The sequence below is a fragment of the Labeo rohita genome, chromosome 22 (assembly GCF_022985175.1).
Source record: "Labeo rohita strain BAU-BD-2019 chromosome 22, IGBB_LRoh.1.0, whole genome shotgun sequence".
Taxonomy (NCBI): domain Eukaryota; kingdom Metazoa; phylum Chordata; class Actinopteri; order Cypriniformes; family Cyprinidae; genus Labeo; species Labeo rohita.
Window position 1 is genome coordinate 42,726,291 of NC_066890.1, and position 144,179 is coordinate 42,870,469.

A 144,179-nucleotide genomic window follows, 5' to 3' on the forward strand; every position below is an offset into this window, starting at 1 on the left:
GTGCGTGTGTTTGAATAGAGCAACAGAGGTAAAAAGTTCAGTCCACTGCACTGAGGAAATAGTCTTTTGTTAGGGTTTAAGGGAAAGTGTGCATTCGTGGGTGCTGTAACTGGTCACCACTGGTTTTCTTAAACTATCTACCAACAAGAGTAAATTTCATGAAAATCTGTCAAGAATGCTATTTTTGCATTTTTTTCACATTCCCATTACTGTAATGAATGAAAACAATCACATACAAAGAAAATATTGAAAACAGATATACATCATTTCTTATTTTAGTATTTTATGTCCTGCCTTTTATTTTTTTCAAATTGCATTAGAACCTTATTATGTATTATGTATTATATTTTTCATTTACATTACATTAAAAACAAGTACAGCATCCAAAACGCAGTTATGTTAGTATCGAGATATTGTTGTAGTTTTCACTTATATTTTGAATTCATTTTTATATTTCTTAATTTAATTCTAGTTAACGTTGTAGTAACTTTGTTGTGTGTTGGCATTTTTTTTATTTATTTATTTATTTATTTATTTTTCTAATTTTAATTCTATTTAACGTTTTAGTAACTGTTGCACATTTTGTCATTTTTATTATTTTTTACATTTTTTATTTTAATTCTAGCTAACGTTTTAGTAACTTTGTTATGCGGTTTGTAATTTTTATTAGTTTTTTTAATTTCCCATTTTAATTCTAGCTAACGTTTTAGTAACTGTTGCACATTTTGTCATTTTTATTAATTTTTTTATTTCTCATTTCAATTCTAGCTAACGTTTTAGTAACTATGTTGTGCATTTTGTCGTTTTTATTTTTTCTTTATTTCTCATTTTAATTCTAGCTAATGTTTTAACTTTGTTGTGCATTTTGTCATTTTTTAATTTGTTGTTTTTGTCATTTTAATTCATTTTAATTCTAGCTGTTTTAGTAACTTTTTTATGCTTGTTATTTTTATTTGTTTTTTAATTTCTCATTTTAATTCTAGCTACATTTTATTCGTTTTTTATTTTAGTAACTTTGTTATGCATTTTATAATTTTTATTTATTTTTAGTTTTCCCATTTTAATTCTAGCTAACGTTTTAGTAACTTTGTCGTGCATTTTGTCACTTTTATTTATTTCTTTTCCAATTTAATTCTAGTTAATGTTTTAGTAACTTTGTTGTGTGTTTTGTCAATTTTAATATATTTATATATGTTACTAATAAAAGTATAGTAAACTAAAAGTATATAGTACACTATAATAACTAGTCATTTTTATTAGTTTTATTAGTTTTTATTAGCTTTTTATTTCTCATTTTAATTCTAGCTAACGTTTTAGTAATCTTGCTGTGCGTTTTATTGTTTTTATTCATTTTATTTCCAATTTTAATTCTAGTTAACGTATTTGTAACTTTTGTTGTGCGTTTTGTCGTTTTTATTCCTTTTTTATTTCTGATTTTTATTCTAGCTAACATTTTAGTAACTTTGTTGTGTTTTGTTATTTTTATTAGGTTTTTTTATTTCTCATTTTCATTCTAGTTAACATTTTAGTAACTTTATTGTGCGTTGTAATTTTTATTAGATTTTTTATTAAATATGTCTATATAGATTTTGTGCATTTTAATTTTAGTTATTTTTGTTCATCAAGTTAAACTAAATAAAAATGAGAAATAGCTTGGCAACTAGCTGAAGTAAGTTTACATTTTTATAAGTATCTTATTTTATTTCAGTTAACATTTATTTCAAACATTTTTCACGGTTATAGTTTTAGTAAACTGTAATAAAAGTATAGTAAACTAAAAGTATGTAGTAAACTATAATAACTAGTCATTTTTTATTTCTCATTTTAATTCTAGCTAACGTTTTAGTAACTTTGTTGCACGTTTCGTCATTTTTAGTAGTTTTTTTGTTTCTCATTTTAATTCTAGCTAAACGTTTAAGTACCTTGTTGCGCGTTTTGTTGTTTTTATTCGTTATTTAGTAACTTTGTTGCGCGTTTCGTCATTTTTATTAGTTTTTTTCTCATTTTAATTCTAGCTAACGTTTGAGTAACTTTGTTGCGTTTTGTCATTTTTCTTAGTTTTTTTCCCTCATTTTAATTTTAGCTAACGTTTTAGTAACTTTGTTGCGCGTTTCGTCATTTTTATTAGTTTTTTTTCCTCATTTTAATTCTAGCTAACGTTTGAGTAACTTTGTTGCGCGTTTCGTCATTTTTATTATTTTTTTTCTCATTTTAATTTTAGCTAACGTTTGAGTAACTTTGTTGTGCGTTTCGTCATTTTTATTAGTTTTTTTTTCTCATTTTAATTCTAGCTAACATTTTAGTAACTTTGTTGGCCGTTTTGTCGTGTTTGTTTTTTTTTATTTCTCATTTTAATTCTACCTAAATCGTTAAGTAACTTTATTGCGCGTTTTGTAGTTTTTATTCGTTATTTTATTTCCGATTTTAATTCTAGCTAATGTTTTAATAACTTTATTGCGCGTTTTGTTATTTTTATTAGGTTATGTTTAATAGAATTCATTTTTTTATTATTATTAAATATGTCTATATAGTTTTTGTACATTTTAGTTTTAGGGTTTTTTTGTTCATCAAGTTAAACTAAATAAAAATGAGAAATAGCTTGGCAACTACCTGAATACCTAAATATCTTATTTTATTTCAGTCAGTTAACTTTTATTTCAAACATTTTTCATGGTTATAGTTTTAGTAAACTGTAATAAAAATACAGTAAACTACAAGTATATAGTAAACTATAATAACTAGTAATAGTTAATAGTTAAAATAATTATATATGAAATGAAAGCAACAATGAAATGAAAATGTGTGTGTGTGTATATATATTATAAAGAAAATGGAGCCTTTAAATATATATAACAATAATCATTATATAAATATATATTATTAATTCAAGAAAATGGAATATTATGGAATACTAATGATTAATGATCAACAATCATTAACAAGGTTTTTTTTTTATGGTTTTAGGTAGATTATGCCACACCTGCCATGTCACCTACTTATAAACACTCTAAAAATCCATCTAAAAGTCTCCTTTTCCATTTAAGTCAATTGTTTATTTTTTTATCAGCAGTTAATAGGCTGGAAATGAAGCCAGGGGATCAAACACACAATACTGTTGGTTTGGCCTGAAGAAGTTGCACCACAATTTCTGACATGCAGTTGGCAAGCTGCGCAGGAAAGGGGCTGAACCGCTGCTGATCAAAACACTCGGGGCTCCTTTCACAAGAAAGATCTCATCGGAGGCTTTTTGTTGAACCTTTTTGCATTTTTATTGACTAGTGGGGCTTTAAATTTCCTTATTAACGCCGATATCTTGTCATATACAAAGACTAGAGATGATCATAAGTCTCATTGTGTGCTTTGAAAACGGAAACCCAATTAGTGACGCAGATTATACGGTTTATAGAGACGCTCTTTTGCACACACACACACACACACACACACACACACTTGTCTCATGAGCTTTGCTATTGTTCTTGTGTCAGATCTCCATAACCCAGCACTGCTGTACTAGAAGGGTGTGTGTGTTGGAAAGAAGGTTCTTAAATGTTACGCAGGAGTCGTATTTCTGTTACGCATCTTTTTTCATGACCTCAAAATATTTAGATTAGTGTGCCACGTAGAAAGAAAAACTAGATTGATCTACTGTTCAGTTTTAACATTATTACAAATGTAAACCATGCGAATAATGTGAATAATGATCTTTGACAAGTCATTCTGTATGTTTTATGTGTCATTATTCATTGAGCGAGGTGTATCCAAAATGAATAGTGTAATAAAAAAAATATAGACAAAGTGTAACAAAATGTCGATTTATTATGAAAAACATTCACATAGGATTTAGTTTTGCAGCACAAACCGCTGCTATGTTTGTCAAGAGCGATCAAATGAGCTCGACGGTGATTGGCTGGCTGGTCACACTCCTACTTTGGACCCTTTTCCCTCACCAGTCGTAACACATCACAGAACAAACAAACAAAGAAATGCCTCTCACATTGCAAATCAACAGATTTCAACAGTTCATAAAACCACCGAAGTGATGTAAACGTTACCTGTGGCAGGTGTCTAAATACATGGTGCCACAGTGTCACAGAATTCTTTGAAGTCCCTTTGCATGAAGTCTTCGCTCTGCATCACGTCGTCCTCCGAAGGGAAATACTGCATGCTTTCCTCCTGATCGAAGCTGAAGAAGGAAAACGGCTGGCACTGGTTCATCTGTCGAGCGTAAAATGTGGGTGGCGAAGGCAAATCTGGACTGTCCAACAGTGCGCCTCTAGCGTTCTCTAGAACGCCCAGGTACGAGTCCATATCCGCGAAGTCCATTTCGCAGTCGGAGCCGCTGTCGGTGCCGACAGAGTCCGATCGCATGTGCATCATCTGGTATTTCTCATGCATGAGGAACTGGTTGGTGTTCCTGGGCGCTCTCATGCCAGGCGCTCGGTTGCCTTGAACGTTGGCAGGACGCAATGAGACCAGAGTGCCAGACCACCGAGACAGTCTTGCTCGATTTCTGCGCATTTCTGGATAGTGCGTCCGTCTTCCTGGCCTCCTTCCCCATTTGTGCCACCTCTGTTTAGCGCCGCCGTTGGTTCTCCTCGACTCACTCTTGGGTTTTTCCGTCTCCTTGATGGAGGGTCTGTTGCTGTAGACCTCCCACTGGCATATCATGGCCCTTCCGCACATTTTCTCAGCGTCTAGCATCAGCTGTAGTGCGCTCTCACATAATCTGGAGGGCAACAAAGGCTGTTTCTTCTCCTCGCTTAGGGGTTTTGGTGACTCGTGCCTCTCAACACGAATTACCCCCTCGGTCGTCTACCTTTTTACAATCTTTTCCGATTTTTTCTTTGTCACTGGCTTTAGATGGCACATAGCCTGGCGCAGTGCCCTCTGTATAGGCAGCTTGATGCGTGTGTGGCTCTGATCTGAGACCAGTCACACCCCTCCACAGCCTTTCCGAGTAACCAGTGTCTCTTTTTCCTCAGATTAAAAGCAGAATCGTTGTCTAAGTATCTAAAGAGTGGAGAAATATGTATGTAGTTTGTTTTACTTTGGATAAGTGCCAACAAACTACGTTTTCTCTCCGTCTCTGACTAGCGTCGATCTCGAAATGACAGTTGACATCTACAGAAATCCGCGTCCAGTGGGATATTTATATGGTGTTGGGCCGCGTCGAACTGCTTCGAAGAGATAGGGGTGTTTCATTCTTTCTTGAGGTAAAGTAGTTAAAAGACGACGACAGTTTCGTCTAACAACATCATACACATGCTAATTTAAAATTCTATTTTAGATTCTTCAAATCAAAAATCTCCTTTTACCTAAAGTGCAGCGACAACGCCGTTTTTTGAATGGTTTGTTCCATCTCGTCTTCGCAGCTCCTGTTCCAGGATCAGTTTTATCACTCACATCCCGCGACTCTTTCATACACGGACAAGAAAATACAACCGCCCTTAGATCAGTTGAGAAACATCACCTCGACAAAGAGCCTGTATACGTGATGTATGTGAAAGATGTGAGGACAACAAACTAATGGCTGTTCTGTGAACGGTTGTTATCTCTCAGTCGATGTTTCTCAGTTCGCTTTTAGGCTTTTTAAACGAAGACGCGCTGTCGTTTTCCTTATTAAGATATGAAGTATACCATAAAGGTGTACAAAGTCAATCTCTGTTTATTTTTTTATGACATGACTAAGATTTTCCGTCGATGTGGTGTTTGTTTAATCAAGTCTAAAATGCGAATAATTGAACACGCCTGGACGGTTACCATTTTAGCGGAGCCACACATAAACAATAAAAATGCTTGCTTATGACATAACAGCATATATAAACACACTTGTCGTTGTGCTGGAAGAAGTGACACTTTTTCCATTCAACCAGCCTCGAAAAACCTTTGAAAATAACGAAGAGGTTGAAAGGCACTTCCTTAAACATTAGAGACGAGTTAAAGCACCGATTTTCTGTATTAAACACACAATTGTGAAAAAGATGGTTGCCTTCATAAGACAGCTTGACATGAATAAATAAACAAATGAATGAACGAGTGAATGCATTCAATGCATAAATGATTACACGAGTGAGTAATAGAGTGAATGAATAAACGCCACGATAGATAGATCGAGAAATAGATAGATAGATAGATAGATAGATAGATAGATAGATAGATAGATAGTACATATTACAGTTTCTTAACTTATGGAGAGTTCACCATTCCAGCAAACACAGAACGTTCTTCTAACGTTCCCATATGGTTCACATGATTTTTGAAGGGAATCAAATAAGAACGTTTGTGAGCATCAGAAACACTTCCGAACATTCTAAGAACCAAAACTTGTGATTTGTGTCCAATGAGGTTTACCAACTCTCTTTTATTATTGAATTTACACATGTGAGCTAAATGTATTTATTTATTTCATGTAAGTTATATGTTTGTGAAACAATTGTTAGCATTCTTTCTTGCAGTCATGGTAGCTTAATTATTATCATTATTATTATCAATTTTTTAGAATTTTTATAACAATACTTGAATGATAATTTGTTAATCATATTTGTATACATACATAACATTCAAATTAATCGATTTTAATCTGATTTGCAGAATCAGTTACTGCCGTTACAACTTGTGATTGTTTATGTAAATTTTATTTATTTGAATGTGCAATAGGTTACAATCTATTTGTTGTCTCTGAAGCCCCTAGAGGTTCATAATGAAATTGCAGGAGTTTCGTGGGTTTGTGATGGAAAAACTGACATACATGTATACGTAGGTATTTTGTATATATGTATATATGTGCACTTAAAATAATGTATATAAGTGCATATATTTGTATATATGCACTTACAAAATGTTTAATAAAATGTGTTTTATATTACAATCTATCAAAATAGCTTTACACACTAAAAACCTTCGTTAAATTTATTATTCGTTATATACACTACCAGTCAAAAGTTTCTGAACAGTAGGATTTTTTTAAAGAAGTCTCTTCTGCTCACCAAGCCTGCATTTATTTGATCCAAAATACAGCAAAACCGGTAATACTGTGAAATATTTTTACTATTTAAAATAACTGCTTTCTATATATTTTAAAATGTAATTTATTCCTGTGATCAAAGCTAAATTTTAAGCATCATTACTCCAGTCTTCAGTGTCACATGATCCATCAGAAATCATTCTAATATGCTCATTTGCTGTTTAAGAAACATTTATTATTATTTCTATTATTATTATTATCAATATTTTAAACAGCTGAGTGTCTTTCTTCAGGATTCCTTAATGAATAGAAAGCTTTTGTAACATTATACACTATACCATTCAAAAGCTTGGAGTCATTTGGACTATTTTTTTTTTCTTTTTTGGGGAAAGAAATGATAGAAATAAAGGATGCTTTAAATTGATCAAATTGATGATAAAGACATTTATAATGTTACAAAAGATTTCTATTTCAGGTAAATGCTGTTCTCCTGAACTTTCTGTTCATCAAAGAAACCTAAAAAAAATCTACTCAGCTGTTTTCAACATAATAATAATAAATGTTGTTTGAGCAGCAAATCGGTATATTAGAATAATTTATGAAGAATCGTGTGGCTGGAGTAATAATGCTATAAACGCAGCTTTGAAATCACAGGAATAAATTACATTTTAAAATATATTTATATAGAAATCAGTTATTTTTAATAGTAAAATATTTCAAAATGTTACTGTTTTGATGTACTTTGGATCAAATAAATGCAGGCTTGGTGAGCAGAAGAGACTTCTTGTAAAGTATCTTGTAAAGATTAGAACATTACATTCATAAAATAAATAGTGTAATCCTACTGAATTCACTCTAATTTAGATTTTTAACTATTGATATCTATGATTGAAGTACATAGTTTGAGTAGTAACATCCTCATGCGGTAGGCGGCGATAAAGCTCTCTGTGTTTGTGAGCGCGGTGCGTGAGAAATACGAGAAGGCGGCGCTTCGTTCCCGTTTAACCACAACAAAGATGGAGGTGCTATGTGACAGCTAGACTTGCATTTTTCATGGCGACGCGCTCAAACTAGCGCTGAAGTGAAAATGGACGCGCCGCATCTATCAGAGCAGAGCGCGGAGAAACGCGTCCGCATTGTCGGATCCGAGCTGGTGGAGAATTACACGGTCAGTTTGATGTGGCTCATATGGGTTGCTCGTTCAGTGCATGTTCACGTTTATCATAAGAAAATTCCGAATAAATGCATGAAAATGATGTATAATGTTAGTTTTGGTGGTTAAAAGTATATTTAGCTGATTAATAGATTAGCTGTGTAATTTTTAGGATAAATAAGATTTTTTAATAAAGCATGTGTGTTGCATAAGAACGAATGTTAAATATGGGAATAATAGATCAATGTTTAAAGGAATCCCGTGTTTAATTGTCAATAATTAATAATATTAATACTAGCGGTTCATACAGTTCCAAAAGCCACTTTAATTATTTGCATGCTTATTTGGATAACGCACAATATGAGTTATATATTATGGATTGCATGACAAAGTGTAGGGGCGTTTGTTGGTTTGTAGAGTTTAAAACACTCATTAATGAGTAATATTACTGAATAATTCCATATTAATTATGAAAAACAAATGTAAACATTTTTAGGTTTACATCATAGAGGTGAATGTTGGAGATCACAGCTGGACTGTCAAGCACCGGTACAGTGACTTCTACGATTTGCACGAAAAAGTGAGTTACGTCACCAAACAGCAGATCAGACCACAGATATTGACATTGTGTTCATAGTTCACTGATATAACTGATTGCATGTTGTTGGCTTCAGCTCACTGTAGAGAAGAAGATCGATAAACATCTGTTGCCGCCCAAGAAGATCATCGGCAAAAACTCCAAAAGCCTCGTCGAGAAGCGACAAAAGGAGCTGGAGGTTTATCTCCAAACACTCCTGAGTCGATTCCCCACATCAACCCCCAAAGTCCTGTCTAACTTCTTGCTCTTTCACTTATATGTAAGTTTTTACGTGCTTAGTGTTGAAGCCAAAGATTGTTAACAAAAGATTCCTCTGCTTTATATCTGTCACATGCTGGGTAAATGTTAACCTGGGTTTGGGTGTAATCCATCCTGTGAAGATGAATCGTGTTTGTGCATCGTGCATTCTCTCATCTCCGTCGTATAAATGGTTCTAGGAACAGCAGGGCCTGTTATCTGGCCCTAAGCGATGTTTTCGCTCTGACAGTAGTGGTATTGATATTGATCTCTGTAAGGCTTTTGTTTGGAATGGTCATATGACCAGACTAAGTTGTTTTTGAGAGCTGAAGTGCTTTATGTTTATGTATTTGTCCTTGATTGGCTTTTGTGCATGTCCACATGCATTAGAACTCATTTCGAGACTATTTTATACAGGAAATCAAGAGGAAATCAGAGGTGTTTCTGGCTAGATCTTACAGGAAATGAGAAGAAAGAGCGCGTGCAAGTCATTAAAGGAATAGTTTAGCTAAAAATTTAAAATGTGAACATTTCAAGATGTGGATAAGTTTGACACTTCATCCAAAAAGTTTTGGAGAAATTTGGCAATTGGATCCATTATAGTGATGTTTTTATCAGCTGTTTGGACTCTTATTCTGACGGCACCCATTCGTTGAGCAAGTAATGCTAAATTCTCCTAATCTGTTCTAAAAAGAATACAAACTAATCTAAACCTCCTGAGGGTAGGTTCATTTTCAGTAAATTTTAGGTGAACTGTTCCTCTAAACAGGATGTCATGAGGAAATCAGAGTCATTTCTGCATTCCCCTCTACAGTCTTTCAGGAAATGAGTTGATGAAGCATATGCAGCTCATTAAACTCCTTCGAGTGACATTGCTGTCTCAGCTGCTGCAGTTTTTGCGCTTTAGTCGACGAACAAGGCCACTGATTGTAATGTGTGAACGTCTACTCTATGACCAAATGTAATGGTTGAATAAGCTTTGTTGTGAGAGTTTCCATCTTTGACTTGTACTTTATTATTTTCAGGAAATCAATGGAATTGCTGCGGCCCTGGCTGAAGAGCTCTTTCATAAGGGTCTGTTGTTATTAATTCCTAAAGTTATTATATGTGACCCTGGTCCACAAAACCAGTCATAAGGGTCAGTTGTTTAAAATTAAGATTTGTACAAAATGTAAAAAAGCTGAATAAATAAGCTTTTTATTGATGTATGGTTTGGCTGAGATACAACTATTTGAAAATCTGGAATCAGAGGGTGCAAAAAAATCTAAATACTGAGAAAATCATCTTTAAAGTTGTTTAAATTAAGTTCTTAGCAATGCATATTACTAATCAAAAATTAAGCTTGGACATATTTACGGTAGGAAATTTACAAAATATCTTCATGGAACATGATCTTTACTTTTACTTAATTTCCTAATGATTTTTTGGCATAAAAGAAATATAATTTTGACCAATGCATTGTTGGCTATTGCTAATATACCCGTGCTACTTACAACTGGTTTTGTGGTCCAAGGTCACATAGGCTTGAAATGTACAACATTTAGTGTATTGGCAATCTGATACCTTTCAAAAATTGTATTATTTATATTGGACCCATGCTGATAATTGATATATGATAAAAATGATGCAAACAGATTATAAAATAATCCTTTTTGCATTTTTTTTAAAACATACATAATATGAGCAGTTTTACACTACAATAGTTCAAAAGTTTGCTGATTTTTATTACCAGGGTTGCCTCTATTTGATTAAAAATTCAGTAAAAACAGTAATATTATGAAATATTATTACAATTTCAAATTGTTTTCTAGCTGAACTTTTAGCATGATCAGCAAATCAGCATATAAGAATGACTTCTGAAGTCATTCTTATATGCCGATTTGCTGCTTAAGAAACATATCAGTGTTGAAAACTGCTTAATATGTACATTCATGTAGTGCAATCATTAACAGGATTCTTTGATGAATAGAAAAGTGCAAAGGAACATTTATTTGAAACAGAAATATTTACTTTCACTATCAATCAATTTAATACATCCTCATTAAATTAAAATATGTATTTCTATTAAAAAAGAAAAAACGTACCGTTTTTGTATGACGTTAAAATCTCTAAAATGTAGTAGCTCTGTCTTTTCATCTAGGTGAGCAGTTGCTGGCTGCAGGCGAGGTGTTTCTCCTCAGGCCGCTTCAGTTGTACGCCGTCACACAGCAGCTGAAACTCGCCAAGCCCACCTGTGCCAACGGAGATGCCAAAGCCGACCTCGGACACATCCTGGACTTCACCTGCCGCCTCAAGTACCTCAAGGTTTGTCACTTTACTAAAAGTCATGAAATACTAGTGTCAAAATCAGTTTATATCCACCTTATTTTTGGCGTAAGAGTGGGTGCACCCATTTGTACATTTTATAGGTCTGGCTTCCGGTCTCATCCGCATCCAGCTGTTTTTAGCTGTGCAAAACAGCTTGTTTTGCTGCTTAATACTGCAAATTGGCATGTCTTACCGTATTACTTTAATGTATTTTGTTAATTATGAACACATTGCTTTGTAGTGCAAACAGTCTCACCCATATGCTAACTTCCACATTGAAGAATAAGGTGGATATAAACTGTATAAATGTATCACATTGGTTCACTGTTTGTATCTCAAAATTTTAGTATTCTCTATTAAAAAATATAGTATGAGAAATAGTCAAATTGTACAAATGTGTCCCAACTCTCATTTTTTTATATGCTGTTGGTGTTCAAACTCAGATCCCTGGAAAGAAAAAAATGGTGGGGACGAGTAACATTGAGGAGCAGAGCCTCCCATTCGACCTGTCCATCTTCAAATCGCTGCTTCAGATTGAGGTGAAGAGACTAACAGTTTGTGTTTTGTGAGTGTCTGGATTGACCAAGGTTTCTAACGCTTAGCTTTTATTCTTAGATCAGTGATTGTTATGCAGGACAGGTCAAAGGTCTGCCTTCCCTAAAGAGCCCACGCTGGCCACGCTCAGCATACACCTCTCAGCCAGCAGCATGAAGGTACGATTTGTTGCTCTGTTAGAAAATAACACTGGTTCTTAATCTAAAAAATATCATTAAAGGAGAAATCCACTTCCAGCGAACAATTTACAAATAATTTACTCACCCCCTTGTCATCCAAGATGTTCATGTCTTTCTGTCTTCAGTCGTGAAGAAATTATGGTTTTTGAGGAAAGCATTTCAGGATTTTTTTTTTTTTTAAACATATAATGGACTTCATTGGTGCCCCGATTTTGAACTTCCAAAATGCGGTTTAAATGCAGCTTCAAAGGGCTCTAAAAAACAGCCAAGGAAAAACGGTCTTATCTAGCAAAACGATCGGTCATTGTTTTCGTTTTTTATACTTTTTAAGCACAAAAGCTTAGATGCACGTCCATGGGTCGTTCTTGAGTGATTCGTTCATTTTGAACAAATCTTTACTGTGACTCGGGAAGAACAAGTCGTCTTGAGGATTGATTCGTTCAGTCGTGGATGTGCAACATCCTATTAGGTTCTGCACTGGAATTAGTTCACCTTTTTCGAGTCTTCGGGTTTTTCGAGTCGTTCGTTCATCTTATGGGGCTGTCACGTGGTGCTGATTTTGCTAAAATGAAATGACTCGAAAAAAGATTCGTTCATTTTGCTGAACGAGACTCAAAGGTCCGAGTCGGTAAAATGATCCGAACTTCCCATCACTACTACGAATTACGTCTTCGAATCCCCACAAGTTCATCGTCTGTGTACTCCGGCTCAAAAAGGAAGAGTATGTCGAAAAACTCCATGTTATTTTCTCCTACAACGTCAGAATCATCCAACATCTTTGTACCTTTTTGTTTGTAAACAGCGTTTGACTTGCTTGCACTTTCTTAGCCTTTGTACATTCGCTTTGTAAACTCTGGGTCTGTGGTTCCACCTACGTTCTGCGTGACCTTTCGACATAATTCAATAGTACGTGAACGTGCATCCCAGACCCTGTGCTACAGGAGCTTTTGTGGTCAAAAAGTATACAAATTTTTATTTTCCAGAAAAAAAAAAAAAAAAAAAAAAAATTCAATTGTTTTGCTAGATTAGACCCTTCATCCTTGGCTGGTATTGTTTAGAGCCCTACATTTTGGAAGTTAAAAATCAGGGCACCAATGAAGTCCATTATATGCAGAAAAATCCTGAAATGTTTTCCTCAAAACCATCATTTCTTCACAACTGAAGACAGAAAGACATGAACATCTTGGATGACAAGGGAGTGAGTAAATTATTTGTGAATTGTTGTTCTGGAAGTGGACTTCTCCTCTAAATAAAAACAGATGGTTTTAGGGTGTGTTTGTAAGTAAAAATTCTTGAAGGGATAGTTCATCTAAACATGAAAATGATGTAATTAATTACTCACCCTCATGTCATTCCAAACTCGTAAGACCTTTGTTTATCTTCAGAACACAAATTAAGATATTTTTGATGAAATCTGTGAGCTTTCTGACCCATAAACAGCAACGCAGCTACCACATTCAAGGCACAGAAAGGTAGTAAGAACATCGTTAAAATAGTGAACCTATATCGAAGACTGACACGGAAAAGAATTTGTTTAATAAAGTTATTTTTTTTTTCTGATTTTATCCATTAATTCGAATTTAATGTTTTGCCACAATTATATTATTAGATATCAAGGAACCGCGAGATTAGAAATATTACCAAATGTTAGAATTAGACAGTTTGACAATATGTTAATGATAACCGTAAAGAAAAAAGAACGATCCAACCACATGTCGGCGCACGTGATTAACCGCTGACGTGTGACGCGCTCATATCCCCAGGCGCCATTCACACAGAACGTGCCTTTGTGTTGACCAAGATGCGACGCGGGAAACGGAATAGGAACAACATGCTAGAAGATGGGAGTTGAACTTGACCGCCGCGTTTTTAGAATGCCGTTTCACGGATGAGACGCGAGTGCAACAGTCAAACGCGTCCATGTTTACATAGAAAACAATTGAAAAGCAGCGCAATTGAATAAAAAATCTGAAAAAACAAAACAAAACTGTATGTCTGATATTTTATGTTTGCATCATGGTGACAGGCTGAAAGCTGCTGTTCATTGTTTTTACATAAGATTTATAGCTGTTAATAGTCTACTGGTGTTAAGTCATTTTGAATTTGAATTGCCTTCACTTTTGAGGGGTTTTAAAGCATTTTCCTTTTATTATTTAATTAACATAAGACAAGTTTGTACAAAATGTAGTGCATCTTTTCTGCATAGATATTTAAGTGATTTGTTTAAAATTTATATAATGTTGACAAATTTATGTGTGGTGCACTTAATAAAGTTAATAAAGAAAATGTTAGTTGAATCATGTTGTAGTTACATTTTCAAGTTGACTAGTTAAAAATCGAGAATCGGTCAAACCTTCTGGAAGAATCCAGAAGACAGTGTGTTCCGAAGAAAAACAAAGGTCCTACAGGTTAGAAACAAATAATTACTGACAGAATTTTCATTTTTAGGTGAACTCTTTGAAAACAATTTCATTGGCGCTAAAAATAATTCGAATGACAACGTATGCTCCGTCTTCAATAGGAAATCTTAGTTCCAGAAGCGTCCGAATTTGCGCAGTGGAAACCTGAGGGTGTTGATACGGACTGTCCCGTGACTGCGATCATTCCTACATGGAAGATGCTCACTACTTTGGACATGAGCCGAAACTTTATACGCTGCATTGACGAGTCGGTGGTGAGTTACTGTTTCTGTTATGCATAGGAAATAAATTTTAAAAGTTTTCACCCATCTTTCCTTGTTGAGCTTTAAAAGTTAAGCTTTTCCCTGTCTTTTTGGTACAGAAACTGATTCCTGAAGTCGAATTCCTTGATCTCAGCTTTAATGAATTGTCTCTAGTGGAAAACCTGCAGGTTTGTTCTCTCATAATGTATTTTTTTGAATGCAAAGTAGTATTTTCAAGTATTTAAATTATTTTGTACTATTTTCACTGCAGCATTTGTACAACCTGGTTCATCTGGATCTGTCCTTTAACAAACTCACGGTTCTGGAGGGCGTTCACACCAAACTGGGGAATATCAAGACTTTGAATCTGTCCGGGAATCAGCTGGAGACGCTTTCCGGCCTCAGTAAACTTTACTCCTTGGTTAACTTGGATTTAAGCAGCAACCGATTAGCACAGGTAGTTTATTAGAGTATTTGCTTTGGCGTCATTTTCTTGACACGCTCATTTGCTTAACCTAATTCACTGTCTTCTGGTTTTTGTAGCTGGATGAAATTAAACACATCAGCACTCTTCCCTGTCTGGAGAAACTATCTGTGGCGGATAACCCCATGTGCATCATCCCAGATTACAGGACTAAAGTTTTGGCCCAGTTCTGCGACCGGGCCTCTGAGGTACAGAGCTTTTCATCAAGGATTCGGTCTGTTTGCGACACAACTTTGCTGTAGTTTGCAGCATTATTACACTGTATTACAACAACTTACTTTTATTTATGATTACATTTTCTGAATTTGTTTAAAGTATAATTAATGTTTGTCATGCAGGTGTGTTTGGATGGTACGACCACCACAGAAAAAGAGCTTGACACGGTGGAGGTGCTGAAAGCCATTCAGAAAGCAAAAGAGGCCAAAGACCGAATGGCAAACAATGAGAAAAAGGTATTGTGAAGCTTTAAATTATTACAAATAAATATTTTTTAAAATAATAATAATTATTATTATTAACAATAAAGTTAATTAAAATAATTCAGTTATTATTTTTATATATTAATAATTATTATCACTTATTATTGCATTTAACATTTATTTTGCTTTTGTTTCATAGGAAATTAAGAAATAGGAAATTATGTAAAGTCACTTAACAAAAAACAATTTACATAAAAGCCCTCTTGAATAAAAGGTTATGTAATAGGTCCTAATTCAGTCTGTTTTATTTGGCAAGTTAATGGTTTCCTGAGTGATGTCATTTTATTTGTGATCTATTTATAGCATTTTAAAGGGGTGTGCTGATGGCTTTTTTTTTTAAAATTAATTGTGACCATCTTTTAGGTGCGAAATGACCTAAACCTTGATATCCAGGCATGAGAAATCAACAAAAAGATGATTCATTGTCTGGCTTTATAAGCTCACATTGATGCAGCGGCATGTCAGCATGTGTTACATACCACAAAATTTCTAATGGAGTGAAAGACAAGAGTTGTGGCGCCTCCTCCTGGTCAAACTCTGATAGTGACTTGATATTGTCTGCAATCTACATGTCTGCAGTTCTGTTGTGTTAAATAAATATGATTATGAACTTAAAATTTGCATATACTATTGTAATATTACAGTATATCCTAAACAATGTGGTGTGCTCATGAATCTGAATTACCATTACTATAAATATTTATTCATGACATTAATGGAGCTGGTTAGTGTGTAGTTCAGTTTATTTATTTATTTATTTGTTTATTTGTTTAAATAATTTAAAACTTGTTTTAAACTAGGGCTGGGTTTTGGCACAAATTTCACAATTGAATTTGATTCTAATTCACAAGGTTGCGGTTCGGTTTTTGAATCAATATTATTTTATATACAGTAGACTGTTTTCACAACACATCATTATCTGGCCATACTGGCGGCACGGGGCGTAAACATGCCACTGTACCGAACAAATCTTGCATATTTTTCTGATTATTGCTACTGAAAATGGTCAATTATTGTCATGTGTTGGGCTGTACTAATTGCTCGGGCTGCGAAAAAAACATCTGGAGTACTTTAGACTGATAAAAGTTATAACAAATTAAGGATAAGAGTACAAAAAACGGTCTGAGGAACAAAAGGCATTTGTGGTTGGCCAAACTGAACCAGGATTTCCAGGGCAAGAATCTTGACAACATTTGTGTTTGTTCATATCATCTCCAGTCAGGTAGGTGAAATATTAGGCTAATATCTTAATTAAAACTGCTCGTACGTATCTTCACCACCTCAAGTTTGTCAAAATATTGCGCCCTTTCCTGCTTACTAAGTTCTTCTCTATATTGTTTAGCAGCTTCTACACGTTTTTTTTTTTTCATGATTTAGACAGCATAAATTAGCAAAACAACATATTCAATAGTACGTTAACTGTACAATCCATGAGGTTGTTTACATCCGAGTACCTCCCATATGGACGTGCATCCGGGTAACTGACCAAATCGTGACGAGCGGAAAACCTCTATTTTTTATTTAAAAAAAATTGTCACCTAATGCTATAAAATATGCATGAGAGTCAGTTGGTACTACATTACTATAATATTGAAGGTTAAAATTAACGGATTTGTATACAAATTTAAATGGTGGCTGTCATTGTGACCGATTTATTCAAAGATGAATTAAACATTGAAGAACAGTAAAAAAAAAATTATAATGGATAAGTTACATGGTGCATATATTTAGCAAAATGCTTCTCCCTAGAGTTAATTTTTTTAGCTGACTAACGAGTTTATCGTCACCGAATGTTTTTTCTGAGGTGAATGTGACGTTACGTGACATTGTTTACAAACTGTTAATGATGTCTTTCCGCGGTTAAAACACTGATTGAGCGATTACATGAGACAGGATACGGATTTCGGTAAGTTGTACTCTTTCTTTTAACATACCTTAAGGTGTTTACAAGTTTATTTCGTGCTGAAACTGGCGATGATCAATCAGCTCACGTCCGATTCACGCTACCGCTTCTCCCGAGCTGAGGCGCTAAAGCGATCTGTCACTCCACACAAAAGAGCGCCAAAACGGTTTTTATTGTTTAATACTGTAATAGAACGGACTGAATTTGAAATCTGAGACTGTTTTCACATCAAAAGTAACAAAGCACGACTCTTATTACAATTTACTGGATAGGAGGTGTGCTATAACGTTAACTGAAAACAGGCTAGACCAATCAATTCTTGAGATTTAAGAATCAATATCGCTTAGTAAAAATAAGAATCGATTAAAATCGAGAAATCTGTTTTGTTTTATTTTGTTTTTTAACCCAGCCCTATTTTAAACAATTAAAATTATATCAGTTATTTTCTTTACATTTAAGTTGACAGTTAAGAAAGCATAACAGGCATATACAATGGCATATAAGCTAGTTCACATGTATTTTTTTTTTTTTTTTTTTTTTTGTGGGGGAAAAAGTGGGAAAAGTCAGTGCTTTTGTGAAATTAAATAGAAAAATTGTAATTACAATAATAGCATGAACACACTATTTTGAGGCCTTTGTGTTTCTATGTCTGCTGAATCTTTTATACTAACATCATGTCCTAACCAGGCATGTTTTGAGCATCAACCCTGATCTCGGAGATGTCTATTTGACATCTGCATTTACATCTGCAAGATGTATTTTTTAGATTGTTTGCTTATCTGCAATACATCTATAGGACGTTTCCTATCAGATGTCAAATAGATGTCTATTAGATGTCTTTAAGATGTTTGTGATTTACAATGTATGTAAAACTGACATCTTACAGACATCTGTCAGATGTTTGTACACAGCAGATGCTTTCCAGATCAAGTTATCTGGTATCTGGGAAGTAAAGTTTTAGAAAACGAAATGTCAATTCCGCAGCCAATCAAATTATATGTTGTTTTTATGGAGCAGGATTTGGACCGATGAGATTTAAGTGTGAGTGGTAAAATTTTTATTAACATTGATGCGATTTATGGTTGTCGTTCTGGTTTGGACATGTTGTAAAGCTTTGAATGAACATCAAGTCGTTTACGATTCCTCGCACCCTTTAGATTGACCTCCAGTGGTCTTATATTGGTCACCCTGTGTTTTTCGCTAAAGAGGAGCCTGATGTTATTGTTGTCAGGTGAGTGACATCCCGGGGCAGGCCGCAGGCGGGCCACAGTCCTCTTCGTCCTCTCTCGTCGCGCCACCCTCCTCTTCCTCCCCCTCTCTGTCCCGTTCCACCTGCTCCAGTCAAGGTAATCATGTATGTATCGCGCTGCTGGGACAAGGGGGGAAAACAATCGTAAAAATTAAAAGTGAAGTGTGATACTTCAAACTGATTTTTCAAACACCCTCATTGAATAGTCTCCAATCAGGACCATCAGAAAGTTACACACTTCACTTTTAAAACATAAAAAAAAAATCCCTCTGATGGCATGTCATAATTAGCATGTTCTCTGTATTGACATCATGCATTTTTCTTCATTAAGAAAACGAATAATCAGGCACTCTTGAATCGTTTTCATATGACAGTCTGAAACCGTTTCAGTTTGTATTTCTTAGTAAAAAAACTTGGACGATTTTCTTTGAGCCAGTGATCTTTAAATCTCATTTCATTTACATTTCTGTTCAGTTACTCCTGCATCCTGACTTATTGCAGCTCTGCCGGTCGTAATTACGTTTCAGAGATTCGGTGCGTCTGTTTCTGCACTGCAGATGAAATAAATCAAGTTTCATCAGCATTCCTCACTGATTTTTCTTATAGCTTTGGTTTGAATGAGTATAATGGGCATCCATTTCTTTCCTGTGCAGTGTCGAACTAGCCTAAACGTTGAATTTCGTGGTGGTTAATTTGCATGTGTTGCTCTAATCGCGATTGGGCCTGATTTATAAAGCATTTGATCTCCATATTTGTCTCTTGAGTGTTAGTTACTAAGCAACAGCCTTGGGTGCTTTGATAGACTTTCCGTTTTTGCAAACAGCATCTAAATATTCAGCATTACGCACTTATGTAAACTGATTCAAACTATGTTTTCTCAAAATTTAATAGAATATTATTATACTCTAGCACAAAATTGTAATCATATGTACATCATTTCGGGAATCTTCTATGCATTCCATTTCATTTGCATATAAAACAGAACAATTGTTATTGATTTTATTTATATCATTTTTTTTTTGTGTAATTAATTATTTTATTTTATGTATTTTTTAAACAGTAAAAGCCTGTTTTGAACACTCATCCATATGTGGTTTGAAGTCTAATTAAAGTCAGATTAATTTTTTTTAGACTGTGGACAGCTGCCGTCAGTCGTCATATGTGAAAGTCTTTTGACATCGTCCTCACATTTGCATTGTTACTATATCAACCAACACTGACACACCATATATTGACTAAAGAGATTATCACCATAAATTTTGCTGTGTGAACAGAACTTTAGCGACTAAAGAATGACTTTCCATCTCTCTCCCTTTCAGAAATAACTGCTTGTAAAGAAAACGCTTTTATTACCAAAGAGATATTAACTCCTGTGGATTCTACACTTACCCAGAGATGCTATGATGTTTACAGCTCAGCCTGTGATGTCATACCACAGGTTGGTTTGTGTTATGGCACAATTAATTAATTAATCAATTTGGTTTCAGTAAAAGCAAGAAAACACCTCTGGTCCTTTTTTCCAGGTGGATACTCAAATTGATTCTGGTTTGCCTTCAGAGGTCACCTTTGAGAGCAGGTTAGTTCTTATAAATTTGCGTTTTTTTTCTGCTATGCCGAAACATACTTGTATTCCTTAAATTTTAGAGCTAGGAAAAAAAATCGATGCATTGCGAATCGAGTAATGATTCTGCATAGATTCTGAGATTTTCTGAATGCATCGCGAATCTCTCTTGAATCGATTCTGAGCTTAGCTTTTAACAGCAGATGGCGCTGCATGCTTTAGAAACAGACGTACTCTGCTTGCTTCCAAATCCTTGCACAACATTTGAACCTAAAATAATTATTCATAAAGTTTGAAAAACGGTTGAAGCGAATTACAAGGGTGTTCAAAGTGGGCTGTGTTTACATTAATCTCGCATTATAAAAGCATTCTGAGTCAAGGTGCATTTGCATGACAAGCGCTCTTTAGCACTCTTCTATGTGGGCATTTATGAGCATTAGTTAACTAGAGCATCATCTGCTGTTAAAAACTAAGCTCAGAATCAGTTCCAGAGAGAATCACAATGCTTTCGAAAAATCTCAAAATCAATCCACGAATCGTGATGCATTGCAGTGAATTGACCAAACTGTTCTGTTGGCATTTATGTCCTTGCGTAGATTGGCCTCATTTTGATTGGGTTTAGTAGTAAAAAATGTAGTTTCCTAAAATACTTGTCCATTGATGCAGCTTCCAGTCAATGAAGGGTTCGGCACTGGTTGTTATGGGTGTTGGAATACTTAAAGGATAAGCAGTTATGTTTCAAAGCTAAACCAAAATAAAACTGTTAATTTCTCTTTAGCCCCTGTTGCTGTGAAGAGGAGTGGAAACCTTGGACTGCAAGTCTTTCGAATCTCTTTGTACCCCCTACCTTATTGTCCTACACTACCACCAACCAGGAGTTTACCAACCAACTTTCTGCTCACATAAGGCAGGCTAATAGAGAAGAATCAACCCCGATACCTTGCAAAACCACATCTCTTGAGGGCACAAACCAGGGCAGCCCTCAATCTGGAGATGGGTACTTTGAGATGACACTAGACGATACTAACGAGATCATGGGTTGTTCCTCCTTGTCTACCATTCAGGAAAAGATACCAGATGATGTGAAGAAGGAATCTGCAGTTGATCATGTAAAAATGGTGGGTTGGTCTCTATGCATCAGCGTTGGAGAAGGTTTGAGTCAGCGGCCATCTTGTTTGGTGGCGACAGACAGCTCGCTTGTGGTTTTCCACACAAGGTCAGAAGAGCCAGTGAGTAACTTAGAGGAACTAACGGAGAACCTTGATGTAGGCCTGGTTGTGCCGTACACCAACATTGAGACCTTTCAGTTTGATATTCCAGAGGTTTGTGTCTCCATGAAGGTGAAGTCAAGCAATACGCGATGGTTTTTCTTCTCCGATGCCCAGAGTCTGAAAGAGATTCACTCTTGCATTGTTTCACATGTGGACCAAACTAATGAGCAAGTTTTGAACTCCTCCACAACTCAACTGTTTATCCGACAGTTTTTGAACTCTTGGGACATTGAGGAAAGCGAGGACAGTGTTAAAGGTGCACACTTGATCCATTTCCTTAATCTAGACTCATCTACCTCCAACAAGAGCGTCGATAGCAACCCACAGTTTCCAAAGAACTCATTACCCTCAGAAGTTTTATCCCAAATCGGCCTGTTTGAAAGTGATCAGGACCAAACCTCCAATCCCATGATCCTTTTCCTGACCTCTCGGCATCTCTGCATTCTCAAGGTAGACTTTGTCGCTCTAGCGTCCCGGGACCCTTCGGAAGCAAGCATGATGCGGAGCTGCTCCAAAGTAACCCGTATCCCACTCTCGTTCACTCTCCTTGACCCAAAGAAGGGCTGTTCGTGTAGCACCATCTCAAACTCTCGCCGTTTCTACAATGAACATGTTGTAGAACTGATGCCGGGTCACGAACGCTTGACTGTTGTTTTTGCCCTTTCACAAGACAAGTTCATGTTCCTGAGAGAGTTTACAAGGCTTCGGTCCAATCTGAGGGAAATTAAAACCATCGCCCTCCAGGGCACCAATAAAGGACGCTTGAAAGCGCATAGTTGTCCTGCTCCAGGTACAACCACTCAAAGAATACCTATCAGCAGGTAAAGGAGCTCATTCTTTACTAGTATTTCCAAAGATATATTAGATGCCATTTTAGCCCCAATACTAGGTGTAGGCTGGAATGCAACTGAAGATTGTAGGTTCAGACCTTGCAAAGGCTTTCACCATTTGTGCCATTTGGCAAGACACTTTCAACAAGGATATTCCGGACTACATGTAGCTAGCTTTCTACAACTGACAGTAACTTCGATGTCCATCAGTTCGGGGTGGTAATAGGCATTTATCATATTGTTTAAATCTGGAATGGGCAACTTTAGTCCTGGTAGGTCACTGTCCTGCAGAGTTTAGCTCCAACCCTAAACAAACACACTTGAACAAGCTAATCAATGTCTACCAGATGTGTCTGATTTAGGGTTGGAGCTAAAATCTGCAGGACAGCTGTCCTCCAGGACCAAAGCTGCCTATTCCTGGATTAAATTGTAGCCAAAGCTATTGGCATGAGAATAATGTCAATAACTCTTAACCAGAAGTTCAGACAAGCTCAAAAGCATGATTAAGATTTAACTATAAGCCTAAACCTAAGTGATAAACTTGTTTACTGACCTTGCTTGTGCAGTATTATACAGTCTTTCAAATCATGTTAGGACTATTTTAAACCTGGTAACATTCCACAATATTTGCAAGGATGCTAGAAGAGCAAGTAACGTAGCTTTTTGAGAAGAATTGTGTCAATAACTCCTAAACAAAAGTTAATTGGACTAGAAAAGAAAACACAGCTTAAACAGACGAATAAGACTTGACTCCCTTAACCTTATCCCTAACCCTATTTCTAACTTAGGTGAGAAGATAAAATGCATCTGTTAAATGACTACTCATTTTTCCTAAGGCAGCCTTTGTTAATTAGCAAAACCTTAATGTTCTTCATAGCTGTTTGCTCAGTAGATGTACTGCACTGCTTTTTTCACAGCATCCCTCAGGAGGTGCCAAGGCCCCATCTGACCCTGTCTCTGCTGTATCCAGCCAAATCCCTCATTCAGCAGCTGATGGAGGACAACCAATGTCCCTCACACCTCTCACTCTCCTCTTCATTACTCCTCATCTCGTCTCTCAAGGGAGACCAGCTCGTTCACTTCTTCCATGACAACATTGCAGAGGCAAGTCGTTTGTGCATTTTGCAGATTCAGATCCTATAAGGAAATTTCCTGGATGGTTGTGGTGTCTAATTTTCTCTACGGAAGTATTCTCCTGGGTTTTTCCTATGGTTCTGTTGTTGTCGTCACACTGTATGTTCCTCGATTTGTCCTTCCGGTCAACCCCTCTCTTCCTGTGTGCGCTCTTGGCTCCCGTGAATTTGTTTATTTACTTTGACTATGTTACATTTGGCCAGCTGCCTTGTTTTCACAAGATGGCTATCTGAACCACTTTCCACTCATTCCTATGCAATCAGTGCCTTGGTACAGGATATCCTAGAATGAATTCAAACTGTAAACAAACACACCTAACATTTTAAGTTTGTAATATGATCAGTGACCCTCATGCCCCACACTTAATTTGAGGTGTTTATAGAGTATTTATGTTTTCTTCGACATGTCCTGTATTCTTAAAAACAATAAGACAAATACCTTGGTACAAGGTATCATTCATGTTTGTAGCACAAAATGCATGGAAGAAATAAATTTGACTCTACATTTGAGCAAGTGCAATTCTTGTCTAAGCCAGGGGTGCCCAAAATTGGTCCTGGAGAGCCGGTGCCCTGCACTGGTTCAGGTGTATTTAATTGAGGTTTGAGCTGAACTCTGCAGGAGTCTCCAGAACTGAGTTTGGGCACCCCCTGGTCTAAGCAAACACTGCAAAATTAATGTACTTTGTTTATTTGACCGTTGGCATGTAGATGGAAAATGAGGAACTGAAACACATCCTGTGGACGTCGGTGCTCTTCTACAGATCTCCTGATGTGGAAACGACTGCCTGTGTCCTGTTGTCCACCAAAGCCATCTACTTCATACTGGATGATACGGCATCCTCACTCACCAACCAATCAAGTGAGCAAAAGCATACTTTACATTTGTTCTAGTCATCAGTATGAAACATTAAAATTGATGCATTAAATGGATTGATCTTGCAGTGATGTGGACCTGGCACCCGTCTGAGCACAAGGACACTGATTTTCTCATCTCCTTCTGCTTCACCTTAAAACTTAAGGACCTTCAGAGCATCAACGTGGGCTTGTTTGATCAGTACTTCAGAGTTGTGGGTGAGTTTGTTTTGACCATGATCACTACTGGTCCAATTTTCCATCCGAGATGAGTCAAAAAATATTTGATTGGGAGACGTATTTATCAAGCTGACACCAATTGTAATGATTGTAAAGATGTTGGTTTCTTTCTGGAGAAAATGTGAGAAGATTGCATTTTTGGCATTTGTCCGTAAAAGTCCATTTTGTGCTGGTTTGGTTATACAACCCAAAATGCAAAGCTTGACACGAATTGTAAAGATTGTAAAGATGTTGGCTTCTCTCTGGAGAAAATGTGAGAAGATTACATTTTTTTGAATTTGTCTGCACCAGTCCATCTTGTGCTGGTTTGGTTATACAACCCAAAATGTAAGTGCCCCAAAATTGGCAACAAAATGTTTACTAAGCAACAGTTTCCAGTTATAACATCTTCTAATGAATTAGTTGATGCCACAATGAAACTGAGATTGAAAACCATTAAAGGGAACCCGGGTATTAAAACTTGTGTGGCTAAAAGGGATAGTTCACCCAAAAGTAAAAAATTAGCCCATTATTTACTCACCCTCCATGCATACTAGGTGTATATGACTTCCTTCTTTCAGATGAATGAAATTGGAGTTATATTAAAAATTATCCTGGCTCTCCTAAGCTCTATCATGGCAGTTCAAAACAAGTCCAATAAAGTGCATCCATCCATAATAAGTGCCTCACATGGCTCCGGTGGATGAATAAATGTAATAATCACTTTAATCTAGCTTGCGCTAACTGTTGTACACGGAAGCAGCTCAGGAGCAGATGATGTAGGATGTCGGTGTTGCACATGTGCCTGTGAGTCTCATGAAAACCAACGTTTGTTTACAGGAGAAAAGGAAGCAAAGTTTCCTTACTTTAGCAAAGGAAAACCAGTCTCGTCTTTGTTTATATTGAAATCCTTTGACTTTTTTGGACTAGTTTTGTACTGTTGAAGAGAAGCACCTGCCCTGATCATGTTTAATATAACTCTGCTTGCATTTGTCTGAAAAAAGGACATCATATACACCTAGGATGCCTCCTAGGGCTAATTTTCATTTTGGGGTGAACTAACCCTTTAATGTAACGTAAATGATGTCTCTTACTGAAATATGTAGTAGAAAACCCATGAAAGACGTTATTACATTATTAAAAAAAAAAAAAAAAAAAAAAAACATAGTTTTTTACATATTTTGGACCATGAGGGCCGCCATTATTTCAATAACATTAAATGATTTCACTCGGTGACCTACTGGTGGTACTTGTTGCTATTTTTAGCACAGTACAACTTGGAATACACAACTCAGAATATAAAATACTAATATGATGACCACAGCTACTGACAGAGCTTACAGGATTCAAGCATAGGCTTAAACAATGCCGTACCATTGTTTTTCACCACAAGGAGTCGAAATGCCCCCGGATATCGAGTGAAATCTGCACTGAGAAACTCCTTCAGTGGCTGTGGCGTCATGACAAACATCAGCATGTTTGCAGATGCCAGGATGGCATCTACTGTTTCTTGTCTCTGCTGTTCGTAAGCTCTTTCAGTAGTTGTGGTCTACTAAAATCCTCAAAGGCATCAGGGCTAAAGTGGAGAGAACAAAAACGCGCGTCTGTAGGACGTTTTATTCGTCCACAGGCATCTTCACATTTTTTTCCTCATCTTCTTATTTCTAGGAAAAGCAGTGAAACTTGCATCGATTCTCTTGTTGCCCTTCGACTGAAAATTACAACCAAAAGCTGCACAATGTGGCGTTGTACCAGTATTTTATTTTCTGAGTTGTGCTGTGGTAAAAATAGCAAAAGGTAGCACCAGTAGCTTACTGAGTGCAACCATTTCACACCATCGAAAATAATGGTGCCCCCCATAGTCCAATATATGTATAAAACAATGTGGATTTTTTAAATAACGTAAATCTTGAAATCATGAGTTTTCTACTGCTAAGCCACACAAGTCTTAATACTCAGAGTTACCTTTAAAGTTTAATAGTTTAACCTCTCTCTTTCAAGGGCCTTCGGCTGATCACATCATTTCCTGCCTGACCCGTGATGGTTACGGCACACATCGGTTCCTGCAGCAGCTGATGATGGTTTTGTCCTTGCTGGAGAAAGTTCCCTCACCTGAACCTTCTGAGCTGGATTTCTACTCACAGTTTGGAAACAAAAGCACAGGTTTGACTACTTTCATTGTGAATTTTCAATATATCGCTCAAGCCTGGATGTTTAGCAAACTCTTTCCTTATGTCCTCATGAATCAGGTAAAATGGAGAACTATGAACTGGTCCATTCCAGCAAGGTGAAGTTCGTTTATCCAAGCGAGGAAGAGATCGGAGACCTTACCTTCATCGTAGCAGAAAGGAAGACCCCTCAAGCGCCGTCTCACTCCTTCAACATTCTTTTGTACGTGCTGGTATTCCAGGTCCACGTTGTTCCGGGTCAGACCACCCAGAACCAGACCGTCTTACAACCCAAGACGCTTATACTCACCAGCACGGACGTCTTCCTCCTGGACGAAGACCACATCAGCTACCCGCTACCTGAATTCGCAAAAGAACCACCACAAAGAGACAAGTACCGCCTCACGGATGCCCGACGGATACGCGACCTAGACCGCGTGCTAATGGGATACCAGACTTATCCACAAGCCCTCACGCTGGTGTTTGACGACGTTCCCGGACCAGATCTTTTGTGCCACCTTACCATGGACCATTTTGCAGAGAGTGAAGGGAAGGGCGACAGGACGCAGGGGCTCGGAGGAGCCGAGGGGGAAGTGCAATGGTGTATCTTCGTACCGGGAGCGGACAGCAGAGAGCGGCTAATATCGCTCTTGGCTCGCCAGTGGGAGACGCTGTGTAGTCGAGAGCTACCGGTTGAGCTTACAGGCTAAAGTACATGTTAAGTAAAATTTGCAGTATTCACCTACACAGTATGACGAACATTTGTTTTTACAAACATTTTTTTACAGTTTTGACACAGTGCATCCTGGGAAGCTGTATTGTAGAGTCCACATGAGTTTAATATATACGTTTTGCTTCTTTTTTTTTTGCTGCTTTTCAGGCATATTTACCTGCTGCTGTGTACAATCGGCCATGCATCATGAAATGTGAAATGTGTGTTATACAGTTTTGCACAGTTCAGTGTTATTTTAAGTAAATTTGTTGTTCTGTGGCAACAAAATGATTTCAGACAGCTTTTAATGAACGCAAAAAAATATATGTAGTATTCCGTTTTTATGTAAATTTTTAACGTGTTATTTTAATTTTAAAAAGTATTCCCGAGACAAATCCGTGGATTATTTGTACATATTTGTACAGATATTCAAACGGAAGACCACCGAGCACATGTTTACAGAGTGCTGTTAACTTCATGAGATTATTCACAATGGGAATTCAGACTGATTATGCACTTTGAATTTTTTAAATAAATGTGAGTTAATGCTTTCCTTGTTTATGTTTTTTTCTTTATTTAATGTCCAAATATTTTGTTTTTTTTTAATTCACAAATGGGAACAAAATGCTAAAACATAAAAATAACAATGGGAAGTCTGGTCTGGAAAAATTGTAACACAAAAAGAGGAAGTATTCAGGCTGTGAATATGAAAAAATCAGTTTTTGTCATTAATAATTTCATATTAATATCTGTTTGCAGGTGTCCTGTCATGAAAAAACATTATATCCCCCTCTCTGCTTCCATTGGAACAACACCAAAAAAAAAGAGAAGAAAAGTCAAATCTGATACAATTCCACACAGAACCCAAAAAAATGCACTAGAAAAAAATATTGGCACCCTTAACTTAATATTTGGTAGCACCCCTTTGGAAAAAACAACTGAAATCAATCACTTCCTGTAACCATGATTGAGTTTCTTACACCTCTCTACTGGAACTTTGGACCACTCTTCTTTTGCAGACTGCTTCAGGTCATTCAGATTTGAAGGGTGTCTTCTCCCAATGGCTGTTTTGAGATCTCTCCACAGGTGTTTTATGGGATTCAGATCTGGACTCATCGCTGGCCATTTCAGAATCTCCAGCGCTTTGTAACCATTTCTGAGTGCTTTTTAAAGTGTGTTCAGGTAATTGTCCTGCTGGAAGACCCATGACCTCTGGTGGAGATGCAGCTTTCTTACACTGCACATTGCACCCCAAAATTCTTTGGTAATCATCAGATTTCATAATACTGTTCACACAGTCAAGGCATCCAGTGCCAGAAGCAGCAAAGCAACCCCAAAACCTCCACCATGTTTGACTGTAGGCACTGTGTTCATTTCTTTGAAGGCCTCATTTCTTTTTCTGTAGACAGTGCCATCATGTCCTTTACCAAAAAGATTTACTTTTGTCTCATCTGTCCACAGTATGTTCTCCCAAAAGGATTGTGATTTTGTCACATAAGTTTTGACAAACTACAGTCTTGCTTTTTTATGCCTTTGTGTCAGCAGTGGTGTCCTCCTGGGTCTCCTACCATAGCGTCCCTTTTCGACGGATAGTGCGAGCTGACACTGTTGTACCCTGTGTCTGCAGATCAGCTTGAATTTGTTTGGAAGTCAGTCGGGGTTCTTTATCCACCATTCGAACAATCCTTCCTTGTAATTTGAGATTGTCTGTTTTTCCACAATTTTTTCTCTCAAATCCACAGACAAGTCTTCACACTTCTTCTTTTCTCCATGCACAAAGGTTGAGTCAAATTTTCTCCATTTTAACTGGTTGCAAGTGTGATTACTATATTGCCCACACCTGTTACTTGCCACAGGTGTGTCTAAATACAAATAACAGGAGCATCACATGCTTGAAAAGCAATTATTTCTTACAATTTTGACAAGGTGCCAATAGTTCTTTGTGAAATTTTATAAAGTTTGACTTTTTTTTTGTGTGTGTGTGTGTTATTGCAATGCAAACAATAAGCACATGAATTCCAAAATGTTTGTAATTGGAACAATTTTCTGAGAAGTTTTGTATTTTTGTATTTTCTGACAGAATTGCAAGGGCACTGATATTTTTGGCCATGTCAGTGTGCATGTGTGTGTGTGTGTGTGTATATATATATATACACACACACACATTTTGAATTAAAACAAGTGAAATATAGATATGATGATATAATTGTATTTTTGATTTTTTTTTTTTTTTTTTTTTTTTTTTTTTTTTTGTTTATTTTTTCATTACAATGTGCCAGTGCTGGTTATAAGTGAATAACAGAAAGATTTAGACAAAAGAAAATTAGTGTGTCGCATGACCAACCAAAGGGCTGGTTAAGCAAACCGAAAAAAACCCTCTTCTTCAATCTCTAGCCCATGTTGTTCCCTCGAAGACTGAGAGTCAGCAATATTAGATCCTGCTTTGAAACCCAGTGTGCACGGGGCCTGTTGCTGTAACATTGAAGGTCTGATAGGCCACAAGCAGATTGCTTATGAAAATGCACACGGGGTCACGCACAAAAAAACAGTGCTTCGGGGAAACTGACGAAGCTGGTATTTTTCAGCGCTGTAAATTAAAGCACGGCATGTTGTCCACAAGTGCAAAAAGGGCAGGAAACATTTGCTCTGTGCTGCTGAATTAACATGTCCAGCACTGGTATTGTCAGTCTGACCCCATTACTTCCTGTTATTTCTTGGTGAGCAAATTATGGCCTGGGTGAAGGTCATGCTGGATTCACTGCATGCTTTGTTTCTGGATAACTTTCGTTTATTAAAAATTGGCCATTATCTTTGAAGCATTCTGAATTAGGCTTGTGACTTTGTAATGTTTTCTGCATGTCCTGTTTGTGTGGAGCTTAATGAGTTTAATAGATTAAAGGCCCTATAATAGTTCACACTATTTAGATAACTATATTAACGTCCACATCAGCGGATGATATGGTCTGTTTATTCTTAGCGTACACTTGTCTGCCGCTTTAAATTTTTTGAGCTCATTATAGCATGATTGATTCTGATTGGCTGTCAGTGTTTTTGTTGTTCATCAGCTGGAAAAGAAATGTTCTGAAAGTGATTCCAAAGATATTGTTTCTCAGTGTCTTTAGTGTTATAGCTGTGGTGTGAAATTATAGAACTGTATTTTTATCGTTATCTTTATAGTTATCACCCGCTGGTGTGAAAGGGATTAACTGATCTGAATTTGAACTGAATAATAAAAAAAGGTCATTCAGACTTTTTTTCTCAATTCTGACTTTTTCTCGCAGCTGTGAGTTTACATTTTTTTCAGAACTGCGTGATTGCGTTCTTTTTTCTCTCAGAATTTCGAGATATGAACTTTTTCTCACACAATTTTTTTTCTTCGAATTGAGATATAAACTCATAGCTGCAAGTTATAAATTGAAAAAAAATTGTACAATGCAAGTTTATATCTCAAAATTTTGACTAAACTGAATAAACTCGTAACTGTGAGTTTATGTCGTAGTTTTAAGAAGTCAGAATTACAAATTTATACCACAATTCTGAGAAAAGGTTAGAAATAGAAAAGGTTAGAGACGTAAACCCGCAATTGCGAGAAAAAAAGTTGCAATTACTTTTTTTTTTATTCAGTGAAATTCTTGAAATTCTGACTTTTTTTCAAAATCATGATTTAAGCACAACTCTGATTTTTATCTCAAAATTGCGAGATATAAACTCATCACAATTCTGAGAAAGAAGTCAGAATTACAAGTTTACATCAGACAATTTTAAGAAAAGGTCAGATATCGCGAGACGCAAACTCGCAATTGCAAGAAAAACAAAAGTCAGAGATAAAAAATCTGATATAAACTTGCATTTCTTTTTTCTCAGAGTCCAATTCTAAGGGAATTTTTTTTTTTTTTTTTTTTACATTTAAGAGTTTATATCTCACAATTCTGACTTTCTAACTCGAAACTGCAAGTTTAGGTCACAATTCTGAGAAAGATGTCATTCTTTTACAAGTTTGTACCACAATTCTGAGAAAAAGACAGAAATTGTGATACATAAACTCACAGAGAAAAAGAGAAAAAAATTAAGAGATAAAAAAAAGAAATAAAAAAGAGAGAAAAAAAAATCACAATTACCTTTTTTTTTTCATTTTCATTCAGTGGTGGAAACGGGCTTCCATAGCAACGAGCTTAGAATGAGTTAAAGCAGTATGAAATTCAATATTATTTTGCATCTTAACCTATCTATAATGTATGGAAGCCAGTTTCTAAAAAATAATGAAAAAGGCAATAGCAACGTATCTCAATTTTGACTTCTTTTTGTCACAATTGCGAGTTTACATCTCAAAATTCTGACTTTATTAAAATTATGATATAAACTTGCAATTCTTACTTTGTTTTCTCAGAATTGCAAGATATAAACTCACAATTGTGAGTTACAAAGTCCAATTCAGAGGAAAAAAATTCTTACACTTGGGAGTTTATATCTCGCAATTCTCGCAAATAACTCACAACTGTGAGTTTATATGTCACAATTTTGAGAAAAAATGAGAAATTATGAGACAAACTCACAATTGTGAGAAAAAAGAAAAGTGAGAGATAAAAAGTCACAAAATCTGACTTCTTTTAAAATTGCATGATATAAACTTGCAGTTCTTACTTTTTTCTCAGAATTGCAATGAACTCGCAATTTTGACTTTTCTCACAATTTTGACTCAGAATTGAGAGTAATAAACTCGCAACTGCAAGTTATAAAGTCCAATTCTGAGGGGGAAAAAAAACTTCTTGCACTTAAGAGTTCATATCTCACAGTTATGACTTTCTAACTCAAAACTGCAAGTTTATATCACAATTCTGAGGAAAAAGTCAGAAATTGCAAAAAGTAAACTCGCAATTGTGAGTGTGACGAGTCAGCTGCCTCCCCCTGATTATAATCGTCACCCCGTCTGGTAATTGCCGCCCTTCACCAGGCTCCCGACGCGAGTGGGAAACAGCCAGGTCTGGCGGCGTGTGATGAGGCCCACCTGACACAAATGAAGCCTCATCCCCGCCACAGTTGAAATGCCGAGCGCGCCTCTCCTCGGGAGACCGGTCTCTTCCCCGTGTATGCACACTGGTGTCCTCGTGGGTCCAGGAAGGGTGCATTGAGGGAACGAGCGCCGCCGAAGTGACAAGCTGCCGGACCCGCGGTCCGGACAAGAACTGCACCCGTAAGACGGCTGTGGGCCAGGATGCCGGGCCGTTTAATCTCCAGGAAGTGCCGTGGGCCAAGGTGGACGAAGCTGCTAGATGAAGCCGCTGCCCCTCGCGCCGCGGACCTCAGCGGGGAGCGAGTGCAGTCGCCGGACTCCACCCCTTACCTAGACCCTACTTTCTCGAACACTGCCCCTCACACTTTTTGTTTACTTTGTTTAATAAAAGCCTCTCCGAGGCCTGACGTAACGCCCACTGTGTCTGTCGTTTGCTCCTCCCGCCACAGCGAGAAAAAAGAAAAGTCTGAGAAAAAAATTGCCATTACTTTTTTTGAACATTATTATTTAGTGACTGAAAAGGGCTTCCATAGTATTGAGCTCAAACACGTTATGAAATTCTATCTTTTTGTGTCTTTATTTTAAATCTTTTTATATGTATGGCACTAAAGTCAAAAGAAATCACTTATATGGTTGCTAAGATGTTGTTAATGGTTGCCAGGGCATTGCTATGTGGTTGCTAGGATGTTCTGAATGGTTTCTTATTGCGTTACAATTTGATGCATTTCTAAGAGTGGTTTAAGTGCATTGCCAGTGCCTAGGGGTTTATAACGTGGTTGCCAGGTTGTTGTTATGTGGTTGCTAATGTACTCCAAAAGGCTTTTAGCATGTTGTTTGGGTGCAGTTAGTAAGTAGTTGCCAGGGCAGTGCTTTATTGTTGCTAAGATGTTCTGTGCTTCGCTATGTAGCTGGTAAGGCATTGTAGGTGGTTGCCATGGTGCTGCTATATGGTTTCCAGGTGTTCTTAGTGTTTGTGGTTGCTAAGATGTTGTAAGTGTGTTGCCAGGGCATTGCTGTGTGGTTGCTAGGATGTTCTGAATTGTTTCTTATTGCAATACAATGTGGCCTGGTTCTAAGAGTGGTTTAAGTGCATTGTTGTTATGTGGTTGCTAATGTGCTCTAAGTTGCACAATGTTGGCGTACTGTTGGTAGGTCGTTGTCAGGGCAGTGCTTTATTGTTGCTAGGGTGTTTTTTTGTGTATTGGTATGTAGCTGATTTGTGGTTTCTAGGGCGTTCTGAGTGTTGCCATGGTATTGCTATATGGTTTCCAGGTGTGTTTTTTTAGCACATTGCTTTGTGGTTGCTAGGGTATTCAGAGTGCTTTTTCATGCATTGCCAAAGTTGCTGGTAAGGTATTGCGTGTGGTTGCTATGGCAATGTTCTAGGTTCTGCTGGAGTGTTCAGAGTGGTTTTATGTGAATTGCAGTGCAGTTGCTAGGGGTTTTCACATGGCTTTTAACATGTTGCCGGGGTACTGTGGGTGGGTGGTTGCCAGGGCAGTGCTTTATGGTTGCTATGGTGTTCTGTGCATTGCCATGCAGCTGATAACGCATTGGAGGTGGTTGCCAGGTTGTTCATAGTGTTTTAGTTCATTTTTTAGTTCATTGCCATGTGGTTAATATGCGGTTGCTAGGGCTGTGTGTTTTTTCATGCACTACTAAGTAATTGATAAGATTGTCTGAGTTGTTAATGTGCTGCAATGTGATTAAGTGGTTGTGGGTGGTTGCTAAATTGATGTTCTAGGATATGCTGGAGTGTATTGATTTTTTTTTTTTTTAGTATACTGTTATGTGGTTACTAGGGTGTTGCTATGCAGTTGCTATGAGTGTCAGCAGTTGCTAGGCTTTATGAGAAGTTTTAGTGCACTTTTATTCAGTTTCTAGGTTGTTGCTATGCAGCTGCTAATGTTTTCTGTGACGTTTTTCGTGCATTGCTAAGGAGTTGCTAAAGTATTATAAGTGGTTTCAAGGGTGTTGCTAGGTTGTATCCAGGAGTCATTTTTAGTGCACTGCTATACAGTTTCTTAGGTTGCTATGAGTTTTCTAAGGTTTTCTGAGTGTTTTTTTCATGCACTCCTAAGGGGTCGCAAAGGTAATCTCTGTGGTTTTTAGTGCACTGTTATGTGGTTACTAGGGTGTTGCTATGCATTTGCTATGAGTGTCAGCAGTTGCTAGGCATTATAGGTGGTTTCTGATGTGTTCTGAGAAGTTTTCTGTGCACTTTTATGCAGTTTCTAGGGTGTTTCTATGCAGCTGCTAATGTTTTCTGTGACCTTTTTCGTGCATTGCTGAGGAGTTGCTAAAGTATTATAGGTGGTTTCAAGGGTGTTGCTATGTGGTTTCCAGGAGTCATTTTTAGTGCATTGCTATACAGTTTCTTAGGGGTTGCTATGCATTTGCTAAGGTACTCTGAGTGTTTTTCATGCACTGCTAAGAAGTCGCAATGGTCATTTTTGTGGTTTTAAGTGCACTGTTATGTGGTTACTAGGGTGTTGCCATGCAGTTGCTATGAGTGTCAGCAGTTGCTAGGCTTTATAGGTGGTCTCTAATGTGTTCTGAGATGTTTTAGTGCACTTCTATGCAGTTTTTTAGGGTGTTGCTACAGTATGCGGCTGCTAGTGTTTTCTGTGTCATTTTCAGTGCATTGCTAAGGAGTTGCTAAGGTGGTTTCTAATGTGTTCTGAGAAAATTTCAGTGCACTATTATGCATTGCTAAGGAGTTGCTAAAGTATTTTAGCTGGTTTCAAGGGTGTTGCTATGTGGTTTCTAGGAGTAATTTTTAGTGCGTTGCTATACAGTTTCTTAGGTTGCTATGCATTGGTATGCATATGCAAGGTATTCTGAGTGTTTGTTCATGCACTGCTAAGTGGTCGCAAAGGTTATCTCTGGTATTTAGTGCACTGCTAAGTAGTTGCTAAGGGATTGTAGGTATTGCTATGTGCAAATGTGTTCTACCAATTGCTAGGGTTTATGACTGTTTTAGTGCATTATTGGTTGCATACTGACAAAGAGCTCAACCTCAAGTCTCTGTAATATTCTGGTCTATAGAAATGGCTTGAGTCCCTCTTTCTGCCTGATTTAACATCTGCCATAAAAAGTCCAATCATTTAGAAAAGTAAAAAATCAGAACCATTTTATGTCAGAATAAATCGATACGAAATGAGTTACATGCCAAACTTTAACATGTAGCAAACACCCCAAATTATTATACGGTACAAATCACACTTATCTAAATTGTGATAACAAAAAACAATATAAAAATAATGACCATTTTAAACCTGATGCCTGGTTTCAAAGCAAACATTTTAATCTCTATCAATAGTATCACTATTCAGCAGACAGACACAATAGCAGGAACTCTCAAAACCGCGAACTGATGACACAGCAGTGCTACAGGGTGAACGCTGCATTTTTTTTTAACTATAATGAAGATCTGCTTTGCGATTTCAGTCTACTGTAAATACATTTAGGAGTTCAAATGACACTTTTTATGTTTTTTCAACAAGTGCAAATAACACTGTAAAAACAACACTTTTTTTAAAGTTAAAAAGAATATCTAAAAGTCTATGATTGTTCAAATCTTACTTTATCTTTAAACTAGCTCAAATGGTAGGCACTGCACTAACAACTCCAAGGTTATGGGTTTAATTCCCACAGAAAGCACCAACTGATAAAATATTTTAGATAAATGTGCTACTAAAGTGTGAAAATCACTGTTCAAATATCTTGGATTTTCTTCACAAGTTTCTCACTTTTAATAACACATCGACCTCAACTCTAACCCTATCGCTGCTGGCACTATTTATGTGACCGTATGAAGAGAAATGTGCTAAAGCTCAATGTGCCACTTTCAAATTCTGCTGAAACCCGCAATCTTGTCAGCTGACAAACATGGACTTCCCAAACCATCACGGAGGCAACGCAGTGGAGGAAATACGGGTGATTTTCCTGTCAGGAAAACTGTTTTTCTCACCCTTTCTCTTGCTTGAAGCCGCTGTGTGGTCAGTTCAAACCTCTCTCGCTCAGTGTCAAGCTGTTCAACATGCAAATCCTTGAAAGCACATGAATGAGAAGGTCTGAAGAGGTTTTTCTGGAGATGTAAGAAATCGAGACATCCTGTTGTGTCCAACGACTGGAGATAGTGGCCGATCTCAGGAGAGGATTTTCTGTTTGTGTTGCATGTTTATCTGACGACTTTTCAGAAGTTTTTCTGGCTTTGAGGAAGCAGACATGTCTTATCTTCGCATTTTGGGACTCATGGTACTGTGGACTTCACACATTCAAGTAAGTTGCATGAAAAGTTGTTTGCGTCTTTAGGTTACTTTTTTAACGATTTGTTATCACCTTAATACGAATGTCTCCAGGTTACTACCATAGTACGTGTCCAAAACAAAAATCAATATTATCACGGTACCATGTTTACTTTTTGTGACTGATCATTGTATCATGGTACTGGCCCATTACACTTTTGTAGGAGTGGTGTAACTTTTAATAAATAATACTTTTTGGACATGTAATATGGTAATACCATTGTATAATACTATGTACATGCCTGGCAAAAAGTGGCAATGCAGTGGTACATTTCTGATATCAGATGATAATGGTATTTTGATTTGTACTATAGTTATTTACTATGATATCGCAGTATCGTAGACACATTCAGGAAACTTGCAAGAAAAGAGGTTGGTAATGCTTTTATCTTCGTATTTAAATGATTTGTTAAAAGATTTTATGGACATGCACCAAGGCAATTCCATAGTATTTAAGGGCCATGTAAATACGATACCATAAAAAATACTATGGTATTTTTTGTATTTGGACCATGCTTAATTATAATGGTATTTACATGCTACTCCAACATACTTCCATTAATACCATAGTACTTGCCCAAAACAAATTAAAATCGTTGTCCCAATGGTATCACATTTACTCCCATCGTAGTCACATTTTTGGTATTTTTGTAACTGATTACTCAACCATGGTACTGACTTTAAATAATGGTTTTATGGCATGTACTGTGGTAATACAATGGTTTTCGTTGAAAAACTGTGCAAATGCCTTACAAACATAGGTGGTACCGTGGTACATTGCTGATATCATATGACACTTTTGTTTAGACTACAGATATACCAGGGTTTTTAGATACAAACCATGGTAAACAATGATAGTACTATGGTACTTCACTTAAGTGGAAGCATATCATTCTTATGAGACATGTCCAAAACACATGGTACTTATGGTGTATGAATATGATATTATAACGTTTTTGGGCGTGTGCCATAATAATACCATGATATTTTAATGTTATAAAGTACACAGTGCAAATGCTATGGTATACGTATTTGAACTCGTCACTAAAATTTACCACAGAGTAGATTTGAGTTGAAAGAGTAGCTTTTCGCGTAAATCGCTTACGTTTTTGATTCATTAATGTTTTTTTTTTTTATAAATGGTTTGTGTTAACTGTGCACACTGGCGATTTGAAATGCTTGTTTTGGAGCCACCTTTTGGTTTGTGTCGTTTCAGGCCGTGTCTAATCGCTGCGATGCGCCCATCACAGTTCTTCACAGGACTCCATGTACATCCTGCGCCGCTTCCGCCGCCGTCGTTTGCCCGCGAGGATTCAGGAAGATCAACCAGAACCCAAATATCTGCAAGTGTGTGATTATCCAGGTTTTTCCTTTCTGTACGGTGAAAAAAAAAAATGTGTCTAATGTGTTCTGTCCTGCTTCAGATACGTTGTGCAAATCGGTAGTCGTCAAGTAGAGCTATCAGGGTGCTCTCATACCTGTCAGAGCGATAGGACAGTCCAACACTGCTGTCCGGGCTTCTGGGGGTCATTGTGCTTGCGTGAGTTTTGACACTTCAGATACATTTTTGAAATGTGTTAGTTTTTAGGAAATATAATTTATTATTATAAATTAATATTGTATTTAAATAAATTAAAATCGATATAGGCCTAATGTAAATGTCATAATAGTTTTTCATATCACTATACAGTAGGCTATGTCAGTTTCTTATGAAATGTACCAGTTAAGTATGGTTATGTGGTTAAATATCTAAACTGGTAACCCAAAGATTGCTCAAATGCACTTTACGTTGCTTTAGGTAAGAAAGTATCTACTAGCTAAATGATGAATATTCTAACCAGTCCATGTTTTTTTCAGCTTGCCCTAGTTCGTCAGGAAAGATATGTAATGGTTATGGTACATGTGAACCTGAAAATGGCACCTGTGTTTGTAATGTAAGTGCATATGAATTACATTCTTTTACTTAAAGTAAATTTTAAAATGTACCTTTAAAGCAAATTCGATTTTTTTGTTTGTTTTGTTTACAAAAACACATGCACATTTATTTATATGTTTGTTTGCCTTGTTTTGGCAAGTAATATAACAAACAAACAAATAAATAATGTAAATTACAGTTACTTTTTAAAAAATGTTCATCTACTTAAATTTTAAGTAACAATATAAACTAAATAAATTTTAATGTTATTAATAACTAACAGTAAATTTGTAAATTATTAAAATGTATTTTATTTCAGTTTTATAGTAACGCAACATTTTTAGATGCTCATTATTTATTTATTTATTTAAATAAGCTTTGTTCAATGACATTTGTATCTAATAATAATAATCAACAATTTTTCAGGAGGGATATACAGGTATTGCGTGTCAGAATTGTTTGAATGAGAACACTTATGGAGACCACTGCCGTTCAGGTGTGTCATTTATAACGATTTCTTCTACCAAAAACTAATAATCACTATGTTTAGAGATAAAATTGTCTAACTGTAAATCTATAGAGTGCAACTGTGTGCATGGAAAGTGTAACTCAGGACCGGACGGAGACGGTGAATGTTACTGTCAGCCACCATATTCAGGACCAAAGTGTGATAAGGGTAATTTAGGGACTATTTCTATATGTTTGTCTAAAGGTGTTGCAATAAATTTTGTAAATCACACGTATTGTTTTCTGTGCAGTTTCTTCATCTTGCTCAAACTGCCCAGCCTATTCTTACTGTAAGGGAGACAGCACAAACGCTGTGTGCGAATGTCTGCCTGGATACAAGAAGATCGGAAATGCATGTATAGGTACTTCTGATGTTTAGCTACATGTTAAATATCACATTAAATATATGTTTTGTGTCACATTTTGAAAATGTAGGTTAATTTTCTACTGATTTTAATGTAGTGGGTAACAATTTAGTTATTGATTGATTACATTCAGAATTGCAAACATTTTTTATATTGCAAGTTACGTTTAAATATATAAGGCAGCCTGTACTTAAATATTTGCATAGATTTTCCAAAACATTGGATGAAGCCAGGTTTAAAATAGATGTTTAATTTTATTGACATATTAGAGTTAAAGCTTTTTACTGAAGGGATTTTGGATATCTCTTTTCATCGCTTCATAAATCAGAAAATACTGGTGACGGCAAGAAAATATATATTTTAACCATGTTTTAAGGATAAAATGTTGTATAAAACCAGGCGAATGACATATGTACAAACCCTTCTGTAAAATCCTTCAGAATATAGATGGGAATAAAACTGTAAGTTTTGGTGTATGTAAGTGCTACTGAAGTGAAGGAAAAACTAAACTAAGCCAAATAACCTGAAATCTCAAAATTTAAAACGATTTATTTTTTCATGTAGTGTCTTGACTTCACATTTCTCAACCATTTTTAAGGCTAGTTCCTATCCATCATCGTTTCTATTCTGTTCTAGGCGTGTGTTCACCAGGGATTTGTGATGCGAACGCTAAGTGTTCATTTAGCGGTGGGAAGTTTCAGTGTGAGTGTGAAGAGGGATTCAGAGGAGATGGCAAACACTGTGTTCCCATCAACCCCTGTGACACTAATAACGGAGGCTGTACTGTAGAGTCAACGGCCTGTGAATTCACAAGCCCAGGAAAGGTCAGCAATGCATTGTGGGACAGAATCTAAATTTGAAACTAATGTCGAATTCAATGCAGATTGAGTTTTGTGTGTGTTTCTCTCCAGTCAAAATGTGTGTGTTTGCCTGGAATGGAATCGTCCGACCCGTCCAAGGGCTGCACGCAAAAATCGGCCTGCACACCGGGTTCATGCCATGTCAGCGCCCACTGCGAGACCAACTCAGATGGCACACCCAGGTCTGTCCCGGTGCTTCCCTCATGATAATATGACAAAGACAACTTTCACTTCCTGCAACATCACTGTAATGACTGAGAGAATCTCACAAAACATGTCCAAGTCTATCTAGGTCACATTTCACCCCCCAAAATGTGAGAATGAAAAAACATAATCATATTTGTGACCCTGGACCAAAAAAACAGTCATAAGTGTCAGTTTGAAAGCTGAATAAATAAGCTTTCCATTGATTTAAGTTTGTTTGGATAGGACAATATTTGGCTGAGATACAACTGTTTGAAAATCTAGAATCTGAGGGGGCAAAAAAATCTAAATATGGAGAAAATCGCCTTTAAAGTTGTCCAAATGAAGTTCTTAGCAATGCATATTACTAATCAAAAACTCAAGTTTTGATATATTTATGGTAGGAAATTTCCAAAATATCTTCATGGAATATGATCTTGACTTAATACCCCAATGATTTTTGGCATAAAAGAAAAATAATAAAATAATATAGTAATATAGTTTACTATAATCTATAACCCATACAATGTATTGTTGGCTATTGCTACACATGTACCCGTGGTACTTACAACTGGTTTTGTGGTCCCGGGTCACATTTATTATACTTGGAATTTTCAAAATTTTAAATGACAGTAACACAATTTGTTTTCCCACACTTATTAAATATATATACATATATTATTGATTTAAACACCTTGAAAAGGACCATAAAAATGATCTTTACTGTCAAATATTTTCTGGATCTTCTCTGTTTTTGTTTTGCTCCATCCATCAGAGGACATTCAAAATGTTTTATTTAGTAAGTTAATGCTGCATTTTCTTAATAAAAATATCAGTATCACAATATTTACAATCTAAAGATACTTATTTAAATATCTGGTTGCATTACAGTAATATTAAATGTAAATAATTAAGAAAAGATTTTTTTTTCTTTTTGTCATTGCAATGCAATCAATCGGTTAATGCTCCTAAAATAGACTTATTTTTCTTTAAATTTTAGAAATTATATTTTGTTCAATTAAGCTTATTTTTTTGGAACATTGCAATTTTTTAAATTGTTTTAAATATAAATCAGCATAAATTAAGATTAATCAATATATAAATTTGGTATGCATTTAAAAATTTTCATTAGAAAAGGTGCCCACCTATGTTCGTCCACAAGTGAAAATGTGCAGTAGTGAGCAAAACACACACACACACACACACATGTTGTGTTTACATGTTTTATGGGGACATTCCATAGGCGTAATGGTTTTTATACTGTACAAACCCTATTTTCTATCGCCTTCTACACCTACCCTACACCTAAACCTAGCCCTCACAGGAGACTGTGCACACTTTTACTTTCTCATTCTGCATGATTTATAAGCCTGTTTCCTCATGGGGACCTCACAAATGTCCCCACAAGGTCAAAATTTACTGGTATTACTATCCTTGTGGGGACATTTGGTCCCCATAACATGATAAATACCAGGTGCACACACACACACACACACACACACAAATGTTTGTTTTTGTGAATTGTGGGGACTTTCCATAGACTTCTATAGATTTTATACTGACCAAACGATATTGTCTATCTCCTAACCCAACCCTAACCCTAAACCTAGCCCTCACAGAAAACATGTTTGCATCTATTACACTTTCAGATAAACATCATTTACTATTTTTAATAATTTTTTAATGTCAAAAATTTCAGGTTTTACTATCCTTGTGGGGACATTTGGTCCCCACAATGTAGCAAAAACAAGTACACACACAAACTGATTTGATCATAAATGGGGCTTTATTGCCTTTTAAGTATTAAATATGAAAAAATGCATGTTTTTAATCAAACTTCTTCTTAATGGAAGTTTCTTGAAAATGAAAAGCTAAACAACCCTTCCCTGAACATTATGAAAACATCATGTAGAAATTGCATTAACTGCTCACTGGCTCCCCCTTGGAAGAAACACTCATGTATGGCATTTTTAACACACATCTGTGTAGTAATGTACTGAATTGTGTTGATTATGATATTATTGGTCGTAAAACAATTGCATCCCTTATGAAAATTAACCATGGGTTTATTATAGTGAAAGTGTAGTAACAATGTTTTTTTTGCCAGATTGATTACCATTTGTATAACCACAGTTTTAATACAAATACCATAGTTAAACTATGGCTAGTGTAGCAAAGCCATGATTTACTTGTGGTTACCAAGGTTTAACTACAATAACCATGATTTTGATTTTATTTGTAGTAAAAACACAGCTAATTTAATAAGGGATGACCTTGTAAAGAGATCAGTAATGAGTGATTTTGTTGCGTCATGAATAGCCAAGATGTTTCACTCAGATGCTCGCAGAAGGCCGGGGGTATAAACCGAGACGTTTCATTCTTTCAGCTGCCGCTGCAATGCTCAGCAGATCGGCGATGGCAGACGTTGCTATGGTAACCTCATGGAAAGAGTTCTGGAGCTGGACAGAGAGGGCAGTCAGGCAGGAAACCTCACTGGAAGCGTTCGGTTCTTTGGTGGGTTCACTGAGATCACCAGACCTGCTTTCCCGCTCTTTTTTCCTCATCCAACCTTGAGTGAACAATCGAGTTTGTTTTATCAGTTTAAAAGCAGCCAATGCTGACAGTGTGTTGTGTTTTTCAGAGCAAGCGTGCGAGTTCACACTCAGCCAGCACGGCCCGTTCACTGCGTTCATTCCTGTGGGACAGAATTCATTCCAAGTGGGTTGAAGCAGATTGAAAAACACCCAAACAGTGGCCTGGCACTTTGTGTTTCATATCCTCATAATGTTTCCTGTTTTTTTGTGTGACAACTTCCTGTTTGTTGAGAGCAGATGTTTACGTGTGCTGTGCTCTTCAGGCGCTTGCAGGGAAATCCTCGAGCAGCGTCCTGAACGCAGTGTGCAAAAATCACCTCATCCTCGGACAGAAACTCTACAGTGATCTGGAGGGGAAAGACATGTGGATGTACGGAGGAGAAAAGATCAGATTCAAAACAAAAAAGGTGTCTGTCTATCTATCTATCTATCTATCTATCTATCTGTTCTGTCAATCATTCTGTCATTCCATCTGTTGTACTATAGTTTCTAGATCTACAATTCTACATCATTCTACATTAATCGTTCTATCATTCTATTTATTGTTCCGTCACTCTGTTGTTCTACCATTCTATCTACTGATTTATCATTCTATCGCTTTATCATTCTGTCAATCATTCTATCATTTTATCATTCTATCCATCATTTTACCATTCTATCTATCATTCTATCATTCTACCATTCCGTCGTTCCATCATTCTGTCTGTTTAATCATTCTATCCATAATTTTACCATTCTTTCATTCTAACATTCTATCGTTCTTCCATTCTATTGTTCTATCATTCTATCGTTCTATCGTTCTGTCATTCTATCTATTATTCTATCAATCGTTCTTCCATTCTATCTATCATTCTATCATTCTATCATTCTATTTATTATTCTATCTATCTATCATTCTTCCATTCTATCTATCATTCTATCGTTCTATCATTCTGTCTATCGTTCTATCACTTTAATGTTCTACCATTTCATCTATCGTTCTGCCATTCTGTCTATCGTTTAATCCTTTAGATATATCGTTCTATCATTCTTTTGCTTTTCCTTTCTATCATTCTGTCGTTTCACCATTCTATCTACCATTCTGCTGTTCTATCTATTGTTCTATAATTCTGTCGTTCCATCATTCTGTCTATTGTTTAATCATTCTATCCATCATTTTACCATTCCATCATTCTAACATTCTATCTATCGTTCTTCCATTCTATCGTTCTTCCATTCTGTGTATCGTTCTATCATTCTATCGTTCTATCATTCTATAGTTCTATCATTCTATCATTCTATCTATTATTCTATCAATCATTCTTCCATTCTATCTACCATTCTATCATTCTATCGTTCTTCCATTTTATCATTCTATTATTGTATCTATCTATCGTTCTTCCATTCTATCTATCATTCTATCATTCTATCGTTCTACCATTCTGTGTATCGTTCTATCATTCTATCGTTCTACCATTCTATCATTCTATCGTTCTTCCATTTTATCATTCTATTTATTATTATATCTATCGTTCTTCCATTCTATCTATCATTCTATCATTCTATCATTCTATCATTCTGTCTGTCGTTCTATCACTTTAACGTTCTACCATTTCATCTATCGTTTAACCATTCAATATATTGTTCTATCATTCTTTTGCTTTTCCATTCTGTTATTTTATTTTTTGTTCTATCATTCTATCATTCCACCATTCTATCTATCGTTCTACCGTTCTATCTATTGTTCTATCATTGTATTTATCATTTAACCATTCTACCATTCTGTCATTCCATCATTCTGTCTATTGTTCAATCATTCTATCCATCATTTTACCATTCTATCTATCGTTTTATCATTTTATCGTTCTACCATTCTGTCTGTCTTTTGTTCTATCACTTAAATATTCTACTGTTCAATCATTCTACCATTCTACCTATCGTTCTATCATTCTATCTATTGATCTATCATTCTATGTATCATTTTACCATTCTGTCTATTTTTCCATCATTCTATCTATCGTTCGATCACTCTGTCGTTCTACTGTTCTATCTATCATTCTACCGTTCTATCTATCATTCTATCCTTCTCTCTATCATTTTACCATTCTATTATTCTATCATTCTGTTTATCGTTTTACCATTCCATCTATCGCTCTACCATTCTGTCTATCATTTTATAATTTTTATCATTCGGCCGTTCTATCTACTACCATTCTGTCTGTGGTTGTATCATTCTATCTATCGCTCTTATAATTTTCTCTATTATTCTATCTGTCATTCTAACATTCTATCATTCTGTTATAGTATCTATCATTCTTTCTATCTATCTGTTTTTCTGTCTCATCCATTTATGCATCAATCCATTGATTTTTGCATGTGTCCACAGCACTTTATCCTGATGAGGGATCCAGACGTGTTGTTTACTATACTTGAGAGCGATATCCCAGCATCCAACGGAATAATTCATATTATTGACAAGCCCTTTACTCTTGCTCATGTCGAGTCTTCAGACAACAACATGGAGGTAAAACCATTCAAACTATTTCACTACCAGCTGATCTAATAATATCTGATGAAATGGCACACAGCATCAGACTCAACACCCTCTAATGTATATATTCTTTTCTGCAACCTCAAGTTCTCCTCAAAGACCATCGGGGAGATTTTCAGAGAGGATGACAGGTTCAATCGATTCCTGTCTCTGGTTGATGTGAGTGATCTCCTCTCACACTCTTTTCCTGCATTTCTCCACTGAACCCAAGCACTGAGAACATTATTTCTCTTTTTGCTGCAGAATTGTGGAGCCTTGTTGCCCGTCAGAGGTTCAGGTCCACTTACAGTGTTTGCTCCAACCAACACAGCCATAGACAAATCCAGGGATGGAAGTCTTATGTACATGCTGAATGATGTAAGCTGCCATTATGTGCTTTTTTGCCCCAAATGGAATTGGATTTGTATAAACAAATGATTCAGAACACATATTTACTCACTGTTTCAATCAAATCTTTAGGATATTCATATATTTGTTCACATAACACACACTGATCTTTCATCTCTTTGTTATAAAGGCCAAACCAAAGCTCCAGATGCTTCTGAAACACCATATGTTCTCCCTGGCCGCTGTGAGTCTCCTTTGACATACAAAATCGTTTCCCACAGTTAATTTGACTTTAAAATGAGGCATTTATGAACGTTGCTTCCCATAAAATGGTTTGTCGAATGCAATTTTCTTGAAATTGAAAGCTGGGAAAGCACATATTAGCTTTTTAAAAAGCTAATAGTGTTTTGTTTGTCGCAACCTGCAAAACTGATTTGCTACATGCTAATGCTAGTCACTTGTAGGTTATATTAAAACTAGAGACCTTCCTATTCTAGAGAGCATTTGATTGGGCAAAAATGTGTATGCCTGTGAGTTTATTTGGGTCAAATTGGGTTATTGAGGCATATTTTTGGGTCATATCTAGATGGTAAACCTATTTCTGTGAAGCTCTTGTGAGATTAGCATTTGCTGCCTCCAAGGTTAAGTGTAGGGTTGTTGTAGGACTCAGCGTATGAGTGTTGAGTCAATTTCGTGAGAGTTTTCACCATAATGGAGTTACCATTTGGACATAAATACTTTTGGACCATTTTCCAACTGCTTTTTTATAAGGTAACTGTGTTTGTCAGTGTTTAACAGCATACTGATAGCCTTAAAGCTAACAGACGTAAACTAAAGTTTTGTTTGATGACATCTTTAAACTAGGTTGTAACCCTGGTGAAAAAAACAGCATATGCTGGTAGGCATGTTTTGATGCTGGTCCTTGACCAGCAACATGACCAGCATAAACCAGCAAAGGACCAGCAAAAACCAGCAAAGGACCAGCATAAACCAGCTAAGGACCAGCTTAAACCAGCATCAAAACATACCTACCCAGCATCCCAGCGTCAAAACATATCAGCCAGCATATGCTGTTTTTTCACCAAGGAAATGAAATATTTAGTAGAATATTTGGGTCAATGAGTTTTAAAATAATAGTAAAATGCATTTTTGAGTTAAACTAGTCTTATACATCTGGTTAAATTTTCAACCCAGTTTCATAGTTGTGAAATGGCTAACATATGTCACATGTCTTTGGCTTAGGTCACTGTGGACCAGCTTGCTAGCATGTCTGAGATTACAACAATGGCCAATGAGGTCTTAAGGATCAATGTCTCTGAGGATGTAAGTGAAAATGTGCTTTACTGATTACAGTGGCTGTAGCTCCTAATGGGAATGAGCAATTTTTATGAAATTTGGTGCAAATGTGTTGGACCTCATTCTGTTTTCAAGTAAAAAATTTGGTGACTTAGCGGCATTGTAGTAATGGGAAACTGAAAAAAGATCAGACTGCTGTTTTATGCTCTCTCAATCAATTCACAGGGAAGAGTCTTCCTGGGCGACAAAGGAATACCTCTCGAAACGAAAGACATTGTCGCATCCAATGGAATCATTCACCTGGTTGATGGACTTCTTGTACCTTCCTCCATTGTGCCCATAATGCCCCATCGGTGTGACATTAATGGGAGCAGGATCTCCTTGGTAGGTGCCTTTTTATGTGTGACTACACAAATAATTGAATTCAACATCATTTTATGTTACATGCATATGGATAATAAAACATCTGTGCAGTGAATTAAAAAAAAAAAAGTTGCTTCTTTTCATAGGGTACCTGTGTCCGATGCAGCCATCTCCATGAGACAAATTGTCCACCTGGAAGTGTTGAGCTGGTATTTGATGTTTCCAATTATTTATGAACTGTATACCCATTAATACATCTATAATCCATATGCAGTTGTTAAAAGGTATTTTAAATGAATGCATTTTTAAAGTTACAACAACCAGTGAACATCACATTTGGGCTTTTTTCACCATGGTAGGCAGATCATATTAGAGGCTGCTCACCAGTTCCTGATCGCCGATGGTCGTACTCTATCTATGAGGAAGGCTGTGCCAAATACTGCAACATTACTGAGAAGGTATGACAACAAAGTCTCAGATCCCAAATACTAACACAACCTTCCATAAATTGCTGCTAATATTGGGTTACGGAAGTAAAAACTCTATTGATTTTCTCTATAGGTAAATTGGTTTTTAATGATGACTTATAAACCTTTCAAGACAGATCTACTATATGCTACAAGGTCTATCTATCTATCTATCTATCTATCTATCTATCTATCTATATCATTCTATCGTTGTCTATCGTTATATATCGTTCTACTTTGATCGTTTTATCATTCTATCTATCGTTCTATTACTCTATAGTTCTGTCATTCTATCTGTCGTTTCACCGTTCTATCTATTGTTCTACTATTCTATCTATTGTTCTGTCATTCTCTAAATCATCCTATCTATTGTTTTTTCATTCTATCATTCGTTCTGTCATTCTATCTATTCTAGCATCTATCTATTGTTTTACCTTTCTATCAGTCTATAATTCTATCGTTCCACTATTCCATCTATCATTCTACCATTCTGTCAGTCTATCTGTCTATCGTTCTATCATTCTACTATTCCATCTATCGCTATACCATTCTATCTATCGTTCTATTGTTTTATCATTCTATCATTCTATCTGTTGTTCTACCATTCTATCTATTGTTCTGTCATTCTATCTACTCTAGCATTCTATCTACCGTTTTACCATTCTATCGGTCTATCATTCTGTCGTTCCACTATTCCATCTATCATTCTACCATTCTATCTATCGTTCTATCATTCTGTCGCTCTGTCATTCTATCTATTGTTCTACCGTTCTATCTATCATTCAGCCATTCTGTCGGTCTATCATTCTATCGTTCTACCATTCTGTCTATTGTTCTACCGTTCTATATATCATTCTGCCATTCTATCGGTCTATCATTTTATTGTTTTTATCATTCTACCATTCCATCTATCGTTCTACCATTCTATCTATCGTTCTATCATTCTGTCGCTCTGTCATTCTATCTATTGTTCTACCATTCTATCTATCATTCAGCCATTCTGTCGGTCTATCATTCTATCGTTCTACCATTCTGTCTATTGTTCTACCGTTCTATATATCATTCTGCCATTCTATCGGTCTATCATTTTATTGTTTTTATCATTCTACCATTCCATCTATCGTTCTACCATTCTGTCTATCGTTCTATTGTTTTATCATTCTATCTCTATCATTCTATCTATTGTTCTACCGTTCTGTCTATCGTTCTGTCATTCTGTCTATTCTAGCATTCTCTTTATCATTTTACCATTCTATCGGTCTGTCATTCTATCGCTCCAGCATTCTATCTGTTGTTTTGCCATTTTATTCTTCTATCACTCTAACATTCTATCATTTTACAAATCAATCTATTGTTCTGCCATTCCATCTATCGTTTCTACCATTCTGTCCTTCTACTGTTCTATCATTGTACGATTATATCTATCATTTTAGCATTCTATCATTCTAGCATTTTATCTATCATTCTATCATTGTTATTTGAGCATTCTATCATTCTGTTAATAATTATATTATTCTGTCATCTTTAATAGAATTAATCATGAAAAACTACATTTTCCATGATTCAGTACAAAATACTTTGAGCTGCTGTGAGAAAATCACTCTACAAGAGCTTGTAAATAAGCGCATATTTTGCAATAAACTCCAAATACATTGTTTCTACAGATGCAATCAGCAACTTCAAATGAGTAGTTTTATATTTCACCATTGTTTAATTCGATTATGTCATTTGCAGTGGTTCATGGGATTGTAGTTCTTTCCCTTACTAAAGTTGTTAAATAATTTTTTTTTTTTTTTTTTCAAATCAAAGTTTGTAATGTTGTGATTTTTCTCATAGCTGGTCGGCTTGGTTCATGGCTTTTAAACTTTTAATGAGGAGTTTTAAATTTTTATGGGAAAAATGAATCCCAAAAATACTTCCGGAACCAACACTGAAAAAGTGAACGGGCGCTAATGCACTTAATTTATAACAAATAATCTGCATGAATATGGAAGTTTGGAAGACGTGCGCCATCTTGTTTTCAGACGCCGCAGTGTTGCAGGGGTTTCTATGGGCCGGACTGTAAACCGTGCATTGGAGGCTTCAAACAGCCATGTTATAATAAAGGGACTGTAAGTATGCAAATATGAACTTACTACGGTCAGTGGCTGGAATTTCTGGTGTTTATTTGTCATGTGTCTGTCCGTAGTGCTTTGACGGCATCAGCGGGAATGGCTCCTGTAAATGTGAACCAGCATTTACGGGTGTGGGCTGCCACCTCTGCTCGGACCCCAACAAACATGGAGAGAATTGTGATGAAGGTGACATTATATTCATTATATACTTTCAAAGTACCTCCTTCTGTCTCTTTGTCCAAACTATGACCCCGCTGGTACAGTACCAGCCATCGTGACCTTCACTTCTGCTTGCGCTCTGTTTGCTCGTGTAGATTGCCGCTGTGTCCATGGCGTGTGTGATAACAGGCCTGGTACTATGGGGGTGTGTAGGAGAGGATCCTGTCGGGACGGGTTTTCAGGGGAGCTTTGTGACCAGACCGCCACCCCCTGCAATTCAGACGGCGTCCTCGAGCACTGCCACATTCACGCTAAATGTGTCTACAACAACGGCCAAACTATGTTAGTGTCACTTGAACATGATGTGTAGATCATTGTAGACTGCAATAAGGTATTTTATTTTATTTTAGACTAGACTACACTAGACTAGACAACCGTATGGCAAATGTTTTTTGTTTTAATATTGTATGCATTTATTTTAGTTTAGTTTAGACAACTTTTGGGAAATATTTATCTTTTTGAACCCAATACTTTTACAGTGCACATTATTTTATTTTATTTTATTTTATTTTATTTACCATCAGGTATTTTTTAACAAACCAATATTTTTGTCATCAATGTTAGTTTGGAGTCACTTTATTACAGTTACTTTATTATTTCATTTTATTTAACAATTATTTTTTATAACCCAATATCTACAGTTGACATTGTTTTATTTTATTTTATCTTATTTTACCATCAGGTTTTTTAAATTATTTTTTTACAACCCAGTTTTTTTATTCTGTGATGCATGTTGCATTATTTTATTTATTATTAGTGTACAGCCACTTTTTTACGGTTAATTTATTTTATTTTACAGTCAGTGTTTTTTTACTATTTTATTATTTTTATTTACATTTTTGGTAAATATTTAGCAGTTTTTGCAACCAATACTTATACTCTACAGTGGGCATTATTTTGGTTTATTTTATTTTATTTTATTTTACCGTCAGGTTTTTAAATAAAAAAAAAAATTACAACCCAATTTTTTCATTTTGTGATGCATGGTACATTATTTATATATTTAATATTAGTTTGCAGTGACCTTTTTACAGTTGCTTTATTTTATTTTATCTTAGATAACATTTTTGGTAAATATTTGGCAATTTTTGCAACCAATACTTATACTTTACAATGGCCATTTATTTATTTTATTTTATTTTATACAACATTTTGACAAATATTTGGCTTTTTTATAACCCAGTATTTTTACTCCGTAAAATACATTATTTTATTTTATTTATTATTATTATTATTTTTTTTTTTTTTTTTTTTTTAACTCAGTACTTTTACTGCAATGCCATTGAAGTAAGCATATTTGTAATGGCAGTTTATGTACTGCCTTAATAATGGCCATCTATCTTTGGCATGTTATTGATTATCACACATTGTGCTATAGGTGTGTTTGTTTGCCTGGATACGAAGGAGACGGTTACACCTGCACTGAAACTAATCCCTGCCTCCAGCCTCAGAGAGGAGGCTGCGACACCAATGTGAGATTTACTTCCATTTTCCAGCACTTTGCCTTTAACCCTCAATAAAGAAAATATGCGTATATACAGAGATCAGAATCGGTGAATCATTTCCATGAAGCGAACAAACCAATCGATTCAATCAAATCAGATTTTTCAACATTAATAGAATGAACCAATTCACTAGAATCTACTAGACTTTCCAGTATCTTTCTAAAAGTCATGTTGAGCTTAACTCAGGGTTTTTGTGTGTGTGTTTTATAGGCCGGATGTATATACGATGCAGGAAAGGTGAGCTGTGTTTGTATGGAAGGATGGACAGGTGATGGACGTTTGTGTGTGGGGATCAATAGCTGCATGAGCGAGACTCGTGGTGGATGTCATGAAAATGCAGAATGCATAGCCACCGGACCAGGACAGGTAATAGTGAACAAGCTGTTAGGATACAGTTGACCATTGCAAACCCAGTTTTGTTCAACTTATTTTTCTGTTCAGAATGACTGTAGATGCAGGAAAGGCTTCATGGGAGATGGCATTGTCTGCAAAGTTGTAAACCCCTGCTTGTCAGATAATGGAGGCTGCCATTCTCTGGTCTGTATTTCATACTTGCAGATTTATCTTTTAAATTCATCTGTATGTGTCAGAACAAACTGTCAAAATACAGATGCTGGTGTGATTATGCTGAAATTATATTTAAGGCTAGCATTTTTTTATATGTGCAAGAGCTAGCATGTAATGTGGTGTAACTGTTTAATAATGTATCCAGGCCACATGTAAAATGAAGAGCCCTGGAATACGTGAATGCGTGTGCCGAAGCGAATATGAAGGCGATGGACTCACATGTTATGGAAACATGCTTGTGGTAAGATAATTTATGCATTTATTTAACTGTAAGGTTAGAAATTAGCTATCAATAACATTGTTTTTAGACTTTTTGAAATACTTCAGAAAACTGTTTAGGAATAAATAATAGCAATACGATTTTAATTTTATTTAATTCGTTTTTTAATTCTTAAGAATCTGTACTAATAATTAAACATTAAAACATTAAAAAAAAAAATCAATTTGAAACTTAGAAATGAACATATACACAAACCACAAAATAAAGTACAAATTACATTTTGACTGAAAAACGGCATACAGTTCTGTCAGCTAGAATGAGAATTCATTGAAAAAGGAATACTTTTTCATATTTCTTTTAAAATTAACAACAAATTTCAAAACATAAATAAAATAATAAAAAATATTTTTACATTTTCAAACAAAATATAGCTGCAAGCAGCAATTACTGGGGTTCAAGTGTTTTAAGAACTTTGAGCAATTATAGACAATTTATCACCAATAGATTTTTGACCAATAGATGGCACTTTATCCCAAATTAATGTGGTGTGGTTAACTATAGGTGGCGATTACACACACATAAATTGGTGCCAATACATCAAAGAATTGCCGAGAAACAGCCTTAGATCCATCTGGCAGTTTTCATATCTCCTGACCACTAGGTGGCACTGTGCGAAAACTGTGCAGGTAACCTCAGGACATGGTTGTCAAAACAACCTCCAAGTTTGGTCTGAATACGATAAAGCGTTGAGGAGATGTAGCCTCATGTCTGCTTTGGCGAGCTCTTCATTAAATTCTTTTGTGCGTTATTCGAGAACGGTTGAGTCAATCAAAAAGATTTTGATATCTTTATATTAGGACCATCTGAAGATGGTCTGTATCAATTTTGGTGAAAATTGGATGAACCATCTAGGACGAGTTTGAAAAAGTGGCTTTTTTACATAATGTCAAATATTTAAAGAACCATTTGATTTACAGCCATGGTTATAGAGGCAAAGTTGTTCAGAATGAGGAGATCTAACATATGATTTGAATAGTGTGTGTATGTGTGATAAATTATGTGACATATGAGGTGTAAAACCTGATAATGTCACCTAGTGGCTGATTTCTTTCATATTTCTTACACACCTCTAGAGTCAAACAGACCCAGTGAGTTTTGTTCCGATCAGCCTTCGTTAACCTCATCTAAAAGGTGCTCAAAGTTCATTGGCTAATGCCAGCCATGTTTTTCGGGTTACGTGAATGTCCTCATAGACACTTGTGGCACATTGGACAAAGCCGGCAAATTTCAAAACAGTCAGACTAATAGATGCATAGTTACAGCCATTTTCTTTCTTTTTTTCCTGTTATAGCACCACCAAGTGGTCGAACTCCACCATTTTTGTAATTTTACCAAAGCCTGAGCTCATTGAAATGTGCTCTGAGTTTGGTAAAAAATATCTCATTACGTTCAAGAGTTACAGCCGTTTTAGTAAAAGTGGACCTGCCTACTTCAAATGTTTTGGCATCCTGTTGCAAGCGTGAATCAACGATCAAAATTCTCTTTTCACCATGAGGGTCTCTAGATGATGAATGTGAAGTTTCGAGTCAATTGGAAAAATGGCCTGTGAGGAGTTCGGAGAAGTAGATTTTTAGGATAATCCAAAATGGCGGGAAAATTTCAATGACTTTTAATAATTATTCAGATTCCAGTGATATAAGACACTTGAGTCTATGAAAAACGGTCTAGGAATTATAAGTGATTTCACGTTTTTATCACTGTAGTGCCACCTATAGACCGTTTGGGGTGAGTCTTTTCCTATGTCTTCCCAAACTGATCTCTCTGCGTGATCAGTTTTACAGCAGAAGATGGCTTTACGCTCGAACCCCTAATGAATACAACATATATGAACAACATTCACAATAGATTTTTTCCTAAAACGTGATTTAGAGCAAAATCAGCATTTTAAGTAGAAACATATTGTTAAGTTGTTAATCGTTTTATTATTGTTTTTATTTTCAGGAGCTAGATGGAAACTCTGAGTTTTATCATTTCAACCGCTTCCTTCTAGTAAGTTCATCTTTACCCAAGCAAACTGTCAATTATTAAATTTACAATAATGTTGTGGTTACATATTGTGAGTATTTAATCAAATACTATTATATAACATTTGTGTGTTCGTCTGCAGAGACACAAAGTGATTGACAGTGACAGCAGAGTCACAGCTTTGGTTCCATCTAAAGCTGCTTTCAGAAACCTCAGCGATTCAGAGGAGTCATTTTGGTTTGATTATTACAGGCTTCCTCACCTTCTGCAGTAAGTATTTGGATTGACATCGAAAACTGATTTCTGAGATTTGCAAAAGAGGATAAATGCATTTCTTTTTGTGTGTAACTTCCCGCTAGAGTTCATTTTTTAGATGGGATATACACCTCTGAAGACTTACAGCAGCTGGTTGGTAAAACAGTCCAGACTATAGGAAAGACCAAATGGGAAGTCCAAAGCAACGGCAGGGTAACTGTCACACAAACCCCACCACTCAAATTAATTAATGTCTTTAATTGGTCATTTTTAACTGCTGTGGTGTGACTTGTTAACCCTCATGTCCCTAGGAGCTCATGATTGGCAATGCTACCATCCTTGCTCCAGACCTCAAGGCGATAAATGGGTGCATTCACATCATTGACACGGTAATTGAACTTAACACAAAGATTGTGTCTGCTTTAAAATATTATTCATCTTTGCATTATGTGTTTGCAATAAATGGGAAGAATTTTCTTGGAAGTATGGACACAAAAAAGAACATAGATAGCAATGACCTAAAATAACATAGAACACCTTAGCAACTGCATAGCAACAACAGAGCATTGCCTTAACACATTAGAATACTTTAGCAACTATATAGCAACAAGATAACAATGCTCTAAGAACTAACAGAACACCTTAGCAATTGCATAGCAACACCCTAGCAACAATAGAACATGCCCTAAAACATGTAGCAACAACATAGCAATGCCCTAAACACACTTAGAATATTTTAGCAACTACATAGCAACAAGATAGCAATGCTCTAAAAACACATAGAACACCTTAGCAATTGCATAGCAACACCCTAGCAACAACATAACATGCCCTTAAAACATGTAGACACCTTAACAACAACATAGCAACACCCTAAACACACTTAGAATACTTTAGCAACTACATAGCAGCAAGATAGCAATGCTCTAAAAACACATAGAACACCTTAGCAATTGCATAGCAACACCCTAGCAACAACATAACATGCCCTTAAAACATGTAGACACCTTAACAACAACATAGCAACACCCTAAACACACTTAGAATACTTTAGCAACTACATAGCAGCAAGATAGCAATGCTCTAAAAACACATAGAACACCTTAGCAATTGCATAGCAACACCCTAGCAACAACATAACATGCCCTTAAAACATGTAGACACCTTAACAACAACATAGCAACACCCTAAACACACTTAGAATACTTTAGCAACTACATAGCAGCAAGATAGCAATGCTCTAAAAACACGTAGAACACCTTAAAAATTGCATAGCAACACCCTAGCAACAAGAGAACATGCTCTAAAAACATCTAACAACAACATAGCAATGCCTTTAACAGACTTAGAATACTTTAGCCTTAGCCATTGCATAGCAACACCCTAACAACAACAGAACACATCTTAAAATCATGTAGAACACCTTAGCAACAAGATAGCAATGCTCTAAGAACACATAGAATACCTTAGCAATTGCATAGCAACACCCTAGCAACAACAGAACATGCCCTAAAAACATGTTAACACCTTAGCAACACTCTAAAAACATTTAGAACTCCTTAGCAACAACTTAGCAGCTTAACTTTATGGTGCCAAATACTGCACCAGGATCATTCAGAATTTCCTCTGAAAATATTCAGGTCTAGTTCAGACAAATTAATAACTTTGTTCTTTGAATTATGAAACATTTTCAGTTTTATGTTTTCAGTGTAACAAATTTGTTTTTCTGACAGATTCTTCGACCCCCTCTATCTGATTTCCCTCCACCGCCTCCCAGTTTGATGACGCTCCTGAACAACACACCAGAATTCAGCCTTTTCAGGCAGGCAGCTCTGGTGCGTCTCATCTAGAATTCAAATTTACTCAATATTTTTTAAAAAATGTACAAGAGTAACAGAATAAATTGTTACTTGAGCATAGTTGTCTCTGTCTTTTTAGCTGTACAATTTGGAAAACAGTATCCCAACTAGAGATTACACCATTTTAATCCCATCTGACAATGCCATACAGGAGTACCTGAAAAAAACTAATTTGACACAATTGGTGAGTCGAATTTTTTGAAATCATGTTAGATGTGTCTCATTCATAAAATTAATTGACAAGTCTCTTTTCAACAGAGCCTAGACATCGTAAAATATCACATAATTCTAGGCGAGCAACTCTTTCGGGAACACTTGGGCAATGGACTTTTCAAAAACACGTTTTTGGGAAATGGCACTCAGATCATGTTTTTTGTGGACATTGATAATCAGGTATTGCACAACCAACAATAACTCCTATTCTGTACAACACTTAGTCCTGACTAACTAGTCCTAAACTCCAGACAATGGCCAATGACGTTCCCATGAATGGAAGCTTCAATGAGACGAGGCATGGCACGGCGTTTGGGATCCCACGCGTCTTAGACCTTCACAAGAACCACTGCAGTAAAGATATCATTTTAAAAATTTCTGTAAGTTTCTGTTTGAATTTTACATGGTAAATCTCAAAGTGGCATAGCAGACGACATTTAGGAACATTTGCTTTCTTCGCAGGGTCGCTGTGGAGATTGTAATGCTGAACCGAAATGCCTCTATAATGCCAAACCTGTAAGACAATCTAGAGTCCTTTGTTGTTTTAGTTTACCATTTATTTGAAAGGAAATTAATGATGCATTCTCCTCTTCGTTTCTTCAGGTACAACCAAAGTATCCTCAAAATATGAAGTCAAACTGTAAATACAGGACAAGAGTTGGAAAAAAGAGAGTGAGTGTGCCAGGCTGTCATATAGACTGCTTGAGAACAACAAAGGTACTTAATTTTCTACCTTTTAACATCAGAAGCATACTAAGCATGTATGCAAACTCATATGCGACTAATTTTCCAATGCTTTGAACATGCACGGTCATGTTGTATGTGCTTGAGGGTACTTAGAATTGAGTTCCACTGCAGCTCCATTAGTTTCTTTTTATTTTTGGTCAGTTGTGCCTTTTATTAGGATAGGACAGTGTAGAGCAGACAGGAAGCGAAGTAGGAGAGAAAAAGGGGGTGGGATCTGGAAAGGTCCTCAAGCTTTTGAAAATCTTTTGAAAATCAAACATTTAATTGGTCCTGATACATGCTTATTGCTAGGGTGTAAACACGACAGCTTAATTCTTCCATGAGGGTTTGGCGTGACAGCATATTTGTTTCCAGGCGGAACGGTAAAGAACATGACACACACGTCTCCTGGAAAAGGGGATTTGAACTCCCGTAATGCAGTGGCGTTATATGTCGGCACACTGCCCACTAGGCTATGGGCGACAACATATCCATTGATTTCAAATGGGAATAAAATTTGTTGAGAGGTTTCTGTCCCTCCATTGAAGTCCAGGTTACCAAAAGTATGAAAATCCAAAAAGGCCATAAAGGCATCGTAAAAAGAAACCATATTAAGGAGTTTAATCCAAGTCTTGTTAAGAGATATGATTGCTTTATACTGGCATGTCCAATCCTGTTCTCAGGAACACTGTCCTAAAGATTTAGCTCCAACCAGCTCCAACACAATTTCCTGGAAGTTTCAAATGGTCTGAAGTCCTTGATTATTTGGTTCAGCTGTGTTTAATTAGGTTTGGAGCTGAACTCTGCAGGAGCAGGTTTGGACACCCCTTTATAGTCTCACGTAGCCAGTTCTTCAAACTGATGGCAGAAGGTCTGGGAACCTTGGCCACTTTGAATGACAGCATCTTTGTTATCAGGCGGAACGTTAAAGTTTGTGTGTTCCATTCAGAAGGTTTCATCCCTATGCCCTAATCCCTTTAAAGGGTTTACCCTTCAGAGTAGGAGCTTCAAAGGGTTGAAGGTTGTAGGGGACCAAACGACTGTTTCTTGAAGTCATCATCCCGTGCCAATACGGAGGCATCACCATCATGCAATGAATCATGGGAGCCGAAGTGTCTATCAGTTGTACCCTTCAAAGTCCTTCATTCCAAAGGGCCATTTGAAGTGGCCAGTTTTGAGCACTTTCGTTTGGAATAAAGTGCTGTTCGGGGGCAGTAGATTCCATTTTGAATGCACCGCCTGTATAATTACACTAATCCAGGGGTGCCCAAACTCAGTCCTGGAGGGCCGGTGTCCTGCAGAGTTTATATCCAACTTGCCTCAACACACCTCCTTGGAAGTTTCTAGTATGCCTAATAAGAGCTTGATTAGCTGGTTAACGTGTGTTTAATTGGGGTTGGAGATAAACTCCACAGGACACTGGCTCTCCATGACCGAATTTGGGCACCCCTGAACTAATCCGATGACTTCAAAACTCCTGCTGTGTTTCTAATCTTGTGTCCGATATGCTTCAGACAATCAGCCAGTGGTCTGTGGGCATGACATCTGAGGCTACCTTTATATCTTCAAAAGTATATTGCTATTCCACGATGAACCAAAGACTTTTGGGTTTGGAAAGCATGAGGATGAGTAAATGATTACAGAATTTTCATTTTTGCACAAAATATCCCTTTTACCATGAGGTAAAATGCAAGAGTTCAAGTGACACCCTTCAAAGATTTGAACATTTTTACTTCCGTTAATCAATGAAAATTCCATAGAGTTGGATCCAGTTGTATTCACTGAATTATATTCCTTCTTGATTTCAACTGACCTAGCTCTGTCCACACCATCAAAACAAATCTTACGAATTCACCATTAAACCATTTGTTATTTTTCACTTGCTCCTCAAGATAACCGTAACAGTTGTTGACCTGAAAAAGAAGACTAAGACCCTGCCACGAAGCTCTCTTCAGTGTGGGCTCTGCAGAAGTGTGCATCTAGGGCGCAAAGGGGTCACACAAGAGCACCCATTTGAATGCCAAAATGAAGAATGGGACACCCAGAGGTCCCGTGGACTTAATGGCCATGCATACACAGTGGCCATTTGGGACAGAACCAATCTATAGAACAGAGGTCTCAAACTCAATTCCTGGAGGGCCGCAGCTCTGCAGAGTTTAGCTCCAACCAGCTCCAACTCACACCTGCTTGGAGTTTCTAGTAATCCTGAAGACCTTAATTAGCTGGATCAGGTGTGTTTGATTAGGGTTGGAGAGAAAATATGCAGAGTTGTGGCACTCCAGGAAATGAGTTTGAGGCCACTGCTATAGAAGAATGCCCTGTCCCAAATGGCACACTTCATGTGCATGTCGGTGCAGACTTACAATGACCACCACATGTGTGCATGTCCGTTACGTCCACGAGACCGTAGGGTGTCTCATTTGCCATTTTAGCATTTGAAAGTGTGCTCACTAATGCCCCCTTTAAAGCTGCTATGTGCCCTCAATACGCGCTTCTGCCGAGCCCGTACTGGGGTGAGCTCCACAGCAGACTTCTACTCGACAGTCAAAGCCACATTTCGTCACAAAAGAGCAGACTCATAGGAAGACCGTGAGGGTTTAGGGTGCCATTTGGGACAGGGCCTATACTAGTCTCTGTTACAGGACCCACTTGTGGCAGCTAGCCATTCTTGCACTCTGAACACTACAGTGCATATGAAATCAAGATTGCACAGCTAGAAATGGCTGCATTTTTTGGGCCAGAGTGTTGTGTACTGGTATTGGGTTTACCCTTCTAAATTCAGATTCAAAGTTGATTTAGTTTGATAACTTCCTTCTTAGGACCATTCCTGCTGTCCAGGATACTTTGGACATGATTGCTCCAAATGTCCTGGGACTGTGGACAACTGGTGCTCCAACAACGGTCAATGCAAGGACGGGTTGTTTGGGAGTGGGGAGTGTCTCTGTAATGAGGGCTTTCATGGAACAGCCTGCGAGATGTGTGAACCTGGGAGATATGGAAAAGACTGCAAGTCTGGTAACATCTACAAGCAATTTTCTATTCTATGAACTTCTATGACAATATTTTTCAACAAGCCCTTGTCAAACAACAGTTTTCATTTGACAGAATGCCATTGTGAACATGGCAAATGTTTGGATGGTATGGAGGGAAACGGGCAGTGCGTTTGTTATAAAGGTTGGAAGGGAGTGAATTGCTCTTTTGGTTAGTATTAAAGTCAAACTTATATTATGTCAGATAATGATATGTTTCTTACCTTCATGCATCTGATGTTCATAAACTTTTGCCAATTGCAGAGGTAGTTAATGATGTCTGTGGCGGAATTTGTGACATCAATGCTAAGTAAGTATGGAAAATATAAATATAAAACACACACTTATCAGTGTTCATAATACAATGTTTTTCTGCTAGCTGTATCTCAGGAGGTTCAGGAGCTGTTCCAACTTGTTCCTGCACAGCTGGTTATAAGGGTAACGGGACATTTTGCAAAGGTTTGTTTGTGGTTCTTAGCTAAATTTGTTATTGAACTTTTAGTTTACTTTTTGAACACACATTCCTGTCTTACTGTGAATGATTTGCATATATCTTCAACAGAATTTGACCCATGTGCCACAAACAATGGAGGATGTTCTGTTAATGCAAACTGCACAAAAACATCACCCGGTGAAAGGAGCTGCACATGTAAAACCGGCTACATTGGTGATGGGGTTGTGTGTCTTGGTATGAGCGTGATTACCTTCCTTTGCCTTTCTTTAATATCTAAATGGGTATGATGGAGCAATGAAATTATGGAATTTGTGTTTTTACAATTTGTGCAGTTGGCTTTAGCCTGCTATCAGTGGTTTATTTCATAGTTGTTAGTTTAGTATTATAATCAGCCAATAATCAGCCAGTGGAGTTTAACTCCAGTCCTTGGGGCCCACTACTCTGCACATTTTGTATGTTTCTGAATCTGACACACTCGGTTCAGCTCATGGATCTTTCTCCTAACGAGCTAATGATCTGAGTCAGGTGCGTTAAATGAGGGAGCCATACAAAATGTGCAGAGCAGTAGGCCTCGAGGACTGGAGTTGAGAACCACTTACTTAGGGTGTGCCTCAGGGCTCTGTATTGGGCTCAATTTTCAGATTTGCATCTTCTGTACACGTTTAATTTTTAAATTGTGTATTCACTACAGAAATGGATGCCTGCTTAGTAGATAACGGAGGATGTGACAGAAATGCGTTATGCATGAAAACTGGACCAAACAGAGTTTGTGTTACTTTTTTTAATTCATGCTTGACAATAAATGTTAACGTTAAGCAGATGCTGAGCATTACGTTTGTTCCAGGTTGCATGTGCGTGCAAGTCTGGTTTTATTTCCATAGGTCATAGATGTCTGGCGATTAATCCTTGTCGGAAGGTATAAGATTTCAAAAACAATACTGTAATAAAATAATTTTGTTAAATGCTCATCTGATGTATTTTGTATGCAAAATATTTTATTTTATTGTATTGCAGGATAATGGTGGCTGCAGTGTTAATGCCTATTGCAAATACCTCGGGGATGGAGAACGTAATTGCTCATGTTATATTGGCTACAAAGGAGATGGTTTTAAGTGTGCAGGGACTGTCAGTAGAGTTAGTATCATTTAAGATTAATTTTATGCTAATTAATAGTGACTGACAAAACATGAAAAACAACAACTTCTGCTTTTGAAATGAATCTTATAATTGTTTATTGCAGGAGCTTCTTCGTATGCCTGAGGCAGAATGGTTGAGAAGAAATGTTGGAGTAAGTGCGCATTTAAATTTGTGAGAGAATGTACATATTCTAAATGTATTAACAATAATAATGTGTATGTTATAGGTAATGAGAGTGCGAGATCTGTACAGTCAAGGCCCTTTCACTGTATTTGTTCCTCATGCTGATTATGTGGCAAATGTTTCGGTATGCTGCACTGAATCACACAAAACTATTATAAAATGACAAGTATTATATCAGTAGTGTTTGGGTTGTAAAAAGTTGTGTTTAAAAGTAATGTTTGCAAGATTGCGAAGACATCTTTCTCTTACAAATAGCATAAACCACTGAATCGTGTACATTGGCACAAGTCGAAAAGGAATTTCATGATGACTTTATTACTTTTTCTATTGTCTTACAATTTGTTCTCATGACAGACACTGCAGGTTGAAAAGTGGAAAAATTCAAGTCACAGTCCAGACCTGCTGCGGTACCACATTGTCAGTTGTGAAGAACTGCGTGAATCAGACCTCAAATCTGTTAAAGAAGTGGTGACCAGTAGTGGATATAAATTGCGCTTCAGTGTTAGAGATGTGAGTCCTTCAAGTTTCAAACACATTTTATATTTTCATTATTGAATATTTATCTGAACTAGAGTCAGGGGGGATGGTTCCCCTAAAAATGAAAATTCTGTTATTTACTCTCCGTCAAGTTGTTCCAAGCTCACTTTTTGAAGAATACTGGTAATCAAACGGTTGACTGTAGCCAATGACGTGGACATTATGGGAAAAAAAATGCTATGGAAGTCAATGGTTCCCAAGCCATCCAAGATGTTCATGTCTTTCTTTATTTAGTCGCATATAATGAAAGGAGAAGTCCACTTCCAGAACAACAATTCACAAATAATTCACCCCCTTGTCATCCAAGATGCTCATGTCTTTCTGTCTTCAGTTGTGAAGAAATTATGGTTTTTGAGGAAAACATTTCAGGATTTTTCTCAATATAATGGACTTCATTGGTGCCCCGATTTTGAACTTCCAAAATGTAGTTTAAATGCAGCTTCAAAGGGCTCTAAACAATCCCAGCTGAGGAAGAAGGGTTTTATCTAACGAAACGATCTGTCATTTTTTTCAGAAAAAAAAAATTTGTATACTTTATAAGCACAAAAGCTGGTGTAGCACAGGCTCTGGGAAGTGCATTTGCGATGCTACGTACTATTGAATCGCACCGAAAGGTCACGCGGAATGTAGGCATAACTACAGTCCCAGTGTTTACAAAGTGAACATGCAAAGACTAAGAAAGTGCAAGTAAGTCAAACGCTGTTTACAAGCAAAAAGGTACAACGATGCCAGGCGATTCTGAAGTTGTAGGAGAAAATAAGATTGAGTTTTTCGCCATACTCTACACAGACGACGAACTTGGATGTGATTTTTAGTATGGGAAGTTTGGATCATTTTACCGACTCTGACCTTTGAGTCTCTTTCCGCAAAATGAACAAATCTTTTTTCGAGTCATTTCGTTCATTTTGTTAATTTTAGCAAAATATAATTAAAATGTTTCACGTTACTTCCCTAAAACATCTACTGCTTACATGAACGTAGACGGTCCAAATTGCAGTTTCAGTGCAGCTTCACGATCCCAGCCAAGGAATAATGGTCTTATCCAGTGAAACAATTGGTCATTATCTTAAAAAAATTACATTAATATACTTTTTAACCACAAATGCTCATCTCGCACTAGCTCAGCATCTTCACGCATTATGTAATCATTTTGGAAAGGTCACGCATGTTAAGTTCTTTCTCTCTGTACTTCGGTTCAAAAACGTAGGGTAGATCTCATTTTCTCCTCCAACTTCAAAATCGTCCAACATCGTTGTTTTACCTTTTTTTGTAAAGGGTGTTTGAACGTGCAAAGTTTGTTGAACTTTGCACGTTCGCTTTGTAAACGCTGGGTTGGTACTTCCGCCTACATCACATATTAAGTAATGCGTGAGGTCGGGCTAGTGCAAGACGAGCATTTGTGGTTAAAAAGTGTATAAATTTATATTGTTTTAAGAAAATGACCAATCGATTCGCTAGACAAGACTCTTATTCCAACCCCACTGGCCACCATTGAAGTCCACTAAATGGAGAAAAATCCTGGAATGTTTTCCTCAGAAACCTTAATTTCATTGCGACTGAAGAAAGACATGAACATCTTGGATGACCTGGGGGTGAGTAAGTTATCAGGAAATTCTGGAAGAGAACTTCTCCTTCAATAGGATTAATTGAAGAAATATAGTAATTTGACATTTATAGACAACACAGATCCATTTAGTTCTTTTCTGACCCTGATCTGCTTTTGTCTCTTAGGGTGTTGTGTACATCAACGACAATACAAAGATCATCACCAGTGATGTTGAGTGCTCCAATGGAGTCATACATTTCATAGACAAGATCCTCTTTCCATACGATCTAACGGGCAAGGCCGATATCAGCACTGATGTATGTAACTCAACCAATGGCCACTATTTTTTTTTTTTAAGTTAAAAAACTCATAAAAATGCCATATTCCACAAAGTAAACCTCAGTTTATGTTGCAGTTGAACATTACCGCAGCTGCTGAACAATACGGCTTCAAAATCTTCAGCAAGCTCCTACAGGTAATATTCATGCTGCACTTTTATCTTTTTTGCACCATATTCGTTTTTCTCACAAACCTCTTCTAAAAACGCCCATGTCTCCAGGATGGGGAATTGATGCATGTACTACAACATCGACCCTTTTACCCCTTTACCATGTTCTGGCCAACGGATGAAGTTTTTAACAATCTCCCTGAGGATAGAAAGAAATGGCTGTACAGCGAAGACCATCGTGATAAGCTACAAGCCTACCTCAAAGCTCACATTGTCCGTGACCAGAGGGTACGATTTTAACTGTAATCAATTAAGTTACATATTAAAGTACCATGGTGTTACCATCTGATAGCATCACTGTACCATGGTACTGCCATAGTACTTTCTGTTAAGTGTCACAAAATGATTTTGGATGTGTTTCCAGGTAGTTGCTGTTGCTCTTCCTTCTGAGAAAAGCATGGAAACATTGTTTGGATCCGAGCTCACCTTTAGTTGCAACAAAGAATTGATTGTAAGTATTGTGATAAAGAATAGTTGGAAACTACATCTGCATGCAGTGTTTCATTGTCATTTAAGTGATGTACAGTTTGATTGTAAATTTGCTCACGTCTTATTGATTGATTTTCAGGGTGACATATTAATCAATGGAAACAATGCCAGAATCGTAGCGCGGAACATGTTGTTTGATTCAGGAATCGCTCATGGGATTGATCAGCTTCTAGAGCCACCAGGCATTGGCGCTCGCTGCGACAACTTCACAAGCATAGAAGTAAAGGTACAAATTTTTTGAGCCTAAGATAATATTCCTGCTCTCAGAGATATTTACAAAAAGTCAAATTATTTATATCAACCAAAAATAGAAGTAAACCACAAATAAAAGAGTGCACAGAGGTCATCTAGTTATTTATCAGTTCAATGTAGTTACACTACTGGTGCAGCAAACTTGTTTCAAACTAATTTGAACATTAAAACAAATGAGCCGTCCTAATTTTGTTGTACTGTTGTTTGTCTTTAGGGGCTCTGTGGTTCTTGCAGTGTGCCGTCTCGTTGTCCCCTTGGATCAGAGGACACAGTGAGTGGATCTGCGTATCATTGATTTGTGGTTTTATTTATTACCAAAACTTTAGCAGTCAGGACTTTATTAACTTACTTTTTGTTATTTTTTGGTTCTGTTTCATTAATTTTTTAAAACTTTTACTGACTACTATTCTTCCGTTTCTTCTTCTTCTTCTTCTTCTTCCACTCTTGAGTCTATGGAAGCCCATAGAACTGATTGCAGGAAAGTATGAAATTTGGCACACTGATAGAGGACAGTCTGAACTGTAACCATAGCAAATTTGGAGTCTCTAACGCAATCCTTCTGGAGTCACCAACTGTACAAATTTGTGGACAGTTGGTCCATGCTAACAACTTTTGAACTGCAAATTTTAGAAGCAAAATTAGAAGCCGGGTTAAGATTTTTAATAGTTTGAAAATCCTACTTTTCGAACTCGTCCTAGACGTTTTTTCTGATTTTTACCAAAACTAGCTCAGATAATCTTCAGACCATGTTGGCAAAAAGTTACAGAATTTAAGGTGATTAGTCAAACAATTCTCTAATAACACGCAAACGAATTTGCCGAAGATACATCTCTACATCGTGTTGTCATATTGAGACCAATAATAACCTTGACCTGAGGCTACCTGCAGAGTTTGGGCGCAGTGCCGCCTAGTGGTCAGGAGATATGAAAAATTGCTATTTTTGCTTATAGCTTCTGAAAGGTTTTGCCAAAAATCACATCAGCCATGCTAATAACATTTGAATATATTAGTCTATTGTAATGAAACTGGTCTCCATATGTTCTTTGGGTCAGGCCGAGAACATAGATTCCAATTTTACTGTAGTCACCTGAACTTCCCCTGATAGCACACGTACATCTCGGAGATGTCTATTTGACATCTGCATTTACATCTGCAAGACATAGTTTGCTCATCTGCAATACGTCTATTGGACATTTCCAATAAGATGTCAAATAGACGTCTATTAGACATCTTTAAGATGTTTATGATTTAGAACGTATGTAAAACTGACATCTTACAGATGTCTATCAGATGTTTGTACACAGCAGATGCTTTCCAGATCAAGAGATCTTTAACAGACATCTTGCAGGCGTACGTGTGCTATCTGGGTCCTGGCCGCCATTTTGATTTATGTTGAAAACCTACTTTTTCAAACTCCTAGACCGTTTGTCCAATTTTCACCAAATTTGAATCAGATAATCTTCAGACCATGCTGGGAAGAAGTTATGGCTTTCGTGTCAATATACAAAACAGTTATTGTTTAACGCATCAATAAATTTGCCTAGAGTAATGACAAACTGCGTCTGAGGCTGCATCTCTGCAAAGCTTTGACATATTGACACCAAACTTTGTGCCATTTTCACCTCACAATTTAATGACAGTGCCACCTGTTGGTCAAAAGTGATAGACCATTCATATGAAGCCATTAACCATTAATAAAAATTTTTTAAATACATGGCTATTGTAATGAAACTGTACTCAAAATAATCCATGGGTCATGCCGAGAACATACATACAGTTTTACCATAGTTGGTAACTTAACTTAGCACTTATTGACTTACTGTTTGTTATTTTTTGGTTCTGTTAACAAAACTTCAGCAGTCAGCACTTTATTGACTCCACTGACTTTTTTTTTTAACCAAATCAAACTGTATTTTCTGTGGTTATCAGTCACATGCTTCTACAAACATACATGTAGCATGCATTGATCCAGACTGTTCTCTTCCTTACAGAACAGAACTAGCATATGTAGACGACCATATTCGCCTTACATGTACAGACGGCCCAGTTATTATGGGTTGTACTCGTACGGTTATGGATACAACTCATACAGAGATTGGCTTGGCTGTAATCGGATATGCACGAAAATGATGTGGTCTGTGAAGTGCTGTAAAAACCATTTCGGAAGAGACTGTCAAGGTGAGAATTTAACACACAAAAGCAAGTTGCTTGGATGTTACATGAAACAATGCAGCCAATAGGTATTAAACTGTGTGTTGGTTTGGGGTTTAGTGTGTCCTGGTGGACTCGAGGCGCCGTGTGGAATGCATGGAGACTGCAGTGATGGACAAACCGGCACAGGGATCTGTAAATGTCACAAAGGTTTTACAGGCACAGCCTGTGAGCTGTGTGAAAGCAATCACTTCGGGCCGAATTGCACAGGTAACCTGTTCAAAACAGTTTTAAAACCATAAAACCATAAAATAGTCCCACAGGTGTTGGTGAAGACTAAGTGAACAGGCAAATCAGACAGTTCAACTGTAGGAATAATTATGCAAATAGAGCACTGCACTAAAAATGCGGGAACCAGGTTCAAAATCAGCAGTAGAAATTGGCTTTGGGAAGGAGACAAAATGGCGCTAACCAGAAAAAAACTAACACTGTTTTAACGTCACTCAGTGGACATTTCTGTTGGAAACTGCAGTGATATGTACCCTGATAGCACACGTACATCACAGAGATGTCTATCTGATGTCTGCTTTTACATCTGCAAGATGTTTTTAGACATTTTTAGAATGTTTGCATTCTATCTGCAATACGTCTATAGGACGTTTCCTATCAGATGTCAAATAGATGTTTATTAGATGTCTTTAAGATGTTCATGATTTAGAATGTATGTAGATCAGGTTGATTTTGACTGTGATGAAAAGCAGGGTTTAGATTTTGGCAATTTTGGCTGTTTGTGAATAGTTTGAATTTTTTCTGTTGAAATTTTGACATTAACAAAAATTTAGTGAAGTTCATGCTTTAACCCTCTGGTTCTGTTTTTGAACGAAAATTTTTTGGCTTTGGTTCTTTACATATTTTTTTCACTTTATCTGAATGGTGCGAAACTTAGTAAAGATTTTGACACTTGCTATGTGAACACACAAAAAAATCAAATAATAATAAATCAAAAAATTCAAATGGTCCTGAAAAAACGGTGGTTAAAAGTGACCACATTGGAACATCAAATTTGGAACACAACTTGATAAGATTTCTGCCTTTGATTTGTACATAATTTTATAGTAAAATATGTTTTGAAAAATTTATTTTTAATATATAATTTGAAAATAATGTTTTTTTTTGCGAGGGAGCATCTCTTGCTACATTGACGCAACTCTCTGATGCTCAACAGGTGACTTTTAATGCTCAAAACGCACTGATTCTGATTGAAAATGGACTATATTTCACCTGCAAAATATTGTTGAGCGGTAAATGTAAACTCAACTTTCTTCAAACAATTCCTTGAATCTATTTACACTGGGAAAATAACAGTATTTTCTTAGATTATTTCCTTCATTTATATATATATATATATATAAAGGCTTTCTTGTGGTGTCTAGACAGCATTGGAAATGAATGCTAAGAAAATTGTGGATCAAGTGGATAAGTTTGGTATTGCACCCAATATTTTTTTAATATCAACCTCAAATTTGGAACAGAACTTGTTTAGATTTATGCCTTTGATTTGTACACAATTTTATAGTAAAATATGTTTTGAAAAATGTATTTTTAATATAAAATTTGAAAAAAATGTTTTTTTTTTTGTTTTTTTTAACTATAAACTTAAATGTCTATAACTTGTATAACTTTTTCATTTTAGCAATAATCTGCCGAGTGCTACATCGAAAAAACAAACTTAGGTCTCCAAAGCATTCAAGATTTATCACAGCTTAAGTTGAACATTTCATTTTCAGGTTTATGCTCAAAAAGTGGATCATAACCATTTCATATATAATTATTTTAATACCATAAAATCTTTTAAAAATACAACATATTAAAAATAAACGTATTCAAACTAAAATATAGTACATTAGTTTGATTGAAATTTCATGTAAAAAAAGTTTTAAAAGAGGGTAAAAAAGAAAAAAGCCCAAAATGATAAGAAAAATACATTTATAATACAAGATAAATTCACTGAAAGCATTTTTCTTCTTAAATAATTTTATATTGTTTTAAGGATGTTAAGATGTAGGCAAAATACTTGTAATGTAAATTTGTAGTGTAAACAAAAAACATACAAATTAAATAATGAAAAATGCTATTTTAAAGTCAGTAATATTAATAAATAATAAAGAAAAAAAAAAATATATATATATATAAATATGTATGGGCAGTATATTTTCTCAGTCAACCAGGCACTAGAAGATGAGACTACAATTACTTTACTTGTCTACATTACATTTTACATTAGAAATTTTATTGCAGTAGTACACTCTGCTTTGTGCTGACAGCTATAATGAACAATTTATCCATCTTTTCTCACAGCATGTAACTGCACCAGCAATGGCAAGTGTGACAGTGGCATGGACAGTGATGGCAGCTGTTTCTGTCAAGAGGGGTGGAAGGGTAAATACTGCGAATCAAAAATCGGTAAGAGCCAGCTTCACATGGAAAATGTACTGGATCTATCAAAGACATGTGTAGTGTTGTAGAACAGTGAAAACCCTCTCTATCACCTGTTATTTAACAGAAGTCAAACCGATCTGCTCTCCTGTATGTGATCTCAATGCCGTTTGCCTCCCTGAAAACCAGTGCGAGTGTGTGCCGCCCTATACGGGAAATGGCATCAACTGCACGGGTGGGTTATGAATTGCATCTGTTGTATCAGACCAGCTGATTCTAAGATGCTTGTCCTGGATTCAAATGTATTTGCAGTGTATAAGATCATGATAGTCTTATTGTGAATGCTTTAAATAGATAAAATCAATTTTGATTATGAAGCATGTGTTTTTCTAGCCCCGGATTTATGCAGTGAATATAACGGAGGCTGCCATGAAGAAGCGGACTGCTTGCAGACCGGTATCAATGTTAACTGTTCCTGTCGATCCGGATACACTGGAGATGGCCACGTCTGCTCGCCCATCAACCTATGTGTAGAGGAGGCGAACGGTGGCTGCAGCGATTTCGCAGAATGCATTTTCAGCGGACCTGTATGTGAAGCTGCTTTTTATTATTGTGATCTGACAAGAGATTTAAATAAACAATATGTCTAACATTTACCTTGTGGCAGAACGAGAGGCGCTGTGTGTGTCTCGAGGGCTACGTGGGAAACGGAATCCAGTGTTTGGAGAAAGTGGTGCCCCCCGTTGACCGCTGCCTAGAGGGCAACGGCGGCTGCGACCCCAAAGCCACATGCAAAGACCTTCATTTCCACAGTACGGCTTCGCAATTATTTAACTGACAGCGAATGAATATTTAGAGTATTTAAAAAACGAAAGCTTTTATTTTTGCATTTCAGCGAAAACGGCGGGTGTTTTCCACCTGCGCTCACCTGAGGGGAAGTATAAGATGAACTACACCAAAGCACAGGAAGCTTGTGAGGCCGAGGGAGCCACTCTTGCTACATTCAAGCAGCTCTCTGATGCTCAACAGGTGACTTTTGAGCCCAACTTTAGTTGTACATCTTGCATTTATGCTGTTGCGGCACATAACAGCAAGAGCTTTTGAGCTTGAAAATGGAAATTCTGTCATTAGTTACTCACCCTCATGTCGTTCCAAACCCGTAAGACCTTCGTTCAGCTTTGGAACACAAATTAAGGTATTTTTGATGAAATCCGAAAGCTTTCTGACCCTGCATAGCCAGTGACGCATCTGACACGTTCAAGGCCCAGAAAGGTAGTAAGGCCATAGTTAAAATAGTCAACCGTAATTTTATGAAGCTTTCTGTGTGCAAAGAAAACAAAAATAATGACTTTTTTATTTCAACTCTTCTCATCTGTGTCAGTCTTTCACGTTTTCACGACAGTACCGCGATGTCACAGACTATTTTAACGATGTCCTTACTACCTTTCTGTGCCTTGAACCATTTTTTCAGGGTCAGAAAGCTCTTGAATTTCATCAAAAATATCTTAATTTGTGTTCTTAAGATGAAGGTCCTATGGGTTTAGAGCGAAATGACGGTGACCAAAATAATGACAGAATTTTAATTTTGGGGTGAACCATCCGTTTAATTTAGCTAAACATTACGCTAACATTAAATAACATTAAAGCTAAATTTTATCTCAATTTCGCTGACAAAAGATCTATTGTTTATTGTCAATAGCTTAGCTATGTATAAAGTAAAGCTCACATTAAAGTCAATTAAAGTCAAACCAGGCAACTTTCTATTGGTCAATACATTGAATTTGCATGACCAACTTGATCATGATGGTGGTGAACTTTCGCCCTTATGCGAAACTCCCAAATGCGCTGATTCCTGTTGAGAATTGACTGTATTTTGCCTGCAAAATATCAACGAGCAACGATAAATGTAAACTCAACTTTCTTTAAACAATTTCTTGATTCTATTTACACTATGTAAAAATAGCAGTATTGTCTTTGCAATTGTATTTCCTTCATTTTTACAAAAAAAACCTTTCCAATGTGATATGTGACGAGCTGGCGGATTCGAACTCGGGTCGATCACGTCAAAAAGCCTGTGCTATGTGCTTTATGACCTACACCGCTGGAGCTGTTGTTTGACAACCGTCTTTTGTAATCTTGTCTAGACCGATAACATGGCATGCTATTTGCACATAGTGTAAATAGACACTCCGAATATTAAATCTTACAATAAGTTTATTTTTCTCCATCACTAGTCAATAGTTTTTCTAGTATAAATCGCATTAAAAGTTTGTTCAATTCAACTGTTAGTTTAATAAAGCGTTATTCCACCCCAAAATGAAAATTTTGTCATTAATCACTGACCCCCATGTCGTTCCAAATCCGTAAAAGCTTTGTTCGTCTGTGGAATCAGGGGTTCAACTGTAATTTGACTAAGCTACGAGAAAGAAAACAAAGAAAACAAAATAGCGACTTTATTCAACAATGTGTCTCCTCCGCGTCACCCTTGTGCCATTTTGGAGAGTATTCACTAAACGCAAACGGCGTATGCTGTTCTGTGTCAGCTGCACCACACGGATATGTTGTTTCCATTCAAATCAAAGCATAAATAAATGTAGAAAACATATCCACGTGGATACGCACTGTTTGCGTTCATAAGGTCATTATTTTAGTTTTTTTGGCATACAAAAAGTATTCTCGTAGCTTCGTAAAATTACGGTTGAACCCCTGGTGTCACATAGATTATTTTACCGACCTCCTTGCTATGTTTCTGGACGTTCGTTTTGTTTATTACATTGGTCTATGGGAGGGTCAGAGAGCTGTCAGAATACATCAAAAATATCTTAATTTGTGTTCCGAAGACAAACTAAGCTTTTACGGGTTTGGAATGACATGGGGTAAAGTGATTAATGACAAAATTAACCCTTTAAGTTACATTAAAGCTGTTTTGTTTTTCAACATCAAAGAATCCTGAAAAAAAATCACAGTTCCCACAAAAATATTAAGCAGTGGAATTGTTTTTAACACTAATAAGAGCAGAGTGTCAATTTACACTAAGTAGAAATAGCCCGCCTTGTCAGCAGAGGCTATTTACATTAACTCCACCCACCAACATATAGTAGGGTTAGTCAACATTGCAAAAGACGGCTGTTAAACGGCAGTTCCAGTACTGTAGGTAGTAAAGCGCGTAGCACTTATTTTTCTACGTGATCGACCCGAGTTCGAATCCACCTTTTGCTGAACTCGCTCTTCTCCCTTTTCACATCTCATATCACATCGGAAAGACATTTATTTTCAATAAATGTCAAATGAAGGAAATAATCGAAAAGTGGAAAATGACATGCCCCACGGGTGTTTATCAGTTTGGGTTAGGGTTAGGTGTAGATAGAGCTTTATTGCCCCAAAGAGGCATCCATTCAATAATTTTATTTAAAAATATTAATTTACTCTCAATACGTTATTGAGAGTTATTACATACTGTCTGCCAATATTTTCACTAAGCAGTATAAATATCATGTAACTACTATAATTCCAAAAAAAAAAAAAAAAAACTCCTATTTTTACAGTGTTAATAGAATATATTGCTATTTGCACTTAGTGTAAATAGCATATTGCTAACAATACTGATATTTTCGCTTAGTGTGAATAAAATCCATTGCTATTTCACTTAGTGTAAATAGCATCTAACTGCTATTTACACTTAGCGTAAATAGCACATATAACTATTTGCACTTAGAAATGTTTGCACAAGAAATGTTTCTTGAGGAGCAAATCAGCATATTAGAATGATTTCTGAAGGATCATGTGACACTGAAAACTGGACTAATGGCTGGTTTACATTGTAAAACAAAGCTTTTTATTGTTCCAGTTGGGAATGCATCTATGCGTGGCAGGATGGATGGACGAGAAGAAAGCTGGCTATCCTATCCGGTTTCCTTCTGCTAAATGCGGCGATAATCATGTCGGTATCGTGGTGTACAAAGAGCCAGTGAACGCCAGTTGGCCGTATGATGCGTACTGCTACAGAATGAGCGGTATGACTGTCAGAAAAATGCTTCTCGGGTTGAAATGTAATTTGAGATTTTACCTGAACAGTCTTGATGTAAAAATAAGAGTAATTTTTCTTTTATACAGAGGTGTCATGTGAATGCAGACTTGGATATGTTGGAAGCGGCGAATTCTGTAATGGAGACCTGGCCTCGGTTGTTGCCTCCACTTCCAATTTTTCTGTGTTCTACACAGTAAGTAGCCAGTACTGCTGTTTCCCTCCAAAAATAATGCCATTTCCTGCAGGATGATGTCATCAAGAAACCGGATGGAAAGAGAGGACATGGGAAAAACTGACTAAAAGTTAATTACCAAATACAACATATTCCCAAAAGCAAGTTTGTTTTAATCATTTTAATTAAAGAATGGGAAAAAACAGCAATGAAAATCAACTGAAGTCGATTTAAAATCGTCGATTTGCTGTTAATACAAATGAAGGAACATCCCTGTAATTTCATAACTACGGAGTCACACATTTCCTGTTGTTTTCCTCCCACAGACTTTACTGAAGTATGCAGAGGATGGCGAGGAGGGCAAGAACCTGCTGAAGTCCCTGTCCGACAAATCATTAAACATCACAGTCTTTGTACCTCATAATGATGGTTTCTCTGTAAACAAGGTGATTATCTGAGTCAGAGGAAGCAAACTAACAAAGAAAGTAGGAACCAGCTGGACACGCTCTTTCTCTGCTGGCCTTGAGTGTGCAGTTTGTATCTTTTTTTCAGACCTTATCATGGAGGGATTTGCAGTATCATATAGCCAGGGTCAATGGTCTGCACTACTATGAAGACTTGAAGCACAAGGCTGTAATCCCATCCCGTCTAGGCTCCGATATCGTCGTTACGATTCCCTCCAATTCCACCGGTCAGGCTGAGGTAAACAAAGCTCAGCAGCTTCACACTGTTCAGACCACATTTTCTGTACATAGTCAAGCAAACTCTATGGTTTCCACAGGACTCTCAACCCCAGAAACTGGTGAATAATAAGGTCATATTGGCTTGGAACATTCCAGCCATCAATGGTCTGATCCATGTCATTGATGGGCCTTTCAGAGCTCCACCTGCTCCAGTAAGTGGCTTCTTTTTGTAGTAGTACAGTGAAGCATATATCTGCAGAATTTATTAGAAAATTTAATGGGTAATTGCATTAACACCAATGGATTAGACTGCAGCAGTTGTATATAGAAAGCACATTCCAATGACATTCTGTTGAGCAGTGACTTTACTAAAAAATAATTTTTGCTTGTCACCAAACAAAGATGTCATCTATGACTCACCAGATTAGCTAAAGCAAGTCAACATCCTGTTTGACTAGCATGGACGTCCGATCCAGTCTTTTCAAAGCAGTAGTAGTAGATAGCCATTTATAGCTTTGCCAAAATCTGGACCTCACTTACAATTCCCAGTGAATTTCTGGAAGTCATCACTGGTGTTGTCTGATTTTTAGGTGCCGGCTGTTTCTCCAATCTCGCAGTCCAGCAGTGTCGCAATCACCACTGTGCTGATTGTCTTCGCCATTGTTGGTATTGTCGCGGGGCTGGCGTACTACATCCTCAAGCACAAGAATGACGCCTTTCGTTTTCAGTATTTTAAGGTTTGTTCACGTAATGGAGCTTCACATATTTAGGTTAATGTAACAAAGACAATTTACTGTTGCTTCTACGCTTCTAGACTTTACTATATCTATCTATCGTTCTATTATTCTATCGTTTTATCTATCTATCTATAGATCTATCTGTCTGTCTATCTATTGTTCTATCGTTCTGTCTATCTGTCTATCTATCGTTCTGTATCGTTTTATCTATCTATCTATCTGTCTGTCTATCATCTCTATTGCTCTATCTATCATCTATCTATCTGTCTATCTATCTACCTATCTATCGTTCTATCATTCTATCTATCTGTCTATCTATCTATCTATCTATCTATCATCTATATATTATCTATCTATCATTCTATCATTCTATCGTTTTATCTATCTCTGTCTGTCTATCTGTCTTTCTATCTATCTATCTATCTAGCTATCATCTATATATTATCTATCTATCTATAGATCTATCTATCTATCTATCTATCTATCTATCGTTTTATCTATCTATCTATCTATCTATAGATCTATCTGTCTGTATCTATCTGTCTGTCTGTCTATCTATTGTTCTATCGTTCTATCATTTCTATCTATCTATCTATCTATCATCTATATATTATCTATCTATCATTCTATCGTTCTATCGTTTTATCTATCTCTGTCTATCTATCTGTCTTTCTATCTATCTAGCTATCATCTACATATTATCTATCTATCTATCTATCATTCTATCGTTTTATCTATCTATCTATAGATCTATCTGTCTGTCTATCTATCTGTCTTTCTATCTATCTAGCTATCTATCTAGCTATCATTCTGTCGTTTTATTTATCTATCTATCTATCTATCTATCTATAGATCTATCTGTCTGTATCTATCTGTCTGTCTGTCTGTCTATGGTTCTATCTGTCTTTCTATCTATCTATCTAGCTATCATCTATATATTATCTATCTATCTATCTATCTATCTATCTATAATTCTATCGTTTTATCTATCTCTATCTATCTATCATCTATTTCTATCTATCTGTCTATCTATCTATCTATCGTTCTATCGTTCTACTATCTGTTTATCTGTCTGTCTGTCTATCTATCTATCTATCTATCTATCTATCTATCTATCGTTTCCATCTTTGTCTGTTTTTCTATCTATTTATCTATCTATCTATCTATCTATCTATCTATCGTTCTATCGTTCTACTATCTGTTTATCTGTCTGTCTATCTATCTATCTATCTATCGTTCTATCATTCTATCTTTCTGTTGTTTTTCTATTTATCTATCTATCTATCTGTCTATCGTTTTATCTATCTATCTATCTGTAGATCTATTTGTCTGTATCTATCTGTCTGTCTGTCTGTCTATCTATGGTTCTATCTATGGTTCTATCATTCTATCTATCTATCATCTATATATTATCTATCTATCTATCTATCTATCTATCATTCTATCGTTTTATCTATCTATCTATCTGTCTATCTATCTGTCTTTCTATCTATCTATCTATCTAGCTTAGATAGATAGATAGATAGATAGACAGACAGATAGATCTATTGACGCCATATTTAGTTTGTGATGTATCGTAATCTACTTTTAAAGGTGAATTTATTTATTCAACAGAATGATGATGAAGATGATGCATCCACAAAAGGTGGTGGAAACCCTGCTTTAGTATCCATCCCAAACCCTTTATACAGCGGCTACAGGGCATTTGCAGAGCCATTTGGGGTAAATAGAAAGGTTTTCTTCTCTGTGCTTGTAATTTTACCTACTTGAACCGTTATTACTGGTCAAACACAGTTGTCCTAATCAATATTTGTTTATTTCAGGAATCAGCTGCTACAGACACACCCAACCTCATCGACTAGCACAGACAGCGGCGCCGACCTCCTCTGCCTTTCATTACCTGTGGTCAGCTGGAGAGCCTGGCTGGAGGAGGTGGCCTCAACACCTTTACATATGGTTAAACCTAAAAATAAAAGACTTAAATGCTCTAATTATGTCCTAGACAACTTCAGCCTACCATGGTGCCTTCAGTTCAATAAAAACACCTGCTAAAAACACTGGGTGCATGTTTACCTGTTGTTTTCAAGAAGATTTTCTTCTTGGCCAATCGGAGAGGAAATCAGCTGTCCAGGGACTAAAACCTGGGGTCTAATTAATGTCTCCAACTGCAATGCATAATCCCAAAGGCCTCGTTGACATAATAGAAGAGTATTTTTGTCTTGTTCGATTATACCAAAGACGACGGAAGCGTAACACAAGAGGGAGACACATGAAAATTCCCTAGAGGAAAACGACCACCTGTTCATACTACTTGATAACAAAAAACATCGTTCTGTCATTCTTTCTATCTTTCTGTCTATTGTTTTTCTATCCATCTATCTATCTATCTATCTATTATCTGTTTCTATCTATCTATCTTTCTGTCTATTGTTTTTCTATCTATCTATCCATCATCTATTTCTATCTATCTATCTATCTATCTATCTATCTATCTATCTATCTATCTATCATCTTTCTATGTATGTATCTATGTATCTATCTATCTATCATTTCTATCTTTCTGTCTATTGTTTTCTATCCATCTATCTGTCTATCTATCATCTATTTCTATCCATCTGTCTATCTATCTATCTATTTCTATCTATCTATCTGTCTATCTATCTATCTATCTATCTATCTATCTATCTATCGTTCTACTATCTGTTTATCTGTCTGTCTGTCTGTCTGTCTGTCTATCTATCTATCTATCATTTCCATCTTTCTGTCTATTGTTTTTCTATCTATCTATCTATCTATCTATCTATCTATCTATCTATCTATCTATCTATCTATCTATCTATCTATCGTTCTACTATCTGTTTATCTGTCTGTCTGTCTGTCTATCTATCTATCTATCTATCTATCTATCTGTCATTTCCATCTTTCTGTCTATTGTTTTTCTATCTATCTATCTATCTATCTATCTATCTATCTATCTATCTATCTATCTATCGTTCTATCGTTCTATCGTTCTTTCTATCTTTCTGTCTATTGTTTTTCTATCCATCTATCTATCTATCTATCTATCTATTATCTGTTTCTATCTATCTTTCTGTCTATTGTTTTTCTATCTATCTATCTATCATCTATTTCTATCTATCTATCTATCTATCTATCTATCTATCTATCTATCTATCATTTTATCGTTTCTATCTTTCTGTCTATTGTTTTTCTATCAATCATCTATTTCTATCTATCGTTCTATGATTCTTTTTATCTTTCTATTGTTTTTCTATCTATCTATCTATCTATCTATCTATCTATCTATCTATCATTTCTATCTTTCTGTCTATTGTTTTTCTATCTATCAATCATCTATTTCTATCTATCTGTTGTTCTATGATTCTTTTTATCTTTCTATTGTTTTTCTATCTATCTATCTATCATCTATTTCTATCTATCTATCTATCATCTATTTCTATCTATCTATCTATCTATCTATCTATCTATCATCTATCGTTCTATCATTCTTTTTATCTTTCTATTGTTTTTCTATCTATCTATCTATCTATCTATATCTATCTATCTATCTATCTATCTATCTATCTATCTATCGTTCTTTCTTTGTCTATTGTTTTTCTATCTATCTATTGTTCTACTATCTATCTGTTTATCTGTCTGTCTATCTATCTATCTATCTATCTATCTATCTATCTATCTATTGTTGTCGTTCTGTCTATCAAAGACCATCACGACTGAATATACATATGAATTCAAGAAAGTAGACCAATCACGATTATTGGTTTGATTTTGAATGGTGGGAGATTTTCAAATATTAGTCTTGAAAAAGTATAAAAATACTTACAAAATACAGTTTAATGGGTATGTACTGTATGTTAAGCAGCTCAGCTTAATTCATCATAAAAATCGTAGAGAAGATGTACAGTTTGATTAATTGTGGGGATGATATGTTTGATTAATATCAGTGCGGTGCTGCCTTGCAAATACTGTAGTAATAATTTAGTCCATCAATCATTGACAGTGAGCATGTTAGGCCTTATAGGAAGCTTTTTGGCATACAAAAACAGACCTAACAGCTTTATAGAGTTCTTAAAAATGGATTCAAGACTGTAAAAAAAATCATACAACAGTGATTTGGCCTTTCTTGTGTAAATTTTCTGTGCTAATTTTTGTGATTTGGGAATTAGCCTGGGGACTTTAGGACCCAGGGCTAATGAGGACTGCAGTGAATTCACAGCTGGGCTTTCCTCCATTTCTCCAGTTCCACTCATCTCCCATCCCCCCATTTTCATCGCGCTCTTTCGCAACAAAGCACGACACCCATCCCCACTCTAGACAGAGAGGCTTCTGGGTCACACAAATGTGTCGCGTCACACCTTTCATTGTGCTTGCTTTGAAATGTATGAAAGGAGGAGATTACAACGTAGTCAAGATGGCATGTGGTGTTTGTCTGTAAGAGATCAACTTTGAAGTAAATGTGTGGAGGTGGTCAGTTATTGAAGAAGAAATGCAGTTCGCTTTTAATGGCCGAGATAATTCAAAATTCACCTGTTATTCAGTGAGCACATGTCAACTTTGGACAGCAAAACAAAATGTTTCGCCAAAGACGATTTGCATAGAAGTCCAAGCACTGCATAGAGCAAAGATATTTTAAAAAAACCAACTTGCATCTACATAACCAACCATGTTTCCTAAACATCATGCTAATTACATCCTAAATCGCTCAATTACATTTGATGCTACAGTGTCTAACTGTTATTATTACATTCACCATCATTTTCTATTGAATGTGGCCAGAACTGGCCGTCCACCAAAACCACATGCCCAGAACAGACTTCCCAGAGGCCTTCGGGAGCCACCGAGAGGCGTATGCCTGCTCCAAAAAGAGTTGCTGTCCTTTCAATAATTCAGCAATCTGAAGTCTCTAATGCCAAACATAGTTCCTCAAATGCCAAAGAATGAATGTGGTGATAAAACCAGGAGTTTAAAACTGTTAGGCCTTGGGTTGGTTTGGTGGATTTGGTTCAATCTCTGCATATTTGTGTCACAGTATTGAACTGTTTTTGTTAGGGCTTGAATGAGGTGCTAAAACCAGGATTTATTTTTTATTATCTGTCTGGCCAAAAACACATCTTTGAGCCCAGACAATAAAAAGGCCCGGAGACAGAAAACATGGTAAAATGGAAGCGCTCCCCATCCAGTGCAATGTTTCATTCCAATTGGGAACACAAGGACTTAATGTCATTGGATTCATTGGGTAATTTTTTTTTTTTAATCTTTTATCCCCCAAACCAGCGCAAACCCTGACTCATTCGAAATATTTCTTTGGTCAACTCAATCACAATGCTGAAACAATTCTAAACCCTACTGTTAACTCTAGTATAGCATTACTGCTCGGATTCATCTATGATCAAGTCAGATTTTTCTTGATGGGTGACTGTGTGATTGAGTTGACCAATGAACGCAATTTGTCCAAAGCTGGTTGCCAGATTGGAATGAACTCAGAGCAGGAAGATTGATTCACACTACAAATACGTATCAGGTATGGCTACTTGTATGGCTATAATTCTTGAACAGAATGAGTTATTTTTATAAACTTTGGTACACCCAAGGAAGGGTTTGCTCTGAGAATACTTGAAAGATTGGGTGGGGCTTAGCCACATTTTTTGAGGAAAACATTCCAGGATTTTTCACCATATAGTGGACATCAGTGGTGGCCAATAGACTGAACGTCCAAACTGCAGTTTCAATGCAGCTTCAAAGAGCTCTACATGATCCCAGCCGAAGAATAAGGGTCTTATCTAGCAAAACAATCAGTCATACTTTTTCACCACAAATGCTCATCTTGCACTAGCTCTGCGATGCGCGTCTTCACGCTTTATGTAATCAAGTTGGAAAGTTCACCTGTGGTTAGTTCTTCGTCTGTACTTCGGTTAAAAAAGGTAGAGTAGGGTGGAAAAACTCCATCCCATTTTCTCCTCCAACTTCAAAACCGTCCAACATCATTGTTTTACCTTTCTTTGTAAAGGGTGTTTGACCTTCTTTGCACGTTCGCTTTGTAAACACTGGGTTGGTATTTTCGCCTACGTCACATGCAACCTTTCCAACAAGATGAGCATTTGTGGTTAAAAAGTATCTAAATGTAATTTTTTTTTTTTTTAAGAAAATGACCAATTGTTTCGCTAGATAAGACCCTTATTCCTTGGCTGGGATCATGTAGAGCCCTTTGAAGCTGCATTGAAACTGCAATTTGGACGTTCAAACCGTTGGGAACCACAGAAGCACATTATATGGAGAAAAATCCTGAAATGTTTTCCTCAAAAAAAAAAAACGTAATTTCTTTGCGAAGAAAGAAAGACATGAACATAGGGACGGGTAAATTATCCGAAAATATTTAAAAATTCCATTGGCGAGAGGTGCTGTTATTACACTTAAAAATAAAGGAGCTTTAAAGGGTTCTTCACAGCGATGCCATAGAAGAAACATTTATGGTTCCACCAAGAACCATTCAGTCAAAGGTTCTTTAAAGAACCATCTATTTCTTACCTTTTTATAATTTGAAGACCTTCTTTTGCCACAGAGAAACTTTTGTGAAACAGAAAAGTTCTTCAGATGTTAAAGGTTCTTCATGGAACCGCTTAGACAATAAAGGTTCTCCTATGGCATTGTGAAGCACCTTTATTTTTAAGTGTGTACATGCAAAGTCTGTAAGCAAATGTATATTCTACAATGTTTGGACTTAGGACACAGCAATTCATGTCATTTGGCCTCCTCATGCCTGATGTTCTCCATATTTCAACATGTATAGTGAACCCCAATTAGTTTAATCTGGCCAGACTGGCATATCACCAAATTCACATAGCCAGACCAGAAAAGGCAGGGAAATAGAGTCCACCAAAAAGCCTATGGCAACATCAAAGAAACGGCAGTCCTCCATGACAGATGGTTGAAATGGTACACAACGCAACAATGCCCCACCCACTTCATTAACATAGAAGAAGAAAGCTTTTGTTGAAACAACACTTCTTAGCTGGAATTTACCCAATGGCATGTGAGATTTTCAACAATCTGAGTTAAAAAGTTAAAACGGCATGATGAGACCAGACTTGCAAAAACGTTCATGCCATAATGGTAAGCTCTAGTGGGTTTGGTTTTATGAAAAGATAGTGGTGGCAGCAAGATGGAAGACTGCACTCTAAAAAATGCTGGGCTGTTTTTTTTTTAACCCAAATGCTGGGTTCAGCCCATTGGGTCATTTTATTGGGTTATTTTTAGTATTTTTACCCAAGTGCTGGGTTATTTTTTTTAAATCCAAATGCTGGGTTCAACTTGTTAGGTCATTTTATTGGGTTATTTTTAATATTTTTACCCAGGTGCTGGGTACCCTGCTGAAAAAAACAATAGACACCATCACAAAATGTGTAATGGTTTTACTGGTTAAAATGGGACTTTTAATGGAAACTGTAATGGACCCTGTTGGTACTTGGTACTACTGGTAATTGGTCGTCTTCTGTTAGTGGCTTGTCAAAAACAATAGACCAATTATCTGTTTGTAAACATTCGGGATGAGCGGGCATGGTTGCAGAAAACCCGGGAAAGATAGCCTTTACAGCGAGAGAATTACGAGGACACGGTACAAAATACTTAGATTAAAAAAAGAGTATAGATTATATTAATTAGATGTCATTTTCAAAAAGTTATTCGCATATTACAAGAGCTTGTCACCCAGCGATAAGCACTGTTATTTAACGAAATTGGCGTTAGATAGTGGAATAGTCTTACAGATCCGAAACAGGGATGACGCTTTTTTATGCGCGGTTCAAGTGGCAGTGTATGGAGCCATGGAGTAAATGAATAAAAAAAAAGGTAAATTTGATTTTATATTTCAAAATTCTGACTTTATTTTCGCAATTCCGAGATTATATTCCACAACTCTAGAGGGAAAAACAACTCGTCATATGGCAAAAGTAGAGTAATCATAGCCGTTTTCATCCATAGCATGTCCGTTTAAACGTCTGCGTTTAGCTTCAAATGGCCTCTTTGACAACAGTATTGTATGAAATGATTTGCATTCCGATTTTGACATCAAAAGGCACAATTTTTTTTTTTTCTTCTTTCTCTTATTCCATGGATTTTACCCGTTTACCTCCACTTGCTACCGGTGTTTTTCTGAAACCACTATGCGCGCACAGCTGCAAGTGACCTCTACTCAAAATTGGTCTATAGATCCGATAATGTCCCAAAACACACTACAGAAAACCATTTTTTTATGTTTTATTTTAATGGTTAAGAGTTGATGGTTTTCTTTCCACCTAACAGCTGGGTTAAGACTGTCTCTGACGAAACAACCCAGCTGCTGAATTACCGTCAGGGCGCGGGCTTTTTGAGTCCTCTGCAGAGCCGACGACTGGTACTTCTTCAGTGAAATAAAGGTTAGTATACATTTTATTTCATTTATAAAGTCTTTACTGTGCTGTAAATTGTATTATTTTACGCAACGCAACATAAAGACAATATGTCAGTCCGCTGGCAGCGGTTGTTTCGCAGGATTGAAAATAAATTGAATAAAATAAATGGATTTTATTTGTTATTTTACTTAGTTTAATCTTAAAATATGCTCTCTAATGTCAGTACTGTTTGTTTATGGGCAGTTTTAGAAGTCAGTCATGGCATCTTTCAGCTACGAGTGAAACGCGAGGAGGCGGTCTAAAGTTCGCAGTTAACCCGGCGAACAGCAACCCTTCACCGGCTCAGATTTCAGCGACATACCGGCATGAGAATTAGCACTATTTCGGTTAAAAACGATTACAGAGAACGGTTGAATACACCAAAATTAAAATTCTTCTTTAAATGTTACATTTTTTATGTCTAAAATGTTTGTTAAATGAGTTTAAATGTATGTAATATTGTAACTATATTGTATTTATCTTGTATTTTGTCCATGTGTTCTTGCTTAACAATAAATGTTCATCTTTTGATTATTGCTGTTGTCTCTAGTAATTCTGTGTGTGTTTTTATACGTTCCAGTCCATTTTAAGCCAGCAATATAATATTTTAAACAATAGCTGAGCATGATTGGTAAAAACATTTAACCTAAAAAGCTGGGTCAAAATAATCCAGCATGTGTTCTGTCCAATATTTACCCAGCGCTGGGTTGCCAAATAACCCAAGTTGGGTTGTTTTTAACCCAGCATTTTTTTTAGTGTGGGAAATGATTGGTGCAAAGCACAGAAAAACAGTTTAAGCATTAAAAAATTAAAAAAGGAATTTGTTATTGTGTGGCAAAACAATTTAAGTTGAGAAACAAACATGGTTTAACATATTAAACATTTATAGGCACTAGAAATATTATCATCTGAAATCCTGAGAAACAGCAGTAAAAATAAACAACAATCTTACTCCCACAGTTTTAGCGTCAATATGGCATTAAAAACAATGCGTTAGAGGTTTTAATACTTAAGGCTGTTCAGCACATGAAATGGTGTCTAAAACCCCTCTGTGGCAGCAGCATCAGTATGCCAAAACACACCAATGTTCAACAAACAATTAAACATACTTATAGTAATAATCACAATAAGCAATTCATCTGCTAAAAAACATCTGGCAAGTTCATTAGCCAAACAGTAAGTCATTTACGGTTGCCAAGCAACTTGGCATATTAATATAAAATTGCATGTACAGTTTGCTGGTGTGTATATTAGCTATTTCAAAACGTCTTTGAACATGGTTTATCCAGTCAGATTTTAGAGCAGGACTCACATTTCTAAAATGGGATTTAACGGCTCTCAAGATTATTGGCCGTAACAACATTCAGCTGTGTCCAGGCCTCATAAAACAGCTAATGGAGACATAATTTCTCTCACCAATACCGTCGCCTGTTCTTTTCAAAAATGAAGCACTGAGACTCCAGTAATCCACACCAAACATTTCTCAAACATATTTTAATTCACAACTCGATAACAGTAACTAAAGATACAACACTGACATTTACAGCTTTTGAGTGTCACAGGTTCAACTGGATGAAAATAAAAACTGAACAGGAAAACAAACTCTGCTTGTATTTTGTGTGTGGATGAAAGTTATCCTTTATGAAACCCACTTGTTGGTTAATGCACAACTTAAATTTAATAATGATTTTTGACTTGTGGCACCAATAAAACGCTGCATTGCCATCATCTACGATAGTTTGAAACAAACATTATCAACCAAAGGCCTTAGGCGTTAACTTGAATTTCACACATCTCTTCCTCTTGTGCACAAAAAGCGAGCGTCCTTCCTGTTGTGCCCTAAAATGATTGCTCTATGCACATGAATCAACCTCAACAAATAAAACCTGGTGAGCCAGAACACTGACCTTAATAAAACACCTTGAGCAAGATTTACCAGACAACCTGAATGAATTTGTCCTTTTCCAATTAGCTTCCTTCAGAAACCACCTTAATTAGTGCTGGATCAAAACCATCCCATTGAAGATCGGTTTGTAGTTTTCAGGATTTGGTTAAAAGGTGATCAAGATGGCCACAAATCATTAAACATAAACATGGACCAACCAATTTATGGATGTATGGAATGAACAATGTACATAATTAACTGCAGGAGTAATGACAACAACATTTTCTTATTCAAGTGTTTGAGGTACGTTCAATCAATGGACAAAGCAAGTCCACCGCTTGACGGGATGCTGAGAACTCAGAAAATGAAGCAATTTTTTGCAATTCTTTGTGGTCATGGCACCAACAAAACTGTAAAGAAAAGAAAAAACAGGGTTGGCACGTTAAAAGAAACATTCGAGGAATTTATGAGAAGTGGAGTGCAGGAAGAAACAAGTACATCGAGAAGGAAAGAGTACAAAGATTCAGTTAAATTTCACTCTTCTCAAAGAATAAGGCCATTTATTTTGCCCTGAAATTAAATTAATATGCAAAAGTGCCCCCAATTTTAAACATGTTAGAGTCTAAACAAAAATATCATATGCAGTCTATGCCGGCAGACTAACATATTACAAAACTGGTGATGTCAGAAAACCGGGGTGACATTGACATCAGCAGGATCCAAGTACTCTACAAATTCAGTCTGTTCCCATGATCCAGTAAGACAGCAGTCCACGCCCACAGTATTCCAACACAAGGAGCATTCTGGGAACTGCATAGTCATAAATAAGGGTTTGTTCGTCAGTCCAATCCTTCAGAAGTTAGATAAAAATACACAAAAGAAAGGTAGGTTGGGATGTGTCAGGAAAACAAAATACTGTGAGAGCAGGAAAAAAAAACAAAAAAAAAACAAGCATCCCATCTTTGGATTATGATGTCAGTAACTACTTGACGATAATGCAAAATTTGGAGGTAACTGCAATGCTCCCATCCAGAGATACCCTAGGGTTTGTTTCCACAAAACGCAACTCTGCAAAACTTAACAAAAGAGGAAACGAAACGAAAAAATCCCCAGCAAGAGTCTATACAGAGTCAACGAGGGGATGGATCTGTATCACAGGCGACAAGTTAACTTGCAAGATTTTCTGTGCCTTCCTCCTCACTTCCTCGTCCGTGACCGAATCGTCTACTTTTATAACCTTCCATTCAAGACCATTGCCATTCAGTCTAGAAACGTCTCGGCCATTGGTGAGCGTCGACTGGGACCAGTTATAGCTTTGGAAACGGAGTCTCCTCACTGAGCCATTGTCCACAGTTTCAATCTTTTTATAAATGCTACCATCTTTAAGACTGAACCCATTTTGGCAGACGACCGGAGCAGAGTCTCCAATGAGGGCGTCGTCTACTTTGAACGGACATGACAAAACACGTTTGTTGTCCAAGGCAACTACGTTCGATATCTGACTGCCGTTTTCCGTCGGGGAGTGCGGAATTCCAGAGAGATCAGGTGGCCGTCCCAGAGCAAAACTGGGGGCGCTTTTTGAATCCGCACCAAAATGAATTTGCAACCTCGCGGTGTGGCCTCCCGTCAGCCCCTTTATGTTTGTTAGCTTGAGGCACTGCTGTGCTTGAACAGAATGTTTATCTAGTGCTGTCGACGCAACATTCCGCTTGAGACGGTCCACCGAGAGATTGGTAAGCAGGATCTTGGGTTGGTTTTGGAGAATGTCCTTTGCCGCTCGACTGAGCATCGCGTAATTCACATCCTTGCCCTTGCCCAAACCTTTCCGCCCTCGCTTCTTGCAAGGCTTCTGCACTCTCTGAACCTTGCTGCCGATCCTGGAAGTGATTGGCTCTGTGGTGCAAGATGTGTATCCGTACACATCTTTGCTCCTCAAAATCACAGGCTTGGCTCCCTCTTTTCTCAGCTCTTGAAGAAAGGTTGCCATTTGTCTCTCGCTGTCCGACAGGTCCTTGGACATGGGGTTAAAGACCCTCAGGGCCTCTTCGAGGGCAGCTTGTCCAGCTGGGGCAAATCTGGCCCAGGAATGGACTACCCTCCCCATGCCCTGCTCGTCAAAATTCATGGTGTACCTTCACAGCTGGTATGCATAAGGACTTCAGGTGTCTGTAAATATGAAAAGGATATTAGGGTGGTCATTTATAAGTGCACACATTAATTACAGTTTATAGCATCTAGTATGAAAAGCAGCATCTTAAAGGTAAAGTGTAAATTCTGCAACAATAACAGGGTTTTCAAATAGGGTTCCCAGTTGATTGAAAAAACAGGTAGCCCTGTCTAGGGCTGCCCCCAAATAGTCGACTAACCGTTAGTCAACAGCAAAAGGCTTTTTATTAAATTTTATTAGCTGCTTAGTCACCGAAATAAAAAGGATTCCACAATCATGCAGTTCGTTAACAGCTGGTCTATGTGGTAAGTTAATATAGTACATCAGACAGGACATCCAAACGCTCACCTATCATTCACTGACCTCAAATATGACTTTTCATCTGAAAGATGTATGTAGTAGCAACCTTACATGGCCACTCAATCCAAAGTTGACCTAGAAAAATGTGCGCTATTGAAGTGTCAGTGCAGAGTGTGGAAGCTCAACAGTAGCGGGCTCACTTCACGACAGATGGAGGCTCCGGTGTGGGCACTTGTCCTTAAAATACTCTGTCATTTTGGCCATACAGATAAGAGTAATACATCTTTAGAATCTGTAAAGACTCTACGTTTATTTGTGTGCACTCACAATAACAACGAAATGTTGCACTTTCTGCCTTCTCGGTCTCTGTGAACTTGAGTGTGAAACTTTGAAACTTTTACAGACTTGAAAAATATATCTATAGAGAGTGAAAGGTCTACTTTCAAATGAACCAATTTAAATAGAAAACCAGAAAAATCTTTAGTCGAGGGCAGCCCTAGTCCTATCCCAAGTGCACAACATTAGTTGAGCCAGTTTACACTCTTCTGTAAGTAGAGCAACTGTTTAGCAATTTCTGCACATAAAAAAAAATTTGCAAATTCTGTGCAACTCTAAAACACTAGCAGTTCAACATGGTTGGCCGTAAGTTTGTCTGAAAGGTCAGTGTTATGATTGATGTTTAAAGTACTCACTCTAAATTACCCAAGCCAGTCTTGACTGATGCAGTTTGGCAAACAATGTTTTTTTTACTGTTTGCTTTGGGTCAAAACAGTACCATGACTCAACTAGACACAGCATCCTAGTTATGCAGTTTGAACATATTGAAAAATGTCAGTTTTTAAACATTTCTTTAAAAGTGCTCTTGAACTACAATACTTCAGAGAAGTAGAGCTTGTATTGGTAGAGTTTGTATTCCACACAAAGTTGCATGAATAACTGTGTCAAGAACAATTTGTGGTTTTGAAAATTACTTCAACTGTGAAATATGCATTGACAAGTGTTGAAGTAGTATGTAAAGTATTAGCCTGATGCTGTATAAATTTCCTGCGATAGCAGATGACCTACAGAACACTGGCCCACTCTTTCTTTGCAATCTGCTCTAATACCCTAAGATGTTTAAAGAATATCTCTATCCATGGGAAATGGATCTGAACTCACTGCTTGCCACTTCAAAACAGTTCTACAGTTTCAACCATTGCTTTAACGTTTGATGGCCATAGCTTTCTGATTATAGTTTAAACATTGCATCTCCTTCATAATTTTTATAATTTAGTTCACTGAACAAACAAATTAAATGTTAGAAATAAAAAATAAAAACGTAAGATCTGCAAATTCGATCCAACAGAACTATATTGAGAACATGACATTTGAAATAATTCCACATAGGAAAGAGCACAGTGACTTGCGAGGCTTGTTGAATGTTTTACTTCAATGGATTTGGCACTACGCCCATGATAAAATACCAAGATGCATCAAGAACAAAGTGAATTGTAGGGTGAATTCCACTTTTAGCAATTAGGCATCAGGGGATTCATGATTGTCTTCAGGGCTGTGTCTGAATTGCGAATCCCCTTGCCATAAAAACTACAACAGGACTCAATAAATCTGGAAGACGCACAACACCATAATGCAAGTAATAGTAAACAATCAGTTTAAACGTATAAAGTGATATGAGTAATCTAACTTTCCTTGATGTTTGACTTATCACTGTACTATAAAAACATTTTGTAGGTTTCAGATCTCAAACACTTTTGTTACTCCAGACACAGCTTTCAACGAAACCAAACATGCAAAATGACTCATTTTCGACTTCCACGTTTTTATTACATAATAATACATCAGCACAAGACTTCCTGCACAGATATTGATCAACATCTACTTCTACATCACTACTTTCTTAGCCATGGCTATCTGCAAGTTAGGGATCTTCTGTGCAGTAGAAAAAAACATATTATATAGATTACTGGACTAAAAACAACATTACCTTCCAAAGGATCTTATTTTTAGCAAAGTGGCTGTTTATTTTCAACTATGTGAACATCTTAGTCAAGCATTATTTGTTTTAGAGGTGCACCGACTGATCGGCTTCTAAACGGTATCGGCCGATAATCGTATTATGCGTTTTAACAGTTTTGTTTAATAAAATCATACAATTACTTGCTTTTGATACTTTATTCGAACTAATTATTATTTTAAGTAATTTTAAAGGCTATTGTTCACTTAGGTCTATTTTTATTACCACAGAAAAATGTATTATAATTATCCAATTACTCGATTAATCGTCAGAATAATCGACCGATTACTTGATTACTAAAATAACCGTTAGTGACAAAGTCTATATAAAGGCTAATTTCACAAATCAAACTCAAGCTAACGATGTGCCGGCCATGGAGGTTTGGCATGACATGCAGCGGCACCGTTTCAATGACAAGGAATTCATATTTCTTTATCTTAATTTGAAAACTTTATGTGAGATGTAATTTCATGTGCACGCTCTCTTTCGCTCTCAAAATGCACAAATGACTTCAAATCACCACATTGTGTCTGCACCATAATCAAGCTGCACAGTTGACACAGAATTATCAGTGCAATTGTCACTGCATCCTATTTTTGGCCCGTTCAAAAGTATTTGGTCCGTGTTGAGTTCGTATTTCATTCAAACAGCACCAGAGTTTAATGAGTCAGCTTAAAATAATTTGTACCCTGGCTGCCTTAAAATTTTAAGTTCAGTCAACTCAAAAAAAGTGTGTGTTTATTCAACTTGAAATGTTAAATTATACTAAGTGACAACTTAGATATTTGAGTTGAATCAACTTAAAATTTTAAGGCAGCTGGGTTACTTACCCCTCTGTTAAGTTTAGCAAACAAAAATATCTAAGTTGTTACTTAGTACAACTTAACATTTCAAGTTGACTAAACTTATTTTAGTTGACTGAACTTAAAATTTTAAGGCAGCAGGGTAACAAATTATTTTAAGCTGACTCAACAAATTGTGTTTTTTATTTTTTTTACAGTGCAAGGGTTCAGATGGCAGCGTTTACATAATCAAATGAAGACTTAACCCTAAGTCTTTAAAGAGATCTTCCGATTTAAACCAGAGAGATGAAATTATGGTCGGAAATGGCTTTTTATTTCTAAATAGTCAATACATCATTAGTACATATTATAACTTGCGTTTCTTTTTAAGTCTTGCCAGTGTTTAAACCATTCAGCACTAGCACATTCTCCTAGAGATAACGTGCTATGCAAAGTTAAAACACACATATAACATTCACCTAGCACCTGCACTGTCGTTCTCACTTCGGATGACGCAATTACCCCATTGTAAAAACAAAAATGCACCGCATGATCAAACATTTAGGTGAGATAATTACATTTTTTAAAAATTCTAAATTCTAAAAATTCTAAAAATACTAAAAATATCCCCCCACAAGAGTCATGTGGGAATTTCCCACATTTTCAAAAATGAAGTCCAAGCCCTGAATGAATGTCTGTAAAAAATAAAGTATCACAATTAATAACTCTACTTGTTATCTGTGTATCTGTGATTGTACCAGCAGATACTGCTTCATGTGATCAACGATCAGTGTAGACAGAGTGCAAGCACACGGTTTCCATGTTGAAAAAAATAAGTAACACACTTAGCAGATATTCTTGTATTGCGCAAGTGTGAAGCTGTGCTTCAAGGATTACCTGTCTTTATATCAGAAAACCACGGCTGTGTTCCTCTTTGGCCAGATTAAACCTTGTTGTAGCATATATATTTTACTATATTAATTACTTTTTAGAAACCTTGCATTTTCCACTCCGTTTAACTGCTGTTCTTATATTCAAATTAAGCACTGTCTACTGGTGCGCACGTGCTGCAATAGTGATATCTGCATTGTGAAATGTTGTCACTTTTAATTGATCTCGGCAGCAATAATAGTAAAACGTAGTTTTTAAAAGAGTTCCACATGTGTTACTTATTTCACATGCAAAGATGTTACCCAATCACAGCAGTGGGCTCCTACATGCAAGTCTTAAAAGAGACCTGCTGATTTTAACACGGGGCTAAAAATAATGGTAGAAAATGGCTTTTTATTTCTAAATGATTTATTTTGAAGTTGTTGTAAAAAAATAGTACAAATAGGGCTGCCTATAACTAGGGCTGTCACGGTTTCTTTTGTGGCACCCTGTAAAAAATGACTGTAATTTATAATGGTAAAAAACAATTATACTCTAAATTTCATTAAAAGGTCATCTTATTATTTACAGTATTAAAAAAACAAAAAAACAAAACATAAATTGACATTCACATAATTCCCTTCATATTTGTTTAAAAAAAATAACTTTTTAAAAATCAGTTATTTACATTAGGTAGGGCTGCAGGATTAATCGATAAGTAATGGAAACTCAGAACCTCGAACCAACGTACAGTAATTTTCCTATGTCGGTTATTTGTTTTTTTTGTTTTTTAAATCCTGTTTATTCTTTCTCATTCATTAAAAACGTACTACCGCGTGTGTAGCTGGCACTATACGGATGCGTATGACCACTGCGCTCACATCTTTTGCAGTGTCTTGTAGTTGGCACGTTTAAGTCAAGTTAAGTTAAGTGCAGCATCTCTCATTAATGTCAATTCCAAAATAGTGGACCAACCAGAAAACCAGGGGAAAGGCGGGGAAAGTGTTGCAAGTTTTTGTTTAAAATAACATGTTGGCATGGCAACTTTTGTATTTGATGGCAACAGGGTGGAGTAGGCATTATTTCTTAAAATGTTTTAGATGCAAATACGTATTCTGTGTGAGTGGCCAGTAAAAACAGAAAATTACCTGCTCATATAGTGTGTATTTTAGTGTCATGTATGTTTAGGGATGGGTATCGTTAAAGTGCCCCTATTATGCCATTTTAAAGGTTGCTAATATTGTTTTAACAGACTCCCAAAACAGGTTTACATGTATGCAAAGTCAAAAAACAATTCAGTTCCCCCCAAAATAGATTTAATTTTACCCCATTTCTAAATGATTCATAAACGACTCGTGTGAAGCAGTTCGAAGAATCAGTCTCTCTAAACCCCTCCTTTCCGTGAGCCCTCACTGCTGTGATTGGTCAGATGGCGCAGTCCTTTATGATTGGTCTACCGCGTATAGCGTGTCGGAGAACGAAACGTCCATTGCCATAAATGATTGACAGCCCTGGATATTTGTCAGTACATAGAAAAGATGGCATCGATTTTACCATAGCAATTCGAGCCGGAGTCTGACGATGAAACGCCTGAAGTGGCGGATCGACAAGTTAGCACAGTCTACCGTGGAAAGTGCTCGCAATTTGCTTATGTAAGCAAACCAGGCACACCTCTATGTTGTAAACGTCAACATTGTATAATGCATTAAGGCGGCTTTCACACCGAACGCGGAAAGCGCTGGGTTCAGTGCAGCCCTTCTGAGCGCAGCAGCAAAAGTTCATTTGAACAACTCATTTGAACTTTGTCCGCAGTGACCGCTTTGGTTGAGGCAGAAACAAGCCGTCCTCGCAGGGCGGAAGCAATTGAAACGAATGGGTTTCATAGCACAGCGCTTTTCGCATTCATTGTGAAAGTCGCTTCGTGCGCCATCCTTTATCATTACTCTAATGAGACAGACAGACAGTAAAGCTGCATCAATCACAAATTGTCAGACTACAGTCGGTCCACAGCTGAACAACAGAACTACAGAAGCGTGATTTCGCCGGTTAGCATGACATGTTCAGGGTTGTTACACAACATAACATACACAACTACCTTTTTTTTTAATGATCGCTAGAAAATACAATCCTTGTAGATTCATCTTTTGGAAGTGAATATAAAACAATCTTGCTCACCGCGTATGATACAGCGTCTTCTGTATAATGTACGTGTCAATTTCCATGTGACGTAAACCACATGGAAATTTTACTGTGTTTGTGGGCGGGCAAGTTGTTCACGACGTAGAACGTGGGCGGACATTATCCAAATGTGTTACTTTGTGACGTATGGCCTTAACAGAAAAAGATTTAAATTCCTGACGACTCGTTAAGGCAAATGTGAACCGACTCTTTTCTTTGATAGACAATAACTTTATTTATCGTGCACTGTCGGCTTCACAACTTTGCAGATAGTTTATGTTCACATACAGCTACATGACACACTGCATGAAAGGACATATTTGAAAAGGCATAATAGGAGCACTTTAATTAACATTGCTTCATATTATGTAAAAAAAAATATATAATTTAATGAAATGTATATAAAACATTAATTTGTAAATGCACCAGTGTGTAGGTATTTTTTATATATTTTTTTTTTACATGCAGAAATTGATTTTGGCATGCATATGATGCGTACATATGATACGCATTTTTGGCGTTTATATGATATGCAGTTTTGACATGCACATGATACGCAATGGCTTGGCATGTATGTGATACACAGTTTTGGCGTACATATAACACACACCCACCCCACACTCCTAATCCAAACCACTGCGTATCATGCAAAGTCAATTTCTACATACAAACAGAACACCAAATAGAAACAGAAACTCGTGGTAATGATACGCACTTTCATGAGATTGTGTTGACACATCGGATTTTCTCACAGCTATTCAAGTCCAAGACATAAACTGTATTTACCTGAATACTCTTCAAGCCGGCCACATTGACATATGTGTGTGTGTTTGATTGCTTGGACACAAACTTGAAGCCCAAAGTGTAATTGGTTGTCCATTTTGGAGCGTGCACACACAGTTCAGCTGGGAAAACAGCATCTCTAACCTGGATTACTGTCATTTCAATGTTTTATCAAACATGTCCTGCAATTTATCAACAGTAAAGACTGCATTTTACAACAATCACCGTTTGTGCTGATTCTGACGTTAAGTTTGGGTTTTACGGAGGAACGTATGCACACCGCTGTGAAGGTAAAGAAGTTGAAAGAATAACATCGAAATCAATAAAATTTGCTTAATATCACAGCTCAGGCCTAAAGTGTAAGCAGACTTTTGATTGTTTAGTTCTGTCCTCTGTCATTACAGTTCAACAGGGCTTTCATATTGCACGCTCTGTAGCTCCTCTATTGCGATCTCTCCTCTGAATTGCGAATAGCAAAAATGCATCATAGACAAATGTCCCAATAGTACTGCATATAAAAACAGGTGGCGACTCTGGAGAGATAGAATTGGCAACATAATGTATATATAGCAATAATAAATGTATTTTCTTAAACTCTCCAGTACCGATAGCAGAACTGTTAACATCAGAGTTTATCGATACTCCAGTCTTTAATAATTTAGCACCAGGGCCGATTTAATACCGGGTTTCGGTACCCATCCCTATGTATGTTACCATGATGGTGTTTTGTATTTGTGTGCCTTCTATTTATTAGCATTTACTTCAGCTTGAGGAAAAGCTACTTGTGGAGATCTTTTATTCATCATGTGACTCAACGTAGCTGCCACCGTTTTTAGCGATATGCATGAAAACGATGTTTCAAGCAAAGTGTGCCCATTGATTCAATGCATTGACCAGTGTTGACGCCAGTCATAGGAAATCCCCTTAAACATTGAAAGGATATTGCAACAAAGATATCGCTTTTACCAATATATTTTATCTAAGAATATATTTTACCATATTTTACATATTTTCTGTCTGTTTAGGCTTGCTAAGAGCAAATCTACAAAACTATCAGCAGAGAAAAACAATGTAGATGAATTATTTTTAGGGAATGCGTACAGCAACAGGCAGATTTTTAATTTGTTTCAAGCATAAGTTAAAAAAGTGAAATAATCTGGCAGCACAGTAAGACAAAACACACCAGATACAATCTATAAAAACAAGTTTTAATATCCTAAGCGGCATTGCTTCCCAAGTAAATTTATGAAGCCCCGTGATGATTGATGATCCAAATCATAAAGGGCAAGGAATGCATTTGGGACATGATACTCAATAAAAAGCTAAGAAATGAATGGCAATATCTACATCTCTAAAATTACTCAATTTTCATACCAATAAGGAAAAAAAAAGTGACACCTTGGTGTTGCCTAGGCACTAGGGTGACAAAGCAGTCCTATAGAACAAAGGTTTAGAAGAACAGATCAATTCTTCTCTTTGTTTCATTCTTGGTTTGAATGGGACTTACAAGACTTGCAAGATACCTGCTTCTGAAAACAAGCATTAAAACAATCATGAAGATGCCATTAGCGTAGAACTCAACATTAAGACCGTTCAAGTGCAGATGAATCAGATCTGTTTGACTGATGAGTTCACTCATTCAAAATGGATGACCAGACAAAAACACACTGGGACTGAAGGGCATCTATAGTATCCAAAGTCCAAATACTTGCTTTGCAACCAACCAATCTTTTAAACCATGACAGACACGTCATCATCAAATTGACCAAATAGGACTGTGTCACTCTTGGTGTGAACAGACCTTTTGTTTGACCATTTGTCCAGTCGTGTTATTACTAAATTAGCCAATTAAATTTATGCAATTCACACAATGACCACAAAAAACAACAATCAGCAACTTGCTCTGAATATGCAGGCTAAAAAGTTCAGATTAAACTACTTTTATGCGTAACAGACAATAGGGGACTGTTTACATCAAATGTGAGATGAATCACATCTATATCTGAAAGGTCTATTGACACAAAGGGCAAGATTTTCTAAACGGGGCAAATTAGTGTTAAAGTGCAATTCCATAAACGGGAGAGGAAAATTCTATGTTTGATTTACTGACAATGCACACATTAGAGAACACAGACACAGCCAGATCATTTCCATATTGACCAGCGCAATCTACCAAGAGCAGCGCAAATTACCACCTGCTTTAAGACATGCTTTTTCGGGGCATTAAATGGCGCAAATACTAGCAATTTGACGCAAATGTTGTGTCATTTATTTTAATACTCTCCTGCCATAAATTTTGCGGCTGAAAGGGAAACTCCTACTAATGTAAATATACAAAAAATATGCAAAAATAATCGTGTCCGTGCATTTTCAGTGCTAAGTCTTGACTGCATGTGAATTCTGGCAGTACAATTTTAACACCAGAAGGCGGTTTGCGCTGGCACAAGCTGTTAGTACATCTGCCCCAAGAGTGATAAGTGTTCGCCAGGCTAAATGAAAACTTTGTTTTACAAATTTGTTTTAAAAAATTTTAGGCAGGTCTGGAAACAAAGAAGATGGAGAACAAGAAGTGCACGAATTTAAACCATGATAATATGCAACCCTGGACCACAAAACTAGTCATAAGGGTAATTTTTTTTTTAAATTGAGAATACTGAATAAAATGAATAAATACGATTTCCATTTACTTATGGTTTGTTAGGATAGGACAATATATGGCCGAGAGACAACTAATTGAAAATCTGGAATCAAAAATTACATTTTGATATATTTACAGTAGGAAATTTACAAAATATCTTCATGGAACATAATTTTTACTTAAAGGGATCATCGGATGCCCATTTTCCACAAGTTGATATGATTCTTTAGTGTCTTAATGAAAAGTCTATAACATGCTTTGGTTAAAATTTCTCAGTGGTAGTGTAAATAACACCTTTTTTACCTTGCCAAAATCAGCTCTGCAAAAATCATCCTGTTCTGGTCGAGGTTGCTTTAAATGTTAATGAGCTCTGCTCGCCCTGCCCCACCCCTCTCTTCTCTCTGTGGAGTGACGAGCCTGTTTATTTTAGCTGCTTTTAGCCATTAGACCTGCTAACTAGCACGTTATTAGGAAAAGCGATCGCAAAGATTCAAAAAAAAAAAAAAAAAAAAAAAACCCTTATACTCACTTCTGCTGTAAGTGAAGCTGGATCACAAATGATTCACGCAAACATGGACAGATATATGTGGATCGGGAGGCGCACTCCATTTACAAACAAACGTAATCTACTGCATCTTCAGCGGCTCAGATGTCGGGAGTAAATGACGACCACTATGTTCATTATTACATCCGGCAACACAACACCTCAACTGCGGAGATATTCTTGTCTAACTTACATCCGTGCTCTGGCATCGAAACAACTAACTACTTACCTCAGCTGACAGGTCTGAGGTAAAACGCTCGTGTCAATCAACTATGGTGGGAGCGGCCTCTGTCAGTGTGACGCCGGCATCGGAGAATGGCTCGATTTGAAGAAGGGGATATTATTTCTACAGATTAATTCAAAACCACTGCATGGATTTTTATCATTATAGGGTAGATGTGTACATACATTGCCAACACACATTAATGTTCAAACAACATGTAAAAGTGAACTTAGCATCCGATGACCCCTTTAATATTCTAATGATTTTTGGCATTAAAGAGAAATCAATAATTTTGACCCATACATTGTATTTTTGGCTATTGCTACAAATATACCGGTGCTACTTAAGACTGGTTCTGTGGTCCAGGGTCATATATGACAAAAGGTATGGCTATATAAATGTGAAAAACAACACCAAAACACACCAGGTTGCACAGATAACAAATCCAATGGTAAGTGACAAAATGGCCGCCACTAAAACACTAGACTGCGTATCAGCAGTGGTTCATGAAACAGGAATAATCTTGTTGGTCAGTTTTCTCTAAATATACCTGAATTTTTCTGTAAAAACAACAAAAAACATTGGATTGTCAGTATGCAAATGTTTGCACCTGGTGCGAATGGGACCACTCACAAGTGTTCAGCCAGGACAGATTGTTGTTTACATCTAGTATTAACATGTGTTGCCAAAGTGTCTCATTTAACCACTCTCATTTTCAAAAGTTTATGTAAATTGTGTTTCAGACATGTTTTGAACAGATCATGAAACCTTTTGGATCCTGTTTAAACTTGTGTGTAGCCCCATCCCAACAAAGGGGAATGTTAATACTAGCTGTAAACAACCGATGAATAGCCTAGCTAAAGATTTAGTCGTTTTGAGGTACTCAATTTAATTTTCAAATGTAAATGAAACTTAACTATTCACTTCAGGACAGGGAATGTTTTAAACATGTTTCGTAGATAACCTATTACTCTAAAAAGCAATTTTCCAAATTCCAGAAATTTTCCACATACTGAATAGATGTTTTGAACTAGAAGTATCGTGTATGAGAAAGAATCATTAACTAGAACTTACTGGTCAGTGAGGTTTTTGTTAATTTGCAAAAATTCATACTGCATTCTCTCATCAACGGAATGTTCATCCTGGGTGTGAATAGTTCCTTTGGAATGCATTGTTTCTATTTAAAATTTTGTTTGTGGTGAAGTCAGAGCTACTGAACGGCAATTCTAAGGGCCACTGTCCTGTCTGGTTTTGTGCCAACCCTAATCAAACACACCTGAAAAAGCTAATCAAACTCTTCAGGATTAGCTGAACATAAGAGGCAGCTGTGTCTGATTAGTAATGGAATTGTACGCTGCAGGAAAGTACAAAATATGCAAGCACTTCTAGTAGGGCTGGACAATCTTGTAGTTTTTTTTCCGAAACTTTGATTAATTCACAATTTAGATTTTTTTTAATGTGTAACAAGTGCTTAATCTGTAAATTACGAGGTCCCGGAACAAAGCGGGGTGACGGATCTGGCATGTGATTAGAGCAGGGAGAGGTAACGGAGCATTCGCATAATCACATTGGTGACAATTTCCAGGCCTGGAAAAGATTTGGAAAAGTCATGGAAATTTATTTCACAAATCTCTGTATAATAGAATTATGTCCTGAATTTTGGTGGGGAATTGACCCTTCGCAAAAGCCCACCCTATTTAGTTTAGTCTCAGCTTAAAATGTTGTTGTTTTTTTAAAGAAATTCAAACAAACAGCATTTTGTGTCTCTTTAATGTGTCGTGAAAAATTACTGTATTGCCTTATTATATTAATCGACACGTGAATCGATCGTCTTTTTTTATTTACTTGAAGCACGAAATGAACATGAATGAACATCAGAACGCATTTTATTTTAACCGCTGAAAGACATCAATATACACAATTTCTCAAGTTTCAAGTCCACCAAAGTTAATCTACTCTTTTGTATGATGTGTTTATCGGACAAAATGGCTGGATTCTGCGTTATGATTGGTCAGCTTGCCTGTCAATCAAGCTGTTTGCGTACAGTCACTTGTGTGCATACCGCATAGTTTCATTCCCACAGCTTTTGAGTTTATAGTGAGGGAAATTCCTGAAAACATTTATTTAATATAACATGTATTTAATTAATTATACATTTAACTAACATGTAGGTTGGATGAGTAAATAAATCCCCACAAATTACCACATTAAATCAGTCATTCGAAAACCACGCGAGTAATTTAGCTGCACCATATTTTCTCTATTTCACTCTCTCAAAGCGTGCTGTGATTCAAGACTTTTGCCTGCATTTCGGGACTGTTGACAGAATTGTCACTTGCCTAATTGGGTCATGGTTGCAACACAAAAATGTGTCATTTGCACATCTTTTCAAGTCTTTATACGCCTTTTAAAACTTCCGTGGTCCAGAGGCAGTTTTCTGTGTGCTCACAGTCATATCTAAAGTCCACAATGAGTTATTTCTAACAGGTTGTTGTGGTTAAGCGGAAATGTTACTACATTTCTTTGACACCGTCTCCATGATGCTAACACTATTTCTACATTACGTTCTTTCACAGAGTGCTCTCACACGTGAGTGGTTAATCAGGCACACCATCATGTGGTCAGGCAATATTGTCTCTTAGGATGTGTTCACACTTGTATTACGGTTTGTTTGGTTTATTTGGTCCAGACCAAAAGGAAAACGATACATTTGGTCCTGCTCCGTTAAGCATTCACATTGGCATATTTGAAAGCAAACCTAAAGATAACAAACCTAAAGGCATAGTGATATGTTCACAACCTGATTGGTCGGGTTGAATGATGTATATTTCGTGACGGAAAAGGTGGTTTCAGCTTAACTGCTCAGCGCCGCTGTAAGTAAAATACACCTAGTGCCGTCTGCTGGACTAAGCGCGCTCATTGTTGAGTGTACATGATTTCATTTTCACCACCTGAGAACTCACAAAAAGCTCATAAAAGGCACTTTGTTGCTCCACGTTTGCCCTGTGCTATTTTTGTTTTAGATACACTTGTTCCCTTCATGAAATCATATCGCATAGTGTCGCATTTTTTTCATTACTTCCTGTTTTTGGTTTGTTTAGAATTATTTGGTCTGCGTCGCATTCATATTTCATTCCAACTGCACCAGAGTTAGTTTGGAAGCAGACCGAGACCCATCTTTGTAGTGGTCTCTGTACGCTTATTTGGTGCGCACCAAGGTTTGGATGGCAGCGTTCACACTTACTCAAATAAACCGCACTAACAGAGCAATCACATCAGAGTTCGTTTTAATCGAACCAAACATGAAAAGTGTGAACACACCCTTAATTATTATGCCACTGGTGCAATGACAATGTATTGGATGCATGCGTCAACATTTGTATTGGAAATCGTGCTAGCTTAATTTAAGAAAAAATACAACCAGCTCTAACTTCTAGCTATGAAACCTAGTTCATGCATTTTGCAAACACACATTGGTTTTCCATTCATACCACTAGGAGTGCTAGAGCGCTAACAATCTTTTACTGTCAGTTTTCCCATTTGAAAATGACCAAAAAGCACACGATAGCACACGTAAATTACAGAGACTATTTGAAGTCTGCATTTACATTTGCAAGATGTATTTTTTAAAGTGTTTGCTCATCCGCAATACGTCTAAAGGATGTCTCCTATCAGATGTCAAATAGACGTCTATTAGATGTCTTTAAGATGTTTATGATTTAGATTGTATGTCCCTGATAGTACACGTACATCATGGAGATGTCTATTTGACGTGTGCATTTACATCTGCAAGACGTACTTTTTAGAGTGTTTGCTCATCTGCGATACGTCTATAGGACGTCTCCTATCAGATATCAAATAGACGTCTATTAGACATCTTTAAGATGTTTATGATTTAGAATGTATGTAAAACTGACATCTTATAGATGTCTGTCAGATGTTTGTACACAGCAGATGCTTTCCAGATCAAGTGATCTTTAACAGACATCTTGCAGACGTTTGTGTGCTGTCTGGGTTATTGACAGGGTGGAACAATTGTTTGAAAAGAAACATGGTGAGCAAGTTGAAAGTTGCTAGTTAAAAAAGGAAAATCTGGGAAATTTATCATTAAATGTATCATTTATGTACTGAGATTTTTTCGTTAACAGCATTCTTTAGGCAATCAACAGAACCATACTCTTACAATCTGTGTCCAAACATTAACATCTATATTAAGTATGTTTCTTGCCTTAAAACGTACAAGAATGCACTGCGTTTGTAAATGTAGCGCAAAAAAACACAACTTGCTTAACAGAGTGTAATGATTTCATGATAAATTGCTTTAACACATATCAAACCTACTAGAATCTGCATGTCGCAGAGATATTTCTTCATTATGAATGAATGTTAGTATTGAAAATGCATATAAACATAATATTTCAGTACAAAAACAACCTGTAACACAATGCTACATTGCATTTTAACATAAATGCTTATTGAGATTTAACGTTTCCTGTACATTTACACTGCCAAGACACCTATTTGATGTGCGTTTTCATTATTTTTTAAAGTATTATCATCTGTAATGTTTAGAAAACGTAGTTTTTAGAAAATAATCATTCATCCTGCATTATAAAAACTGGAAAGCAACGCAAGCTGAGTTTAAAAGCTTTTTATACTTTGCGATTTAACAGCAGTGACAGATTTTTAGTATAGTGACGCACATCAGAGTGAAGTATTTTCGAAAAAGAAATGTTGGATGGGGACATGGTTGTGTCTATTGTTAATTGGATGAATGCAGGTGTGAATCAGAATTCGCAGTCAACTGTAAGAAAGGGGTGGGGTTTAGGTGCACTAAACAATTTTAATTAGGTGCACAACCACTAAACAACTTAGTTTAACATAAGTCACGAGTAGGGTTGCACGATAAATTGCATGCATTTGCCATGCGCATCTCGTCAGTAAAGCTGGTTCTGTGATTAGTAGTAAATCTCCATCATGTGCTTTCAGTTGGAGCAGCATTTAATACACAGAGCTGTAAATCACCGACAAGCTACGCAATATTGTGTTCATAGTTGCAAATGAATCACATTTGATTATTAATGCGATTTTGCGCACCTTGTCAGTGATTTACGGCTCTGTGTATTAATTGCCACTCCAGCTGAACCCACATGATGAAGATTTACTACTAATCACAGAACCGGCTTAAAACGCTGTTTTAAAATGAAAACACACTAGTGCAAATAGGGTCTTAGATTAACTGCATTTAGAAAATAGATCATTTTGTAAATTTCAGATAAATGTATGTGAATTTTCATTTCATGCTGACTGTAACTGCCATTCACTGTAATGTAAACAGTCCATGTTTACCCAACCCTCAAATTCATGAGATCAGTCCTTTGTCTTAAAAAAAAATGACACTGCTCTGCCATGTTGCTTTTCAAAATATTTAGCACAGGTGCGAAACACTTTTGTAACAACCAAAAATGTCCCTACAGCAAATTTTGACAGTGCAACAAATTAAAATTACACAGATAGAATACAGTTGTGCACCCTGTGTGAATAGACTCCTAAAAAGACCTTAAATAGCATTTATGACATTTACTATTTAGAGAACGCAAATTCGCTTTTTTAAAAACGCTAAGACGGTTTTCCGAATAAACAGAACTTAGCGCTACGATGCGTTCGTCAACAAACATCCTGGCAATTTGATATAGTTGTGACTGGTCGCTAATTAAGCTTATTGCGATTACACATACTGTAAATAGTAAATTTGTAGTTCATATACAAAACTAATTTTATTTAGTTGAAAAGTAATTTACCTAAACCACGAAGTCCAGCACATTATAACAATTTCATGCAATTTAACTAAAATATAGGCATGCCTTTTGTTTCATGGGTTATTTGTAATGAAATCTATCATTTACACCTATGTTTGTATTTGAATTCACACCACATACATGAATACAAGCACGTTTTGCTAGTAGCTAGATCGCGCAGCGCCCCTAAACTGCGATACTTCACGAGGTTTGACGTAACCAAGCGCATACAAAAATACACAGATCCGGTCTTTACAAGCTATATTAATCTTCCTTAGCAACCAAAGCGTTAAAACAGATCGAATGATATACAAGAGGCGAGATGATACGGCGAAACCATAGGTTTGTAGCAGTAAACGTCAATAATTCAGAATTACATTCAATAACATTTCAAATGGCGATGCAACACAATACAATAGAGGAACGTTCAGCTGGCGAAAACGGGAGATAAACATTCGTCTAATACTTACCGGTTGACTATTACCTCGCGATTGAACAGAATAACACCGTTTCAAAAACAACAGACGTTTTTCAGACCCACTTTGGGTGTCTACTTGAGAAAAACTAATACGCAAAAAGCCAGGCTAAATGTAGTTGAGCTTAAGCCTTATACGGTGTCTTTATGGCGAGCCTGCTTGAAGTAAATGTCATACTGCTGTAACACCGCGCTTCCTAGTCCAAAGAAAGACGTAATTTTTAAATAATGTCTTACCTTTTACCGAGTCCCTTCTGAGAGCATTGAAATGAGAGCCGCCGAGCTCTCTGCCATGAAACAAAAATGGCTCTCAAAGCTTCAGAGGGGGAGAGTTTCGGAGTGGCTGACTGGAAGAAGGGGCGGAGCTATCGCGAAAATAGCTAGCTAAGGTTAAAAATTGTTTATGTTAAGTACAAAAGAAGAATTTCATGTTGTTGTGAACAATGGTGAAGAAATATGTTTGGAATATATAAGCAGAAAGTGACCACAGACTATTAAATTATTAAACATTTATTGCATAACATTAATAGTAATATAGTCACGAATTGTCATAAATAGCCTGGTATACACGTGCATATATATAAAATATAAATTTAAATATATATGTAATTAAAAATGTGAAATAAGGGCGATTACATTCTTACAGGAGTTGTAGTTTAGTGGTGGGGGATGGGCAAACAGGAGCCCAACCCCCATGAAATGGGATTGAAGAACATGCTCAACAATAATGATGGCAATGTTGGAATTTACAACTTTGTACTAGAAAAAATACAAAGAAACACCACTTGAAGTTGGACTTCCAAGCTTGTTTTTCCACAGATTTCATACATATTTGTCAAGTTAACATGGCAGCTCTCATGGCAAATATTAACCTTCCCACAAAATGCGATAAGAAGGTTTTCTAGAGACTTGAGAGGAAAACATGACAATTATTGTCTATATTGATAATCGTAGACCTGCATATCAAATACTACCATAGAATTGTTTATCCTTAACAGTTTGGTTGCTAGGAAATGTTTTTGAAGATAATGAATAGCAGTGCTAATGTTAGCATTGCTATGTTGTTTCCTCATGACTAAATCTATTGGGTGATTAAGCATCTTTGTGATCACAAGGTGGACATATCATGAGCTTGGAATGAAATATTTGAAGTAAACATTTTCTTGACATGACTGTTTGGTCTAGTAGTGTTGTACTAGTCAACTGGATATGTGTTTACCTAGTTTAAGCAACACTGTTGCTAAGTCCTAGTGGCTTTTGAAGAGAGATAATCCTATATAGCTCTTCTCCTAATTATTTTTCACTCGTTCACTTTGTTTTTGAGGGACATTCACTCAATCCTCTGGACGGCGGCCATTTTGTGATTTGGTGGATGGGTCAATGGCAGTCAACACAGAAATTAGGGCAACATGTTCTGCAATGAAGAGATTTAGATAATGTACATAAATGAACAAAGAAGCATTAGCATTAGCACATTAGCATTAGCTTTCTTTGCTCTTTTTGCAGGCATGTGGCGTAGTTGCAGCATCTACCAGCAGTGGCTAATGCTATCATGCTAACCAGCTAAACCTTGGTAGTGTTAGCTTTGTTGCAAGCTAAAGTGTGTCCCAGTAAAGACATCTTTGGTGGGGTGCACAACATTTAGTAACTACAGTATTCAGATCTTGTGGTTTGTTGATGTATTTCTGCCACATGTCGTCAGCGAGGACAAAATTGACACAGATTTGTGTTAAATGAGGAACTCAAGTTTTATCCAGAGACTAAAATACCACAGAGCCTTGGTAGTTGGCTATTTTTACTGAGGTTAGTGAGCAACCACCTAGCAACCATCCAGAGCACCCTAGCAACTGCATAGTAATGTGCTAAAAACAACCACATTGCAACGCCATGGCAACCACCTAACATAATGACTTATACACAAGCAAGCAAACCCCACTTACCTTTTCTTCAGAAAAACAAATTGCTTGAGCATATTAGACAACACCAAAATAGAACTAACACACCTGCACGTTCAAAAACACATCTTACTGGTAGAAATCGTTTTTAGATTTGTGGCAGCACCACATATCCTGAGTAAATTAGCAATAAAACCACAATGACAAATGCAAGCTAACAATAATATGCTAATGATGTTAGTCCTAATAGGCCATGCTATTCTAGTAAGGGTGAATCTTAATGGTAGAAGCCACTGTATGAAGCTGTTATTGAGCTATTATTGAGCAGAGTGTCTGATGAGACAGTTAACAACTTCTTTATTGGTTAGTTGACATTATTTGTTTAACTACTCATACTGCTAGTATTTTCAATGTTAAAAATGCTTAAAATGTATACTCACCCCCAAAAATACACTATTGGTTGATGAGTTCATGTTGCTATGCAACACTACACAAACAAACAGACTGAAATTTCATTTGGTGTCACTAGTGGTAAAGAAATACACACTACAGCGTTAAATGTCATATTTACAAAAAGAGAAGGTTGTTTATAGATTTTCATAAGTTCAAGCTTATGACTAATACACTAAAACTCAATGATACATATATTAGATCTGCCTTGAATGAGGCTTTTATGTCAATATTGAAGGAAAAGATGCTAAAAATGAACATATATAAGCACAATCAAATATACTTAGATAATCCAGTTGCTATTTATTTAAATGATTGCATTTGAAAGAGTGGCACTGAATGTGACTTAAAATATTCCATTAGAATATTCAATGGAATTAATTCCAATAATAAAACAAAAGGTTCTTCCAATGAAATGTTATACAAAGACATCTACAACCAAATAAAAACACATAGTGTATAACGAAACACTTGTTTTTAATGCGTAGGTCAAATTCATTACACACATGAATGATTTTTCAAGTTTTCAAACCATTTTTTGGATGCTCTCAGCTTCAGAGACGCTAACTCTATGGAAGCCCATTTCTGCCAATGAATAAAAAAAAATAAAAAAGGTAATTGCAACTTTTTTTCTCATGAATTGAGAGATATAGATTCACAATTGCGAGTTATAAAGTCAAAATTATGAGATATAAACTCAGAATTCTCAGAAATTAAGTCAGAATTGTGTGATATAATCTTGCAATTGCAAGTTTTTTTCTACAAATTCTGACAATTTTTTATAACTGCATGATATAAAGTTGCAATTCTGACTTTTTTTAGAATTGTGATATAAATATGCAATTGCAAGTTATTAAATTATAAATGTGAGATAAAAAATAAAATAAAAAAAATCATTCATGTCTTCATTAAACTCGTAACTGCTCAAGGTCAATTTTACCAATAAATACGGTTAATGTTTAGAAAAGTTTTGCATGATATAAACTCGCAATTGTGAGTTATAAATCAGAATTATGAGATAAACTCACAATTCTGACTTTTTCACAACTGCGTTATATAAATTCGCAATTCCTAGTTATAATGTCAAAAACTGCGATATAAACTCGCAATTCTGATTTTTTATTAATTGCATGATATAAATTAGCAGTTGTATGTTATAAAATCAGAATTGTGCGATATAAATGTGCAATTCTGAGAAATAAAGTCAAGATATAAACTTGATATATAAATATCAAACAATTCTCACTTTTTCTCAGAATTGCGAGTTTATATCTCATAATTCTGATTTATAACTCACAATTGCAAGTTGAGTCAGAATTGTGAGATATAAAAGCTCGTATTTCTGAGAAATAAATTTGAAACTTGAAATTTGAAAACATTTCTAAGAACACATCACTTTTTCTTCCCCTCAAAATTGGACTTCATTACTCGCAATTACGAGTTTATATCTCACAATTCTAAGAAAAAAGAATTGCGTCATATAAATTTGCGATAATGTGTTATGTCAGAATTACGAGACATAAACTCCAAATTTCGAGATAATCATTCACAATTGTGAGTTAAGTCAGAATTTTGAGATATAAACTCGCAAAAAAAAGTCTGACTTTACAACTCGCAATTGCGAGTTTACAATATGCAATTCTGAGAAAAAAAAAAATCAGGATTAAAAAAAACAAACAAACAAACAAACAAACAAAAAAATTACAACAACCTTTTTTTTTATTTTTATTCAGTGGCAGAAACTGGCTTCCATACCTTACATGCATTTTGAGACTAAAATTAATTTTATATGGGACTCCAAAATTTAGTCTGGTCTAGAAGCTGGACATAAGAGGGATCGTTTTGCTCAGAGCTTGATGTCACAAAACGTATTGAGCAACATGCGAATTACATCATTTTTACATATCTCAGTGGGGGAATTATGACTGAATAAATAATAGTGCAGATACCACAGAATCATGCAAACCATTACAGTTTATGGACTCAATCACAAGACAAAATATGTGCAGAAATACTGTATATTTAACACTGATGCAATATATATTACAAATTTGAAATTTAAATGTTGTATAAATAAATTTGACAATTAAGGAAAAAATTTGGGTCACTTCCAGTTATATGAGGTATACAGTAGTTCTAGAAATTGTTCAGGTTCCTTCAACCCAATCTCATGGCAATTCAAACATATTTTACAAGGGTGGCTAATTTGTACAACCTCACTCATACAAATTCGTATTTTATGAGTTCCCCCATTCATATGAATTTGTACAAATGACAAACCCCTAAACCTACCCATCCCAGCGGTCTAGACCAATCGTACGAAATCGTACGAGTGAGGTCGTACATTTTAACCACCTCGTAAAATACGTATGAAGTGGTCGTGAGATGGTTGGTTCTTTTTGTCTATAAACATTTGAAGTGGGTGAGAAGCGCATGAAACACCACAGGACAAGTTCACCCAAATACATACAGCAGAAAACATTTTTACTGTGTTCATTATTAGTTACCTCGACCAGGATGGTGTGCGTTGAAGTTAATTACTAGTTTGCAACCATTAAAAATCATTCATGTCTTCAATAAACTCGTAACTGCTCAAGGTCAATTTTACCAATAAATACGGTTAATGTTTAGAAATGAATGCAGCATCAATCAGTCCTCAACTTTTTGCGCAACTCTACAAAATGTCCAATGATGTTCTACCGTATTCTCATTGGCACGTTCACTCATGTGATGCACTCGTGTGTTACGAATCGTAAAGCCTTGCTTGGAGATGTACTCTACCAGATGCACACGAAGGGACACCTCTTGGTGGTAGTCACATGGTCCAAAGGTAAAGGACACTTGAAAGTCTCTAGTGTCCATCATATGTTTATTCCACCTGGTGAAGTTGTTGGAGATGCCTTCAAGCAGCGCGTGAACTTTGGTGGTGACGGTGAGTTGCGTGATAATGACCGCAACCGGGTTTGAGTATTTGGACAGCTTACGAGTACTTGAAAGTTCTACCACTTGCTCAAAAGTGTCCAATGGATAAAGGGGTTTGGTGTCTCCTAAACTCTGGATCAACGGCTCGATCTGGTAAAAGTCTGCTTCCTTCCGGAGGAGCTCTGTTTCTTTGAAGTCACATGGTAGCGTCAGTTTCGAAGTTCGTAAAAAGTTCAAGATGTAACGGAATAGAGGACCATCTCGATCTATGAAATAGTTGCCCTGGGCATCACGTGTGGTGGGAAAGTCACCACGGAACATGGCGCCCAACATTGAGTCTGGATAACGTTGGAGGGTGGAGAGCGAAGTGGTGTACAAATGGCCGCCAACGTTTAGGGTAACCGTATCCATTATCTACAACAAAGAACATAGAAAATTCATGATATGTCTTTCTGCTGAGAATCTCAAGATGGCTCTTGTACTGATACAAAAACAATTTCCTGCCGAGAAGACACGTTTAGATCCATTGCAGATCCATTGATTTGAAGCTGTTCTAGTTGATGACCTTCAAACTCATGTCGTTTCTCAGCAGAACTTCAACCAACTTGGTTTTCTAGTAAACTGGTTGACCAAGTAAGATTTGTTGGGGTCCTGCCTTTAAGGATATAGTTTTTTATGGAAACTCTAGTACAGGGGTGCCCAACCCTGTTCCTGGAGATCTACCTTCCTGCAGAGTTTATTTCATACACCTGTATGTAATTATCAAATGCTTCTTCAGATCCTAATCAGTTGGTTCAGGTGTTATTGATCAGGGTTGGAGCTGAACTCTGCAGGAAGGTAGATCTCCAGGAACAGGGTTGAGCACCCCTGCTCTAGTATAGTAAAATGAGTTTCAGGAAGTATGGATTGTATGTCTTAAAGGGATAGTTCACCCAAAAATGAAAATTTTGTCATTAATTGTTCACCCTCGTGTTGTTCCAAACACGTAAGACCTTCGTTCATCTTAGGAACACAATTTAAGTGGTTCAACTGTAATTTTACAAAGCTACAAGAAAGGCAGATATTTTTTATTTCTTTTGTGCAAAAGTATTCTCATAGCTTTGTAAAATTACAGTTGAACCATTGATGGCACATAGACTACTTTGTCAATCATTTTGGTACTTTTCTTTGCCTTGAACGTGGTAGTACTCTTGTTGTCTATGGGAGGGTCAGAGACCTCTCGGATTTCATCAAAAATATCTTTACGAAAATTGTGTTCCGAAGATGAACAAAGGTCTTTTCATTTTTGGGTGAATTAACCCTTTAAATCACCACAAGAGATTGGAATTCAACCATGTTCTTCATAAAACCTTGTTCTCAGTCAAAATGGACCACTGGGATGAGACAAAATGGCTGACCCTCAAAGCTTGTTTTCATTTCCTTTTTGAGCCATTGGAAGTCATGTTCTTAAGGTGGTAAGCAACTATTTAATAATGTCCTAGCAACTACCCAAAACACCCTAGCAACTGTTTAACAACAGCTTAGCATCTAGCCTGACCAACATTTATGGAACATGTAGTTAAAAACCCTTGAAAGATTTACGTTATTTAAAAAAAAAAAAAACATATCATTTTATGCATGTTTTGGACTATAGGGGGCGCCATTATTTCAATGACATAAATGGTTGCATTTGGTGATCTACTGGTGTTACCTGTTACAATTTTTACCACAACACAACTTGGAAAATAAAATACTGATACGATGACCACAGCTACTGAAAGACCTTACAGGTGGCATTGGATGTAAGCGTAGGCTTAACCCAAATGCCATACCATTGATTTTCCTTACAAGCAGTTTAAACGTTCCTGGATATCACGTGAAATCTGCACTGAAAAACTCTTTCAGTAGTTGTGGCGTTATGACAAGCGTTGGCATGTTTACATGTTCACAAAGCCTCAAAGGCATCAGGGCTAAAGTGGAAAGAACAAAGACGCAGGTCTTTAGGAAGTTTTATTCATCCACAGGCATCTTCCCATTCTTTTCTCCTGTTCTTATCGCTAGGAAAGCAGTGAAGACTTACATTGCTTCTCGTTTCCCTCCAATTAAAAATTACAACCAAAAGCCGTACAATATTATTATCGTATCAGTATTTTATTTTCCGAGTTGTGTTGTGGTAAAAATGGCAACAGTAGTGCCAGTAGCTCACTGAGTGCAAACTTTTGACGCAATCGAAATCGCCCCCCATAGTCCAAAATATAAATAAAACGATGTGGATTTTTTAAATAACATAAATCTTTTATGGGTTTTCTACTACATATTTCAGTAAGAGACATCGTTTATGTTATATTAAGCCGTACAAGTCCTCATACCCAGGGTTCCCTTTAAACACGCATTTTGTACCTGCTGAGAATGTTAAGTTGGTACTTGTACTGATATGAAAGGCCAGTTTAGAGCAACAAAAATCAATCCATTGATCTGGTGCTGTTCTTGCTGATGGACCATCAACCAAGCTGTTCCCAGCAAAGCATCTATCAGCTTGATTTTCCACCAAAGCTGGTTTATCATGGACGACTTGCCGGTGTCTAACCTTGAAAACAACATTTGCTGCTTTCAGCTCCATTTACAGTACCCTAAGGAATACTGGTTTCTATGAAAACTCTAGTATGGTAAACTGAGCTTCACACCAGTAGTATGATAAACATCACATGAGATGTTTTTAAATATTGAGTTCCTTATAAAACCTTGCACTTAGACAAAATGGATCACTAGGTTGACAAAATGGCTGACCCTTCAAGCTTGTTTTTTTTTCATTTTCAGGTCCCATTCTTAAAATGGCAAGCTGTTTAGTAACACCTTAGCTGACTAACCAGAACACCCTAGCAACTGTAAAAAAAGTTTTGAGAATTACCAACAGCCTAGCAACACCCTAAAAAACACAAAACACTCTCACAACTGCATAGCAAAGCATCATAACTGTAGAACAGGGTTTCTCAAACAAACAAACAAAAATGCTAAATATTTCATTTGTTTTTCCATCTGACCATTAAGTGAAATGAGGTAACTGCGAACTAGTGGTGTCAAGCGATGAATCGCAATTAATTGCATCAAAAATAAAGGTTTTTGATTACATAATATGTGTGTGTACTGTGTATATTACCTATATCTCTAAGGAAAATGTTATGTTTATATATTTAAAAAAATATTTATATATATATATATATATATATATATATATTACATTAATATAATATATACATGTAAATACATATAAATATGTTCAAAATATACATTGTATGTGTGTGTATTTACATATACATAATAAATATACACAGTACACATATATTATGTAAACAAACTTTTAATTTAAATGCGATTAATCGTGTGACAGCACTACAGTGAACATGCTGAATTATAGAAATATTAACTTAAAATACATCACATAAATATTTTACATCAAAGGGGTCGACGGACAAAAATATTTGGGAATTCTCGCACTAGAATATCATAGAGACATGAGAAGCAGGGAGAAATTATTTAGCAACCTCCTAGCAACACCCAGGATCCACCCAGATCAAACAGATTTTCGTAATATATTTTTTGCTTGTAAAATATATATATATTTTTAATGCTTTGGACATTATTCTGTTTCTACTTGTACAGTAAACAATATCGACACGGTTTTGGATTAAAAACCGCTGCTTTATTCTATTCATTCGTATTTACCATGTGTGTCCAGTCTCCATTCTCCATGTGGCCAACTGTTCTTCTTCAGTGATGCGACGAATGACGCTCTCTGCAGCCTTTATGGGGTATAAACACTTCACCTACAGCAAACTAAAGAAATAAACACAACACTTCACAGTTTAAACAGCATAGTCAAGTGTAGCAGGGATGAAATCACCATGGAAACATTAAAAGTGAAATGAATGACGCATGTGAAGGACACCTAAGGGTTTCCCTGCATCGCAGGACATTTTTTGCAACGTCTGAGAAACAAACAAGAAAAATATAAACGCAGCTAGCAACGAAAAGCAGCTATTTATCAATACTTATAAAATTAATGCTAATTCTTAAAGATGATGCAGTACGCGCATAATTTATAGCGACTGCAATAACACAAATCATGCGTAATCAACATTCTAAAGCGAAATTTGAATAAAAACAGATCGTTTATTACCTCGTAGCAAATAACGTTACGTTAAATCTCAGGGATTTAGTCTCTCCTCCTCGTCCGATGGACTTCAGTTGTTTCCTCTCGTCCAAAGCATCAGGAATATGGAGGACAGAAGGTTTAAACAGATATAGTTTGATTTCCTCTGGGGCTTTTAGTGACTTTCCCCAAATTTAAGAGCATTTTGAAAGCCTTGTGTTCAAAAGAGACTCGTTTGCTTGAGTAAAGGCTGTAAAATAGCTGTAATGTTTATGTTGTTGATTTACAGAGCAGGACAGATGAGGGACACATCGGTGTGGGAGAGCGGAAATGACACACCCACGGCACAGGCCACGCCCGTTACACAAATTCCCGCCCTGAATCGTAAATCCAACGTTCATCCACAACACTGAAATCAGCGGAACTTAAACTGGTAAGTTAAATATGTGACCCTGGACCACAAAACAAGTCATAAGTGTACATTTTTGGAAGCTGAAATTTATAATGAATAAATAAGCTTTCCACTGACGGTTTGTTAGGACGTTATTTGGCCGTTATACGGCTATTTGAATATCTGGAATCTGAGGGTGCAAAAAAAAAAAATCAAAATACTGAGAAAATCGCTTTTAAAGTTGTCCAAATGAAGTTCTTACTAATCAAAAATTAGGTTTTGATATATTTACGTTAGGAAATTGACAAAATATCTTTATGGAACATGATCTTTACTTAATATCCTAATGATTTTTGGCATAACAGAAAAATCGATCATTTTGACCCATACAATGTATTTTTGGCCATTGCTACAAATATACCCGTGCTACTTAAGACTGGTTTTGTGGTCCAGGGTCACATATTATGTTTGTTTTGTCAGAGTTGTTCTTTTTTATTACAACAGACAGATTTCAATGTGTTCTCTTTCGTCTTTTATGTCTTCATCATTTATTTTTACTTTATTTATGCTTCCTTTACGAATATTAACCATGGTTTTACTATAGTAAAAGTCTTGTAACCAAAGTTTTACTACAAATGCAACTGTTAAATCATGGTTGGTGTAGCAAAACAATGGTTAATTTGTGGCTATAGTAAAGTTTTTTGGCTTTATTTGTGGTAAAACCATGGTTAGTTTTCAGGTTTTCAAACGTGTTTTAAGATAACTTTTTATTGTAGTATTTTATGCTATGAAAAGTCAGTTGTCTATATGTTTACACTTTTAAGCTCTACATATATTTGAGCAAAATAAATATAAACCATTATATTTTTGTGAAAATCATCAACTTTTAAACAAATAATCACCTATACCTCAACTGAGTTGTAATTAACAACGATAAACGATTTAATGTAACTAACGATATATACATGGACTGGGACTGCTGTCATAAGTCTAGATACATTTACACAAAACAAATAAATGAAAACGTTCAAGGTCATTCAAAATACTGTTTTATTAATTATAATTACTGCTTTTTTTTTATTATTATATACGTAGTCTAGGCAATATATCTTTACAAAACTGTAAAAATAAAAAGCACCTGTACCCACCTGACCCCAATCTCTTCTAAATGGCCATGCCTAAAACTTAAACATTACTTAAATGCTTCAAAAAAGTTAAATATTAAATAAATCACAACCATTCTTACAACCCATTGTGATAAAAGTTTATTACTTTAGCTTACAGTAGAATTTACAGCATAATACACATTGTTGGTTGTTATAGCCATAATAAACATCACTGTCATGACAAAAACTTATTTTGGGGTCAAAATGAGGAACATTTTAATATAGTGCCAATGAAGGAAGAGCCATGTAACAGAAAGACCTGCTCGAGATGGAAGAGAACATGCCCCAAACATTGATGCAGAAACAGAAGGGAAAATGTAGTATTTTATAATTAACGTGTCTTGATGGGGATATCTATTATGTTAAACATTCAAAGTCTTTTTGACGGAGAAGATGATGTCCTTGATTTGCGGTATGCTGTTGTCCTCCAAAATCTTGGCGTATGGCATTGGAATATCTACTCCCGTGACTCGGACCGCAGGGGCGTCAAGGAAATTGAAAGCGGGACCTTGAATTAAAAAAAGAAAAAAGAAAAAGAAATACGTACTGAGGAGGAGACCACGATGGATATGTTTGGAATGACATTCCAAAATATTTTTGTAATAACATAATATGTAGTATAAAATTAATCATGCAACATAATGAGGACATGCAACAAAAATACATCATACTGCTGTTTAAAAGTGTTAGTTTCATACTAAAAAAAAATAATGTAGTATACTAAATACTGTGTAGAATACAACATAGTTTGGTAGTAGTCCATTTTGAATGCCGGAACTGCCTTCACTTGAGAAATTTATATATATATATAAAAATTACCCTCCATGATCCGGGCCAGAATCTCAGCCCCGACTCCAAACTGAGGCCAGCCGCCCTCCACAGTGACGAGATGATTTGTTTTCATTACACTAGTTTCAATGGCTTCTGTGTCCAGAGGCCGGATTGTACGCATGTTGATCACCTACAGACAAAAACACAAACCTGATTAAACGGAGATGTTCTTTGCGATTTACATGACAAAAATGGTTGATTCATTGATTGTGAATCAAATCAGCTCTTTTGAATCTTTAATGTGTTTCAAATGTCTATTTCAGATGAACTGAAAATAATGTTTAAACAATTACACCATTAAAAGAGACGTCATACCTCACATTCAATCCCTTCCTTGGCCAAGACAGCAGCAGCATCGAGACACAGACCGACCATTCGGGAATGAGACACCAGCGTGATGTGCTTTCCTGCATCAACAACATTAATATGCAGAGATCAATTCAGCTGTAATTAATAACTGGTGATTAATTATCCCTCAAATAATACAATTAAACAATGGCAGTTACAGATTTTTCACAGGACAGAAAAAGATGAATTGTGTGTTATATATATATATATATATATAAAAGTGCAAAATGTGTAAATATTTTAAATAAAATGTCTTTTTTTTTTTGTTTTTTTGTTTTAGTTGTAGCAGGAGGGCTGGGTAGTAACTGATTACAACATAATCTGGATTACGTAATTAGATTCCAAATATGAAATACTTGTAATTAGATTATATTATGTAGTAAAATACTCATAATCAGACTATAGTTACTTTTTATTGATTACATTACTTAATTACTTAATATTAACATATTAAAAAAATATATATATATTATTTTAAAATCACTTTTTTTTGTTTAAACAAGTAGTTACAATTATTTAATTTATTTAATATTTTATATTTCAAAATCATTATAATATTAAAATATTTTAAAATCACCCTTTTAAACCAAGTGGTTAAAATTATTTTAAATAATAAATTTCATTTTATTTGTAAACATTTTACATTATTATTTTAAAACATTTTAAAATCATTTTAAAATTAGTGGTTAAATAATTGTAAAGAATTTATTTCATTTTTATATTTATTTATTTATTTATTATTATTATTATAAAATATTTTAAAATCACCTTTTTAAAATTAATGGTTAAAATGATTTTTAATTATTTATTTTTAAATATTTTATTACTGTTATTAAAAATATTTTAAGTACCTAAAGTAATTTTTAATTATGTTTAAATATTTTGTTATTATTTAAAATATTTTAAGTACTTAAAATTATGTAATTTTTTGGGGATAATTTATTGTTATTATTATTAATAATAAAGTCACCCTTTTAAAACAAGTGGTAAAAATAAATAAATAAATAAATAAATAAATATATATTTTTTAATATTTTACTATTATTATTATTATTATTATTTTAAAATTTAATATATTTTTTTAAAACAACTGGTTAAATAATTTTAAATAATTTATTTCATTTGTTGTTATTGCTATTATTATTATTATAACATATTTATATATATATATATATATATATATATATATATATATATATATATATATATATGGCATTGGGATATTATTACCACTACCAGTGTAATATATTTCATTATCATTTTTTTAAAACAATATTAAATTATTTTGTAAATATTAAATTATATTCACACATCTATAAAATATTTAATAGCATTGGGATATTATTACCAACCTCAGGTACATGGTATGTATCACATGTGCGGTGCAATAAAAATAAGTTAATAATAATTTAAATCATTTTTATTATTATTATTAATAATCAATAATCAATATTATTCATTTTTCAGTTTTTTTAATACATTACTCATTCCAAATCTAGACGTAGAATAAATTCCACAACAAACAAACGAAAACGTTTTACAGACACTCGTCTTGTAAAACATTACCCACCCTGTCTTTCAATCTTAGCCTTTCCGATTGGGATGACGAAGTCTTTAGACTGAGCCTCGTCAGAAAGCTCAAACGGCACACCGTACATCAGCTCGTTCTCCAAAACCACCACTGAAAGAGACACGACACAACAGTCAGAGCTGCATTCACTTCCTGTGAACATCAGCCTCACGCAGTGAGGAACTCACCAGGGTTGTCGTCACGAATGGCTGCTTTCAGAAGGCCCTTGGCGTCCTCTGCGCTCCAGGGACTGACCACCTTTAGTCCGGGACAGTGTCCGTACCAGGCGGCGAAGCACTGGGAATGCTGAGCCGCCACGCCGGCCGAGGCGCCATTGGGCCCACGGAACACAATTGGGACGGGCTGAAGACCGGCAGACATGTAGTAGGTCTTGGCGGCGGAGTTGATGACCTGATCAATGGCTTGCATAGAGAAGTTGAAGGTCATGAACTCACAGATGGGCCTCAAACCCGCCTGAAAGAGGATGTTTTGGGTTAGTTCGGGACCGTGGGAGAGTTACACGTTCTTTTATCAACACTGTTACAGGAATATCTCACCATGGCAGCACCAACAGCAATGCCAGCAAAGCCCATCTGCATGGATAAAACGTGACATTTTATTAAACATAACAATTAGAAACAAACACAGATGATTTTTGGATAAGTTTATTGTCATTCTCACCTCTGTAATTGGTGTGTCGATGATGCGTTTGTCTCCGTACTTCTTCCAAAGGCCTCTGCTAACCTGCAAACCAACACAAGCAACTTTAAAAAAAAGATTCTTTGGCATTGTTGATGATGAAAATGTAATCAAAATATGTGCATCTGACCTTATACGCGCCATCATACTGTGCGACTTCCTCTCCGAGGAGGAAAACCCGTTCATCCCTCTCCAGCTCCTCATCCATGGCCTGGTTGAGGGCGTCTCGGACTGTTACCTGTAATAATCCAACAATAAAATGCAATAATTGTACATATATCACATGGTAAAACATGGTACTTTAATATAAAACATGTTACTGAATAATTATTCTATTCATATACTTTGAGATTTACATGGTACTCCAATGTACTGAAAGGAAAAGCATGGTAATACCATAGTACGTGTCCAAAAAATACAGTAACACTATGGGACGTGAAAAAAGACATGGTATCATTACGAAATTCCCATAAAATTGTTATGTACCAATGTATATGTAGACACAGTAAAAACATAGTAAATATACAAAACACCATTGTAATCCAATGAGGTCCAAAAAACAAGATATTATCATTTTAAATGGCTTTACCATAGTACAAAAACCTTATGGAAAAACTATGGCATTCAAGCATTTCATTAAAAAAAAAATAAAAAAAATAAGAAGATGTAAATGAGTTTAAATATTATAAAATGTCCACAATATGCCATAAATAAGTAAATAAATAAAACATTTGATAATACACATGATTTATTATACTAGAAATGACATTATTTAAAAAAAAATTATGAAAAATGTATAAAAATGTATAATTATTCTAAACTACTATTGTTTATAACTTTGATTATATTCAAATATTAATTTATTAACTACATGTACAACATAATTATAAACCATAAAGATGTGCACACATATATTAAATAATAAATTATGAGAAAATCTGAATATTTCCATGATTATTTACAAAATAATCTAGTGTGTGTTCATTAATAATAAGCCAATAGTTATACATAGCAATGGCATAATATTTTGAGATGAAACAAGAAAAATCCATAGTACAGCAAAAAAAAAAAGCATGGTAATACCATAGTACATGTACATAAAAACATAGTAACACTATGGTATATGGGTGAAAAAAGGTAGATGTCAAAAAATCATGGTAAATAAAAATAAATAAATAAATCCTATATTTTATAAAAGCATATTATTACAATGAAAATGTAAAAAAAAATGAAGTAAATATACAAAACACCCTGGTGTTCATTTGATACAAATTACACATAACCATGGTATATTCCCAAAGACAGTGCATTAAAACACTATAAATGTTCACTATAAATTATCATGGAGCATAAAAACATATGGCTTTACCATGGTACTTACGGAAAATGTGGCATTACTATGGCATATTCCCAAAGAATGTCAATTAAAACATAGTAAATGGTCAAAATACCAAAGTATTACCATGAGACATAAAGAATATTGCTTTACCATTGTACTTATGGAAAAATATGGCATTACCGTGCTATATTACCAAAGATTGTCCATTAAAACATGGCAAACGTCCAAAATACCAAGGTATTACCATGGGACATAAGAAAACATGGCTTTACCATGACACATATGAAAAAATATTACTATGGTATATTACCAAACTAGGCTAATGTACAAAATACCACGGTATTACCATGGGACATTAAAAATATGGATTTACCATGGTACATATGGAAATAATATGGCATTACCATGGTAAAAAATGTCAATTAAAACATGGCAAATGTACAAAATACCAAGGTATTACCATTGGACAAAAAAAAGAGGCTTTACCATGGTACATTTGGAAAAAAATATGGCTTTACCATGGTATATTACCGAAGAATGTCCATTAAAACATGGCACATGTCCAAAATACCAAAGTATCACCATGGGACATTAAAAATATGGCTTTACCATGGTACATATGGAAAAATAGGGAATTACCATAGTATATTCTCAAAGACTGTCAATTAAAAGATGGCAAATGTTCAAATTACCATGGGACATTAAAAACATGGCTTTACTGTTATATTACTAAAGAACATCAATTAAAACATGGCAAATGTTCAAAATACCACGGTATTACCAAGGGACATAAAAATATGGCATTACCATGGTACATTTGGAAAAATATGGCTTTACCATGGTATATTACCAAAGAATGTCAATTAAAAGATGGCAAATGTTCAAAATATGAAGGTATTACCATGGGACATTAAAAAATAAATGGCTTTACCATGGTACTTATGGGAAAAATATGGCTTTACCATGGTATATTACCAAAGAATGTCAATCAAAACATGGCAAATGTTCAAAATACCACGGTATTACCAAGGGACATAAAAAAAATATGCCTTTACCATGGTACATGTTGAAAAAATATGGTTTTACCATGGTATATTACCAAAGAAAGATGTCAAATGTTAAAAAATACCAAGGTATTACCATTGGACATTAAAAAATAAATGGCTTTCCCATGGTACTTATGGGAAAAATATGGCTTTACCATGGTATATTACTAAAGAACATCAATCAAAACATGGCAAATATCTAAAATACCAAGGTATTACCATGGGACATAAAAAAATATGGCTTTACCATGGTACATGTTGAAAAATATGGCTTTACCATGGTATATTACCAAAGAATGTCAACTAAAACATGGCAAATGTTCAAAATACCATTGTATTACCATGGAACATAAACAAATATGGCTTTGTACATATGTAAAAGACAATACCATGGTATATTCCCAAATGATGTCAATTAAAACTTGGCAAATGTCCAAAACAGCAAGGTTTTACTATGGTACATACAAAGTAAAACCCAGAACATGGCTTCACCATGGTAAAAAAGTATGGCATTAATTTGGAATATGCCCAAACAAAAGCAAATGTTCATAATACCATGGTATTACCACAGTAGACACCCAAAACATGATGTTAGCATGGCGTTTTTTGTAAGCAGTTATGTATGCATTGTTGAACTTATTAATCGGTTGACCAGACATAGTAATAATCGACACATTTGACGTGTTTTGTGATGTTTGCTGTTCAGTGCATCTGTTGAAGGTGAGAGCAGCAGCATCACTGACCTGCACCGCAGCCGCCGGCGTCCTGTGAAACTCCCTCCGCAAAACCGCCGAAACCGCATTCTGACACACAAACACAGCGCCATATCAGCCCCACAACTCCCATCTCAACATTATCATTGTAATATGCTGTTATTATGTCATATTTCCACATAAATACCTTCCCCGAGCGCAGGAAACACCTCAGAGACGCCATGTTTCACTGTCCTCTGTCTGGAGGCAGGACTGTCATGCTAGCAGTTTCGACCAATCACAGAGCGCGTTACAAAATCAGAACAGGAAACAGAGTGACAGCAGCCAATCAGTGTCGCTGAATCATGGCAGAGCGGAAGTTGCCGTCAGACTGTCATTGGGCGTCCAAGGGCAAGGGAAAAATCTTTTTATAGAAACCAGAATCAATGATTTCTAAATAACTTGCTTCACTATTTAACAAAAAATGATAAATATGACGCAACTGTCGATAATGCTGAAAGATGGGACGTGGTCATGTTGAAAACGGACTAACCACTTTTAGTTGTTGGCAGCTGCTAAAAGATTTCATAATAAAGGGTCAACAAGTTCAAAATAAATGTCAAAATTATTATCATTTTTTTCAGTAGTTTTTAAAATGTAATATCTTGAAAATTTTAACAGAAAATAGTTTTTTAAAATGTATGTTTAAAATGATTGAAAAATAAGATAACTTTATGAAAATATAATATTTTTCTCATTTAATATTAGCTATTTTTTGTAAATGCAATCATAAAAAAATAAAATCAGATGTTATATTTTATTTTTATTATAATATTAATTTAACCATACACTTTATTTCAGATATTTTTCTCACCAATTAATATATGTATAGGTCTCATTTGGTTTGTAATTATGTTGTAAATACAGTTAACAGAAAACAAAGTTAAAATCAGTTGTTATATTTTATTTTTATTATAATATTAATTTAACCATACACTTTTTTAATTAACATTTATTCACTTGTTTAGTAATGATATATTGTACATTATTATACTGCAAAATTATCATGTAAATATTTTAGATACTTTTTCACGATAGTTTTACAATTGCAATATATCATTAAATTAATAAATGTAAATAAATCACTTAAAATAATATTAATAGTAAATATAAATATAAAGCTATTATATATAGTAACATTAACTATAATTTACTATAATTTATATTAACTTCATTTACAGTGTAATTAAAATCCACATGAAATTCCCACATATATATTAATTAGAAAAAAGTATCTAAAATATTTATGATATTTTTATATGATAATGTAATAAACAAGTGAATAAATGTCATATAATTAAATTAATATTATAATAAAAATATAACAACTAATTTTAACTATATTTTTTGTTAACTATATTTACAATATAATTATCAACCAAATGATATATGTACATATATTAATTGGTGATAAAAAAAAAAATATCTGAAATATTTATTAGTTTTAAAATAAGTTACAATATATCATTACTAAACAAGCTAATAATGAACAATGAAGTAACAATAATTATTAAAAATATAAAAATGTATAAATTGTTATACATCTATAAAGTTTAAAATAATATAATAGAATATTATAATATATAAAAATAATATATTCACATCTATACATAATAGTTTACTATTTTATTAATTATATATATAATAATAAATTATAACAAATAATTATATAATATATAAACAATGTTATAATTAATAATATAAATAATTTTCAAATTCTCAAAATATATATATAATTAATATATAAATAAAATTATACATTTATTGTAAAATTTCATTATAAATATATAATTATTTATTAATAATATAATATATAATTGTATTTATGTAATTTCTATACAATATTGTAATTAATAATAAATAAAAACAAATAAATGTTATATTATAATAATTATTAGAATTATAATAACAATTATTAATTATAATATTTTACCATTTTATTAATTAGATTAAATAATAATAATAATTAAATAATTATATTATTACTATTATATATCATAATTATATAATATATAGATATAGATATGTGTATATAAATATTATAATTATTAATAATAATATACTTTTATTAGAAATATAAATTCATTATATATAAACAATATAAATAATTTTATTAGAAATATAATACTTTATACTTATAGAATTATATTATTTATTAATAATATAGTTATAATATAACTGCAATTTATTATATAATTTATATATTTTACTTAATAAATGTAAATAAATATAAATAAATAATTAATAATAAATTATTATTATTATTATTATTGTTATATAATTATAATATTATTAATACAGCATTAGTTTATACTAGTTTGAAGAAGAAAATAAACCACACAGATCTGTTCCATGTCTTTACTTCAATGTTCACAACTAAAAGCACAATACCAGTCTTTTAAAATATTGCCAATACAAGTTTTTTTTCAGAACAGGGAAAACAATCTCGTAGCATTTTGAGGACGTTCACCTCCAGTGCTTTTAACAACGTTTGTGGCAACTGTACAGAGGCGAAAATAAGTGGCATTTTCTTCATTATCAAACACATCGATTCCTCTCCCATCCTCGGACATACATAAATCTCTGTGTAAACTTTAGAAGATTTCTTCTTCTCCAGACCACTGCTCAATATTCAGTGGTAAAGTGCTGTAGCGAAACCAAAAACATTTTTCAACTTATCTCCCACGATAAATTCGGGAATATCTATTACGGTATTTAGCTGTAATGTTTTCAGTGTCTGTATGAATCTATATACAAATGAGTTACAGGAGCAAAAGATGAACTATTGTGCATTGCTGTACATCGGTCTAGATTACAAACGGGACCCTGCGATGAATATGAATTACAGAAGTTCATATGTGTGCAAAACAAGAAATCACTTCCATTTACCTCCACTTGCTCGTCTCTGATTGGCCTTTAATTCTCTACCAGGCTGCAACAGCCAATAGGATTAGACGGCGTAAGTGACATCACAATGGCCACGATACAATCACGGAAAGGGGCGTAAATGATAAACGCATCGCATAAATGTCGCTGTTTGTGCAACGTATTGATTGTGATCTTGCAGAACAGGAATGCAAATATTACTTTGTTCTGAAAGAAAACGCGAACGACGTAGTTCGAAATTTCCGCAGGAAAAAAACGAGAACAAAGAACGCTCTCAGCTTTTGTAGGCACAATGGTAAATGTGGCAAACGCTTAAAAAGCTTCATCCCAAACCCTTCGAAATAAACCATAACCGACGTTGAATTAAAACGTCAGTCAAAAATCACTCGTTTTTATGAACCGTCAATAAAATCCAGTTACGTTATCATTCATACTAAATGTGGTGCCCGCATTCTCCACCAACTTTTTTTGTTCGAACAAATGCGTGAATCCTTTTTTTAAATAGGACAGCTGGTACAAACAGAACTGTTCAGTTTACGTCGAGCAGCTTAAAACGAAACAAAACAAAAAACGCAGGGCTGTGAATAAAACAAAACAAACAGGTTCAGGTACAAACAGTCACTTTTCACTTGCTAAAAGACTTCGAGTGGACGAATTGCACTAAAACAAGGACGAACGTCATTTTTGTTTTTCACAAACGTGGGCCGCTGCGGTCAACAGTCTCTGATTTTTTAAGTTTGCCTTTGTTGAAGGACTGGATGGAGCTGAGGAGGGCGCTCCTGCCCGCGCCGTTGGCACCGGGAGGCGAGAGGGGCGGAGGGGCGGGTTCGTTCCCGGGAGGAGGTGGAGGAGGAGGAGGTGGAGGAGCAGCGGGGGGAGGAACGGGAGGCGCTGGAGGTGCTCCTGCGGGAATCAGAGGAAAAGGTCAGTCAGGTTGAATATAACTAGGACGGTTTAGTTATGTCGAATGTAACTAACCAGTAATGCAGTGCAGTTTGTAAACAGGAAGTGATAAAGTACAACAGGCGTTCAGAATGATGCACTTACCCCAAGCGGCAACATTTAAAGGCAACATGAAATAGTTTAATAGCTCTATATATATATTTAATATGTAATGCACAGTATATTGCAATATACTGCATAATTGCAAAAATACTGTGAAATAAAATATAAAAATGTATTATATAATTATGCAAAATAATAAAAATATAATAAAGATAATTTGAATGACTAATTTAAAACATTTAAATATATTTTTAACATAATTTTATAATTCTTAATTATCTATATATTTATTTATATTTAATGCTCAAGTACACAATATATTGCAATATAAAAATATAAAAATTATTTATATAATTAGTTAAAAAAACAAAAACATAATAAGTTAAACAAGTTGAAAAATTTTAAATATAACATTTATAACATTTTAATTAATACAATTATTAATTACAAAATGTAATATTTAAAATATGAATATTTAATAATAATATAATACCAGCACACTATGCTATACCAATATATTTGATAAAAAAGAAAACATACTGATATAAAATATAAATATATATTCAGATACAAAATATAAAAATACTTAAAATACTTATTTAATAAGGAAATGTATTATGAATATAAGTTTTCTATAGTATATAATTTTAGAATAATATATAAAATAATATAAAATGACAAAACATAATTTATTATGATACATTATAATTATTAATTATATTTTTATTCATTATTAAATGACATTTAAGTATTTAGGAATATAATTATTATTTAATAAATAAATATACTATATATTATGAATATGTTTTCTATAGTATGGTATTTTATAATATATAACATAATATATCATAATTATATGTCATAATGATCATCATGATGTCATATCATTAATTATAAATTCATATTTGTTTAATCTAAAAATTGTACAATTAATTGAAGATTTATATTTAAAACATTTATTTCAAATACATTCATTTATTAATTATTTGACTATTTGGATATGTTTTATTTGAAGAATATTTAAAAAAAAATCGATTAATTATTAATTATATCATTAATTATACTGATTATAAAATGAAATATTCAAAATATAAACATTTACAAAAACATAATTATTAATCATATCATCAAAAATATAAAACGTGCAATATTTATAAATAAATATACTATATAGTATGATATAGAAACATACTATGATATAAAATATAATTCGGATATATACAATCTAAAAATACTTTAAATATTCGTAATTATTACTAAATATACAACATATTATGAATGTTTTTTATAGTATATAAATTTATAATAATATATAAAATATTTTAAAATTATACATTATAATGAGGCGAATATTATTTACATAATTGATAACTATACATTCATATTTATAATTCAAATATGTAATTCATTTAATAAGTAAATATACAATATATTATGATATAACAGTTTTATAATATATACAATATAAAATAATATTTTATAATATATTATGATACATTATAATTATTCATTATTAAATACTTCTAAAATATTTGTTAAAAAATAATTACATAATTAATTATTATATTTGAAACCTTTATATTTCATAAGTAAATATTGTTTTAAAAAATATCATGATACTAAAAACATTAATTATATAAGAACTACAAATACTAGAAAGCAAACTGCCATTTCACATTGACTTTAAATACTGATTTGTCAATACTGTGCACATTTACTGACCATTAACCTTCTTGGAAATTAGTGCTGACAGCATGACTCATGCTTTCTTAACCAGCAAGATTCAAGTATCATCAATGCACTAGTCGTGCTCACTTCTAATTGCTTTAAAAACCACGATTCTGTTTTTATTCCTCATTCAAAAGAGTATATAAAAATAGCATCTAAAAACAAGTATTATCATTTACTAATATAAACATTTTATCACTGTGCAACCATCACAATCCACAAAACCAGAGTGTTTGTTGTTAAAAAGAGAATTTAAGAGCCCTAAAAAGTCCAGAATGAAGCAAATGTTGTGCCTAAGTAGAAAATTGCAGATTGTGAACTGTTAAAGTTGCATTAACCCTTCTCAGTAGGCTGAAAAAGTGTCTGGACGGCCTTCATTTGCATGCATTTGCATGCATAAATATTGATGAGCAACAGTCTTGCTGTGGGGAATCCGAATGTACTACTGAGGGAGGGTGAGCTGCAACTTTACGGTGGAAAGAGATTATTATTATTGAATTACTTTACCCCACACACGTTCAAAATGGCGCATGCTCTAGTTTTGAAGACAGCATATAAGAGAGAGAGAGAGAGAGAGGCACACACAAGTTACTGATCATATCAGAATGAGGCGACACATCGGATGATTATGATCTGGTAAGATGAATGGAGATTGCAACTGATTTCATGAGGAATTTGATGATTGATCATGGAAATGAGAAAGATTAGGTGTCTATTTGACAGGGAAAAAAAACAGATGTTAATGCGACGGTGAGTTACAATCGGAAACATTTTACCACATCATGCAACAAATACAGATTTATATGTGATATACTAGGAAAATGATTAACTGTATGGACATATTGGCTGTGGAAAGGGAATGTTTGGATAAAACCAGGGCAAAAACAAACTCTTTTGATGTATTTTACATAATGATTGAGGATGGACGGGACATTATAAACAGGACGTACCTGATCCAGGCAGAGGTGTGGGTGAGGACGGGCAGGTTGGAGGTGAACTCGCCCCAGAACCTGCTAGAAGACGATAAATATATATATATGAAGAGTTTGATATCAAAACGCTATAAATCCATTTTGAATTAATTTGAGTAACAATGTGTTTTCTTTACCAAGAAAGTGGCAAGATTACATTGAAAATTCAAATCCAGATTTTGATTTTCAAAGATTTATTATAAAAACTGACCATTTTTTCCCAAAATGCAATAAATCCATTAGGGGTCTAAGCTTACTTTAAAAAACTTAGGAGCACAGTCAAATTTTTAGGAGCACCTTCTAATCAATAATCAAAAAATCTGATCAAAAATTCCCATTACGAGGTGATATTTGACTCCTTAAAGTGAATTAAAGGGGAATTTTGTTATCTTTGTAATGGCTTTTTTTTTTTTTTAACTTTATTAAAAGTCATCTTTTTTGTCAAATTGTATAATTTTATAAGCTTATATTTATAAAATGTCTAATTAAAACAACAGAATAAGAATAAGTTGACAATCAAATGAAATCAGTATTAACAAAATTCATTTGTACTACAGAGGTGGCACAAAAGAACACAAAAGTGGCTTTTAAGTATATTTTCATATGTTTAATGAGGCTCAGAGATGGCATAAGTGCAGTCAAATTCATAAACTCTTGTTGAGATTAATGTTTTAAATATACTATTTTAAACATAGAAATATTAAATGATTTTAATAACTAAAAAGAAGATAAAAATGAAACTAATACTGCCAGTAGGTGGCGGTAAGTCACTGATTTAATTACTGAATCAAATCATTCATTTGATTTGTTCAAACAGCTGAATAATTCAGGAATAAAGCAAGTGACTCTTTTTATGAATGTGTAATTGAGTCATTGACTTACTACAAAACGCATGTTCATTCGTAAACGAAACACCGCTGTGTTTGAATGGAGATGCGCAGCAGCTCAGTTGTGACTTTGTTTCAAACTATTTTTGACGATAAAACAGAGCAAAATCTGGCAGTGGTGTTAAAGTTAGTGTATTAAATCAGTATCTCATTTACAAACTCCCTTGAAAATAATTAAAAGCTGTCACTCATCTTAGTTCATCACAATCTCACAAAATTATAATCAACGAAACTCTCTACACTGCTCAGTGAATCTCTTATTTACACTCTCTCTACACTTTGTTTATGAAAGGATATGTCAGATATGTCTGTGATACATTACTCAACGTTGAAAACTAGGATGCGGTGTGTATTCAAAACGCAGCCTTTACTGTTTACAATGCGTGAAATGCTGCGCTGTGATTGGCTGAGCGAATGTATCGTGTTTGTCACGGTTTGGAAAAAAACGGAGAAAACATGACAGAATAATACCGCGGATATCACATTTTGCGTAAAATTAAAAACTGCCTTTTCAGTACCGACCAGATACAATACTGATTTTGGCAAGAACTCAATTTTGTAAAAAAAAAGGCGTTTATTGCATTTTGGTACCAAACTCTTCATATTTTTACTGTGTTCTTTTAGTGTATTTATATACTGAGAGATGCGTCTTGAATCAGGTAATAATAAAGTTCAACAAAAGAGTTCTAGTAGCAAAAAAGCCATTTAATGGCGATGTATTATGTATTTTACAAGATTTAATACAAGTCTCAGGTGAAGTTTCACCTCAAAATACCCCACAGATCATTTATTGTATCATTTTGAAAATTTTGAGTGGAAACAGAAACATGCTGTTTTTGTGAATGTTTTTTTTAATGCAAATGAGCTGCTGCTCCCCGCCCCCTTTTCCAGAATAGACCAATGTGAAGTAGAGGTCACAGTTTTGTTACTTGCAGCTGTGTCATTCATTCACTCATTCATTCATTCTGTACTAGAGATTTTTGCATTTTTTTTTTTTTTACTTTTTTTACTATTAGTAATTTGTATTTATTTATTTTAGTTATTTTTTTTTAACTTGAGATCTGCTACATAAGTTTATTTTTTATTGTACTTTTCACTATTTTTAGTATTGGTAATTTTTTAATTAATTAATTAATTTATTTTTTACTTGAGATTTGCTGCATTTTTTTTATTGTACTTTCACTATTTTAATATTGGTAATTTTTTTATTCATTTATTTGCTGTATTTTTTTTTTGTAATTTCACAGTTTTTAGTATTTGTAATTTATTTATTTAGATTTGCTGGATTTTTTTTTTTATTTTACTATTTTTAGTATTGGTAATTTGTATTTATTTATTTATTTTTTTAAACTTGAGATCTGCTACATAAGTTTATTTTTTATTGTACTTGTCACTATTTTTAGTATTGGTAATTTATATATTTATTTAGTTTTTTTTTTTTTTGATTTGCTGGATTTTTTTTTATTGACCTTCAAGACTTTTTCAAATTCCCTATGGTGAAAAAATACTTCTAAAATCCCCCCAAAAAAGAAAATGTGACATTAAATTTCAGCATTAAATGTACTGTTGTTTATTACAAGAACAGTTCACCCCAAAAAAAGCCAGAATGAGAGTCCAAACAGCTGATAAAAACATCACAATAATTCACAAAACTCCAGTCCATCAGTTAACATCTTGTGAAGTGAAAAGCTGCATGTTTCTAAAAAACACATTTTGATGCTTTTGGCCAAAATAATAAGAAACTTTCGCTCGTAAACGGTACTTAATATGAGCATATTTCTCTCCTGATTCAGACGAGATGACTTTTTCACTGGAAAAAGCAGTATTACGAATAGATGACTCATATTTCAGCCGAAAGCATCAGTTTGAAGTAAAAAATATTCTCAATGATGGATTTGTTTCTTACAAACACAGTTTTCCCACTTCAGAAGATGTTAACTGAAGGACTAGAGTTGTTTTGATTACTTGTGGATTATTGTGATGTTTTTAATCAGCTGTTTGGACTCTCATTCTGACGGCACCCACTCACATCCATTGATGAGCAAGTGATGCAATGCTACATTTTTCCAAATCTCATGAAGTAACAAACTCATCCACATCTTGGATGGCCTGAGGGTGAGTGCAGTTTTGGGTGAACTGTTACCTTAATAAAGAAAATAACTGAATAATAAATGAAACCTACCAGAGTTGTTATTGTATTTGACAGAAAGCTCCTCCTCGTTTTCATACGTCGACTGTCTCGATTTCTGAAACCAAAATAGACGTTTTGGTTTTAACAACCATTATGTTTAGCACAAAACAGTGTGGTGGTTCATTGTGAATCATAATTTTGGTAAAGCACACACCTTTCTGGCCAAAATCTTCCTTTTCCGCTTCTCTTCCTCCGAGCCGTGGTGCGACTGCGCTCGCGTCAGCCTCTTGTGCTGGTGGATCTGAAAACATATTAGGTTTCGGTTACATAAAAACCAAAATCTACAAGTCTTCTAAGACAAAGCTTTTTGGAAATTCCTGTTGTAAAGCACTGCATTTTATTCAGCTGAAATCAAGTCAAGTTTTCTAGACTGAAATGATGGAATTTGTGTTTGCGACATGGTTGTGTAATGTTTCGCAAGTAAGCCAAACTAAACGTTTGTTGCACAAGAAAGCAGAAAGTGAACAAAGCAATGCGCTCACCGTCCTCTGTTCCTCCACTAAGCGCTTCTCCAAGCATTCCTTGGACGATTTCAGAGCCTCCTTTAATTTGGAGCTGATCTGGAGTTTGGAAAGAAGGAAGATTTAACCAAGTATTTAGTAAAAACAAAATCTGGTTTGGTTGGTTTTGGTCAGTTTGTTTCCTTTACCTTAAACTGGGGTTTCTCCGAGTTATACAGCGACACGTCACTGAATAACCTGTTAAAACGACAGTTAAACTCAGTTCGTCCTTCAGTTTTAAACAATGTCAGCATTCACAATTACCACAGTAAAGAAGAAAACCACATGCTTTGGATTCACAATAACGTGACTTAGTCATAAAATGAAGACTTCATGCTCTGTACACATCACTCTTTTGATGAATGTCACAAAACTTGTCAGAAAAAAAACAACTCTGGTCATATTTCACCCTAAAATCATTGGAAGAAAACAGAAAATTGTATTTTGAGTAAAGAAAATGACACTACTTTTTATAACCAAAGCAATCTGATATTATTTTTTATGATATTAAGCAATAAACCAAACAATAATTTAATTCTAAAACAATTTTAATTACATAAAAAAAAAATTGTATTGGCTCCAAAGGAATCAAAGATATTAAATTACATTTTGCGAAAAGAAAATGACACCCATTTTTGGAATTTTACATAATTTCCATGATATTAAGCAATAAAATTAAATAACTCATGACAATTATGCCGATAATATAATTGTAAAATAATTTTAATTATATGAAAAATAAATAAAATGTAACATATATATAAAAAATACAAAGTAACAAGAAATAACCCATATAAAATACTATATAAAATATACGAGAAAAATGATGTAATAAATGTTTTAATTAATTGAAAACAATTTATTAGCCCCTAATGAATAAGATTTTTTTTTTAAATTTGACATTATTTTCATGGTATTATGCAATTATCAAAGTAACTCATGACAACAATAATAATAAGTTTATTTCTTAAATAATATTTTTAAGTTATATGAAAGAATGTAAATGTAAAACAACAAAAAATATACAAAATGCTAAAATATATGTGAGAAAAATAATAAAATTAATATAAAATGATCTAATTTAAACAATGTAATAAAAATGTAACATATAAACATATAATAAAACAAACAAAACACTATATAAATGCAATATAATATATATATATATATGATAATATAATATAATAATAAAACAAACAAACAACAAAAAAAACCCACGTAAAATACTACATAAAACATATGAGGAAAATTATATATTAAAAAAAATGTCACTAATTGTAAAAATTGTATTGGCCTCAAAGGAGTAAAATATTTAATAACATAAAGAAAACTACACCTAATGTTTGCAATTTGGCATTATTTTCATAATATTATGCATTAAACTATTTCTAAAATTTATTTTTTTATTCCTAGAAATTTTTATTTCTAAATTATACAAAGAAATGTAAATGTAAAAATGTAATATATAAAAATATAATAAAACAACAAAAAGTGCTATATAAAATATATGTGAGAAAAATAATATTTAAAATAAAAATGAAAAATAATTTAAAAAATTGTATTAATAAAAATGTAACATAAAATATAATAATAAAAATAATAATAATATAAAAAACAAATAAAATATTATATAAAAAAATATATGTGGAAAAATTATATATAAAGTTTTAACTAATTATAAAAATGTTATTGGCCCCAAAGGAATAAGATATTAAATTACCTTTTGCGTAAAGAAAATAACACCTATTTTTTTGCAGTTTTACATTATTTTCATATTATGCAATAAACAAATTCTTATCAATAATAACAATACTAATTTTATTTCTAAAATAATGTAAATTATATGAAAAAAATGTAAGTGCATTACATAAAATGCAAAAATAAACAAGTAATGTATATAAACAACTAATATATAAAAAACAAAACACAAAAAATAGTTTTATGTGAGAAAATTATATGTGTGGGAAAAAAAAATATATAGATTTCAAATAAAAATGTAAACTAATTTCAAAAATGTTATTGGTCCCAAAAGGAATAAGATAATTTTGTAACATTCACTCCTGTGCACAAGCAGGCCTGAATGTTGCAACTCACGGTGTTTGCAGGAGTTGAGAAACGGTTGGCATTCCCGTTTTGCAAGCTTCCGTGGACAGGATGGACTGAAGTACAGAGACTATGGGAAAACAGAAAACAAGTGGTTACACATTACAGAAAACCATCAACTATAAACATCTGACCCACAACACACTTTTGGATTACTGCTGTATAGAACTACTGTATAAAACTGAAACACATTAAGCATATTTAAATTCTTTTTTTTATATTTTATATCAACATTTACAGTATAAAATGAACAGAAAATCATACTGACCTACGGATGAGAACGGAGGTGGAGGATACTGATCCACAGGCACAGCGTCAGGCGGGCGTCCGTACGTCATTTCATAAAGCAAATGTCCAAACGAGTAGACGTCTATGCTTTCTGTCGTCTAATAAAATGAAAAAACATCAGTTTATCAACACCACACATTTTAATGACTAATATTTAAATCACCGACTACTAAAAATATCTTACGTTAATTTTCCTGAACTGTGTTACATAGGGTCTGTAATATGACGGCAGTCCCAGTAACGAATTCTCTATATCCAACAATTTACACGTGTTCTCCTCAACCAGGACGTTAGACGCGTGGAGATGCCCATATGGAAAACCCTTGTCATGGAGAAATTTTAGTGCCTGGAATAAAACAGAAATTACATATTTACGTAATGGCAGGAAATTACATATTTACATTTCCAGAAAGAAGCATGGCAGCAAAAGAACAGTTTAGGAGTTTAACATTTTTCATGCTCACCAAGGCTGCATTTATTTGATCAAAAATAGAGTAATATTGTGAAATATTTTTAGAATTTAAAATAGATGTTTTGTATTTTAATATATATTAAAACGCAATTTATTCCTGTGATCAAAGCTGTATTTTCAGCATCATTACTCCAGTCTTCAGTGTCACATGATCCTTCAGAAATCATTCTAATATGCTGATTTGCTGCTTCACTATTATAAATGTTGAAAACAGCTGTGCTGCTTCATATTTTTGTGCAAACTGTGATACATGTATATTTCAGCATTTTTTTGATGAACCAAGTGTTAAAAACAGGAAAAAAACGCATTTATTTGAAAGAGAATTATTTTGTAACATTATATATGTCTTTACTGTCACTTATGATCAACGAATTCTTGTTAAATAAAAGTATTATTTTCTTCAAAAACAACAAAAAAATCTACTGACTCCAAATTTTTGAACAAAGCATATGTGGATGGATGAATAAACAGATGCAAAACAAAAAAGATAATAATACACAAATATAATTCTGTATTCAAATAAATGCCAGAGTCAATTCAGTATGCATATATTACAACTACATCACTGTTGGTTGGATAATGAATGCAAACAACTGACAGCAGTGTTCAAACTTGAACCTTTCTTTATAATTTCTTGAGTATAAAACCCAGTGGATGGATGGTAAGACATAAAAATCGAATAAAAGCAGAGGTTGAATACTTTTGGACATAGCGGTTTAAAAAGGACGTTTGAAAAATATCTACAGCGCTCATCTCAATTACTCACCCTCATGTCGTTCCAAACCCCTAAGACCGTCGTTCATCATCTGAACAAAAATTAAGATATTTTTGATGAAATTCGAGAGCTTTCCGACCCATAGACAGCAACGTAACTACCACGTTCAAGGCCCAGAAAGGTAGTAAGGACATAGTTTAAATAATCCATGTGACATCAGTGGTTCAACCGTAATGTTATGAAGCTACAAGAATACTTTCGGTGCACAAAGAAAACAAAAATAACAAGTTCTTAATTTCCTCGCTTCCGAGGTCAGTCTTTGCCGTGCGTCAACACACTATGAAGTAGCTTCGTTACATTATTTTAACAATGTCCTTACTACCTTTCTGGGTCTTGAACGTGTCAGTTGTGTTACTGTCTATGCAGGGTCAGAAAGCTGTCGGATTTCATCAAAAATATCTTAATTTGTGTTCTGAAGATGAACGAAGGTTATGAGGGTGAGTAACTAAGACAGAATTTTCATTTTTAGGTGAACTATCTCTTTAAAAGCACAATCAACTGTTAACCAAACCTCCAGAATCTGTCTTCCATAGTTTCGGATCTGCTGCTGCTCCAAACCCTGGATCTTTTTGGGATTGCAGTACTTCTTCAGAAAGGGCTCTTTGGGCTTCACCTGAAGGATCGACAAAAGTCAAGACAGAATTAAAGCTGCACGCGAGTTGAAAGGGCGCTCGCACCCAGGCTCACCACCACACGTGGCTTTAGGAAAACGGCGAACGGTGAGCGATATGCATTTAAAGTGGTAAATATAGAAGAAATATGTCAAAGTCATTTATATGTGCCAAACTTCCTGCTGCCAGCTGGTGGCGCTATGACTATAACTGGATATTGGCATGTAGATGTGTTCAGGCCAGTGCTTTTATCAAACATATGAAGTTTGGTGCATTGCATGTTTAAGTTGGTGTAAAACAAGTCATTTTCTGTTGCCAGCAGGTGGCGCTAATAGAACAGAAAAACTGGCCTTGATGTGTTCAGGCCAGAATTCTTATCGAACGTGTGAACGTGGGCAGATCAGACATCGTATGGCTTCTATTCCCATGGCGAAACATCAAAATTTGACAGCCCGCCACAGACACGCCCTTCAACGAAAATTTTCGCAATTTAACATCACCAAGGGCTTTAGATTACACTGACCAAATTTGGTGTTAATCTGTGTAAATCTCTAGGAGGAGTTTGTTTAAATACAACGCCTGAAAATGGCAAAAACAGCACAAAACTTGCTGAGAAAACTGTTGGGTTTCGGATTTCGTACTGAGGGACTTTTTTGTAGCTATTGGTGTGTAACGTGTCTGCCAAATTTCATACATGTATGTGAAACATAGCTCGAGGGGCACTTGTTGAAATTTTTATAGGTGGCGCTATTGAGCCATTTTGACACACCCACTTGTGAAACCCATATCAGATGTAAATTTTCACCACTTTTAGCATGTGCAAAGTTTCATGAGTTTTCGAGCATGCTTAGGCCCTCAAAAATGCGATTCATTTTGGAAAAAAAGAAGAATCTGAGCAATTCCAATAGGGTTCTCGCATCATGCTCGGGCCCTAATTATAAGAAATACAAGTATGTTAATACATTGCTGATCAGTCAAGTAAAAGAAAGCAAACCTTGCAGATGTGATCCCTAAGTGTTCCCTTCTCGCTGAAAACTCGAATGACTAGAGCCGACGATTCACTGGTTGTAGCGAAACTGACGGGTGAGATGTTTGAATGCTATGGAAAAATACAAAAACAGCAACAGTCAGATACATACAATTACTCCAGACTGGATTTTTGAATGTTTATGTCTATGCAAAAGACAATTTTAGGGTTGAAATTAGAATTTGGATCTCCAGCATGTTTTCCCATGAGCCTCGTGGTCAGAAACGACTGTGTCATGCCTTCCTGTTTAACGTGCATGTCGGTTGGATTGCTTTAAGCTGCTCATCTGGAATGCAGCCGTCGGATGAACTCCTCCATATGATTGCTCATCTGTCTACAAGTAACCCTTTTCAACTGTATCATATTGAATGTTAACTAAAACTAAGAATATTTTTGATATAATATTTCTGAAATAAAGATGAAATAAAATAAAGTATCAATTGATGAAAAAAAAAAAACCTAAGCATTAGCAACTAACTGAAATACACCAGTCAAAAGTTTTTGAACAGTACAATTTTTAATGTTTTTAAAGAAGTCTCTTCTGCTCATCAAGCCTGCATTTATTTGATCCAAAATATGGCAAAAATTCTGAAATATTTGTACTATTTAAAAAAAAAAAAAAGATGATAAACACATTTATAATGTTAGAAACAATTTCTATTTCAGATAAATGCTGTTCTTCTGAACTTTCTATTCATCAAAGAAACCTGAAAAAAATTCTACTCTGTAATTCTAGCTGTTTTCAACATATAATAATAATAAAAAAATGTTTTTTGCAGCAAATCAGAATATTAGAATGATTTCTGAAGGATCACGTGACACTGAAGACTGGAGTAATGGTGCTGAAAATTCAGCTTTGAAATCACAGGAATAAATGACATTTTAAAACATAATCAAACTGAAAACAGTTATTTTAAATAGTAAATATTTTAAAATTTTACTGTTTTTGCTGTACTTCGGATTAATTTTTTTTTTTGGTAATTATTATAAATTACTACTGATAGTTTTATGCCTTCCTATTTAACAACATCATTGTTGTACATATTACTTAAATATACCTATTTGACAGCGAATTCAAAAATATGAATAAAAAAAAAAACAAACAAAAAAAATTCACTAAACTGCATGCTTGTATTACATTCAGAAATAAAAATAAAAAAATAAAAGCTAATTAAGAAATATTAATAAAAACTAACTGGACTATATATTTGTACACTGTAAAACATTTTGTAAAATAAGTTATAAATAAAACACAGAATACCGTTTCAGTCAAGATTTTAAAATGTTTCATTCAAAATGTTACTTGTTGTGTCTTTGTAATTAATTGTTAAATTTACCAGCAATTTCTGGGTCAAAAATTGTTTCTACACCAAATTTGTCATGGGGTGGATTATGTTCTGGTGTCTACATGATTTCAACTGCACGTTAATGGAGTCTTTTGTAGAGATGTGTTTCACTCAGTGATCTGCTTAATCTCGCTGTACGACTGCTGACGTTTAGGAAGCAGGGAAAACAAGAGCACATGACGGCGTTCGCACACAAAACATCCAAACATTCGGGTCCGTGCACAAAGACAGGCTCTTTCATTCCCGACAGCGTGCCGGCTCTGCTTAAAGCGATAGCTCACCAAAAAATGAAAATTACCCCATGATTTACTCACCCTCAAGCCATCCGAGATGTATATGACTCTTTTCTTTCAGACGAGTATAATTGGAGTTATATTAAAAAATGTCCTGGCTCTCTCAAGTTTTATAATGGCAGTAAATGGGTGTTGAGATTTTGAAGCCCAATAAAATGCATCCATCCATCATGAAGGTGCTCCACACAGCTCAAGGGGGTTAATAAAAGCCTTCTGAAGTAAATCAATGTGTTTGTGTAAGAAAAATATCCATATTTAAAACTGTATGAACCATAATTTACGGTCTATTAAGTTTTAAATATGGATATTTTTCTCACACAAATGCATTGATTTACTTCAGAAGGCCTTTATTAACCCCCTTGAGCTGTGTGGAGCACTTTCATGATGGATGGATTCATTTTATTGGGCTTCAAAATCTCAACACCCATTCACTGCCATTATAAAGCTTGGAAGAGCCAGGACGTTTTTTAAACTCCAATTGTATTCGTCTGAAAGAAAAAGTCATATACACTTATGATAGCTTGAAGTTGAGTAAATCATAGAGTAATTTTCATTTTTGGGTGAACTGTCCCTTTAACATCTTTGTAGAGTAGACTCACAGACAAAGTTGGAAGCAGCTTCATTGCAGACTGGAGATCTTTGTCGGACAGGAACTTATCTGGACCCAAATCCACCTGTAATTGACAAAGAAACGTATTTTGGTAAGTACAAAGGTCACAAAATGCTAATTATAGAAGAGAATGAACACAAATATGTCAGCAGAGATTAGTAGGTTAGTTAAGTTCTTTGTGCTGCCAAACAAAGTGGTCGACTTGATCAGGGTTACTCAATAATGGGAATGAAACAAGTTGAGGGTCAAAGTACTGGATTAACAGGGCAAGAGTATCCAAAAAAAGGTTTTGGACTGCATGTTTATGGGTCAAAATGAAACTTACCCAGCTTAACACTTGTTTGTCTTTGGGCTGATCTTTGTCTTTGACTAAGAAGTACCTCTTTCGCAATCTCCAGCCTATGACAAGAAAGATATGGGATGACTGGATACATTTCATGTATAAATGTCACATTTCCAAGAAATATTACAAAATAAAAAACTAGGGCTGTCAAACGATTAATCGCATACGAAATAAAAGTTTGAGTTTGCCTAATATATGTGTGTGTACTGTGTGTAATTATTATGTATATAAAAATACACACAAATGAATGTATATTTTAAGAGAAATATGTTATTTACAAAATATTGTAATTTATATATAATAATATATAATATTTATATATAAAAATTATCATAAATACATACACTTGTAAATATTTCTTAAATATATACAATAATGTGTCTGTATTTATATATACATGATTACACACACTACACACACATATATAAGGCAAATTTTTATTTTGCATGCGAATAATTGCGATTAATCATTTGACAGCCCTAATAAAAACATTATAATTTGTAGCATTAATTTAATCGAAGATAAGCACATTTTCTTTACATTTTCATTGCTGTAAAAACATTTTTATATATACTAAAGCGTTATAAAAAAAAATATATTTTTTTTAAACATAAAACACAATGTCTAAGAAACATACATTTATGTGAAATTATATAGCATATTTTGCATTACAGTAATGATAATGAGATTTTCAATTTGCATTACGGTAATGACAATTTGCTTAATTTTTCGGTAAAAAATAATGTTATAATGGGAAAAAGTCCTACAAATAGCAATTATTTTCTTTAAACCATCTATAATTTCCCATTTTCCTTTTAATTTTAGGGTAAAATGATGAAGGTCAAGGTAAATGTTAAAGCTTTGTTAATGAATCTCTCTCTGAAAGAAAATAAGAGCAGGTTTCTTCTTGGCTGTCTTGGCTGTGAAACTCGGGTTGTATTTAGAGAATCAAAAATTTCCCATTAGCCTCTGAAATCCGTCAAGTTGTCAAGAGCACTAAATGTGTCAAAGTGAACCAATGCCTGACGCTATATATATAAACTGAGTCACCGAGAGAAACAAATCAATAAAAGTAAGATCATTAACTTTTATAGTTGTGACGTATCAAGGTTGACAGTGTAACCATTTATGGTAAATGTTAAAGCCAATTCTGTCCCATATAAACAATGAAAATAAATAAAATATCATTTTATAAAATACCTTATAATACAATATAAAACGAAACTGGAAGGAAGTAACTGAACTGCTTTACTCACCAATGTCTTTTAATGGCTCAATAACTTCCCATTTTGGATCGGATCTGAAGAACATGGACACCTGCTGTAAGGCTATTTCTGAAAAAGGATTGAAGGGAAGGAATTTACAAACAACTTTGATGCAAAAACACATTTTCTAGTGTTATGACCTGGTTGCATTACCTGTGTAGTTTGCGGAGTAATTGTTAGTGTCGAGAAACTTTTTAACCAGCTCACAGCTGGAGAGGATGTGGTGACGTGTGATGTAGTTTAGATAGGCCTGAAGACCCTTCTGCCGCTCGGCTATAAACTCTCGGTCCATGTTTCCTAACAGCTTCTTAGGAGGAAGTGGCAGGTTGAGGCCGGAGATCTGTGAAACAGAGAGACTGACTCATAGTTACTCTTTCACTGATGGGAAGGCTAATGTTAAAAGCTTTCTGAGGCATGTGAGTTTTTGAGGACTCAGCAAGAGTGAATCATTGGTGTTCAAACGACAGTGCAATGCTATTCAATTTATTTTGAAGCAGCAGCTGTCAAACGCTTATACGGGAAGTGATGTTTTTCCAACGCAGGCTTGTTCTAATGGTCCACTTACCAGTAAACTATTATTCAGCATGTCAAAATCGCTGTATCGCCGGATGACCTGCGAAAATCAAAACTAAAATCAATCACTCTGACAAGTTCAAACATGAGAGAGAGACAGAGAGAGAGATAAATAGATAGACAGACCGACAATAGATCGATAGATAGATCGATAGATAGATAGATCGATAGATAGATCGATAGATAGATTGATAGATAGATAGATAGATAGACATGCATAGACAGAGGGACAGAGGGACAGACAGACAGATAGACATGGATGGACAGACAGACATGGATGGACATGCATAAACAGAAAGACGGACGGACAGACAGACTGATAGACAGACAGATACACAGAAATATGGATAGATGAATAGACAGACGGATAGACAGACAGACAGACATGCATAGACAGAGGAATAGACAGATAAGAGGAACAGTCAGATGGATGGACATGCATAGAGAGAGGGGCATATGGACAGACAGACAGACAGACAGACAGACAGACAGATAGATAGATAGATAGATAGATAGATATATAGATAGACATGCATGGACAGAGGGACAGACAGATTGATAGACAGATAGATAGATAGATAGATAGATAGACAGACATGCATAGACAGGGACAGACAGAGGGACAGACAGACAGACAGATAGATAGATAGATAGATAGATAGATAGATAGATAGATAGATAGATAGACATGCATAGACAGAGGGACAGACAGAGGGACAGACAGAGGGACAGACAGATATGGATATGGATAGACGAATAGACGGACGAATAGACACACAGACAGACATGCATAGACTGAGGAATAGACAGACAGGCAGACATATGGATGGACATGCACAGACAGAGGGACAGACAGGCAGATATATGAACAGACAGACAGACAGACAGACAGACAGATAGATAGATAGATAGACATGCATAGACTGAGGAATAGACAGATAGACAGACAGACAGACAGACATATGAATGGACATGCACAGACAGAGGGACAGACAGATAGACAGACAAGCAGACATATAGACAGACAGACAGACAGACAGACACATGGATAGACAGACAGATGGATAGCTAGCTAGATAGATAGACAGACAGAGAGACAGACATATGGATGGACATGCACAGACAGAGGGATAGACAGAGGGATAGACAGACAGAAGATTATAGATAGATTGAGAGATGATTAGACATATGGATAGACAGATGCATAGACAGACAGACAGAAGATTATAGATACATAGATAGATTCGCAGGCCGACAGAAGATGGACAGATAGAGAGATAAATTGACTGACAGACAGAGAGATGGACAGACAGACAGACAGATCTAACTCACAGTCCAGCTGTTGTCTGTAGAAACTCCCCTCTGTACACGAATG

The 144,179-nt window shown here is 35.4% G+C and overlaps 7 protein-coding genes across 10 annotated transcripts in view; 2 read left to right on the plus strand and 5 right to left on the minus strand.

Moving 5' to 3' along the window:
- Positions 1-3,796: 3,796 nt before the first annotated feature.
- wu:fb55g09 (coiled-coil domain-containing glutamate-rich protein 1) lies at positions 3,797-5,138 on the minus strand. The gene has a single exon (XM_051095002.1). It carries the CDS (start codon positions 4,699-4,701, stop codon positions 4,066-4,068), a length of 636 nt encoding a protein of 211 aa, XP_050950959.1. The 5' UTR covers positions 4,702-5,138; the 3' UTR covers positions 3,797-4,065.
- Positions 5,139-7,721: 2,583 nt separating this feature from the next.
- On the plus strand, positions 7,722-28,067 carry nisch (nischarin). Its single transcript, XM_051094419.1, is given in 22 exon segments — positions 7,722-8,132; positions 8,614-8,697; positions 8,792-8,974; positions 9,978-10,026; positions 11,093-11,256; positions 11,703-11,798; positions 11,875-11,922; positions 11,925-11,972; positions 14,515-14,667; positions 14,775-14,843; positions 14,927-15,112; positions 15,199-15,327; positions 15,478-15,591; positions 18,753-18,867; positions 20,090-20,208; positions 20,294-20,346; positions 21,110-22,423; positions 23,350-23,536; positions 24,274-24,424; positions 24,508-24,636; positions 26,638-26,799; positions 26,886-28,067. Coding segments are annotated over 22 exon segments (4,263 nt in total). The 5' UTR covers positions 7,722-8,051; the 3' UTR covers positions 27,515-28,067.
- Positions 28,068-36,456: 8,389 nt separating this feature from the next.
- Positions 36,457-78,345, plus strand: stab1 (stabilin 1). The gene is made up of 69 exons (XM_051094599.1): positions 36,457-36,811; positions 38,054-38,184; positions 38,262-38,377; positions 38,695-38,771; positions 39,179-39,248; positions 39,333-39,428; positions 39,511-39,621; positions 40,261-40,448; positions 40,536-40,666; positions 43,054-43,181; positions 43,309-43,385; positions 43,525-43,668; positions 45,627-45,764; positions 45,879-45,950; positions 46,035-46,148; positions 46,309-46,362; positions 47,361-47,441; positions 47,640-47,798; positions 47,924-47,986; positions 48,137-48,235; positions 50,269-50,355; positions 50,433-50,544; positions 50,673-50,859; positions 51,956-52,049; positions 52,293-52,448; positions 52,524-52,619; positions 52,795-52,890; positions 54,871-54,918; positions 55,037-55,164; positions 55,254-55,362; positions 55,461-55,538; positions 56,883-56,984; positions 57,088-57,192; positions 57,267-57,401; positions 57,473-57,601; positions 57,684-57,737; positions 57,825-57,938; positions 60,767-60,962; positions 61,053-61,148; positions 61,241-61,286; positions 61,356-61,435; positions 61,539-61,664; positions 62,122-62,195; positions 62,275-62,346; positions 62,445-62,564; positions 62,671-62,718; positions 62,794-62,874; positions 63,105-63,260; positions 65,019-65,150; positions 65,249-65,308; positions 65,393-65,569; positions 65,706-65,792; positions 65,910-66,056; positions 66,297-66,353; positions 68,074-68,260; positions 68,354-68,503; positions 70,592-70,696; positions 70,797-70,904; positions 71,063-71,256; positions 71,337-71,481; positions 71,565-71,698; positions 74,517-74,682; positions 74,783-74,889; positions 75,195-75,314; positions 75,421-75,570; positions 75,650-75,763; positions 76,142-76,288; positions 77,903-78,010; positions 78,112-78,345. The coding sequence occupies exons 1-69, from the start codon at positions 36,758-36,760 to the stop codon at positions 78,148-78,150; spliced, it is 7,662 nt and encodes a 2,553-aa protein (XP_050950556.1). The 5' UTR covers positions 36,457-36,757; the 3' UTR covers positions 78,151-78,345.
- Positions 78,346-86,212: 7,867 nt separating this feature from the next.
- ccdc71 (coiled-coil domain containing 71) lies at positions 86,213-105,730 on the minus strand. Its single transcript, XM_051095007.1, has 2 exons — positions 105,630-105,730; positions 86,213-88,786 (listed from the first exon to the last, which is right to left on the minus strand). Exon 2 carries the CDS (start codon positions 88,743-88,745, stop codon positions 87,741-87,743), a length of 1,005 nt encoding a protein of 334 aa, XP_050950964.1. The 5' UTR covers positions 88,746-88,786; positions 105,630-105,730; the 3' UTR covers positions 86,213-87,740.
- A 3,708-nt stretch (positions 105,731-109,438) lies between these two features.
- kctd6a (potassium channel tetramerization domain containing 6a) lies at positions 109,439-115,141 on the minus strand. The gene is made up of 3 exons (XM_051095672.1): positions 114,816-115,141; positions 114,362-114,472; positions 109,439-111,073 (listed from the first exon to the last, which is right to left on the minus strand). The coding sequence occupies exons 2-3, from the start codon at positions 114,386-114,388 to the stop codon at positions 110,387-110,389; spliced, it is 714 nt and encodes a 237-aa protein (XP_050951629.1). The 5' UTR covers positions 114,389-114,472; positions 114,816-115,141; the 3' UTR covers positions 109,439-110,386.
- A 1,288-nt stretch (positions 115,142-116,429) lies between these two features.
- Positions 116,430-123,186, minus strand: pdhb (pyruvate dehydrogenase E1 subunit beta). Its single transcript, XM_051095358.1, has 10 exons — positions 123,079-123,186; positions 122,922-122,981; positions 119,924-120,031; positions 119,776-119,838; positions 119,652-119,687; positions 119,283-119,568; positions 119,095-119,205; positions 117,492-117,583; positions 117,165-117,306; positions 116,430-116,853 (listed from the first exon to the last, which is right to left on the minus strand). Exons 1-10 carry the CDS (start codon positions 123,112-123,114, stop codon positions 116,708-116,710), a joined length of 1,080 nt encoding a protein of 359 aa, XP_050951315.1. The 5' UTR covers positions 123,115-123,186; the 3' UTR covers positions 116,430-116,707.
- Positions 123,187-125,274: 2,088 nt separating this feature from the next.
- The window catches only part of pxk (PX domain containing serine/threonine kinase), a 22,266-nt gene continuing 3,361 nt past the window's right edge, over positions 125,275-144,179 (minus strand). Inside the window, exons 2-19 of one of the 4 annotated variants that reach the window (XM_051094111.1) lie at positions 144,137-144,179; positions 142,797-142,844; positions 142,385-142,571; positions 142,223-142,300; positions 140,949-141,022; positions 140,613-140,687; positions 138,342-138,446; positions 137,248-137,349; positions 135,674-135,835; positions 135,470-135,587; positions 135,193-135,271; positions 133,248-133,296; positions 133,081-133,158; positions 132,753-132,839; positions 132,590-132,653; positions 129,500-129,559; positions 129,057-129,084; positions 126,498-126,719 (exon numbers count right to left, since the gene is read on the minus strand). The exon at positions 144,137-144,179 is cut by the window's right edge and continues 8 nt beyond it. In XM_051094111.1, the coding sequence (XP_050950068.1) occupies positions 129,068-129,084; positions 129,500-129,559; positions 132,590-132,653; positions 132,753-132,839; positions 133,081-133,158; positions 133,248-133,296; positions 135,193-135,271; positions 135,470-135,587; positions 135,674-135,835; positions 137,248-137,349; positions 138,342-138,446; positions 140,613-140,687; positions 140,949-141,022; positions 142,223-142,300; positions 142,385-142,571; positions 142,797-142,844; positions 144,137-144,179 (1,426 nt within the window). In that variant the 3' untranslated portion in view covers positions 126,498-126,719; positions 129,057-129,067. Of the gene's footprint in view, positions 126,720-129,056; positions 129,085-129,499; positions 129,563-132,589; positions 132,654-132,752; positions 132,840-133,080; positions 133,159-133,247; positions 133,297-135,192; positions 135,272-135,469; positions 135,588-135,673; positions 135,836-137,247; positions 137,350-138,341; positions 138,447-140,612; positions 140,688-140,948; positions 141,023-142,222; positions 142,301-142,384; positions 142,572-142,796; positions 142,845-144,136 lie in introns of all 4 variants that reach the window. The other 3 variants (XM_051094110.1, XM_051094109.1, XM_051094108.1) reach the window with 3 other exon arrangements.

Bases quoted from the DNA above. Each gene is read 5' to 3' on its own strand.
- wu:fb55g09 (XM_051095002.1), bottom strand. From the start codon at position 4,701: ATGCTAGACGCTGAGAAAATGTGCGGAAGGGCCATGATATGCCAGTGG.
- stab1 (XM_051094599.1), top strand. From the start codon at position 36,758: ATGTCTTATCTTCGCATTTTGGGACTCATGGTACTGTGGACTTCACAC. The intron at 46,149-46,308 runs GTAAGCTGCCAT...TTTGTTATAAAG, and splicing joins TTATGTACATGCTGAATGAT to GCCAAACCAAAGCTCCAGAT. The intron at 75,315-75,420 runs GTGATTATCTGA...TCTTTTTTTCAG, and splicing joins ATGGTTTCTCTGTAAACAAG to ACCTTATCATGGAGGGATTT.
- ccdc71 (XM_051095007.1), bottom strand. From the start codon at position 88,745: ATGAATTTTGACGAGCAGGGCATGGGGAGGGTAGTCCATTCCTGGGCC.
- kctd6a (XM_051095672.1), bottom strand. From the start codon at position 114,388: ATGGAGAATGGAGACTGGACACACATG. The intron at 111,074-114,361 runs GTAAATACGAAT...TCTTTGTTGTAG, and splicing joins ATGGAGACTGGACACACATG to ATAATGGATACGGTTACCCT.
- pdhb (XM_051095358.1), bottom strand. From the start codon at position 123,114: ATGGCGTCTCTGAGGTGTTTCCTGCGCTCGGGGAAG. The intron at 122,982-123,078 runs GTATTTATGTGG...TTTGTGTGTCAG, and splicing joins GTTTCCTGCGCTCGGGGAAG to AATGCGGTTTCGGCGGTTTT. The intron at 120,032-122,921 runs GTCAGTGATGCT...GGATTATTACAG, and splicing joins CGCCGGCGGCTGCGGTGCAG to GTAACAGTCCGAGACGCCCT.